General features: G+C 44.5%; 1 protein-coding gene across 3 annotated transcripts; it reads left to right on the forward strand.

Annotated features, from left to right (window-relative positions):
- Window positions 1–10,956: 10,956 nt before the first annotated feature.
- Window positions 10,957–84,757, forward strand: LOC147616013 (arginase 1, mitochondrial-like). 3 transcript variants are annotated; one of them, XM_086778640.1, is made up of 7 exons: window positions 10,957–11,095; window positions 11,393–11,566; window positions 37,298–37,457; window positions 38,106–38,239; window positions 82,730–82,939; window positions 83,024–83,134; window positions 84,155–84,757. In XM_086778640.1, exons 2-7 carry the CDS (start codon window positions 11,426–11,428, stop codon window positions 84,413–84,415), a joined length of 1,017 nt encoding a protein of 338 aa, XP_086634766.1. In that variant the 5' UTR covers window positions 10,957–11,095; window positions 11,393–11,425; the 3' UTR covers window positions 84,416–84,757. The 3 variants fall into 3 exon arrangements, with proteins under 3 accessions (XP_086634766.1, XP_086634768.1, XP_086634767.1); XM_086778642.1 differs by having other exon boundaries at window positions 10,986–11,100; XM_086778641.1 differs by having other exon boundaries at window positions 11,091–11,128.
- Window positions 84,758–144,179: the final 59,422 nt, after the last annotated feature.

The raw sequence follows: 144,179 nt of genomic DNA on the forward strand, positions 1-144,179 counted from the left end.
AGTGATGAGACATTATCCATGTTTGGATATGCTGTTAAGGAGAATAAACAAACAGAAACAGGTAAAAGACTTGATGGGATTGGTATAGAGAAACGTGAGGCCACAATTGTCCCTGGTGAATGCCACAATTTGTACGACCTATGAAAACAAAAGTTAAACTTGAAAGCAATAATGCTCTTAGCATGCAATGTTTGTTCAACTCATTGGGTATAGGGCTTGTACATACATCGCGAGCAATTTGGTACCTTAACCATCAACTCTCACAATGTTCAAGGCTTTGGGAGGTGTGCACATTTACTGGGATATATACCACCTACTCATCATGAGCAGAGATGCAACCACTGCATGGCGCAGGATGAGAGAGCCTCGCCCTCGTACCCCGATTGAGGATCCACACACATGGCACATATATGCAAAGAGCCTCTACCATATCCCTCAGCCGCCCATACCACAGCCACAGGAATCCAGCCCTACCACCTCTACTTTCTTTACCGCCTCAATGGTAGAGAGAGCTATCCACCCACTGGTTATAGCATGGGAGATCGGCTGACCACACAGGTATACTGAGTGAGCATCTTATTTATGCTGCTGACACACTGGGACCCTTTGTTGCTCACCTCTTTAATAGGGCACTAGTGGAGGGCCTACCAGCTGAGTGGACTATGCACACCATCGTGCCTCTCCACCACAAAGCGAGAGACATGCTAGACCCCAGCAACTACAGGACTGTTATTGCTAGCACCATAGGTGTGAAGCAACAAGGATGCCCACTCTCTCCTACACTATTTGGGCTATTTTATCGATGAGGTGGTTGACTTCATTGGTCACGGTGGTGGGGACGGGGTAGACATCTCAGGTACCACATTCCACATTATGCTATATGCAGATGATATTATTCTAGTCTCTGAGTTGCAGATGATATTATTCTAGTCTCTGCATCGCAGATGGGACTACAGCACCATCTCCATGCACTCGATGACTTCTACACATAGAGGGGGCTTACAGTGAACCTTTGGAAAACCAAGGCCATGATTTTCCACACCTTAGGGCCGGTTCGACGAGACAGGCCATCTTCACACTAGCATGAGGACAAGTAGAGGTGGTAGACTCATATGTGTACCTAGGGATTACATTTACGACTCCGCCAGGAAGATTTACTATGGCACAGGCAGCTAGGGAGAGACTCACACGAGGGTATGCAGCTCTGGCCATGCTAGAGAGAGTGTCACCAGGCACACTTCCAGGAGCCCCGCACGAAGGGGTGGTTGTTTAACACACTAGTCACCCCTGCTTTGATGTATGCTACAGTAGTATGGGCACCAGGGCTCGCCACCTCCACATGGTTTCAGATAGAGAGGCCTCTCATGCTCTCACGGATGATCCGCACAGCAAACCCTCCGTCCCACGTGACATTGTCCGAACGGAGTTTGCCACACCTCCTATGCTAGTAGAGGCCCTCTTCCAGACGATCTGCTTCATACAGAGGATCAGAGATATGCCATCAGATCGACTCTCACATAGAGCTTTTGAGGCGTCCAGGCAGCTCGCAGCAGAGAGTGGAGATAGGAGATCATGGTATTCACAGATGATACAGTGGCTCACTCAGCATGGTCTTGACATAGATCACCTGCCACCTTTCTAGTATGATATACATGCACCACACATCCACCAGCTCTCTCACAGTGAGAGGAACAGAGTCCTTCGGCAGGATTTATGGCAACGATACACTCAAGAGACTTGGATTACACCCAGTCTACCGCCAAAGATGCTATACTACAGAGATCAGTTTATGCGTATCTCAGCGGATGGATTCATACAGAGACCTAGATACATGGATGTGTACATGCCTCACAGTGCCCGAGTGGTGATTGGCCAGCTCAGAGTGTCATCACACCAGCTTGAGATTGAGGCAGGTAGGGCAGCACGGATCCCTAGGGAGAGAGGATATGCAGACTATGCCAGGAGGAGGTTGAGAGTGAGAAACATTATGTATGCAGATGCATAGCATATAGTGTCATTAAAGAGAGATACACCACCATCTTCAGTGGACATCCCTCATTCCGCCAGATGGCCAGTTCTTGCTAGACACAGCGCCACATAGAGACACTACTATGGACTCATACCACAGGGAGAGGTGGCCGACAGCTCCAGCTCGCTGATTTCTTCCAGAGATCTATCCCAGTGCCTATCTTGACACGGGAGGGGGTTACACTTCAGCGCGCTACGGACCTCCGAGCCAGACGGAGACCAAGAGCACCAGGCTACCAAACTCCCAGACTACATGAGAGTGAGATCACAAAGCTACGAGCTCGACATCAGCACCATATCCAGGAGCAGCTAGCTCACTTACACTCACACCCGGAGATCATGCTCCGAGGTATTTTTGCCTTGCCATCGCCTATGTATCACATATTACACCCCCATTATGGTACTGGTTGGAGCTAGACAAATCTGCATTGCATTCTTGTATACCCTGCGCATATAGGTTGCATACTGAGCCCCTAGCAATAGTGCTCCATCCCCATCACACCCCCCCACTAGCTCAGTACTTTCATAGTTTATTTCATGTTCATTTTGTCCTTTTTTTCCTGGACATCCAGAAGACATTGACAGTTGTACAGTGATTTGTCTCATAAGTCGAGTTTAGCCTCTAGTAGACGTTAATATAGCTTTCTTTCTTTCTTTCTTTCTCTCTCACACACACACACAATTTCAAATACACTTTCTCTCTCTCTCTCTCTCTCTCTCTCTCTCTCTCTCTCTCTCTCTCTCTCTCTCTCTCTCTCTCTCTCTCTCTCTCTCTCTCGCACGCACAAACCACACAATTAAAAAACTTTCAACTACAATTAAAAAAACTCTCAAACACAAATGGCACACACCCACACACACACTCAAATTAGTAAAACATTCTAAAAATTTTAACATAAAAAAACAATTAGAAAAGTCACCCACAAAAAACTCTCTCTCTCTCTCTCTCTCTCTCTCTCTCTCTCTCTCTCTCTCTCTCTCTCATTCACACACACACACACACACAGAGACGCACGCACACACCACACAATTAAAAAACTTTCAACTACAATTAAAAAACCTCTCAAACACAAATGGCACACACCCACACACACTCAAATTAGTAAAACATTTTTAAAAATTTAACATTTTTTAAAAACTAAAAATTTTAACACTCAAATGGCTACCAAAAGTGGGAGCACGTCACCTCGAGATAGGCAGGACCTTTGCACTTGGAAGAAGCTCTCAGGATAGGCGTTGGAAACGCAGGTGGTGGCCCACATTGGAAATCGCAGCACGTGTGGAACCTTAGAACATCATGATGTTATCCCTTACTTCATGCATGAGAGAGAGAGAGAGAGAGAGAGAGAGAGAGAGAGAGAGAGAGAGAGAGAGAGAGAGAGAGAGAGAGAGAGAGAGAGAGAGAGATGCTCACCAGGGGACAAAGAGCTCACCGAGGAGCGGTCGTCAAGTCTACATGCCACCCACAAAAGCCATTTGCAACACAGTGAGAGAGAGAGAGAGAGAGAGAGAGAGAGAGAGAGAGAGAGAGAGAGAGAGAGAGAGAGAGATTTGCTCACCATGGGACACGACACAAGCCGCGAGTTGGCAAAAAAAAACGTGAACAGCTCGGTGGGCACAGCACAAGCCGCGAATAGGAGGGGGCGGACCGCATCGATTAGGGGTGGCGACACCTGCAACCTCCTCCACAACCGACCGCCCAGCATCAAATAGGGGCGGCATGGACTTGGTGGCAATCTGGCAGAGGCGGCTTGGACATGGTGGCCCAGAGAAGAGAAATCCCCCAACATCGAACAGGGGCAGCGTGGACGTGGTGGCAAAGCGGCGCATGCACAAAACAACTCCACGTGGACGGGTAGTAACCCTTAAAAAAACGCCACGTGTTGGAGGGCTGTTAGCTTGTAAGAAATAGAAAGAAGCTTTATAATATAAACTTAATAATATAAGATTTTATATTGTAGGTTATAAAAGCTTAAAGCTTTTGTAGTTAATATTTTGATGCGGTCACTAGCGAGGAGAGATAAAATAGAGCTGTCACTAGTTAAGATTTTGATGCGGTCACTAGCGAGGAGAGATAAAATGGTGACGGCGGCGATTTCACAAAAAAAAAAGAGAGAAAAGGGTTAAAAATCCGGCGACAATTGCGAAGAGAGAGAAGGGGGGAGGCAAAGACGGCAGTGTGAAAATAAGAAGAGAGAGAGGAAAAGTAAAGAAGGTCCCGAGAGCATGCGCAAAGAAGTAAGTAGAGAGGAAAAATCCCTTTTAAAAAATCTTATGAATTGATGAAGCCTCTCCAACACCGTCAAAATATAAAATTTCAAGATTGAGAAGCCGCTAGAATTATGAGATTAGGGGAATGATCTTCAAGTATTGCTTATTCCATCCATAAGCTTGAATCTTGGAGAGGATGAAGAAATCAAAAGGTGGTTTTTTTGTTGAGGGTGGTATTTGGTAAATGGGAAGTGGTTTTTGAAAAAAGGTGACAAAGATCTGTAGTCCTTGATCTCAAGCTTCATCTAATGGTTCACAAAAAGCACATAAACCACTCAATTCTTTACCCAAGGTTTTCACACCCTTGCCTTCTTTATTCCTTGGATTTTTCTATGAGCTTCTTTCTTTCTCCAAAGTACTTGAACCCTTCCACTTCACAATAAATTTATTGACACGGTCCCAATTCTTTGGCCTTCCCATGCAGGTATTCTTTATCTATTTGAAGCTTTAGTATTTACCGAAAATCAAATCTTTGGCCTTCTTTTGCTCCAAATAATTGTGTAAACCTTTCTTCTTCTTCAAAAATCCTTCTCCTTGAATGATCCCCAAATCTCTGATACCATTATCATGACCTTTATGCCACTTGGAGAAGAAACTCTAATTCTTAAGCACAAAAATTAAAGCATAACATGTGCTTGCATAAATTAAAAGAATAAACCTAAGAAAACAAAATTAAGTAAACAAGAGAGCTAAAGAATAAGAAAGAGATCACCCCATCACACAGTATTAGGTTGAATCTCCCTTGGATGAGTGTGGTTCTTATACCACTCACCCATATTTATATGTATTAGACTTGCATGTCAATTTGTCAAACAGATCAAGAGAGGTCTTATAAAGTAAAATAGTAAGAAAAAACTTTCTTTTCAAAAAGATAACTTAAAAAAATAAAGCACAAGTGATTTTGAGTTTTTGAGCATAGAAGCTCTACAAAAAATATAGCAAGCTATAATTAAAAAAGTATTGGGTCTACTAGAAGTATAAAATACTATTTGGTATATACAAAGGTATGAGGTCTTAGCCTTACAAAAATATTAATGCCTAAATATAAAACCATAAAAGGTATTCACATATCTTTCAAAATATTTCATAGTGGTCTAACACATGTTTAACTCACGAGATTAACACATAATCTACCACTCAATCATCACCTACATCCAAAAATAATATTAGTCACTACACATAGCTAATTAATCACATTAATCCTGACCATATCATATCAGTGCACACAGTTGATTAAACATATTAGTCCTAGTAAATGATATAAATAAAAAGTGTATCCAAAATAAAATATCTCAAAATAAAATAATGGGTGTCCTCATAGAGGCTATGACTAACAACCACCATAGAGGATGAATAAAGAAGAAGTTGCCTCGCCTCCTCAACCCACTCAACAAGGTGACCCTCTCCCACAACTTTTGCACATCGGCAAGCCTCCCACCCTTGGGACCATCCCATGACCATCTCCGATAAACCCTCAACGATGCCATTGATCAGTCCCTCGACCATCCCTCCCTAATGATCTCATTCCATAGGGTCTAGTGGCCCCACCACAATCATAGCTTCCCTAAGAACCTTTAGAACTGACAATCAACAGCTGTTGATACATCCAAGAGGTATATACTCTTAACAAAAGAGGAGCTTAGGTGCCAAGACGAGTCCATCCATGAGGAGCACAAGAAGTTCAACCATTCCCAATAACAACTTCATGAGGCCAAGGATAAGGTTACCAAGTTAAAAGCCAAGCTTAAAGAAGCAAAAGTAGAAGTTCATAATCTTGAGATTGAGCTTGTTTGCTATAGGCCACACAAGAAGAGCTCCCCAACTTCACAAGCAGATGGATACCCTCTGAGTATAATAAAAAGAATTGGAAGCAACCAAGAATGAAGTAGCCATGGCACATGAAAGGGAAAACTCCTTAGTTAAGTGCATCCAACAAGATGAAAATCAGACTTGTATGGTGAAAGAGGTCGTGAGAGCAATGCCTCTATTTATAGACATGGGAATTGGAAAAGTCCCTCACAAGTTAACAAACTGTTCTCATATGCCCCTTTGAAATACATAGTTGCCCCATTTACCTCATTTTTGGTTGGAAACTGGAAGGGAATATTAGGCAACCTAGGATGAAATGGCTTTAGTAAGGGTTATTGAGAACTCTTTGTTATACTACCACATCTGATGATCACATGTATTTAATCCTCCTCTTGCTAGTCTTGACTACAAGGTTGCCAAGATACTGAATAATAAAGGGGTGGTTCCTTCTAGCCATGTGGGATTGGGATGGATAGGGGTTGATCTACAAGGTTGTGCCAAGATATTGAATAAAGGGGTGGTTCCTTCTAGCTCTGTAGGATTGGGGGTTGGAGAGGGGTTTATTAACTTTGTATAATGCTTGGGATTACTAGAAGGGATAAAACATTTCATTTCTTCATACTATCCAAAGTCCATCATCTATAGGTGTTCACTTCCATAAAGAATGGTTCCTAGCCTAAGGACTGCTCATGGCTTGGATCAGCACCCCTCCTCAATCCCTTAACTCATTTACATGGAAATAGTCAAATAAGTTGACGTGTATTGTGGGTCTCAAAGCGTAGTGTTGATACTGTACATATTGATACTGTACAGATTAACGTAAAGTGTTGATACTGTATAGATTAACGTAAAGTGTTGATAGTATGTAGATTGTATAGATTAAAGCTAAGTGTTGATACTATATAGATTAAACCTAAGTTTAGGCTTTGTACAAATCAAAGCTAAGTTTAGATTATGTACATATTAAAGTTCAGTGTTGATACATACAAGCTAAGTGTATTAGGGTGGGGTCTCAAAGTGTTAATACTGTATAGATTAAAGCTAAGTGTATTAGGGTGGGGTCTCAAAGTGTTAATACTGTATAGATTAAAGCTAAGTGTATTAGGGTGGGGTCTCAAAGTGTTGATATTATATAGATTAAAGCTAAATGTAGATTTAATTGGTGATCTCTTAATACAATATATAGTGCTCATGGACATATTTTCACTAGCTAATTGAAATTATATAGTGCTCTCAAATACATATTTACACTACATTAAGATAAGGATACATGTACCTCTTAGTTGATGTTGTGGTCCTCTTTTCGATATACATAAGTGAAGCATGAAATGCACGGTTTTCAGGGGCTTTAAGCACATGAGAAATAGTCGAAGTAGTCCACCAAAGAGTTTGGCATATAAGTGAACATGATCGAATCATGTGCATGACTTTACTGCATTCTTCAAAGTTCCTCTAATATTTTTTTCTACCTAGGGTGTCCTCCACTAGATTTTTCATGGAAGGGTTGCAGCATTATCATATTTACGTCTTAATGTCTCACTGATTTTAGTGATTGAATGCTTCTATTTCTCTCCATTTTATCCAAAACAAAAGGATATACAAGTTTCAGTGAATCATTTTTTTTTCATATGTGCATTATGTAGTTCCTTGATGGGTGATAACAAATAGCCCAAGATTAATTTTAGAGTAAAGGCATGGTGGATAAATAATCAAGCCAACCTATGAGATGGATATTTTATTACTATGAAAAAAAACCATATGCAATGAAAAATTTATGGTAGCCCAAGATCAATGCATATTTAGAGTATACATAGTGGATAAACAATCAATCCAACCTATGAGATGGACATTTTAATTACTATGAAGAAAAACCATATGTAATGAAAATTTCATGGTTTTTATATCAAGAAATCAACGAGTTTAGTATTAGAAAGTTTCATGGTTTATATCAAGAAATCAACGAGTTTAATAAGAAAATTTATGATTACAAATCTTTCAACACATCATATGTCATGATGACATTGAGGGGAAAAATATCAAAAGGTAATTTTGTTAATAGACATGGAAAGTTAGGCTTCCCCCTCTATCTGCAAGAAAATGAAAAAGGTTGAGAATATGTCAATACATCTTCTTATAAGTCAATGTGTCGATTCCTGATATAGTTAAAGGAGTGATTTAAAAACATATTCCATCAATAATAACTAGCATTCAATATGTAGACTAGTTCGTATGCTTTAATGATATTCATGTGCTTCTTTGTACCTTTGAACTTTAAAGTATATACAATGGAAATGGCATTGTGCTACATCATTTTTTGAAGAAGTTTGTGCTCCACATAATAATTGAAAATTCATTGAACCTATCCATTGATCTTACATGTGACTTGTGATTGAGAACTCCTTCTTTAGCACAATGATTAAAATAAAAGTAAGTTTGTTGATTATTACATGTGAAGATTTATCTCGTTTCAGTTGCTTTGTTTTGTGAAGATCCTTGAGGAAAATTAGAGTACACTATAAGTCTAAGTGTGATTATTGACTATGAAGACTTTCATACTAGACAAAATGGACTTTCATACTAGACAAAATGGACTTTGGTGACATTATCGATCCCCACAAGGACTCTAGTCACTTATGTAGCTTTCATGCATTTCCTCTAGTGTGGTGAGCTATAGAGGGATTGTCATGATGACATTGAGGGAAAAACTATCAAAGGATAATATTTATTTTGAAAAAGGTGATGTTGTTATTAGGCTTTGAAAGCCAGGAAATATAAGTCATGCCATGGAAATGACATTGTGTATGTTTTTGTTCAACATAAAAATTGGAAATTCATCAAACCAACTAGAACTCTAACTTGTCACACAATATTTCAAACGATGATTACATCTTGTATGCTTACTTTGTTGCAAAGATACTCAAAGGATATATGAGTATATACAAATCTAATTGTGATTGTGAGCTATGGAGACTTCCATACTGACAAGATGGTGTTTGTTGGCACTTCTTCAAGTCCCGCAATAACTCTAGTCACCCCCATTAGTGTAACTTTCCTCTAGAGAGGTGAGCTAAGGAGGGAGTGTTAATTCACATTTTCTCATGTTTCTTCCCATTGATAGGGACTCTAACCCCTTTTTAATAATAGGAACCTTGAAAAAGAGTGTAATGTGTGGTTTAAGATTGAGGTGAGCTAAGGAGGGAGTGTTAATTCACATTTTCTCATGTTTCTTCCCATTGATAGGGACTCTAACCCCTTTTTAATAATAGGAACCTTGAAAAAGAGTGTAATGTGTGGTTTAAGATTGAGGGGAGATCCCCATATGCCTTAAGAGGGATGGGGTGATCATAATCCCTTTAGAGACTTTACACATCTACGCATCCATCCTTCCCCTATTAGAAGTGTGATGATGGTGGGTGGGAAATAAGAAAGCTTTGGCATCTACCCATGGAAGAGTTCCACAAAAAATAGAAGCCTTGAAGACCTTAGAAGGTCAAGTTGAACCCAATATTTGAGGTGACCTATTTTTGAGGTGTGGGTTTCTCTTAAAGGTTCCTCCATGGAGGAGTTCACCAAAAATCGAAGCCTTGAAGACCTATAGAAGCTCAAGTGGAACCCAATATTTGAAGTAACCTATTTTTGAGGTGTGGGTTACTCTCAAAGGCTCCTCCATGAAGGAGTTCCACCAAAAATCAAAGCCTTGAAGATTGGAACCTAATATTTAAGGTGACCTATTGGTTTCTCTCAAAGGTAGTCCATTGCACCTTTCAGAATTCAACATTGTGACCACCCATGATATTCTTATGTGTTATTTCATGGGTGAGGATTTGATGATGTGATCTATGAACATAATAGGCTTGTGCCTTAGAGATTGTGCATATTCACATCTATTGCTATTGTGCATTAATTAATGCGTGCTTTGCAAGCATAAATTAATACCCAACCTTACGAGATGAAGTGGATTTATCCATCTGGCTATAGAGAAACTAGAGACAAGTGAACACGGCTGTTGTGGAGTGGTTAAAGCAAATGAAGTACTAGTCAGTGGTGCGGGTTCAATCCGGTGTTGCGTGTCCATGTAACTGGAGTTGGGTGTGTGAGTATTGTATATAAAAACCGGTGATTCTCACCCAAAAAAAAAAAAGAGAAATGAGAGAGAGAGAGAGAGAGAGAGAGAGAGAGAGAGAGAGAGAGAGAGAGAGAGAGAGAGAGAGAGAGAGAGAGAGAGAGAGAGAGAGAGAGAGAGGTTTGCTGACGAAGGAGAGCTTGTTGGAGAGACAAACGAAGGGAGGCGGAGAGAGAAAGATGGAGGGAGACATAGAGGAAGAGAGAGACTAAGGTCGATAAGAAGGAGGGAGGCAGACAGAGAAACGGAGGGATGCTTGTTGGAGAGACAAACGAAGGGAGACGGAGAGATAAAGACGGAGGGAGACAGAGAGGAAGAGAGAGACTAAGGTCGATAAGGAGGAGGGAGACAGACAGACAAACGGAGGGATGCTGAGAGAGAGAGAGAGAGAGAGAGAGATGGATGTCTGCTGATGAAAGAGAGCTTGTTGGAAAGATAAACGGAGGGAGGCGAAGAGATAAAGATGGAGGGAAACCAAGTAAAATGAACACCTTAGAATAAAATAAGGTATTCATTAATTAATCAAGCCCCATAATTAATTAATTATGGGGCTTGATTAATTAATTAATATGTCTAGTCTGTGAGAGTAGTGTACTTCAGCCAAGCCAAAAAGAAAAAAAAGAAGAAATTGATAGCGATTATTTCGATTCGAGTTGTGGGTCCCAAGTTATAACATGCGGTCGGAGCACACTTCGAAGGCGAAAGGTATAATCCTATTGTTGGGAAGCTCAAAGCTGTGTGTAAATGAACTTCGGAGCAGGAGTACGGTGTGTGCGTACCACCTTTTTGCACGTGTATGGGCTTGTGACACCGCCATAGCTCAAAACCTAGCAAAGCTTCGTCTCTCCAAACCCTAACTTGCAGGTAAGGTAATAACGCGTTTTGGAGCTTCCACAGGTTCCCCTTATCATTGCTTTTTTCTGCCCCACCCCCACCCCCAAAAACAAAAAAACCAAAACAAAACAAACAAGAAAGCAGAGTGATCTCAGTGGCGTCAGATTAGGGTTTTTCAATTGCACAGACTTTCTAATTATTTTGCTAAATTTTTGTTTTTGCCTTCCTTTTTTTCTATCCAAAGAGTTATCGATTTTCATTCTGAAAAAGAATATAGTTTTCCGTTTTATTTCTGATCATAGAAATTATGGGAGGGGATCTTTGCAGGCTGTGAGCAGAGCTTTCCATTGATTTGCAGTCATGAGGATAGTTCAGCATCTGAGAAAGTTTCAGTCCCTGCATGCAAGAAATGCATCCACCATCACACCATCGCATCAGCAAGGCCAGCATCGTGTCATGGAAGCTTCCCTCACTCTCATCCGTGAGCGAGCTCGCTTGAAGGTTAATTCTCACGGGGAACTTCAAACATTGTATGCTTCACATTGATTATGTTTGTGTGTGTGTGCGTGCGCCACATGTCTGATCTTCATGTTCGTGCGTGTATGGTTTGGTCTTAGAGAACTGGTCAGCATCATCAGTCCTGAGCAGAGTGCTGCAAGCCTGGGTAAGAGGTGCCACAGAGGCTACCGGAAACTACTGCAGAGATTAAGAGGAAGCCACTTTGAGGGAATCCACAGATGAGTGGTGCTGCACCTGCAGCAAAGGCTTTTTGGCTTGATAAGCTGAGGTGAATATCTTGTTAGATTATACAGGAAATTGGGGGTGAGATTATACGTTTCCAGAGAAGTGCAGCAAGTTACTTTCTAGGCACGCACTCTAGGCATGCAGGCAGTCACTTTGAAAAGCATAGGGCAAAGCAGGATAACGACTTAAGCCTTTAAGGACTCTTGGGTCTGCATCCATTATTGCTTAGTTCAAGTGAAGAGCGTGAATTAGATTTTAGCTACTTTGTGCCTCGCAATTGATGCAACCTAGATCTTGAGTTACTAAAATGCAGGATGGAAGTTTTGTGGCTTGGGAGGATGGAACTCTGGAGACAGACTCAATAGGACTCTAGAGAATGGTCTCGGCTGGATGGGAGCTTGCATTAGCCATTAAAATCACCTTCTTATTTGAAGATTAGGGAGGTACAAAGTCTTGGTAGTTCTGCCGCCCAGCATAGAGCATTGGGATGCAGTTTTTTGGAAAAGGCTAAGGAGCATAAAGAGGTTGAACCAACTGGCGCGTAGCCTGTGTGGGCTTGTGACTTGGGCAGGGGAGGTCCCGAATTCAAAATTGTGCAGCCCTCGTTGCTTTGTGGCCACAAGATGTAATGCCTTTGGGCAGGAGGACCAAGTCACATGAGGACAGCGGGTACCAGATTTGACTAGAGGAGGATCTACTCAAGGAAAGGGGGGGGGGGAGTGTCATGTGCAGTGTGTATCTACCGTGTGCTACACGCACACAAGACTAGCTTCGAGGTTTGGGGAAGCTTGGAGCTAGGCAGGCTGATTGGCGAGCTGAGTTAGGGATAGACTAATGGGTGGGCACCCAAGTATGGACGGGCGGGCGCCCAAGTGTGGACGCCCGATGACTGGCCAAGAGCCTATAAAAGGGTGTCCAAGGTTAGTCATTAGTCATATAGAGTCTCACGTGTCTTTGTGAGAGCTCTATTATCATGTGCACAGTGTGTCTCTACTGTGTGCTACATGCACACAAGACTAGCTTCGAGGTTTGGGGAAGCTTGGAGCTAGGCAGGCTGATTAGCGAGCTGAGTTAGGGATAGACTAACGGGTGGGCACCCAAGTATGGACGGGCGGGCACCCAAGTGTGGACGCCCGATGACCGGCCAAGAGCCTATAAAAGGGTGGCCAAGGTTAGTCATTAGTGATATAGAGTCTCGCGTGATTTGTGAGAGCTTTATGGTCTGGAGCTTGGATTCAGGGTGGTGACTAAGGTGGGGTACACCTTCTTGATTGCTTTTAACGTGGCAGTATGGGACGTCTCGAGGTGGAGATTGGTCGGTACGTCAACCTAGTTAGCTCAGCTCGTGGCTCGGTGGGGATTTGATTGTGGGCTTGCCCACGGCTGTCATGGTTGGGAGGTGAGTCAGGCCTGCACCCCCATGTTGTTTGTTTGTTTGTAGGTTTCGAGTCTTGTACAATGAGCGTTCAACGAGGAGATCCGGTGGGGATTTGACAGTGGTATCAGAGCGTGCCTCGTGAACGAGGAAGTCGGTAGGTAGAGAAGATGAGGTCGAAGAAAGGTATGTGTTCAAAAAGCTTGCTGTTTTTTCTGTGCATACTGCTGTTTTTCAGATTCAGTATGTTGTTTTTTCATCATAGGAAACCCGTGATGAGGGTGTAGGTAGATGGTAGGGTTGTTTGCTTTGCCAGAAGAAGGCTGAAGATGTTTGTGCAGTCGCACGAACTGCAGAGAGAAAACAGAAAAAAAAGCATGTTTGCTTTTGGGTTGAACGAGAAAGAGAGCGCGCGAGAGAAGTGATCGATTCACTATGCGGGGTCGCATGTTCGTGCTGGTCGTGGGCTACCGGAACGTGTAGGCAGCCATGCCCACGCAGGCGGCCAGGCCTACGCAGGCGCCCAAGCCTACGCAGGCAAGCGCCTAGGCCAGGCCGGCAGGCGCCCAGGCCTACGTCGGCTTGTGGTCAGGCCTATGCAAGCAGGCTGGCGCAGACAGCCACGCACACCTGCATGAAGGCGGCACCGACAGCACGTTAGGCGACAGCAGCAAGGTGGGCGACTTCAGGCTCACGCTGGTAGCCGGCGGCGCTAATCCAGGAGGGAAGAGAAAAAAAAAACAGTGAAAGCATTCGCCGATTTGGGCTTGCTTTCGTTTTTTTTAGATTAAACTTTTTTTTAAAAGAGTTAAAGGTCCCCTCTAAGGTTTAAAGGTGTTTGTTTTTTTTAAGAAAGCAGAATATATATATATATATATATATATATATATATATATATATATATATATATAAATATAAATATAAATATAAATATATAAATATAAATATATAAATATAAATATAAATATAAATATAAATATAAATATAAATATAAATATAAATATAAATATAAATATAAATATAAAAACAAATATAAATATAAATATAAATATAAATATAAATAAAAATAAAAATAAAAATAAAAATAAAAATATATATATATATATAAAAAACACAAAAGCAAAAGCTCAAGTAGCTTTTGGGGACAGTTATATAAACCCCTTAAGTGGGCTTCTTGCCACACATCTCTCAAGTTTTCAAGCTTTCAAGCTCTCAAGTTCCCTCGCACTTTTATTGTGCAAAGATCGAATTTTCTCTCCACTTGTCCTCTTCATGATGTCGACCCAAGAATCGGAGTTGGAGCCCCTTGTCGAACGCGAAGGCTTGCCGGCCACGGAAGATACCGATGCCGATCTTTTTGACGATTATGTGTCAAAATCAGATTTCTAAGAGTTCAAAGTTGCTCTCGAAGCTTCTTCTTCGGAACGTCAGGCACAAATTGTCGCCTAGATGCAAGCCTTGCAGAACTCAATCTCTCTCTTGACCACTACCCTCTCTACTCTTTTGGGTATGGATATCTTGGCCTCTACTTTAGGCCCCAATATTACTCTGGAACCGTTTGGGGGCGAGCAAAAGCAACGTACTAAGGAGATCGTGGACACTTGGCTACATAAGTGGCAGGTCTATTTTCAGTTTCATCCATATGATGATGGAAAAAAGATCCAGGTAGCAGCAGGTTTCCTCTCAGGCAAAGCTTTGCTTTGGTGGAAGGAACTCAACCCTAAGCCAACAACTTGGGCACAATTCGAAGATGTCTTTAAGAAGGAATTTCTGAAGAAAGAGGATGATTATGATGTTGCCCGGTTTACAGCTTTAACCATGACCTCGCGGCACCTCACTTATGAGGTCTATCTTCAGGAGTTTAGGGACTTGCAAATGAAAGCTATAAAGATGGATTCCACTACTCTTTTGGGGTTCTTCGTAGTAGCTGGTTTACCAGACTCATACCGTTTACAGATTAAAAATAACAAATGCAAAACATTGGACGAAGCCATTCATTCAGCTCGTATTTATGATGATACAATGGTCTCTTCCAAGTCTAAACCCGTTACCGAGCAGGGGAACAAGCATAAAAGAAAGTTCTCCGCACCTATGGCCAACACGACTGAAGGAAAGTCTTCGGACCAACCTTCGAAGAATTCAAGTTTGACACCAGCGAAGAAGAAACGACTCCTTAAAGCTTTAAAGCTCAAGAAGGAGGGACGTTGTTTTATCTGCAAAGAAAAAGGACACATGCGTAACGAGTGCCCGAAGCAAAAGGGTGCAAAGACCAACGTAGGACCCAAGCCAAAGGCAGCTAATCAGTTGTCGTTGACAGGTACGTCAGTTACTGTACTCTCTCGCCCTAGTACATGTTCTGATTGTCTGTTCAACTCTAAAGTATTTGGCTTGCATGATCTTCTCCGAGTTTATGGAGAAGTGAATGGCCATAAAATTCACATTCTTCTAGACCCTGGCAGCTTACACAACTTTGTTAATTACAAACTTGTGCAGAAATTGAGTCTTGATACGACACCCAGCGATCATACCTATGAGGTACGCCTACCTGCGGGAAGGCAAGTATGGGATCGAAAGGTGGAGATGCTTCCAATCCAGATTCAGGACTACAAAGATACTCTGGAATGCTATGTTATGTACCTAGAAAATGTAGACTTGTTATTAGGGATTGAGTGGTTTAAGACTCTTCAAGTCCAGATAGATTGGTCTAGTCATATTTTTTCTTTTCAGCATAAGGACAGCCAGTATAGTATTTTAGGTGATTGCATTCATCCCTTTCAGGGACCTCTTGTAAATACAGTTGATTTTGGAAATATAATGGATTCTTCTTTGTATACCGCTTTCCATTGTGTATTGATTCCACTTTCTTCCTTTCTCATCCCTTCCATGGATGTAAGTGAATTAAGTGTCTTTGAAAGTAAAGAATTATAGAAGATACTTGATTTGTTTCAAGATCTATTTCCTAAGGAACTGCCATCGGGTTTACCACCTGAACGGGTCGTAGATCATCGTACTTACTTGATTCCTAGTGCTCATCCTGTCAGTATTCCACCTTACAGGATGAGCCAAGCTTAGGAAGATGAGTTGGCGAAACAACTCGAAGATTATTTCAGGATGGGCTAGATCCGTCCAAGTAAATCACCTTGGGGTGCACCTGTGTTGCTTAGGAGAAAGAAGGACAACACCTGGAGAATGTGTATAGATTACAAGAGATTAAACAAGCTGACATTTAAGAACCGTTATCCTCTCCCTAGATCAGATGACCCGATTGACCGGTTAGCAGGAGCGAAATATTTCACGAAGATAGATTTACGTACTGGCTATCACGAGATACGTATTCATGAAAGGCATGCCGCCTTTCGGACTAGGTATGGCAATTACGAGTTCCTCATATTACCTTTTGGGTTAACCAATGCTCCAGCCACTTTCCAGCAAATGATGAACGATCTTTTTCGTGAACATTTGAGGAAATTTGTGGTGGTGTTTCTGGATGATATTTTGATATATAGTCGTACTCTTGCGGATCATGTTAGACAGCTCACGTGTCACCAATTGGCCGACCATTTGGTCCATCTCTAGATTTGTGTCTCGTTCACTTGAGGCCAGGCCAATGTGTCATGTGAAGGGGCCAGTATTTTTGCATAACATGGACGGGAGCTAGACTGGTGCCACCCGTGTGTTAGCAGGACGGTGTCGTATGGACGGGAGCCAGACTGGTGCCACCCGTGTATGACCTGGACTGTGTTCTATCCATGGGATTGTCACGCCATGGAAGAGCGAGTATTTGTGCCGTGTGTTGCCTATGGGACTGTCACTCCATAGGGAGGCTTGTGCCTGAATCTGTGTCTTACCTATGGGACTGTCACTCCATAGGAAGACCGGGATTTATGTTTTTCTGTCATGCCATCATTGTGTCCGACAGATGTTTTGTACTTGTTCCATGAACGGGAGATATGTCCATGATACTATTTGCACATGCATTCATGTTTTGCATGTTTGGAATTGTTTTTGTATGACTTGTATTCTTGTGTTTGCCTGTTTGACGTGCCACTTACTGAGCGGGGATGCCTGCCAGTGAGTCGTGAAGTTTGCTCTGTCTTCTGACGAGTTTTGTTGCGTGTGAATTGGTGGTAAGTGTATTGCACTTGTTTATTTTATAGCATTCTTTTTAACCTTTGTTTTGATAAGGTTGTAAGTTCACATTCATTTAAGAGTGGCACCCATTATGGGCACCCACGTTTGGGCCAAGGTGGGGAGGGAAACCCCACTCTTAATCCTATGTGTGGGGGTGGGTGCATGGCCACCTACCCACACCCCACCTTGGAACTGGCCGCCTCCATGCAAGCTAGGGGGACCGGCCAGCTGTTGAACGTGTGCTTTCTCCAACACCTACAAAGGAGCGACCATCTCACCAGCTTGGGCAGGACTGTTCAGGTGACCATCCTATCATCCTTCTCTCCACTTTGCAGGCGGCTACAGGTGGCTACGCTCCACCACTTGCAGGAGGCTGCGCTCCTCTCCTCAGGCGGCTGCTCTCTCTACACAGGCGGCTGCCCACTCTACAGGCGGCTGCGCCACTTCACAGGTGGCTGCAGCCAGGCTTCTTCTGCCTCCCTTAGGCGGCTACGCGCTCCTTCCATAGGCGGCTGTGCTCTCCATAGGCGGCTGTGCTCTCCGCAGCAGTCGGTTGCGCTCTGCACAGCAAGCAGCTGTGCTCTCCACAGTAGGCTGCGCTCCTTCCATAGGCGGCTGCACTCTCCACAGCAAGCGGCTGTGCTCTCCACAGCAGGCTGCGCTCCTTCCACAGGCGGCTGCACTCTGCACAGCACGCGGCTCCACTCTCCACAGCAAGCTGTGCTCCTCCCCTCCTTAGGCGGCTGCGCTCTCCATAGGCGGCTGTGCTCTCCATAGCACGTGGCTGCTCCCTCCTCCACAGGCGGCTGCACAGGCGGCTGCGCCCCCAGACCTACACAGGTGGCTATGCCCAGGCCTCCTCTCCATTCAGCAGGCGGTTGCGTTCGGATCTCCAGACGGCTGCACTTAGACGCATCGGGTATTTGTCTTCCACTAGCGAGCTACAAGTAAGTGGATTGAGATTTAAATAAAGGATTTTGAAGTAAATCTGATAAGGGATACTCTCTACCGCTAACACCCGTTCGGTGCCGGGTAGTCCAAGCTTCTGGAGAACCACGGTCCATGGGTGCCGAGATCAGGAGAGCCAGGCGTTAGTACGGGAGCGCCTGTTTGTGCGTGGTCCTGGAACACCAGTGGGGCGCTCTCCGCGGGTTCCAGTGAAGGCACAGGACCGTAGAGACTAGACTACTCAATTGGGCTGCTCTCCTTCGAACGTCTGCTTCGAGCCTCTTGTTTGGTAACTGTATTGATCTCAGTTGTACATGGACATCATTTGGTTCTTTGAACCCATGGGTACGGGAGCGCCTGTTTGTGCGTGGTCCTGGAACACCAGTGGGGCGCTCTCCGCGGGTTCCAGTGAAGGCACAGGACCGTAGAGACTAGACTACTCAATTGGGCTGCTCTCCTTCGAACGTCTGCTTCGAGTCTCTTGTTTGGTAACTGTATTGATCTCAGTTGTACATGGACATCATTTGGTTCTTTGAACCTATGGAGCATTGTATCTTTTAAATACATTCCCAATAATATATCATATATTGAGGGGGGGGTCGGCCCGTTCCGGCCCCAGTGCTGGTGTCCATTGATCAACATTTCATTTCATTTCAGTTTTCAGTTGTTATTAAGTTGTCCATTCAATTTGTGATATTTAAGTTGTGCTATTACGCGTGTGGGTGTCCGACGGAGTCTATTCCCACTTGACGGGATCGGTTTCATTGGTATCAGAGCACGGTTATTTCCCTCTTCTTAGTGGGGAAACGAACCTGTGTATTGGACACCCCGAACATAATCATTAGTCTTCATGAATCTGGATTCTTAAATTTTCAATGCCGTTAGACCTGCAATAATCTCTTTGGTTAAACCAATTGTGTGTCTTAGTGTAAACCACATCACGTTGTGAATGAAGGGAACAATTTGTAGGCATGCCTTCGTATGAGAATTCTACTCGGGAGTCTGTGGGATATGCAGCTGAACCCCATGGAATGAAATGTAGCTCTCTTCTGAAAGAGGTGGACCTTGTTTCAAAACCATACTCTCTGGGCCTGTCTGTGTTGCGGAAGGTAGTGCAGAATGGTTGAATGAAGTGCACTAGTGATTACTTCCAGTAGCTCGAGGGTAGGTGTGTGTGCTGAATCCATCATGGAAGAACTTTGGCATTTGGTGTCCTCAAGTTCACAAGAAAGCTTTGCATATCCTTATATGTGTTGTATCTTGGTTGAATATAAGTAGAACCTCTAAGCTCAGTGCCTACCTTTCTGTATCTTGTGTTCAAAGAATGGTATCTTTTGTAAGGGCTAATGGGAATCAATCCCGGCCCCACTTGCTTGGACACGACATTCTCCACGTTGCTGTAATCTCTAAAATGATCCACCTACCAAACTTGGAGGCTGAAACTGGCCTTCAGAAATCTGACGGGCGGTGAAACAAACACTCGCACACAAAACACTTCATTACCCATGGGGACCTGGAAAAGGAAACAAACAGGGGGAGCTAGAGCGCTCTTGCAAATAGTACAAGGACACCGATTGGCCCCAAAACGTAGTGGCGCCCCTTGTGGTATTCCTTTATTTGATCAAATTTGAGTACAAAGTACAACTTGTAGAATCCTCCACCAATAGGATCCCTTATAGTTTTTCACCCAGGACTTTCCCAATAAGAACTCTCGCTAATACAACAAAGCATTCCATAGGGAAGGCACATCTGTACAATGCCTCCCTTGTACACCTCCCTGCTTGAAAAGGTCTTCTCCATCTGTACCATGGATCTCTCAAACCCTTTCCCAAACAGCAGTAGGGCTATACCAAACCATATGTCCTCCCCTGTAGTCACAGCTTGCATGTAACCTTGAGAAAACTAGAACCTGTTCACATGAATCCAAAGACATGCTTTCCACATGAAACCAACGACCTGTATCCGATAAACCATAGACCTGTATCCCATAAACTATAGGCATGTATCCTCGATACCAAAGTCCTGTTTCTTCTCGAAAAACCAATGTCCTGTTTCCATGAGAAAAATCCACATATGCACCATCCAATCACGGTGCCAAAAACCCAGGGTTGTTTTCCATAGCACCAAGCGAGAGAAAAATAGAGAACCTGTAAGCAAATCCCTGAGCACATATAAGTTCGACACGAAGAGAAATCACACCATCTCTCCCATGAACATTGTCTTGTGCATCTATAGCCTGTTCTCCTATTCAAAGTCTCTCGTACATCCATGGTACACAAAAGAGAAAACACACCAGGCCCTTATGAAGAGAGAGAGAGGTTATAGAGTGGTTGTCTCTGTCGAGGAGCGCCTCCCCCATGGCGCATCCTTTGAGTTTTGAAGTACCGATCCTTCTCCGAAGCTTCCGCATATTACAGTGGTATTAGAGCCTACTTCAAGGACAGATTCAGCAAAGAAAACCAGACAATTTTTCCCGCTCGTGTGGTTGGTTTTTAGACGCCGGTGGACTACCCCTTCCGGAGTGACTCCTGTCTCTCGAAGGACGGTTGGTTTTTAGCCTCCGGAAGCCTCCGGAAGTCTCCCACACAGATAGTGGATGGTCAGATTGCATTCCGGAAAGGAATTGCATTTTCCCGCTATGGCGAGCTTCGGCGACGGGAGAGAACCAGAACCATGGGACCAGAGTGCACCAGGCAGCCCAGCTAGGGCACCCGGCTTGAGTGTCGCAGACATGTTCTAGCAGATGATGCAAGCAATCGCAGACCAGACAGCCAAGTTGGATGAGCAGAAGGCGCGGATCTTGGCTCTGGAGAAGCGTTCTCGCTCTCCAGCGTCGCGTTTTCCATCTCCTCCTCCCTCTCCTTACGTATCCTAGATACCAGATCCTTGTCACAGGGACCCTCTCGCGGGGTCACAGCTGCAGCCAAGCTCCTTGCTTGAGTTGCAGATGCGTGCATTGGAGATTCGACAACGAGAAGACGACGCCATGCGACGCGTGGAACACGAGCGTTACCTCAGAGCTTTGGACGCCAGATTGACACCGGCGGCGCCCTCGAATCATTTTCCCGAGAAAATGAATTTCAGTAAGTATAATGGTAAACTCGATCCCACAACTCTTTATTCATGGTTACATCAATTTGAAGCTTACTTTGCCGCAGTTAGGAAAACAGATACTGACAAAGTGATCTTAGCTAGTTGGTACTTGGAAGGTGAGGCCATTCCTTGGTGGACTCAGTGGGCTCATGCCCACACCAGAGCAGGTATGGCAGCTTATGGGTGGGACGAGTTCGTCCGCGACCTTAAGCAGTGGTTTCTACCGCCCCACTACCTTGAGCGACTCAAAGACGAGTTCAGGGGAGCGCGTTAGAACGCGCAACCAGTCCTTCAATTTGCCAATAAAGTTTCGACCTTGTGTCTGCAATTAGGCTTATCTGATACGGACAAGAAAGGACAGTTTTTGTATGGCGTGGACACGCAAATCCAATGGGAGGTGCGTTGTTTAGGCCAGCCACCTTTGAGGACGCACTCTCGCTTGCGTAGAGTGCATAAATGAAACACAATGGTGGCAAGCCCAAGACTTCCCAACCGGCTTCTCCCAGGGCTAACACCTCGGGGGGCAAAAGCCAGAACCAGACGGGGTCTTCCCCAGGACAAAGTCCCGGAGCCTCTGGCTCCAAGAACTCGAACAATGCGTCTAAGCTTACTCCAGACCAGAAAGCGGGGGCAGGCAAGATAGGTGGCAAGTTGAGTGCTGAGGAGCTTTCTCAGTACAAGGAGGAGGTTAGATGTTTCTTTTTTTTTTTTCCGAGAAAAGATCCTTTCATTAGTTATGTAAAAAACGCCCGTAGGGCTACAAAAGAGATCTCTCCTGCTCCTAACAGAGAGAAGAGCAGTGAAAACAACATGGCAGCCCGGGAGACTCTCCCTAGGTGCTGCAAAATACAAGCATCAGTCTAAAGGACTGAGCGGCTAAATCATACAATGGGGGGTGGAAAGAGCCAAACAGGTGGCCTGTAGTGCCAACGGGGGGATCCCGTGTGTGGGTGTAGAACGGGCCACAGCGCCAAGTGGTATGAAAGGCCTGGCGCCGTAAAATCGCCTCATCCGAGTCTCCCCGGATGCGGTCGTACTGTCCTCGCAGGGTGTGGATCAACTCCTGCCAAATCCCCCGAACAGTCTCTGCTGGTGGCTCTAATCTCCCCTCAAAGGCCGTGAAGCACCGGGCCCTCCAGGTGAACCAGATGGTGAGGCTGCTGAGGAGCTCCCATCGTAAATCCCTCTCCTGTGTCCAGCTGGCGGACGAGAAATCCGGTGCCGGAACCAGGCGAGGCTGGCCCCTAATAAATCTGATGGCCTGACTGCCCTGCTCCATCTCATAGCCCATAGCAGGCCCTGACGAAGTCGACCAAGCAGCGGCACCCCACGTAAACATACCCTCTGGAGAGAGGGGGGCTAGAATACGCAGCATCCGCAGCCAAATCTGCTGTGCCTGAGGGCAGTCCCAAAGGCAATGTCTCTGTGTCTCCATAGGGTGGCCGCATCGGACGCAGGCCGCCGGAAGACCGCTGTAAACAAGCCAAGTGCCAACTGCTGAGCCCCTGTGGGCGACCAGCCACTGAAAAGCCGAGATCCTGCGGGCCTGTCGACTAGCCCAGAGCCGAGCCCAGAAATCCTCCAGGAACTCCTGTGATAGTCCCTGCAATCGCCAATGCCCCGCTGCCGCTGGAGAAACCGTCCTCCTCGCCGTCAAAATATGCCGTCCCAACCGAACAGTATACTGGAAAAATGTGATCTCTGTGGCCTCAAGGGATGCATAAGGATCATGCCACTCGTACTCTCCGGGGTCCCACTGTAGCCGGGCCAAGGGGCGCGCTGCATATGCCCATATACGCCAATCCGGGAGCACGTCAGCAGGGTCGGGGTCAATATGCCACTTCCGAGAAGCGGCAGCCACTACCCGAATCCTCTGAAAGGTGCACTCTGCAACCAAAGGCGACTCCACCTCCACTCTCTGGAGTCTGCCCTCATCCTGAATCTCATAGTAGAGGCATCTGCCATCCTCAGTGCTAGCTCTGACAGCAATCAGGATCTCCAACTGTGTAAAGGCTCCCATCCACCGTGGGGCCACTGGCTCGAGAGGCGTGAACCACTCCTCTGTGAGTGCCTCCTGAATATCATCCCTCATAATCAACCCCCCTCTGAAGTGACTCAGCCTCTCCACCTGGATCTCCTCTGGTAGACTGCAGAAAGCCTACCAGTCTCCAAAACTACGAGCTGGGCCTGCCGCTAAAGGTCCCCAGGCTAGACGAGGCCGAGAACCCAGCATATGACCCTGCTCCGTGCGAACCGCTGGGCTCCAGATGAGCGGCTGCCTGGCCCGCTCCTCAACACAAGAAGGAGGCCGCTGAGAGAGCCCCGGTCTCAGCAGCTCCCAAGCTCTCAGGATACTCAAAGCAAATCTGTCCTCCCATCCTCTACTGAGGCCTGTCCTCCTCATCTCTATGAAGATCCAGCGAATCTCTGGTGCCCAAGTACCCCCTGCAGGGGGCGCCCGAGCCTGCAGTCGCTGCAAGAGGAGCTCTTTCCAAGGCTCAGCGCCTGGAAGCAACCCCCGAACAATAAGCTTCCCCAATAAGGCTCTACTCTGATCGACTGGATCTATAATGCCCAAACCGCCCTGAGCCAGCGGAAGTGTAATAACTGCCCATGCAACCTTTGCCCGAGCTGGCTGACCGTCCCGCCCAGACCACAGAAAGTTCCTGATCAGCCTCTGTACTTGGCTGATGCAAGAGCTCGAGAAAATCCAGCAAGACGTAATGTACCACATAGTCGCTAACAGCACCTGATTTGCCACCACCACCCTCCCAGCCAGGGATAGTCGAGCTGTACTCCAATACAATAGCTTCTTCCGAATGCTCAGAAGAAGCGGGGCAATCTGCTGCTCAGGTGACAAATCGAGACCAATCTGGCATCCCAAATACCGCACTGCTGTGCCGGGAGGAATCCATCTAAAACCGGGGTCCGGACTCCATGCCGGAGTGGGAGCACTACTGATCCAAAAGGCCACTGTCTTGCGCCAATTGATCAATGCTCCCGAAGCTGCACTAAAAACCTGGAGCGACTGCTCTGCCCGAATAAGATTGGCCTCTTGGCCATGCAAAAATAAGCCCGTGTCGTCTGCAAACTCAGCATCAAGCAAATCCTCCCCCCGGACTGGGAGCTGAAGTCCTCTCAAACCAACCTCCTCTGCCGTCAAATACATACTCATAGCCTCCGCAAAGAAGAGAAAAAGGAAAGGGGCGAGAGGACACCCCTGACGGACTGATCTGGTCAGCTCAAAACTCGGCCCCCGACCTCCTGCAATCAGCACACCTGGCTGCGAGCTGTGGAATACAAAGCTGCCACCCCTCTGATCCATCCTGGCTCAAAGCCCAGGCGTAGCATAGTGCCCTCTAAGAATCCCCAATCAACTCTATCGTATGCCTTCTCAAAATCGAGAAGCACTGTAGCGAAGCAAGGCTGCGTCTCAGCCGTTGCTCCCGCTCGCGAATCTCTCCCAGTCGTGTCAAAGCTGCAGCGTGTAGAAAAGAGCTAAGATCAATGAGTCCCTGGGCACACTGGCCCGCTGCATCCTGGTCAGAGCACTGACTATCATGCCAGATCCTCTCAATGTCCTCAGCGAGACTGGGGTCTGCAAGTACCCTCTCTGGGATCCTCAACTGCAAGCTGGGCTCCCGTGTCCCCTCCTCCAAAGTCAGTATAACTGGCGCATGATCTGAAAATGAGGTGCCAGCAAGAATGCCGACGGAGCCCCCTCGCTCCCCCAACCAATCGCCCACATAAAAGCGATCAATCCGAGATAGATTAGTCCCTCCCTGTCGGCGATCCGACCGAGAGAAACTAAGACTGTCCTGAGACCGGGAGAAAGCCCCATGCTGCCATGCATCAGTGATCCTCAGTGTCATACAAAACCGGTCCCAAGCTGCAAGCTCCGTGCCGTGCACTGTAACATGACTGCCTCCCACCCTATCTGCCGGGTCCTCAAGCATGTTGAAGTCTCCCCCAACACACCAATGTGCGGCCTCTGGCAATGCATCTGTAACCTGAGTCCAGAACTCTGCTCTGGCACTAGCATGATTGGGCGCATAGATGTTGAGCACACCCAATAGCTCATCATGCATCCTCAGAATGACATACTGTGCTCTACCAAGCACAATGATCCCTCGATCCACAATGGCCTGCCGCCATGCATCTGCAATAACCATGCATACTCCTCCCTGTCCACCCAAAGGACCAAACCCTGCAGACCAGAAAGTGTCCCATCTACCAGGCATCACCGAACCATATCTCCGGATCCTGCTCTCACCCAAGTGGTGCTCCTGCATCATCAGAATGTCAATGCTGCCACCAACCAGGCATCTCTGTAGCTCCTGCCTCAAGCAGCCTCGATAGCGTATAAAGTGTGCTCCGCCAAGGCCCTGTACATTCCATGAGATGATCCTCATGGATGTCCTACTGAGGTGGATGCTGTCTCAGCCGTGCGGCGGGCCTTCGCAAGCGGCTTGGATGGAGAGTAGTCCCCATCCGAACGGCTGCGAGTCTGCCCACCCGGTGTACTGCAAGAATCCTGGATCAGGCGCCAGTGGCTGTGACCCATGGCGACTGCCTCCTGCTCTGACATAGTAACCTCGTGAATACTCACATATCCTGGGTCGCGTGCCAAATTTGCAACTATGCGCACGACCAAATGCCGAATCCCGGATGTATCCACACCCCCGGGATCCAAGACAAAATGAGCCAACTCCCAAAGTCGGCCTAGCACATCTGTAACCTCCAAATCGCTCATGTGATGAGAAAACTCAACTGCCTGAGTCTTCAACGTGCTGAGAGCGAGCTCTAGAGTCCACTCCCGGTCACAAGGTCCACATAGAGGGAACGAGAAGGCCACCGCTGAGTCTAGTGCCTCCTCCCCGCGGGCCGGAGGTATCACTACATGCACTCGGATGGGTGCTGGCTCATGGGGGCCCTCTGCTCCAAAAAGCCGTGTGAAGGTATAATCAAACGCCGCCGAGCGCTGTCGAATGCCGAGGCGACTCAGCCGACTGCGGATAGATGAAATCCGTGAGGCCCTAATCGGCATAGGTCTCCTCTGTGATGCTCGAGCGAGGTCAGTGCTCAGCGCCCTCCGGACTGCAGGTGAGCGCCAGGGAGCTGCCAGGACCTCCCGGGAAGGCGAGGCGGGCGGAGGGGGAGGAGGGGGAGGCGAGGGAGGAGGAGAGGGAGCCGCTGCCGAGACCGGAGCGGGGGCGGGAGGAGGCGATGGTGGAAGCGAGGCGGTGGGAGAGGATGGGTGTGGGGGAGGTGAAGGAGGGGGAGCTGGCATCTCCTGGTCCTCGGTCGCTGCAGGGGTCTCCTCCTGAAGGGGAGCAAATCTGTTCCTCACGGGAACCCAGTGAGGCTGAGACTGTGGCTGCTGCTGCAGCGGTACCTGGGCGTGCTGCTGTGGCTGTCTCCCTCGACGGCGCCCCTGTCCTGGCTGCCACTCCGAGGTCTCTGTGGCCTGAGCAGGTGTCCCTGAGGCAGCCTGCCGAGCCGAATCTGTGGGCGGGCCATCCGTGGCCTGCTGCTGTGGTGAGGGCCGAGGTCTCCTGCGAGGGCAGGCCTCGGCCAAATGACCGACCTGCCTGCAAATGAAGCACTGGTTCGGGAGCCCCGAGAACTCCACTCTCTGATCTATCCACCCCCCCGTATCCTAGGTAGCTGAATGACCTTAGGAAGGGAAGAGATGTCAGATACCAACACTCTGACTGAAGGTAGCCCAGCTGCTCTGGCCACCACTGAAGCTGCTCTGAGGGGCCCGTCTCAAGAACCGAGCCCACCAATGCTCCGAGCCTGGAGAGGAGCGGAAGATACTCCCGGCGGAGACCAGGGAAACAAACTGTAATATGGAAGAGGCGCTCTCCCTGCTCCGCCGCAGCTGGGTCAAATCCATGCTGCCAAGGCCTGAAGAAAGCCCGAGCACCCCTGATATCCAGAGGACTCATGGCAAGAACCTTGGCAACGCTCTGGGCGGCCTCGAACTCGATCTGATAATGTCCCCGGCCCAAGAGCTGTACATCAAGGATCTTGCCCACATCTGCAAGAAGGCGAGCCTGAAGTAGATCCCTGATCTCCCCTCTGCTGGGGCGAGTGCCGACTATACGGCAGATGGTGGAGTGAGCCTGAAGGCGTTCCACCTCTGCGGTGAGGCTCGCTTCCTCTTCCGGCGAAAGAGAAAGCTTGATGGGGATGACCTCGGGGGCGGGCGAGGGGGCTGCGGAAGAGTCCCTCTGAGGCGAGGCGGGAGGAGTCTCCATCAGAGTCTGAAGCTCAAGCGAAGGCGAGGCGAAAGCGGAAAAACCTGCAAGAAGTGGGCTGCACACCAAGAGGAGGAAGGACGGATGACGATGAGGGAAAAAAAAAACCAAAAACCCCCAAGGGGTGAAAAGCAGCACGACAGAGGAGGGAGGGGGGGGGGGGGCGGCGCAAAAAAAGGGGAGGAGAGGCCCAGAGGGGGGGGGCGGCGACAAAGCGAGAAGGAGGGGGGCGGGGCGCTGCTGAATGGAGGCGGGCGTGAGGAGGCGAAGAGGCGGGGGGGCGAACAGGCGGCAACGGGGGGGGTAAGACGAACAGGCGGCAGCGGGGGGGATGGCGATCAGGCGGCAGCGGGGGGGAACAGGCGGCAGCGGGGGGGATGGCGACCAGGCGGCAGCGGGGGTGGATGGCGAAATGGCGAAGAGGGGAGGGGGGCGAACCGGCGAAGAGGGGGGGGAAGGCGCAACGGCGAGGAAGGAGGGGGGGGCAGCGCAGCAGCGAGGAAGGAGAGGGGGGGCGCAGCGGCGAGCAGAGGGGAGCAAGCGGGGGGCGGAAGGAAAAAGGCGCGAGGAGGGGGGGGGGAGCGAGGGTGCGCAGAGCAGGGTGGAGGCGGGAGCTTCAGCGAGCGAGCAAAATATAGTACCGAGGTTAGATGTTTCTTGTGTCACACAAAAGGACATACTTCTCGGGATTGTCCGAAGAAGTCTCCAAAGGCCGTCGCCGCCTCCACAGCTTCCGTGGTGAGCACAGCTCCCACACAGACCCCAGCGGCTATCCCTAGTTCTTCAACCCCCGGTGCTTCAGTTGGAGCAATTATTAGCCGGGAGCTCGAAGATAAACAGAAGGGCGCAACGAATTGCTCAAGTCCTTTGGCTACATAGGCGGCCAGAGAGTCGTTGTCTTGTTTGACAGCGGTAGCACGGAGGATGTGGTCACGGAACAGGCCACTAGGCGTGCCCGTTTCGAGCTGACTCCGGTGGACAAATAGGTTGAGGGTTTTAGCACAGGTATGACAACGAGCGTCAAGTATGAAGCTCTAGGTGCTAAGTTAGTGATTCAGGGCATAGAGTTTGTGCGTGACTTTATGGTTGCCCCTCTTGTAGGAGCAGACATAATTTTGGGTATCCAGTGGTTTCACAAGTTTCTTCCTGATGTCAAGTGGGACAAGCACACGTTCTAGATCAATCGGAATGTGTCAAACACCCCCCAAACTTTCTGCTCATAAGCCACTTGCAGGCTAAGCGAGCAGTCAGGAAAGGCGCACAGTGTGCGATGATTTACATCCAGACAGCCCAAACGGTGGCCAGTGCTTCCGAGAAGTACTCGGTTCTCCATGAAAAGTTCCAGCAGATTTTTCTTCGGGACAGTCTCCCTCCCCAGCTCCCCCCCGTCCAGACCGGAGGATCACAGGATTGACCTCCTCCCAGGCTCGGAACCCCCGAGCAAGTTTCCGTATCGCCTTTCTAAGGCAAAGGAATCGGAGTTGGAGCACCAACTCCAAGAATTGTTGCAAGCTGGCTTCATCCGCCCCAGCGTGTCGCCATTTGCAGCACCGATCTTGTTTGTCAAGAAGAAAGATGGGTCTTCTCGGTTGTGTGTCGATTATCGTGCACTCAACAAGCTGACTATCAAGAACAGATTCTCGATGCCTCGAATTGACTATATTCTCGAGAGGCTGAATGGAGCAAAGGTGTTCTCCAAACTGGATTTAAAGAGTGGGTACCACCAGGTACGGATTGTAGAGGGGGACATCCCCAAGACAGCCTTCCGTACAGAACGGGCCCACTATGAATTTGTGGTCATGCCATTTGGTTTGACGAACGCCCGAGCTACATTTAACCGCATGATGATGCGTGTTTTCCAAGAGTTGATTGGAGAGTGTGTGTTCATATTTCTGGACGACATACTCATACTTTCAGCTACAGTTGAGCAGCATGACATTGATGTGGAGAAAGTCCTTAAATTGCTGGAAAGCAACGAGCTCTACGTCAATGAAAAGAAGTCAGAATTTTATCTGTTCCAGGTACATTACTTGGGATATATAATTAGTGCTGAAGGCATTCGACTTGATCCGGCTAAGGTGGCCGAGATTGTTAACTGGGAAGTACCACAGATAGCTTATGACATTAGATCATTTGTGGGTATATGCCAGGCATATTCCACCCACATTGACAAGTTTTCTGATCTCTCGGCAGATTTCACCGATCTGCTAAAGGGAGTGAAAACAAGAAGGCAAAAGATTCGAATGACTCCACGAGCGTTGGAGGCATTCCGGAACCTCAAGGTGGCTTTGTCAGAAGCGCCTTGTTTAGCCCTTGCCTCGTGGGACGAACCATTTCAAGTGATCACCGATGCGAGTAACACCGCAATTGGAGGTGTATTGCAAAACAGAATGGTCATCTAGTAGCTTACATGTCTCGTAAGTTACTGCCCGCCGAAAAGAACTACTCAGTCTATGATCGTGAACTCCTAGCAATTATACAGGCCTTGAAACATTGGAGACATTTCCTGTATGGCCGTGACTTCGAGGTTCGCATTGACCATCAGGCAATGCGTTGGATTCAGACGATGCCAAGTGCACAGTGGAGTGATCGACAACACTGCTGGAGTCAGATATTCCAGCAGTTCGGTGGTATGATTGAGTACCTTCCAGGAAAGGCCAATCCAGTGGCCGATGCTTTGAGCAGAAGGGACAAGTATCTACGATTCAGACCACTAGACTTGACCTTGTGGTGGGTACAGGACTAGAGGACATGAAGCACACGTACGCGGATTCCGAGGAATTCGGTACTCAGTGGGAACAGGCATTGGATGCCACAGGACCATGCCATTTCTGATACGCGATGGTTGGCTTTTCTACAAAGGCCGACTATGTGTCATGAAATCATTCCGGGCAGCTCTTCTCCATGATGCCCATGACGCCATTACAGGTGGTCATAGGGGCATGAATTCGACTCTGGAGAAATTAGAACGGCAATACTATTGGCCAAAGATGAGGCGTGATGTGTTTACATATGTACAACGCTGTGACATTTGTCAAAAGGTGAAAGCTCCTCGTGGAAAGAAGATAGGGTTGTTATAGCCTTTGCCAATTCCTGAGGGTCCTTTCCAGGACATTTCGATGGACTTTGTCACAAATTTGCTCCCCAGTCCGAGTAAGCGTAATACGCAGTGTTTAACTATTGTTGATAGGTTCAGCAAATTTGTTATGCTTATTCCTTGCAGGGCCAGGAGCAGAAAAACGAAGCTATGTTTAGAAAACGCAGCCACTGTTTGGTCTCCAGAAAAACACAGCAATTGGAAAGGGGAAGCACAGTCGCCTTCAGAACCCAAAAACACAGCCAGCCGATGAAGAAAACAGTCAACTTGTAGGATGCAGCCGGGTACCTAAGCGATTGATACCATGTTGGAGTATGCACAAGTAGAAGCATAGACAAAACAAGAGAGAGAAGAGGGAGCATAGGAGAGAGAGCCTGTGGACAAGTATAATAGCATGAAGCTTTACAATGGCAATAGCCAGCAAGAAAGTGTTGAACTTGTGCTTGGGTTTGTCGAGGATGTTGCCCAGCTATTCATTCGGCATTGGTACCCGATTGGCGGGATTCCTAGAACCATAGTGTTAGACTGAGATGCCAAGTTTACCAGTCATTTTTGGAGGGCATTGTTTGATAATTTTGGTACTAAGTTGAATTTTTCCATTGCATTCCACCCACAGACAGATGGCCAGACAGAGATATACAGCCAGCAAGGTAAGTGGGAATCGTTTTTGCCTTTAGTTCAAGCTGTTTTGAATGACTCTTTTTCTTCAGCTATTTGCAGGACTCCATATGAGGCAGCGTTTGGAAGACCCTTCCAGTCGTCGTTAACCAGGACTTCGTCTTCAGTACCGGAGGCGAACAGTGTGACGGAGTCTTACCAGGAGATCCTAGAGTCAGTTAAAGACAGATTGGCTAAAGCGCAAGAGGCCTACACTCGACAGGCCAATAAAGACCGAAGGGATATGAAGTTTTCGGAAGGAGATTGGGTGTATCTTCGGATTATGAAGCAAAGATTGAAGCAGGTGGGCAAGCGATGCCCAAAGTTGTCTTTCAGGAGCTTCGGACCTTTCCCCATCCGGAAAAAGATTAATGAGGTGTCTATGCAGTTAAAGCTACCTCCGAGTTGGACTATGCACGATGTATTTCATGTCAGTTGGTTAAAGCCATATGCAGGTCTACCCCCTTCAGAGGTCAAAGACGAAGTGGAACCAGACATTGTGGATGAAGCAGAAGTAATAGTTCCAGAACAGATCCTTCTGCACCGTTTCAAGCATGGCTCAGGCCGACGATTACGACAGTTTCTCACAAAGTTTCAGGACCGGGGAACTCATGAAGCGGTATTTCTCGACAAAGAGTTCTTTGAAGACTATCCGGCATTATTGACGGATTATTTGGAGGCTATGCAGCTTCCGTCAAGTTAAGCAGAAGGGGATGTCACGTGCATCCCGCACTTGGATGCCACGTAGACATTTCTGTACAGAAGGTGCAGGACCTGAGATGGTGAACTGGTCCCATGTGAGCCCAGTCCGCGACGAGTCAGCCAGGGATCCATCTCAGTCGTCCGAGGTCAGGTGTGCATTGTCCTGCACATGAGTCCAAGGTCAGGTGTGCACTGTCCTGCACATGAAACAGTGCCAATCCGCGCTGTGAGTCTCCCTCTAGAATGATGTCAGTGGTTCTGTGTATCTGGTATGGTACCGGATGCCAGATCACTGAGTAGATTATGTTTAGGACAAGGGGCCAGCCCATAGGGCTACCCTGGATTTGAGTGGGGGCCTGGGAATGGTGTAGAACCACCCCCATGAGGGCTAGGAAGGCCCAAGCTGAACCCACCAGCCATGGAGGGGCTATAGGACAGCCCTAGGGCACAGATAAGGCAATCTCCAGGAGATTACAGCCTTTATATGGCTGTAGGGCATGTATGGGGCAGCCCATACAGGCTGCCCAGCCTTGGGATTGTGGACAAAAGTTGTGTCCAATCAATCAGAAGCAGGCGCATCACTTTCAGCCTGTTAGGAAAAAAAGGCAGTATTTTTTGGGATTTAATTCAGCATTTATTGCTGAATTTTCACCGGTCGTGGGACATTGCCTGTTTTTCAGCTGGCCGACTGCTCCTGAGGAGGAGTATATCATTCATCTCATTTTTCTCCAAGTGCTCAAGCAAACCAAGGGGCCAAGACATCCAAGGGCTTGCTAACGCAAAGGGGTGAAGGATTCAGGTCAAGGGCAGGATTTTCAGCCAAGAAAAGGTCAAGTTTTCTGTATTTGTTTTTCAGATTTACATCATTCTAATAAAGCAAATACACCATCCGTGGTGGGGGCCCTACAGAGGGTAATTGGGACCCAATACTGTGTCCTCTCCATCTCCCCCTTCTCTCTCTATTTTCTGCACATCTCCTTTCAGTTTGTGCGTTAATTCCGTCGTCGCGAAAAAAGTGCTGATTTCTGAGTTTTGAAGTACCGATCCTTCTCCGAAGCTTCCGCATATTACATTCTGGCTGCCCGTTGGGCTGCCTACTTGGTCGCCGGTTTCTGGCTGTAGCCTAGCCGCCCGGTGCCCCTTTGCTGGATGCAGCCTGTAGCCCTGCAGCCTGGCTCCTGTAGCCCATGCGTAACAGCTGCCTGGCCTCCCTGTAGCCCTTGCGCAGCAGCACCCTGCTGTGGCCCATGCGCAGCAGCGCCCGGCACTTCATGTAGCCTGTGTAGGAGCGCCCAGCACTCCCTGTAGCCCACACGGCGATCGCACATCAGCTCCACACGGCGACCTGCTCAAGGGGATGCGCCATGATCCATGCACCACCCTTCACCCTTTTTAAAAAGAGGTGATTCGCTTTTCTCAGAAACGCCAAAAGCAACATTAAAAACGCACGCCTCAAATAATAATAATGTTTTAAGTCATCAAAGGTTTAAAATCCTTATAAACTCAAAAACTCCCTTTTGTGTCCTTTCACACTTGGGTTGGCCACACGTATGAGTTTCCTTTTCATATCCAACTGATGCGTGTTCACACTATCCATCCCGTGCATGTGCCCACCTGCTTGTTGTTCAGAGAGAAACACAGGGTCGTAACATACCCCCCTCTTGAAAAAAAGCAAGTGTCCTCGATTGCACTCAATAACACAGTAAGCATCCAATGAAGAAAGAGTCCCCATATGGCCAAAAGCAATGCCCCTCCAGTGCATCTGGGTGATGAAACAATCATCCTGGACAATAAGGGCACCCTGTCACATCGAAGTGACAAACAACTCTTGCTTGTTCCTTCAGAACCTACAGCAAAAGTCTAAAACCAAGTGAAAACACGTAACCTGTGTTAGCCAAAAACAAAACCATGCCACATTCTACATATGACACACATATGCATGACACATATATGCATTCGCAAACAATATGCTCCTGAGGATGCTCTACCCACTCCAAAATAACAGTCTTAGGGCTGCTCGCAAGCCTTACACCCATGTATATCCCACGACTGATGGTACAACATGAGCATATGAAAGCACTCAATGCATCTAAACTATACATCCACTAAGTACTTTCCACATATGTCCCTCTTGATGCTTTATCCACTCTGTACATGGTCATCCCGCAGGAGTCACACTCAGTGATGCATCCATGAACATAATAAAGTACTTGATGTATACCAATATACATGCCTCACACGACACAATCCAGAGTATCACCCATGTATTCTCAAGGGTACCAGGATCCAATGGCACTAGAATACAATAATACCTCAGAAAGTGTATAAATACAGGCATAGATAGAGTTCAATCCATATATAAACCAAACCAACTCTAGGATTGCTCGCAAGACTTATGCCCTTCATAGAGTCTCGAAGTGTTAGCTCGGTTTGCTGCAAACTTTGAGCTCAACCAAACCATGCCATTCCAAAGGCAAAAACCATCTCTGTTACCCATAGATGTAGACAGAGTTATCCATAGAATCTATCCCAATTTACATCACATCCATTTCACATCACATCTCATTCATTCACATCCCGATTCACATCAATATCATAGAAGTCCCATAAGCAAATGTACTGTCAGCCTCAGTACCTTCGGGTGAATACAAAGATGTCACCAAGCGACTCCTAGATGAAAAATTGAGCCTGTCTATAACAAGAAGCGGAGGTGCTACCTCCCTCTTGAGCATCAGGCAATGCTCCAGACCCATGCTTTGCTGAACCTGAATGAGCCGTCGCAAGAATCGGCTCCAACTCAAAGGCGTCAAGATAAAGCTGCAAACGTGAGGTGAATTTGCCAAGTCACCCTCCTCCATGCTTGTATTCCACCCAAGTGGTAAGCACAAGTCCCAATGAAGCATAGTAGATCACCACTGTTAGACATAGAAAGAAGCTGCCTTTCGAACCCTATGAAGCCTCCATGAAGATACCACTGGTGACAAAGTGTCGAAAGCCATAGCCTTCAACCCATATTTTGCACCATAACACTTCAACTGCTTCTTGTTCCTGGATGACTACTTCTTGTCCTTGGTGTCTTTTCTCCTGAGCTTCATCTTTAGCAGCTTTTGCTCTTCACCTCATATAAGCAAAGACTCATAATCTTGCACTGTCTCCTGTACTTCCTTTTCACTTTCCACAAGTTGAAGCTTTTGATGTGACCACGACGGGCTCGCCTCCTTGAGAAAGTCGACGATATCCCGGCGATGGAACCATGAAACCGGTCCTTAGAAATCCAACGGGTGGTGAAACAAACACTCGCACACAAAACACTTCCCTACCCATGGGGACCTGGAAAAGGAAACAAATAGGGGGAGCTAGAGCGCTCTTGCAAATAGTACAAGGACACCGATTGGCCCCAAAACGCAGTGGTGCCCCTTGCGGTATTTCTTTATTTGATCAAATTTGAGTTCAAAGTACAACTTGTAGAATCCTCCACCAATAGGATCCCTTATAGTTTTTCACCCAGGACTTTCCCAATAAGAACTCTCGCTAATACAGCAAAGCATTCCATAGAGAAGGCACACCTGTACAACAACTCCCTGGTTGAAAAGGTCTTCTCCATCTGTACCATGGATCTCTCAAACCCTTTCCCAAACAGCAGTAGGGCTATACCAAACCATATGTCCTCCCCTGTAGTCACAGCTTGCATGTAACCTTGAGAAAACTAGAACCTGTTCACATGAATCCAAAGACATGCTTTCCACATGAAACCAACGACCTGTATCCGATAAACCATAGACCTGTATCCCATAAACCATAGGCATGTATCCTCGATACCAAAGTCCTGTTTCTTCTCGAAAAACCAATGTCCTGTTTCCATGAGAAAAATCCACATATGCACCATCCAATCACGGTGCCAAAAACCCAGGGTTGTTTTCCATAGCACCAAGCGAGAGAAAAATAGAGAACCTGTAAGCAAATCCCTGAGCACATATAAGTTCGACACGAAGAGAAATCACACCATCTCTCCCATGAACATTGTCCCGTGCATCTATAGCCTGTTCTCCTATTCAAAGTCTCTCGTACATCCATGGTACACAAAAGAGAAAACACACCAGGCCCTTATGATGAGAGAGAGAGAGGTTATACAGTGGCTGTCTCTGTCCAGCAGCGCCTCCCCCCTGTTTCGCCTCCCCCATGGCGCCTCCTTCTGGCTGCCCGTTGCTGCCTGCTTGGTCGCCGGTTGCTGGCTGTAGCCCAGCCGCCCGGTGCCCCTTTGCTGGCTGCAGCCCGCCTGGCTGTAGCCCATCTGCGCAGCAGCCTGGCTCCTGTAGCCCATACGCAGCAGCTGCCTGGCATCCCTGTAGCCCTTGCACAGCAGCACCCTGCTGTGGCCCATGTGCAGCAGCGCCCGGCACTTCCTGTAGCCCATGTGCAGCAGCGCCCAGCACTCCCTGTAGCCCACACGGCGACCACACGTCAGCTCCACATGGCGACCTGCTCAAGGGGATGCGCCATGCTCCATGCACCACCCTTCGCCCTTTTTAAAAAGAGGTGATTCGCTTTTCTCATAAACGCCAAAAGCAACATTAAAAACACATGCCTCAAATAATAATAATGTTTTAAGTCATCAAAGGTTTAAAAACCTTATAAAATCAAAAACTCCCTTTTGTCCCCTTTCACACTTGGGCTGGCCACACGTATGAGTTTCCTTTTCATATCCAACTGATGCATGTTCACACTATCCATCCCGTGCCCGTGCCCACCTGCTTGTTGTCCAGAGAAAAACACAGGGTCATAACAGAGGCTATGCTTGGCCTCCTGACCTCTAATACAACCATTCAAATGGAGGCTCAACTCTGAAATACCCACTCGATCCTTATGGCCGAAGATGATGCGGACATGCTCATGTAAAGTTAATAGATGGATGTTGGATGATTTGGGCTTGAGCATTACCTCTCGAGTAGGAGGATGCTCTAAATGGTGGCATCAGCATAAGTAGAGATGGAAGCTTTTGGAAAGGACGAAGTGGATGTGTGATGGATGGATGCTCTGTGTAGTGACCTTGGTGTATCTAAAATAGCATGATAGTGCTATCATTCTTCCAGTGATCATATTCACTGTGATTATATTTTTTGCTGTAGTTAGGGTGTCAAGTAGGTGTAACTGTATCAATTCTGCGAAGCGTAAGAGTCAGGAAAGTTGGTGTCTAAAAACAGCTTCATTGTTGATATTTTCAGGGTGAGCTTGTTCGAGCTGCTGGTGGTGCAAAAGCATCCTCCTGCCTTCTTGGAGTACCCTTGGGCCACAATTCTTCTTTCCTTCAGGGACCAGCTTTTGCTCCTCCAAGAATTAGAGAGGCCATTTGGTGTGGAAGCACCAATTCCACTACAGAGGCAGGTAAGGTGTTTCACAATTTGTGTGTGTTGGTTTACATGAGTTTTCTTAATCTGCAGACACATAGCACATAAAAGGGGGAAAAGGGGAGGATTTTGGAGAAGCAGACTTGGGAAAGAGGTTAGACTTTTGGATGCCCATTCAGGGGTTGGAGCATCTTAGCACAGTTAGCATACTTGGTGGCTGGGCTTGGGCTAGGCTCTGGTAAAGCTATAGCTTGTGTAGCAGGTAAATGGATTAGCGAAAAGCAAGCATTAGGGTCATTTAAAGTGGAAAATAAAGCTTTAGATCCTAAACATGGCGTGTTCTTTGATCAGTTGGTAAGTGGGTATGCAAGCATCAGTCCAGTTCGCTATACAGTGGGTATACAAGCAGTAGTCAAGGTCACTATACAGTGAGACACTGGTAGGATACTGATGGAGCAGCAATGAGAAAGTCCAGGGATGAAGGCTTTGTATAAATAGTTGTTGTAGTATGGGATGCAGTAGTTGTCTTTGCAAGGCTAGACTCGGTTGTAAAAACTTGGAGAGCTTATGAGGCAGATGGTCTGGGAAAGAATAGTATGTTTGACATGTCCTTATTAGTGAACGATACCTTCATAATGAGCCTATTGACAGCTACTGACTATGATCTTGTGACTTAAACATGCAGGGAAGGAGTTGGCAGATCCACGCATTTTAACGGATGTTGGGGATGTTCCAATCCAAGAGATGCGAGACTGTGGGATTGGAGACGAACTCTTGATGAAGACTATCTCTGACTCTGTCAAGCTGGTGATGGATGAGGTAGATGCGTGAAATTTTAAAGGCTTTGTGTCAAGAGTAGGGTGTTGAGAGCTATATGATATATTTAGGTGCTGGGGATTGAAATCTTGCCCTCTACTGGGCAGCTTGGTGGTGTGAGAGCCAATCCGGCAGGGGACTGCCGACAATCTAAAATATCTGTGAAATGCATTCGTCCCTTGTACAGGACTCACTTCATACCATTGGGATCTGGATTTGCTCAAATTGATGACACAATCACAGCCGTGGCACTTGCAGAGGATCATGTTGTAGGTTAGCCAAGGATCAAGTTGTAGGGTAGTGATCAACATGATGAACATCAAGATGGTTAACATCTCTGCAAATTCTCCTGGGGTGGGCATCTACATTCAGCAGCAGATCAGTACGAAAAGACAAAAATCACTTTTGCTTCTTTGGGCGTGATACTATCGGGTTTTGATTTTTGCACATATCCAAGGCAATTGGTCACTTGTGAGCCTCTCTTGCATGAAATAAGCAGGAGTAGGGGGAAGAATGACAATTGTTAGCTTCCTAAACAAGGGGAAAGAAATTGCCAACCAGAGAATAGGGCATGTGCCTTCAAGTGAAAAAATCCAGCTCTCCTAACCCTGCACTTAAGGATCCTTTGTATTTGGCTAGTGTGCAGGGCGGCTTAATCCACATAGTGCCTCGTAATGCAGTCACACGAATGTAAAGGAGGAGGAGAGTTGCTGCCCATCATGTTGCCGTCGAAGCATCTACTTCACAAAAACCAAGAACCCCAAGACAAGCAAGGGTCTTATCTTCTAAAGAAGTTCCCGAGCAAGCACAAGTGATCACATGTACCCGGAAGAAAAGGGCCACAAAGATCTGCAAGGGAGACAACCGTGTCACTATACAAAGTGGATCCAATGAGGGGACAACTACAAATGTGTCATCTTCCTCATCCGATGAGAAGACTCATAGTATTTAGAAAGTTACGTGAGATTGCTTATGAATTAAAGCTACTAGAGGGATGTAAATTACATTCAATATTTCATGTAATCCTTGAGAAGAAAATTGTACGACAAGGATAATTTGGTAGATGATGAAGTCGTCGTTGAGTTTATTAAGCCACTTAGTCTTCCACATGAGCCAAAAGAAAGTCTCAATGTAAAGACCATGCGTACTCGACATATTGAGTACTTAGAATATTGGGTAAAGTGGAAGGATATGCCTGAGGAAAGCTCACCTTGGAAGAAGGTAAACATTTCAAAGAAGAGGTTCCCCAGTGCTTTTCTATGAAGACACGCATGTTTTTGCATGTCTCATATCGAGAGGATTTCTTGAGGGATTGGTGTGTACCTAGGGAGTGTAGAAGGTTAGTCAATGCTTGAGGTGGTCAATGTCTTAAGGGTACTCCCAAAGGCATTAATTGAAGAAACAAGGTGACAGAGGAGTTATTGGCGACATGGCAAGCATTGGGCGAGGGATGTGTGGCCTAGTGTAACATGCGGAAGCTTCGGGGAAGATCGGTAACTTCAATGCTCAGAAAATCAACACACTTTTTACGACGGAACTAATGCACAAAACTGAATAAAGATATGCAGAAAATAGAGAGAGAGAGGGAGAGAGGAGAGGACACAGTATTGGGTCCCAAATACCCTCTGTAGGGCCCCCACCATGGATGGTGTATTTGCTTTATCAGAATGATGTAAGTCTGAAAAGAAAATAGAAAAATCTTGACCTTTCTTGGCTGAGACTGCCCTTGACCTGCAGTCCTTCACCCCTTTGCGTTAGCAAACCCTTGGCTATCTTGGCCCTTTGGTTGCTTGAGCACTTGGTGAATTATGAGATAACTCGATGGGATTGTGGGCTTACTATTTATACTACTATCAAACAATGCCCTCCAAAAATGACTGGTAAACTTGGCATCTCGGTCTGACACTATGGTCCTAGGGATCCCGCCAATTGGGTACCAATGACGAATGAACAAATGGGTAACATCTTCGGCGGTCACATTGGCCCTGCATGGAATAAGCATAATAAATTTGTTAAATCTATCAACTATAGTCAAGCACTGAGTATTACGCTTATCCGGACTGGGAGACAGATTTGTAACAAAATCCATCGAAATATCTAGGAAAGGTCCCGAAGGAATTGGCAAAGGCTGTAACAACCCTATCTTCTTCCCACAAGGAGCTTTCACCTTTTGACAAATATCACAGTGTTGTATATATGAAAATACATCTCGCCTCATCTTTGGCCAATAATATTACCCTTCCAACTTCTCTAAAGTCGAATTCATGCCCCTATGACCACCAAGCGTCATGGGCGTCATGGAGAAGAGTTGCCGTGAACGACTTCATGACACATAGTCGGCCTTTGTAGAAAAGCCAACCATCGCATATCAAAAAGTGGCATGGTAATGTGGTATCCAATGCCTGTTCCCACTGTGTACCGAATTCCTCAGAATCTGCGTACGTGTACTTCATGTCATCTAGTCCCGTACCAACAAGGTCGAGTCTAGTGGTTTGAATCAAAGTCACCTGTCCCTTCCTGCTCAAAGCATCGGCCACTAGATTGGCCTTTCGTGGAGGGTACTCAATCATACCACCAAATTGCTGGAATATCTGGCTCCAGCGGTGTTGTCGGTCACTCCACTGTGCACTTGACATTGTTTGGATCCAACGTAATGCCTGATGGTCAGTGCGAACCTCACAGTCACGGCCATAAAGAAAATGTTTCCAATGTTTCAAGGCCTGTATAACTGCAAGGAGTTTCCAATCGTAGACTGAGTAATTATTTTCTGCGGGCAGTAACTTACGAGACATGTAAGCTACTTGATGACCATTCTGTTGTAATACACCTCCAATTGCGATCACTTGGAACGGCTCGTCCCACGAGGCAAGTGCTAAACAAGGCGCTTTTGATAAAGCCACCTTGAGGTTCTTGAATGCCTCCAACGCTTGTGGAGTCATTCGAATCCGTTGCGTTTTAGTATTGACATCCTTTAGCAGATCGGTGAGATCCGCCAAGAGGTCATAAAACTTGTCTATATGGGTGGAGTATGCTTGGCATATACCCACAAAGGATCTGATGTCATAAGCAGTCTGTGGTACTTCCCAATTGACAATCTTGGCCACCTCGGTTGGATCAAGTCGAATGCCTTCTCCGCTAATTATATATCCAAGGTAATGAACCTTGAACAAATAAAATTCCGACTTCTTCTCATTGACATAGAGCTCGTTGCTTTCCAGCAACTTCAGGACTTTCTCCACATCAATGTCATGCTGCTCAACCGTAGCTGAAAATACCAATATGTCGTCCAGAAATATGAACACACTTTTCAATCAATTCCCAGAACACCCGCATCTTCATGCGGTTGAATGTGACCAGGGCGTTCTTCTAGCCAAAAGGCATGACCACAAATTCATAGTGGGCCTGTTCCGTACGGAAGATTGTCTTGGAAATGTCCCTCTCAACAATCCTCACCTGGTGGTACCCACTCTTCAAATCGAGTTTTGAGAACACCTTAGCCCCATTTAGCCTCTTGAGAATATAATCTATTCGAGGCATCGGGAATCGACTCTTGATAGTCAGCTTATTGAGTGCACGATAATTGACACACAAACGAGAAGACTCATCTTTCTTCTTGACAAACAGGATCGGTGCTGCAAATGGCGACACATTGGGGCGGATGAAGCCAGATTGCAACAATTCTTGGAGTTGGCGGTCCAACTCCGATTCCATTGCCTTGGAAAGGCGATATGGAAACTTGCTCGGGGGTTCCGAGCCTGGGAGGAGATTGATCTTGTGGTCCTCCGGTTTGGACGGGGGGAGTTGGGGAGGGAGATTGTCCTGAAGAAAAATCTTCTGGTACTTTTCATGGAGAGCCAAATACTTCTCGGAAGCACTGGCCACCGTCTGGGCCGTCTGGATGTAAATCATCGCACAATGTGCGCCTTTCTTGATTGCTTGTTTAGCCTGCAACAAGTGGCTTATGAGCGGAAAGTTTGGGATTCCTGGCTCACACTTAATGGTCTCTAGGGCGTTGGACACATTCCTACTAATATGGAAAGTGTGCTTGTTCCACTTGACATCAGGAAGGAACTTGTGAAACCACTAAATGCTCAATATTATGTTTGCTCCTATAAGAGGGGCAACCATGAAATCACATACAAAAGCCCTAAATAACTAACTTGGCACCAAGAGTTTCATACTTGACGCTAAAACCTTCAACTTGCTTGTCCACTGAAGTCGGGACGAAACGGGCACGCCGAGCGGCCTATTCCGTGACCACTGTAGGTATATGCTCACTTATGGTAGTGCTATGTGTGAACAGGGCTTAACCAAGGGCACTTTTTCCCATGTGGTTTTTCCCCTTGGACATCAAGTGTGAAAGGACACACAATATATTTTGTACTTCTATATTATATGGATGTGGCACACATGCAAGGGTTGACTTGCATTATGAAGGCTATTTATTAGTTCTTCAACCATGGAAGTATGAGGCATGGAGGAAGTTACACATGGTTGTATCGTAGTAAAAAAGGCGAGACTAGAATTGCAAAGGCTAATGTATGGATTGCCTTTGATAAGGTTGCTACACTTCTACAAAAAATGACATTCAACGAAGAAGATGTCAATGGCTTTAAACAAGGTATGACCATGTTTTACAAGTATATGGTGGAAGCATGGACATCAAGTAGCATAACACACTATATGGTAAGATCCCCAATTTTTTATGTTCCTATGTTGCTTAGTGATTCTTATTTAAAATAACCAATGTGCATATGTTGTTGTCATTTTTATTCCAACACATTTTGGAGGCTCACGGTCCCAACTTTAAAGATCAGGGAGCACAGCTCCACCGGCTCCCACTGTCAACTCTATTGGGCTGTTTGCTCCAAGCCTGCTGCCCTTGCAGGAAGGTATTTTTCAATTTTTGGTCAAACACAAATACAATATTTTGCAGCCATTCCAGTGCAGGTCATATGTAGATTTAGCAGACACTTCTGTGCAAATCAAATTCACAGGAAAATTACAGGTCCAATTTGGGGAATTTACCAATTTCAGGACAAATTGAAAAAATTGGGCATTTTGCTTTGCCTGCAATTTGGGGGTTTTTGAAATTGAGGTCAAAATCAGCAAATTGAACCTCTCTTATTTGCAGAAATTTGGGGGTTTTCAAAATTGAGGTCAAAATCAACAAATTGAACCTCTTTCACTTGCAGAAATTTGGGGCTTTTGTGGAAATTGGCCAATTAGATGCACATTGAAGCGATTGGAGTGCATAAAAATTGGGGATTTTTTGATTGGAGCATGTAATTGGCCATTATAGGTGCGATTTGTCGCATATGTGTACACATTGAGTGTAATTGGACAATTTGATGCAGGTTTACACTTGCTTTGGTTTGCAGGCATACATTTGCACATGACATTTGGTTGCCTGGCAGTGCACATTGGTGCGTGGTTTGCTTGCAGATATATTTTGTTGACATGGCACAGAATGCTACAGATGTATTTGGTGTGCTCACCCAGGAGGACAAGCTGGATGGATCTAACTACTCCCTCTGGAGTTTCATGATCCGTAATTTGCTGGTAGCCAAAGGGCTTTGGGGCATCGTGTGTGGTGATGACACACGCCCACTTACCATACAGCCAGCCACGTCTCAAAGGGGAGGTGCACAAAGAGCTCCTGATGTAGATCCTGCTCCCACACAAGAGCAGAAGAGATGGGACTCTAGAGATGCACAGGCCATGTCATTGATAGCCCTTTCAGTGAAAAGGACTATTATTCCGCACATTCGTTCATGCAAGACATCGAAGCTTGCATGGGACACATTGGAAGCAATGTATCAGGTACGCAACGAGGCAAGAGTTGCCTACTTGAAGAGGCAATTGGATCTTCTTTCTATGGATGAGGGTGACTCCATGGCAGATCATCTCACCAAAGTGAAAGATTTGCAGGAACAATTGCGCAACATTGATGAGGTTATCCCAGACAGACAGATGGTCACCAACACTCTTCATTCTTTACCGCCTTCCTACTTGGGCTTTCACACCTCTCTCAACCTCTCAATGAGAGGAGGTGGTGATCCCGTCACTTTTGAAGAGCTCGTGGGTTTACTCTTGCAGGAAGAGCAAACAAGAGCAAACTTATCGAGCAACCGTGGTGGAGAAAAGGCATTTACAGCCAAGGATAAGGGTAAAGCAAAGAGCTTTAGACATGGGGGACAATAGTCTAGCAAGGCTGGTCATGGACAGCCCTCTTCTAGTGGTGAAAAGTCTGACAAAGGGGATGCAAACAAGCCCAAAAAGAAGGGCAAATGTCATAAGCCTGGACACTATATCAGTGAATGTAGGAAACGGATTGCAAAAGAGAAAAGGAAAGAAGCAGGCAATGCAGTAGCAGACTCTTCTGATGACAAAGCACAGCAATCAGCTAATGTAATCCAGGAAGAGTACACTTTTTTGGTCACATGCACTAGTGACACACCAAGTGCTTCAGACACTGATATGTCTTGCATTGCATCTGACAGACAGCATGCATTATGGTATTTTGATAGTGGTGCTTCGAGCCACATCACTTCATGCAAAGATGTATTTCGGCACTTGGTTTATGCTTCAAATGGCCGCACTGTATCATGTGCAGATCATACCACATATCCGGTAAAGGGAATTGGTAATGTCATACTTATTGCAGCCAATGGTGCCAATATATGTATGAAAAATGTATTGTATGTTCTAGGGATAAAGAAAAATCTGCTCTCCGTCTCAGCCATAAACGACCAAGGTTTAAAGGTTGAATTTGAAGACGGGAAGTGTTTGGTAAAAGACCCATCAAAGGGTTACGAAATAGTCACTTCTGGAACACGATACAAAGGCTTGTATAAGCTGGACAGCTATGACAAGCGCACTTATGATGCAAATACAGTGGCTGCCCACACTCCTGCTATGCATGATGCAGAGCTATGGCATGCTCGTTTTGGGCATGTAAATTTTCAGAGTTTGATGCTTTTGCAGAAGCATCATATGGTTGATAATATGCCGTCTCTTGAGTCTCCACCAAGACATTAATGTGAGGGGTGTATTTTGGGAAAGATGCAACGCAAACCATTTCCCAGAGATGGAGCTGTTAGAGCTGAAAGTAAATTACAGCTCATACATAGTGATGTATGTGGTGCAATGCGGACACCATCCATAGGGGGGCATCTTTACTTGGTCACATTCATTGATGACTACTCCAGTTTTGCTTGGGCTTACCCTTTGAAAGCAAAAGCAGACGTGTTTAATGCTTTCGACACTTTTTAGCAATGGCTGAAAATATGTGTGCATGTAAAGTCCAAACACTCCGCTCAGATAGAGGTGGAGAATACATGTCAAATGCATTCAAAGATTATATGCTTCAAAAGAGCATCAAACACCAATGTACTGTGCCTTATACACCGCAGCAGAATGGTGTAGCTAGATGGCAAGATGCATGGTGAAAGCACAAAAGTTGCCTCACAAATTTTGGATGGAAGCTATAATGTGTGCAAAAACAGGTGTCCAACAAAAGCTTTGAAAACCATAACACCATTTGAGGCTTGGTATAGCCGAAAGCCAACAGTGGATTATATGCGTACATTTGGGTGTTTGGCCTATGCACATGTGCCAGAACAACTCCGAACAAAGCTAGATGATAAAGCAATTAAATGCATTTTTGTGGGCTACAATGAAAGCAAAGGATACCATGGATTTTTGTCAGTAGAGATGTGGTATTTGCTGAAAATTCAGAACAGCCCATGTACAGCTTGTATAAAAGCAATGATACAGGCATACAGGACATGTTTGATGGACTTTTATCCATTGCAATTAGGGGGGATTCAGATCAGCCAGCCCCTACACAAGAAAATCCACATGTAGAACATGTGGACCAGCCAGCCATTCAGCCCCCTTCTATGGAAGAAGTGGAAGATCTTGTCAGGGAAGAGCAAACAGCCATAGATACAGCCAAGTCAGTGCCAAGATGGTTGCTGAAAACTTTGCAAGAAAGCAAACTTGCAGCTCCACTCACAGGTAGAACAAGGGCTAGTTCCAGCCATGCTTTGAATGTACATCGTGGGGAGTTTGCATTCGCAATGGGTGGTCTCTTTGATTCAGAAGAGCCTTCTTCTTATGAAGAAGCACATGAGAATGAGCATTGGTTGCAAGCTATGTAAGCTGAAATTTCTTCTATCATGAAGAACAATACATGGGATCTTGTGGAATTGCCTAAAGGCAAGCATGTAATTGGAACAAAGTGGGTGTACAAAGTCAAAAGAAAGTCTGATGGTACTATTGACAGGTACAAAGAAAGACTTATGGCTAAAGGCTACTCCCAGAAAAAGGGAATAGATTATGAAGAGACTTTTGCTCCTACTTCGCGAATGACCACAATAAGATCAGTGATTGCATTGGCTGCCCATAAAGGATGAAAAGTGCATCAATTGGACATCAAAACTACGATACACCCGCTCGCTGAAGCTCCCGCCTCCACCCTGCTCTGCGCGCCATCGCTCCCCCCCCCCTCCTCGCGGCCTTTTCTTTCCTTCCGCCCCCCGCTTGCTCCCCTCTGCTCGCCGCTGCGCCCCCCCCTCCTTCCTCGCTGCTGCGCCGCCCCCCCCTCCTTCCGCGCTGCTGCGCCTCCCCTCCCTCTTCGCCAGTTCGCCCCCCTCCCCTCTTCGCCAGTTCGCCCTCCCTCCCCGCTGCCGCCTGTTCGCCCTCCCTCCCCGCCGCCGCCAGTTCGCCCCCCCGCCTCTTCGCCTCTTCACGCCCGCCTCCCTTCAGCAGCGCCCCGCCCCCCTCCTTCTCGCGTTGTCGCCGCCCCCCCCCTCTGGGCCTCTCCTCCGTTTTTCGCCCCCCCCTCCCTCCTCTGTCGTGCTGCTTTTCACCCCTTGGGGGTTTTTGTTTTTTTTCCTCATTGTCATCCGTCCTTCCGCCTCTTGGTGTGCAGCCCGCTTCTTGCAGGTTTCCCGCTTTCGCCTCGCCTTCGCTTGAGCTTCAGACTCTGATGGAGACTCCTCCCGCCTCGCCTCAGAGGAACTCTTCCGCAGCCCCCTCGCCCGCCCCTGAGGTCATCCCCATGAGGCTTTCTCTTTCGCCGGAAGAGGAAGCGAGCCTCACCGCAGAGGTGGAACGCCTTCAGGCTCACTCCACCATCTGCCGTATAGTCGGCACTCGCCCCAGCAGAGGGGAGATCAGGGATCTACTTCAGGCTCGCCTTCTTGCAGATGTGGGCAAGATCCTGGATGTACAGCTCTTGGGCCGGGGACATTATCAGATCGAGTTCGAGGCCGCCCAGAGCGTTGCCAAGGTCCTTGCCATGAGTCCTCTGGATATCAGGGGTGCTCGGGCTTTCTTCAGGCGTTGGCAGCATGGATTTGACCCAGCTGCGGCGGAGCAGGGAGAGCGCCTCTTCCATATTACAGTTTGTTTCCCTGGTCTCCGCCGGGAGTATCTTCCGCTCCTCTCCAGGCTCGGAGCATTGGTGGGCTCGGTTCTTGAGACGGGCCCCTCAGCAGCTTCAGTGGTGGCCAGAGCAGCTGGGCTACCTTCGGTCAGAGTGTTGGTATCTGACATCTCCTCCCTTCCTAAGGTCATTCAGCTACCTAGGATACGGGGGGGTGGATAGATCAGAGAGTGGAGTTCTCGGCGCTCCCGAACCAGTGCTTCATTTGCAGGCAGGTCGGTCATTTGGCCAAGGCCTGCCCTCGCAGGAGACCTCGGCCCTCACCACAGCAGCAAGCCACGGATGGCCCGCCCACAGATTCGGCTCGGCAGGCTGCCTCAGGGACACCTGCTCAGGCCACAGAGACCTCGGAGTGGCAGCCTGGACAGGGGCGCCGTCGAGGGAGACAGCCACAGCAGCACGCCCAGATACCGGTGCAGCAGCAGCCACAGTCTCAGCCTCACTGGGTTCCCGTGAGGAACAGATTTGCTCCCCTTCAGGAGGAGACCCCTGCAGCGACCGAGGACCAAGAGATGCCAGCTCCCCCTCCTTCACCTCCCCCACACCCATCCCCTCCCACCGCCTCGCTTCCACCATCGCCTCCTCCCGCCCCCGCTCCGGTCTCGGCAGCGGCTCCCTCTCCTCCTCCCTCGCCTCCCCCTCCTCCCCCTCCTCCCGCCTCGCCTTCCCGGGAGGTCCTGGCAGTTCCCTGGCGCTCACCTGCAGTCCGGAGGGCGCTGAGCACTGACCTCGCTCGAGCATCACAGAGGAGACCTATGCCGATTAGGGCCTCACGGATTTCATCTATCCGCAGTCGGCTGAGTCGCCTCGGCATTCGACAGCGCTCGGAGGCGTTTGATTATACCTTCACACGGCTTTTTGGAGCAGAGGGCCCCCATGAGCCAGCACCCATCCGAGTGCATGTAGTGATACCTCCGGCCCGCGGGGAGGAGGCACTAGACTCAGCGGTGGCCTTCTCGTTCCCTCTATGTGGACCTTGTGACCGGGAGTGGACTCTAGAGCTCGCTCTCAGCACGTTGAAGACTCAGGCAGTTGAGTTTTCTCATCACATGAGCGATTTGGAGGTTACAGATGTGATAGGCCGACTTTGGGAGTTGGCTCATTTTTTCTTGGATCCCGGGAGTGTGGATACATCCGGGATTCGGCATTTGGTCGTGCGCATAGTTGCAGATTTGGCACGCGACCCAGGATATGTGAGTATACACGAGGTTACTATGTCAGAGCAGGAGGCAGTCGCCATGGGTCACAGCCACTGGCGCCTGATCCGGGATTCTTGCAGTACACCGGGTGGGCAGACTCGCAGCCGTTCGGATGGGGACTACTCTCCATCCAAGCCGCTTGCGAAGGCCCGCCGCACGGCTGAGACAGCATCCACCTCAGTAGGACATCCATGAGGATCATCTCATGGAATGTACAGGGCCTTGGCGGAGCACACTTTATACGCTATCGAGGCTGCTTGAGGCAGGAGCTACAGAGATGCCTGGTTGGTGGCAGCATTGACATTCTGATGATGCAGGAGCACCACTTGGGTGAGAGCAGGATCCGGAGATATGGTTCGGTGATGCCTGGTAGATGGGACACTTTCTGGTCTGCAGGGTTTGGTCCTTTGGGTGGACAGGGAGGAGTATGCATGGTTATTGCAGATGCATGGCGGCAGGCCATTGTGGATCGAGGGATCATTGTGCCTGGTAGAGCACAGTATGTCATTCTGAGGATGCATGATGAGCTATTGGGTGTGCTCAACATCTATGCGCCCAATCATGCTAGTGCCAGAGCAGAGTTCTGGACTCAGGTTACAGATGCATTGCCAGAGGCCGCACATTGGTGTGTTGGGGGAGACTTCAACATGCTTGAGGACCCGGCAGATAGGGTGGGAGGCAGTCATGTTACAGTGCACGGCACGGAGCTTGCAGCTTGGGACCGGTTTTGCATGTCACTGAGGATCACTGATGCATGGCAGCATGGGGCTTTCTCCCGGTCTCAGGACAGTCTTAGTTTCTCTCGGTCGGATCGCCGACAGGGAGGGACTAATCTATCTCGGATTGATCGCTTTTATGTGGGCGATTGGTTGGGGGAGCGAGGGGGCTCCGTCGGCATTCTTGCTGGCACCTCATTTTCAGATCATGCGCCAGTTATATTGACTTTGGAGGAGGGGACACGGGAGCCCAGCTTGCAGTTGAGGATCCCAGAGAGGGTACTTGCAGACCCCAGTCTCGCTGAGGACATTGAGAGGATCTGGCATGATAGTCAGTGCTCTGACCAGGATGCAGCGGGCCAGTGTGCCCAGGGACTCATTGATCTTAGCTCTTTTCTACACGCTGCAGCTTTGACACGACTGGGAGAGATTCGCGAGTGGGAGCAACGGCTGAGACGCAGCCTTGCTTCGCTACAGCGCCTTCAGGAGCAGCAGCCTGCATGTGAGTGGGTGGCGTCCCAGCTGAGCCAGGCACGCCAGGAGGTTAGAGAGGCAGAGGAGCAGAGACATGAGTTTTACTATCGTCGTCAGGCCTCTCAGTGGACGCAGCTTGGTGATAGAGTGATTGGGGAGTTTTTTGAGATCACTGGACCCCGTCATGCGCGAGCAGGGGTTCGCCAGCTTGGTAGACCGGATGGATCGATAGCTACTGAGCTCGGGGAGATCAGAGCCATTGCCACTGCTTTTTATAGTGATTTGCTTTCAGCGGAGCCAGCCACTGAGGATCGAGATGTATGCAGACAGAGTGTGTGGGCCCATGTGCAGAGGAGGGTCACAGACCATATGCGCACAGTTCTAGGTGCGCCTCTGTCAGAGATTGAGCTTGCCGAGGCCTTGAGGGTCCTGCCGCGACATAGTTGCCCAGGGGAGGACGGACTGACGCCGGCCTTTTTTATGCGCTATTGGGACCTTTTGGGGCCAGGCCTCCGCAGGGGCTTTCAGCATGTTTTGGACACTAGGGTGATGCCGCAGAGCTTTTCAGAGGGCTTGATCTATCTTATCCCCAAGGGAGAGGGAGTATCAGATGATATTCGGCATTGGAGGCCTATTACGATCCTCAATACTGTCTACAAGGTCTTGGCAAAGGCCTTGAGTTTGAGGATCCAGCCCTTCCTGGGGGAGTTGATTCATGCTACTCAGACAGGATTTGTCAAGGAGCGCAGTATCCTTGACAACATCTTTACTTTCTGGGAGGCGACGGCCCGAGCTAGGTTTCTTGGCGAGGACTTGGTCGTGATGCTTCTCGATTTTGAGAAGGCATACGATAGAGTTGATTGGGGATTCTTAGAGGGCACTATGCTACGCCTGGGCTTTGAGCCAGGATGGATCAGAGGGGTGGCAGCTTTGTATTCCACAGCTCGCAGCCAGGTGCTGATTGCAGGAGGTCGGGGGCCGAGTTTTGAGCTGACCAGATCAGTCCGTCAGGGGTGTCCTCTCGCCCCTTTCCTTTTTCTCTTCTTTGCGGAGGCTATGAGTATGTATTTGACGGCAGAGGAGGTTGGTTTGAGAGGACTTCAGCTCCCAGTCCGGGGGGAGGATTTGCTTGATGCTGAGTTTGCAGACGACACGGGCTTATTTTTGCATGGCCAAGAGGCCAATCTTATTCGGGCAGAGCAGTCGCTCCAGGTTTTTAGTGCAGCTTCGGGAGCATTGATCAATTGGCGCAAGACAGTGGCCTTTTGGATCAGTAGTGCTCCCACTCCGGCATGGAGTCCGGACCCCGGTTTTAGATGGATTCCTCCCGGCACAGCAGTGCGGTATTTGGGATGCCAGATTGGCCTCGATTTGTCACCTGAGCAGCAGATTGCCCCGCTTCTTCTGAGCATTCGGAAGAAGCTATTGTATTGGAGTACAGCTCGACTATCCTTGGCTGGGAGGGTGGTGGTGGCAAATCAGGTGCTGTTAGCGACTATGTGGTACATTACGTCTTGCTGGATTTTCTCGAGCTCTTGCATCAGCCAGGTACAGAGGCTGATCAGGAACTTTCTGTGGTCTGGGCGGGACGGTCAGCCAGCTCGGGCAAAGGTTGCATGGGCAGTTATTACACTTCCGCTGGCTCAGGGCGGTTTGGGCATTATAGATCCAGTCGATCAGAGTAGAGCCTTATTGGGGAAGCTTATTGTTCGGGGGTTGCTTCCAGGCGCTGAGCCTTGGAAAGAGCTCTTGCAGCGACTGCAGGCCCGGGCGCCTCCTGCAGGGGGTACTTGGGCACCAGAGATTCGCTGGATCTTCATAGAGATGAGGAGGACAGGCCTCAGTAGAGGATGGGAGGACAGATTTGCTTTGAGTATCCTGAGAGCTTGGGAGCTGCTGAGACCGGGGCTCTCTCAGCGGCCTCCTTCTTGTGTTGAGGAGCGGGCCAGGCAGCCGCTCATCTGGAGCCCAGCGGTTCGTACAGAGCAGGGTCATATGCTGGGTTCTCGGCCTCGTCTAGCCTGGGGACCTTTAGCGGCAGGCCCAGCTCGTAGTTTTGGAGACTGGCAGGCTTTCTGCTGCAGTCTACCAGAGGAGACCCAGGTGGAGAGGCTGAGTCACTTCAGAGGGGGGTTGATTATGAGGGATGATATTCAGGAGGCACTTACAGAGGAGTGGTTCACACCTCTCGAGCCAGTGGCCCCACGGTGGATGGGAGCCTTTACACAGTTGGAGATCCTGATTGCTGTCAGAGCTAGCACTGAGGATAGCAGATGCCTCTATTATGAGATTCAGGACGAGGGCAGACTCCAGAGAGTGGAGGTGGAGTCGCCTTTGGTTGCAGAGTGCACCTTTCAGAGGATTCGGGTAGTGGCTGCCGCTTCTCGGAAGTGGCATATTGACCCCGACCCTGCTGACGTGCTCCCGGATTGGCGCATATGGGCATATGCAGCGCGCCCCTTGGCCCGGCTACAGTGGGACCCCGGAGAGTACGAGTGGCATGATCCTTATGCATCCCTTGAGGCCACAGAGATCACATTTTTCCAGTATACTGTTCGGCTGGGACGGCATATTTTGACGGCGAGGAGGACGGTTTCTCCAGCGGCAGCGGGGCATTGGCGATTGCAGGGACTATCACAGGAGTTCCTGGAGGATTTCTGGGCTCGGCTCTGGGCTAGTCGACAGGCCCGCAGGATCTCGGCTTTTCAGTGGCTGGTCGCCCACAGGGGCTCAGCAGTTGGCACTTGGCTTGTTTACAGCGGTCTTCCGGCGGCCTGCGTCCGATGCGGCCACCCTATGGAGACACAGAGACATTGCCTTTGGGACTGCCCTCAGGCACAGCAGATTTGGCTGCGGATGCTGCGTATTCTGGCCCCCCTCTCTCCAGAGGGTATGTTTACGTGGGGTGCCGCTGCTTGGTCGACTTCGTCAGGGCCTGCTATGGGCTATGAGATGGAGCAGGGCAGTCAGGCCATCAGATTTATTAGGGGCCAGCCTCGCCTGGTTCCGGCACCGGATTTCTCGTCCGCCAGCTGGACACAGGAGAGGGATTTACGATGGGAGCTCCTCAGCAGCTGTTGGAATTAGGGTTGCAGGAATGCACACACAACTTCAAGAAGATGAGGAAGCTTGAGCACAACACAGTAGTGTATTATGAGTGCCAAAAATGAAAGATAACTAGCCCTAGAAGATAATGGGCGTATATACAATGCACGGGGGAAAAAACCTCCTAGTGAGGGAAAAAGTGCCCCGGCGGTCCTAAGTGTGTTCACACACATCACTACTATAATATGGTAACAAATCCCCCCTGGAGTGATGCGGTGAACAAGAGCTAGCACTCATGTATAGGGAAGTGTCTAGCTATGTGGACGAATCCACAAAAGGGAGTAAGCCCAAAGCTTTGCGAAAAGCTTCGAACTTCTCACGAGGCAGAGCCTTTGTGAAAAGGTCTGCAAGGTTATCCTGTGTTGGCACATAAGCCAAACTGATCTCTCCTGCAGAGAGTCTCTCCCTGACATAATGGTAGTGCACCTCAATGTGCTTCGTACGAGCATGGAACACTGGGTTCCGCGCAACTGCCAATGCGCTCTGACTGTCAGTGAAGATGGTGGTGGCAGATGGCTGCCCAACACCCAAATCAGCCATAAGGCGTCTGAGCCACACACACTCAACCGTAGCTGTGAAAGCTGCCCTGTACTCAGCTTCACAACTAGAAGTGGCCACAGTAGGCTGCTTCTTGCTCAACCATGATATGCATGAGCTTCCAAGCATGAAGCAAAAACCACTCGTGGACACGCGTGTGTCATAACAACCAGCCCAGTCAGAATCTGAAAAAGCATGTAAATCTGGCGACAATGATCTCCCCTTGGGATAAAACAACCCAAGATGCCGAGTACCACTCAAATAGCGAAAGATACGCTTCACTGCCTGCCAATGCTTAATGCCTGGGCTATGCATAAATCTGCTCACCTGTGAGACTGCAAACTGAATGTCTGGCCTCGTAATGCATACATAAATGAGGCAACCAACAGCTGTCTGATAGAGTGTGACATCAAAGTGATCTCCAGCATCATGAAGACTCAACTTCAAACCTGTCTCCATTGGAGTAGCAATAGGCTTGCAGTCTTCAAGGCCAAATCTCCGCAACAATGTTTCAATATACTTTGTCTGACACAAAGCAATACCTCCATCACACTGCTTAAATTGTATCCCCAAATAATGATGCAAATGCCCCAAATCTGACATCTCAAAAGAGGCATTCAAATCAGCCTTAAAATCAGCAATATGACTGTCATTTGGTCCTGTGAGCAGCATGTCATCGACATAGAGAGCAATGATTAGATGTACACCATCCACACGTTTAGCATACAAAGTGCTTTCTGTTGGACTATTCTGAAACCCATGTGCAGTCAAATATGCATGTATTTTTTCATACCAAGCTCGTGGAGCTTGCTTTAAACCATATAAAGCCTTTTTTAACCTGCACACTTTGTTTTCCTGCCCTCTTTGAACAAAACCACGAGGCTGCGATACATACACCTCCTCATGCAAATCTCCATTTAAGAACGCAGTCTTTATGTCCAGCTGATGTACATTCCAACCATTATGAGCTGCTAATGCACAGATGCTACGAACAGTGGTCATACGACATGTGGGAGCAAAAGTCTCATCAAAATCAATGCCCTTCTCTTGAGCATAACCTTTTGCAACAAGCCTAGCCTTATGGCGATCCACTGTGCCATCAGGCTTACGCTTCAATTTGTATACCCACTTAGTGCCAATGGCCTTCTTGCCAGGGGGCAAGTCACATAAAGACCATGTACCATTCTTCATAATAGCATCGTATTCTGCTTGCATAGCAGCCATCCAATTTTCTGAACTTTGTGCCTCATCAAATGAAACAGGCTCACTTTCATCGCACATACTAGAAACAGCCAATGCATAACAATCTGACGCATAAGAGGCACCATGAGAGCCAGAACGAGTGCGACTAGACAAAGGGGCATCCAACTTGCTGTCACGCAAAGTCTGCACCAGCCATCTAGGCATGTTTTTAGAGCCCTCAATCTCTTGTCTCTCATCCTCAAGTGCATCATGCACATCTGCATCAGATATAGGCTGATCTGTGCCATCATTTAAAACCTGCATAGGCTGAAAAACTGCCTCATGAGGTATTGCACTTGACTGTGCACCACTGAAAAGAGGCAACAATGTATCATAGACATCACGTGAGCTGATATCTGTCTCCTTAGTACATGAAACCAAGGGCTGAACTGCATCTTCCACAAATACAACATCACGGCTAACCAAAATGCGCTTTGTCTGTGGATGATACAAACGATAGCCTTTGCTCTCAGCACTATATCCAACAAAAATACATTTGACAGCTTTGTCATCCAATTTTCTGCGATGTTGCACAGGCACTAATGCATATGCCAGGCAACCAAAAACACGTAAATGGCCAACAGATGGCTTGCGGCCATGCCAAGCCTCATATGGAGTGACAACCTGTAATGCTTTGGTGGGACACCTGTTTAGTACATAAGTGGCACACATGACAGCCTCAAGCCAAAAACCATGTGGTAGACTTTGACTCTTAACCATACATCTTGCCATTTCCATGAGAGACCTGTTTTTTCTCTCAGCCACACCATTTTGCTGTGGTGTATACGGCACTGTACATTGGTGTTTTATCCCACGCTCAGCCAGAAATGCATTAAATTCTGAAGACATATACTCCCCCCCTCGATCTGAACGGAGGGTGCCCATCTTACTTTGTGACACATTTTCAGCCATAACCAAAAACTGTTTGAAGCACAAAAACACTTCGGACTTTGCCTTCAAAGGATATACCCATGCATGCCTGGTAAAATCATCAATGAAAGTCACGAAGTAAAGGTAGTTTCCAAATGATGGAGTTTGCATGGGACCACAAACATCACTGTGAACAAGCTGCAATCTGCGTTCAGCTCTCACTGATCCATCTTTGGGAAAGGAAGCACGCTGCATTTTACCCAATATGCAGCCCTCACAAACATGCTTGACAGGTGCCTCAAGCTTAGGCAAAGAAGACACCATTTCAGATTTCTGCAGGCGCAGCAAACTTGCAAAATTCAGATGACCAAAACGTGCATGCCACAGTTTTGCATTTGAAATAGCCTGCGTATCCATAATAGCACATGCTGAATCCTCTACACATTTGCCATCCATATTGAGCTTATACAGCCCTCGACATAGTGAACCAGATGCTACAATGATGTCACCACAAGAGAGATCATGAACAGTACATCTGTCATCCACAAATTTTATAACCAAACCTGTTTTGGCAAATGCGGAGACTGACAGCAGATTCTTTTTGATCCCTGGCACATACAATGCATCAAAAAGTGTAAAGGTGTTGCCATTTGCAACATTCAGCACAATCTGTCCAACTCCTTCAACGGGATAAGAGGAGTTATTGGCACAAGTGACAGTATTCCCTGTGGGAGCAAACTCAAGGAAGGTGAATAAACTGCGCTGCGAGGTGATATGCTTAGTGGCACCACTGTCAAAGTACCATACATCTGAATCTACTGCAGACATACATGTGTCATGCAAAGATGGGTCATAACTGCACTGCGCATTGAATGCCCATTCTGTATCTAGCACAACATTAGCAGATTCATTGTTAGAAGGAGAGGCATCTGCAACAACAGCCATACCAGCCTCTTTCTTCTTAGCCTCTTTCGCAGCCAGCTTAGGACACGCTTTGATGACATGATCATTTCCCTTACAGTACTTGCAAAATGTCTTCTGTTTGTCACCCTTCTTCTCATCTTTGTCTTCCTTCTTTGGTTGCGCAGCATTTGCAGATTTCTGCTTACTAGAAGAAAAGCCAGCTTTACCTTTCCCGCTTCTCTGACTAGCAACAAAAGCTTGATCTGCGACACGCATAATATTCCTGTTTTGCCTTGACTGGTCTTCTTGCAGCAAAACAGAAACTAACTCCTCAAATGATAAGGCATTGGGATTGCCTTTCATCATCAAGCGAAGAGTGGAAGCAAAACCCTGATAAGAATCTGGTAAACCATTCAAAACAGTCTGCACAAGTGAACTGTCTGACAGGATTTCATCTGCAGAAATGAGCTGCTCTTTGAAATCCTTGATCTTTGTCAAAAAGCTATCCATAGAATCACCTTCGTTCATATGCTCACTCTCCAACTGTTTTCGGAGGTAAGCAACACGAGCCTCATTTCTTGCCTGATACAATGTGGCAAGTACATCCCAAGCATCCTTAGAAGTCCTGCAAGAGCGAATATGTGGGATAATGGTACGTTTGACAGACAGCGCAATCAAGGCATGAGCCTGCGCATCTCTACCATCCCACCGAATCTGCTCTGCTGAAAGTGGTGGTTCTCGAACAGCTGCTACAGCACTTGTGCCTGCACCATCATCAACAGTACCTGTTTCTGATGTGTTTGCAGCATTCCCAGCCACAATAGGACGTGCATCAATACCCTGCACAATATTCCATAACCCCTTTGCTACCAATACATGTCGCATCATATATGCCCACAATGGATAGTTGGTGCCATCCAACTTATCCTCAGCAGCCAACATGCGGAATACATCATTGTTGTCAGCCATGGCCAATGACTGTACTACTAGATGTAAATGCTGTCTGTAAGAGGTAAACCTGTATAAAATCGACCTGTGCTATGTAGCACAGCCCAAAACAGACGAATGGGCACCTGTCCTGCAGATTTTAATCTTGACAGAAAATCTGCACAGTAGGACGATTTTGCCTGCGCAGTACTTGGAATGCAAAAACGGAGGGCGAAATGACCTCAGATCAAAATTCTGAAATGACCAAGCCCTACGGGCTCTCCCACGGCATATACTAACCTGCAGACGCTCGTGAAACCTCGTCGCAATCGGAGGAGATGAAGCGGCAGGTGCCGGTGATGCTGCCCGGGAGGAGGAAGCCTGCTCTGATACCAATTGTTGGAATTAGGGTTGCAGGAATGCACACACAACTTCAAGAAGATGAGGAAGCTTGAGCACAACACAGTAGTGTATTATGAGTGCCAAAAATGAAAGATAACTAGCCCTAGAAGATAATGGGCGTATATACAATGCACGGGGGAAAAAACCTCCTAGTGAGGGAAAAAGTGCCCTGGCGGTCCTAAGTGTGTTCACACACATCACTACTATAATATGGTAACAGCAGCCTCACCATCTGGTTCACCTGGAGGGCCCGGTGCTTTACGGCCTTTGAGGGGAGATTAGAGCCACCAGCAGAGACTGTTCGGGGGATTTGGCAGGAGTTGATCCACACCCTGCGAGGACAGTACGACCGCATCCGGGGAGACTCGGATGAGGCGATCTTACGGCGCCAGGCCTTTCATACCACTTGGCGCTGCGGCCCGTTCTACACCCTACACACGGGATCCCCCCGTTGGCACTACAGGCCATCTGTTTGGCTCTTTCCCCCTCCCATTGTATGATTTAGCCGCTCAGTCCTTTAGACTGATGCTTGTATTTTGCAGCACCTAGGGAGAGTCTCCCGGGCTGCCATGATGTATTCACTGCTCTTCTCTCTGGTAGGAGCAGGAGAGATCTCTTTTGTAGCCCTACGGGCGTTTTTTACATAACTAATGAAAGGATCTTTTCTTGGAAAAAAAAAAAAATTGGACATCAAAACTGCATTCTTAAATGGGGATTTACAGGAGGAAGTATATGTAAATCAGCCCATTGGTTTTGTAGTTCCTGGTGAGGAACATAAAGTATGCAGGTTGCACAAAGCATTGTATGGGTTAAAGCAAGCTCCAAGAGCTTGGTATGATAAGATACATGCTCATCTAAATAGCCAAGGTTATGAGAATAGTCCAGCTGAAAGCACATTGTATGTGAAGAAAACCGATGCCGATCTTCTCATAGTCATCTTGTATGTAGATGACACGCTCATTACAGGTACAAGCAAAGCACAAATTTCAGATTTCAAAGCTGAATTTGATATGTCAGATTTGGGGCCTTTACACTACTATCTCGGCATACAGTTTATGCATACAGATGATGGCATTGTTATGCAGCAAACTAAGTACATAAAAAGTTTGCTAAAAAGGTTTCACATGGATGAATGTAAGCCCATTTCTACTCCGGTAGAACCAGGTGTATGGCTTACTATGCATGATATTGGAGAGCCTTTTGAGGCCGGCATTTACAGCCAGGTAGTGGGATGCCTCATTTACTTGTGTAACGCGAGGCCAGACATATCTTTTGGGGTGTCTTTGTTGAGCAAATTCATGCACAGCCCAGACACAAAGCATTGGCAAGCAGTCAAATGCATCTTTCATTATCTTAAAAGTACCCTGGATCTTGGTTTGTTCTATCCCAGGGGGGGCAGCTTGCAGCTTTATGCATACAGTGATTCAGATTGGGCTGGTGATTATGATACCAGGCAATCCACCAGTGGGAATTGTTTCTTTCTTGGTAGCTCATGCATATCTTGGTTGAGTAAAAAGCAACCCACTGTTGCTACATCTACTTGTGAGGCTGAGTACAGGGCAGTCTTTACAGCTACAGTAGATTGTGTATGGTTGAGGAGACTATTGGCTGATCTTCGTGAATGTCAGCAGACACCCACCACCATTCTCACTGATAGCCAGAGTGCTATGGCCGTGGCACGAAATCGAGTATTTCATGCACGTACCAAGCACATAGAGATTCATTATCACTATGTCAGAGAGAGGCTACATGCAAGGGAGATCAGTTTATCTTATTGCCCTACACAGGATAATGTTGCAGATCTATTCACAAAGGCTTTACCTCGAGAAAAGTTTGAAGCTTTCCGCAAAGCTTTGGACTTACTCTCATACAGAGAGTGATCTGCTACCTTGTACAGGCTCACACTTCCACTATAGGGGGGATTTGTAGGCATATGCTCACTTATGGTAGTGCTATGTGTGAATAGGGCTTAACCAAGGGCACCTTTTCCCTTTTCCCCTTGGACATCAAGTGTGAAAGGACACAATATATTTTGTACTTCTATATTATATGGATGTGGCACACATGCAAGGGTTGACTTGCATTTTGTGGATACCACACTTTTGGCTCTCTCTCTCTCTCTCTCTCTCTCTCTCTCTCTCTCTCTCTCTCTCTCTCATTTCTGTGTGTGAGCTTCTCTACCCTGCACCTAACCCTAATGTGCAGGTTTGTGTGTGTGAGTGTGTGAGTCCAACACCCAACAACCACGTCCTCCGTGTTGCCACTGTCAAACAAGACAACGACTCTCTTGCCACCTATGTAGCCAAAGGTCTTGAGCAATTCGTTGCGCTCATACTCCTGGTCATGGGCGCCCTTTTGCTTATCTTTGAGCTCCCGGGGCTAATGATTGCTTCAACCGAAGCATTGGGATTTGAAGAACTAGGGACAGCCATTGGGGTCTGTGTGGGAGCTGGGCTCACCACTGAAGCCGTGGAGGCTGAAGCGGCGGTCTTTGGAGCAATAGTCTTCTTAGGACATTCCCGAGAAGTGTGTCCTTTTGTATGACAAAAGAAGCACCTACCCTCCTTCTTGTACTGAGCAATCTCCTCAGCACTCAACTTGCCACCGGTCTTGCCTGCCTTCGCTTTCTGGTCTGGAGTAAGCTTGGGCACATTGGTCGAGTTCTTGGAGCCATAGGCTCCTGTGCTCTGTCCTAGGGAAGACCCCGTCTGGTTTGGGCCTTTTCCCCCCGAGGTGGTAGCCAGCTAGGAAGTCCTGGGCTTTAAACCATTGTGCTTCATTTCAGCACTCTGCGCAAGCGAGAGTGCGTCTTCGAAGGTGGCTGGCCTAAACATACGCACCTCCCACTGGATTTGCGTGTCAAGGCCATACAAGAATTTTCCTTTCTTGTCCGTATCAGATAAGCCTAATTGCAAACATAAGTTTGAAATTTTGTTGGCAAATTGAAGGACTGGTTGTGCGTTTTGACACGCTCCCCTAAACTTGTCTTCGAGTCGCTCAAGGTAATGGGGCGGTAGAAACTGCTGCTTAAGGTCGCGAACAAACTTGTCCCAAACATAAGTTGCCATACCTAATCTGGTGTGGGTATGAGCCCACTGGGTCCACCAAGGAATGGCCTCACCTCCCAAGTACCAACTGGCTAAGATCACCCTCTCAGTATCATTTTTTCTAACTGCGGCAAAGTAAGCTTCAAATTGATGCAACCATGAATAAAGAGTTGTGGGGTCGAGTTTACCATTATACTTATTGAAATTCATTTTCTCGGGAAAATGATTTGAGGAAAGCCGCTGGTGTCTGTCTTTCGTCCAAAGCCGCAAGGTATCGCTCATGTTCCACGCGTCGCATGGCTTCGTCTTCACGTTGTTGGATCTCCAATGCACGCAGCTGCAACTCAAGCATCGAACTCGATTGCGGTCGTAACCCTTCGAGAGGGTCCTTGTGTAGAGGATCTGGAATCTGGGAAACGGAAGGAGAGGGAGGAGGAGACGGAAAATGCGGAGCTGGAGAACGGGTGTGCTCTTCCAGAGCCAGTATTTGTGCCTTCTGCTCTTCCAACTTGGTACTCTGGTCTACGATTGCTCGCATCATCTGTTGGGACATCTCTTTTAACACTCATGCCTGATGCCCTAGCTGGGCTGCCTGGTGTACTTTGGTCCCAAGGTTCTTGGTCTGTTTCGTTGTCGAAGCTCTCCAGAGACTTCCGGAGGCTGAAAACCAACCGTCCTTTGAGGGACAGGAGTCGCTCCAAAAGGGGTGGTCCACCGGAGTCTGAAAACCAACCACACGAGCGAGAAATTTTTTTTGGTTTCTTGCTGAATCTTTACACTTGAAGTAGGTTCTGATACCACTGGAACATGTGGAAGCTTCGGGGGAGATCGGTAACTTCAATGCTCAGAAATCAGCACACTTCTCACGACGGAATTAATGCACAAAACTGAATATAGATATGCACAAAATATATATATATATATATATATATATATATATATATATATATATATATATATATATATATATATATGGAGAGAGAGAGAGAGAGAGAGAGAGAGAGAGAGAGAGAGAGAGAGGACATAGTATTGGGTCCCGAATACCCTCTGTAGGGCCCCCACTACGGATGGTGTATTTGCTTTTATTAGAATGATGCAAATCTGAAATAAAAGACTGAACCTAAACCTTCTTGGCTGAGGAGAATCCTCTGCCCTTGACCTTCAATCCTTCACCCTTGGCGTTAGCTTCTCCTTGGCTGTCCCGGCCCCTTGATTGGCTTTAGTACTTGGTGAAATATGAGATGAATGAACTGATTTTATGCCTTGGGTATTTATACCCCCAGAAGATGCTGGTCGGCTGGTTACTTTTTCTCTCCATGACTTGTTTAATTAGCATTAAATGCTGAAAAGTCCCACGTTGTAGTTCGTGGCCTCCTGCCAGGCGCTGAGCCGTGGAAGGAGTTTCTTGTCCCTAGACGACTGGATAGGTTTTCAGCAGCTGCCTCTAGAGGCTCAGGAGAGGAGACTCAGTGGGATGAGGGGCAGAGAGTTGATGAGACAGGACATTGAGGCGGCCATCCCCCGGGAGTGGCGGACCCCAGTACAGGACCCTCCACCTCCACAGTGGATGGGTGTCTTTACTCGGCATGAGATCCTTCTAGCGGTCTGCGGCACAGCGGAGAGAGTCGCCCCACTCACTTTCGAGGTGGGAGAGGGTGGCCAGCTTCAGAGGACACGACTAGATTTGGATGGGCTCCAGGGATGTATTCTTCAGAGGGTGCGGGTGGTCGGCTTTCGTCAGAGACAGTGGCATGTAGACCCCTCACCGGCCTCGATAGGGGAGGACTGTTCTTGGAGATTATGGGCTTGGGACAGCAGGCCTCTTATTTGCCTTCAGTGGGATCCAGGTGAGTGGTTTTGGCGAGATCCCTACTTGGCCCCTACCAGCCCAGGCATCCCCTTTTTTCAGTACACAGCGAGGCTGGGGCGGCGGATTCAGAGACACAGGATAGCGAGCACCCCGGCGGCGGCCGAGCATTGGCGGCGACAGGGGCTCTCCCCTGCCTTTCTTAGGGACTTCTGGCAGCGCCTTTGGGCCAGCTTCCGGCCCCGGAAGGTGACGCTGTTTCTCTGGCTCACAGCGCATAGAGGACTGGCTGTGGGGGCTTGGCTAGCTTTTGGCAGTCACCCAGCGTCCTGCCCTCGGTGCGGCCATGCACAGGAGTTGCAGCGGCACTGCTTATGGGATTGCCCACAGGCACAGCAGGTTTGGCAGCGCGCTCTCAGGATGGTTTTTGCAGGCTCACCAGGTGAGATGCTGGTGACGTGGGGTGCGGTGGCTTGGGCCACGGACAGCGGCCCGGCCCTTGGATATGAGGACGTCCCTGGCAGTGCGACCATCCAGGTCTCTGACAGGGCGATGGCGGTGGTTTCGACGCCAGACTTCTCTTCGGCAGCCCCTCAGGAGGGGGTCGGGCACAGATGGGAGATGATCAGCAGCATGACGGCTTGGCACATATGGAGAGCCTGATGCAGGGAGGCCATTGACCGCCAGGCGACTCCACCGGCGGAGGTCATACAGGCCCTCTGGGTGGACATCATTCACACCTTGAGAGGACACTGGGGGAAACTCCAGGGCGACTCGGATCGCATGAGAGGGCGCCGCAAGGCTTTCCTCCGCACTTGGCAGCCTGGCCCTTTCCTCACCGCGAGGGGCGAGGATGTCACTTGGCACTACAGGCCTCTAGTTTGGCTTTTCTCACCTCCCACATGTACTACTAGGTAGCCCCCCCCCAGAGAGCGGCCAGCCACGGGGGTGGAGCTCAGGTGTTCACTGTGTTTTTTATCCCTCCTTGCGAGGTGAGCTTTGTAGCCTTATGGCGTTTTCTCATTAACTAATAGAAGGATCGTTTTTCCGGAAAAAAGAAAAAAGAAAAAAGAAAAAGAGAAGTCCCACGTTTCACACCTAAACTACTGGATTGGCCTCGCCGCCTCTGTGGACTGTTGTCCAGGCGAGCGCAGGCTGCTACGCAGCCCCTGGGCCAAAGGCAAGTCGATTGCTTGGCCAAGCCCGCTTGGGCTGGCGGACAGCCTGCCCAGCCCCTCCTTGGGCTAGTGGGGAAGTGCTGGGGCCTGCCTGGCCCCCTTGGGGTGTCCCATAGCCTTCCCCATGCCTAGACCTGATGCATACCTACATCTACACAACTGTCTGACATCTGGTCGTAGACCAAACATACAGAGCAACTGACATCATTCCAGAGGGAGACTCACAACGCGGACTAGCACTGCTTCATGTGGAGGGCAATGCACACTTGGCCTTGGATGCATGTGCAGGACAATGCACACCTGACCTCGGACGAATGGAGCGGAACCCTAGTTGACTCGTCCCGGACTGGGCTCACATGGGACCAATTTTTCACCCCAAGTCTTGCACCTTCTTGTACAGATGTCTACGTGGCATCCAAGTGCGGGGTGCATGTGACATGGCAATGATTGCTCAAGAGTTGCATGTGTAACCGAGGGATGCAGCACGTGCGTATTTGGCTTGTACCGAGGATGCCTATGCAAAAAAGGCAACCATTCCACATGCCTTGGTATCCCCATAGGTGCCTGAACAAGAACTTACGTCTAAGAGGATGAATCCTCATGCTATTGGAGAGGAACCATCTCAAATTGAAGTAGGGGCTGCCTTTGTTGGTAGAGAAGTGTAGGTTATGCCTATTATTGGAGAGGAACCATCTCAAATTGAAGCAGGGGCTGCCTTTGTTGGTAGAGAAGTGTAGGTTATGCCTATTATTGGCAAGTTGAGCATACACATTCAAGGCTATGTGGATCATGAGAACTTTCTTGTAGCGCCTTTGAATGGGTGTGATGTATTGCTTGAAAACCCTTGGCACACACGCATTGATTTCCGTGCAAGGCTTACAAGACCAATAGTATCACCTTCATGCATAAAGACCGAGAGCATGTGATTGATGCTGGTGAACAGGGTGATACCATTTCCCTTGTATCTCATGTACAAATTAAGAAAGTAATGAAAAAGAGTGTTTTCGCGTACTTGATTTTTGTACGGGTTAATGTGCATGTAAATACTCTTAGTAATGATAGGCTGAAATTCTTGCAAGAGTGCAAAGATTGATTTGCTGATGAGTTATGTAATGAGTTGTCACCCGTACGACCGGAAGATCATCGTATTGATCTTGTGCCAGGTAGCTCACCACCTAATAGACTAGCCTATTGTGTCAGTGTAGTCCAAAAAGAGATCATATAGTCGTAAATGAGCTTCTTGAGAAGGGTTTGGTTCAGCCAAGCTCTTTTCCGTATTGTTCACATGTTCTCTTGGTTCAAAAGAAGGATGGATCTTTTCGTACGTGTGTGGATTCTAGAGCTTTGAATAAGCTTACCATCAAGAATCAGTTTGTGATTCCGCGTATAGACAATATCCTTGACAAGTTGGACGGATCGGCATGTTTTAGCCGAATTGATCTCAAGAGTGGGTATCATCAAGTGCGTGTGGTGCTTGAGGATGTACATAAAACTGTTTTTAGGACAACATTTGGGCTTTATGAGTATCTTGTTATGCCTTTTGGTCTTACAAATGTCCCAGCTACATTAAATAGAATGATGGATCATATATTCCGTGGGTATATGAAATTTACCGGTGTCTTCTTTGATGACATACTAGTTTTCTCGAAGACCGAAGAAGAGTATAGAGCTCATTTGGCTATTGTTTTTGAAGAACTCCGTAAGCATAAACTTTTCATAAATGCAAAGAAGAGTGAGTTCTTCTTGTCAGAGATACATTATCTTGGGCATATTGTGTCCAAAGATGGAGTGCAAATGGATCCTGCAAAGATTGATGCAATTTGGAATTGGCCTGAATTGAGATCAATGCATGAGATCCGTAGTTTTCTTGGATTTACCGTAGGTTCATTCTGCACTTTGCATGACTTGACAAAGAAGAAGGCTACATTCAAATCGATTGATGTTATAAGCCCAATGGAGCGTGTAGTGACAGATGCGACCATGTGTACAAGAGATAAGGATAGAGAGAGAAGGGGGAGAGAGATGGGAATAGGGGTTTCACACAGTACACCATGCTGAGCGCGGAACATGTCCCGCCCTCTCTTTAGGAATTTATTTCAAGAACAATTCACGGGCTTTTCCAAGCCAGGACTCATACAACGAATGAATACAATATCAAGCAAAAGTGTCGATGTCGAGATCGGGCCGAGTCGATGTTGAAGTACAAGATAATTGATGCCGAGCTCACCACGAGGATGACCCACAAGAGACTTACTCCGGACTAGAACCAATATCCAATACTTGAATCAAATTCTAAGGCTTTCAAACATCCACAAGAACTCTTCACGTAATATGGACAAGAATCCCAAGATGACAAACTCCAAAGTGATAACTACTGGATAGGATAGGGGGCTGTACAAGATAGTGAATGGCTGGCTTCACTACTTTTGATGGCTGAATAAGAGATGGCAGCACAATAGGGGACAAAATTGTGCTTCAAGGCTTATTCAGGTGGACCGGGGTAGTGCTCTTGGTGCCAAACGTTGCTCTCCAAAGGGCTACAGTGGCCAGCGGTGCTGTGTTGGCGGTGGTGCTATTGGAGTGACACAGGCACCACTTGGCTGTGCAGGAGACTCTATGCACAGGTGGTGGGCAGTTGCGATAAAGGCGCTGCTGGCTGAGTCAAGCAGTGCGGGCGGCTACAAGAGGGATAAGGCAGCGCTGGAGCACAATGCAGCGCAGGCGCACAGGGAGATGCAGCATAGTCACAAGGGAACGGGAACATTTTGGGGAACGGATGACTGTTTGGAACGGGAACGAAAAGCTTGAATAAAAGGGAACGGAATCGGGAACGCCACATCATTGCATAAATGTGTTTATAAATGTACTTTATATATCTGTAAATGCTTTGGAAAGAGGCATAGTAAAGAAAGAACCTCAAACCATCTCAGTAGTGGCCATGATAATGCATAGGTGTGTTCTACATGATACATAGTTCACTTATATTTCTTACATGGTCTGCGGTGCCATTTTGGAACGGGAACGGGAACGGCTATCTCTATGGAACGCGTTCCCCCGTTCCAAGAGCTTGGAACGACGTTCCCTTGTGACTATGAGATGCAGGTGTTGCAGGGCAGAGGTGGCGTAGGTAAGCGGTAGCGCTGGCGGTTGCTGGCGCTGTTGTCGGCTACAGGTGGCGCAGAGCTCTCAGGGCAGCGAGATTGCCGCTGCAGCAAAGGCAGCGGCATATCTTCACAAGGTAGCGCTGCTGAAGTGCAGGCGACGGTGCAACAGAGTGGAGGTGGTGCTGATGGCAGAGGCGCACAACCGGCGCAGAGAGGGCGGAGCAACAACGGAAGTTGGCGCTGCAAGGGCGGTTGCTGCCGGTGGAGATAATGAGCGGCGTGAGGAATTAGGGAGAAAAGATGATGTGGGTGATGGTTTCTTCTCACAAATTCTCCCTCAAGGTTCTCCATGAGTTTCTATGCTTCACCAAGAGGATACAAGCTTCTTATATATTGGGGAAGGGGTCCATGCTTTTACCTTGTTCTGCGTTTGTTTTATTTTTCTTGCTTTTGCTTTGCCTCCTTGCTTTTCCTTTTAAATATTATTTTAATAATAGCCAAAGCTCTTGATTAGCTTTTTAAATTTTCAGGGCCTTGCTTTTTGGCCTTGGAATAGCTTTTTGAAAAAGTGGCTTTTAGCTTTTTGATCCAGTTCGATGTCCTCTTTCCAATAGTGCCCTCAGGCTCAGCTTCTTGGTCAACAAAGTTTGACTTTCGCTTTTTCTTGCTTTTTGACCAAGACGGGTGCTTTTTCCAATTCCAACTTTAGGAATCCTGTTTCCATGTGTCCGTCATCTTGTCCATGTGTCCGGGCATGAGTTCTATCATGTGAAAAGAGCATGGAGGACCAAATAGCTACAGCTGTAGAGAGGGATGCATTCCTCAAATTGAAAGATGCAACTACACATTCAGTGTTGATTATGAAAGAAAGTGAAGCAAATAGAAAACACAGATGTAGGCTCAGGTACAAGACTTGTAAATGCTAGAAATTGATGTTTATTGTTGAAAACTAAGCACGAGGGAAGCACGTAGCTGCTGTACAATGGTAAGAAGCAGAAGCAGCTACTAATGACCTTAGGAGAAAGCTAAAAAATGTGCTAAAAGTCCTTATATACTCTCCCAGAGTGCTGGTAGGCCAGCTGTAGCAAGCCGACAGTAGACCAGTAGCATAAAATGCTAAAAAAATGCCTAAAAATGGTAGAAAAATGCTGAATAATATCTGCTAAAATATGCCAATGTAGGGTCTCATAAAAGGACCAGTACAAGCATGAAAAGGTGATGTAGACCCTGTGGAGATGATATAATCCAACACACGATGATGTAAAGGCTGTGGCACCAAAGACCAAATGTTATTCCTCTCAATAGAGGCCATCTCTGCTTCCATGGCTTGCCACCACTGCGGCTGTGAGAGAGCCTCCTCTAGACTCTCAAGCTCATCGATCTCTTAGAGAGAACTCATGAGAGCATAATTCACTGTGTGATGAGATGTGGAAGTCCGAGATGAACTGTCACGTGCATCCCGCACTTGGATGCCGTAGACATATCTGAACAAGAAGGTGTAGGACCTGGGTGGAAAACTGGTCCCATGTGAGCCCAGTCCGGGATGTGTCCGCTAGGGTTCCACTCCATGCGTCCGAGGTCAGGTGTGCATTGTCCTGCACAAGAAGTAGTGCTAGTCCGTGCTGTGAGTCTCCCTCTGGATTGATGTCAGTTGCTCTGTATGTTTGGTCTGCGACTAGATGTCAGACGACTGTGTAGATGTAGGTATGCATAAGGTATGGGCACGGGGAAGGCTATGGGCCACCCCAAGGGGGCCAGGAAGGCCCCAGGCCTTGCCCACCAGCCCTAGTGTTTGCTGGGAAGGCTGTCGGCCAGCCTAAGGGGCCTGGCCAGGCAGCCGACAAGGCCTTTGGGCCAGCCCAGCCAGGCAGCCAGGCCATAGGGCTGCCCAGCAACCAGTCGGCCAGTGCCCAGGGGCTGCCCAGCAGCCTGTGCAGGCCTGGACATTAGCCCACAAGGCCAGTACAGCATTGTCGGTGTGAATACGATGGGCAAAATAAGCATTTTATGCTTATTAAACAGGTCGTGGGTCTTTTTCAGCAAACCGACCCCTGATAAACCAGCCGACCAGCATCACGAAGGGGTATAAATACCCAAGGCATAATTCAGCTCATTTATCTCATAATTCACAAGGTGCTGAAGCTACTCAAGGGCCAGGACAGCCAAGAGAAGCTAACGCAAGGGTGAAGGATTGAAGGTCAAGGGCAGAGATCTATCTCAGCCAAGAAGGTTCGGGTTCAGTCTTTTATTTCAGATTTTGCATCATTCTAATAAAAGCAAATACACCATCCGTGGTGAGGGCCCTACATAGGGTATTTGGGACCCAATACTATGTCCTCTCTCTCTCTCTCTCTCTCTCTCTCTCTCTCTCTATATATATATATATATATATATATATATATATATATATATATATATATATATATATATATTTTTTTTTCTGCACATCTATATTCAGTTTTGTGCGTTATTTTTGTTGTTAAACGTGTGCTGATTTCTGAGCATTGAAGTTACTGATCTCCCCCAAAAGCTTCCGCATGTTATAGTGGTATCAGAGCCTACTTCAAGTGTAAAGATTCAGCAAGAAACCAGAATTTTTTTCACGCTCGTCTGGTTGGTTTTTAGACTGCGGGGGACCACCCCTTTCGGAGTGACTCCTGTCCCTCGAAGGACGGTTGGTTTCAGCCTCCGGAAGTCTCCCACACATAGTGGATGGTCAGATTGCGCTTCAGAAAGGAGGTGCATTTTCCTGCTATGGCGAGCTACGATGGCGAGAGAGACCAAGAACCTTGGGATCAAAGTGCAAATCGTAGACTAGAGTACCAAGTTGGAAGAGCAAAAGGTGCAGATATTGGCTCTGGAAGAGCGCACCCGTTCTCTAGCTCCGCGTTTTTCGTCTCCTCCCTCTCCCTCCGTTTCCTAGATTCTAGATTCTCTAAATAGGGACCCTTCCGAAGGGTCACGACCGCAACCGAGTTCGATGCTTGAGTTGCAGATGCGTGCATTGGAGATCCGACAACGTGAAGACGACGCCATGCGACGCGTGGAACATGAGCGATACCTTGCGGCTTTGGACGCAAGATTGACACTAGCGGCTTCCTCATATCATTTTCTCGAGAAAATGAATTTCAGTAAGTATAATGGTAAACTCGACCCCACAACTCTTTATTTCATGGTTGCATCAATTTGAAGCTTACTTCGCCGTAGTTAGAAAAAATGATACTGAGAGGGTGATCTTTAGCCAGTTGGTACTTGGAAGGTGAGGCCATTCCTTGGTGGACCCAGTGTGCTCATGCCCACACCAGATTAGGTATGGCAGCTTATGTTTAGGACGAGTTTGTCCGCGACCTCAAGCCGCGGTTTCTACCGCCCCATTACCTTGAGCGACTCGAAGACGAGTTTAGGGGAGCGCGTCAGAACGCGCAACCAGTCCTTCAATTTGCGAATAAAATTTCGAACTTATGTTTGCAGTTAGGCTTATTTGATACGGATAAGAGAGGGCAAGACTCGAAGACGAGTTTAGGGGAGCGCGTCAGAACACGCAACCAGTCCTTCAATTTGCGAATAAAATTTCGAACTTATGTTTGCAGTTAGGCTTATTTGATACGGACAAGAAAGGGCAATTCTTGTATGGTCTGGACACGCAAATCTAGGGGGAGGTGCGTATGTTTAGGCCAAACACCTTCGAAGACGCACTCTCGCTTGCGCAGAGTGCGGAAATGAAACACAATGGCGGAAAGCCCAAGACTTCCCAGCCGGCTACTCCCAAGGCTACCACCTTGGGGGGAAAAGGCCAGAACCAGACGGGGTCTTCCCCAAGACAGAGCACGGGAGCCTTTGGCTCCAAGAACTCGACCCATGCGCCAAGACCGGTGGCAAGTTGAGTGATGAGGAGATCGCTCAGTATAAGGAGGAGGGTAGGTGTTTCTTTTGTCATACAAAAGAACACAGTTCTCGGGAGTGTCCTAAGAAGACTACCGCTCCAAAGACCACCGCCTCAGCCTCCATGGCTTAAGTGGTGAGCCCAGCTCCCACATAGATCCCAGTGGCTGTCCCTAGTTCTTCAAATCCCAATGCTTCGGTTGGAGCAATCATTAGTCGGGAGCTCGAAGATAAGTAGAAGGGTGTCGAGGACCAGGAGTATGAGCGCAACGAATTGCTCAAGACCTTTGGCTACATAGGTGGTTAGAGAGTCATTGTCTCGTTTGATAGTGAGCACGGAGGACGTGGTCACAGAACAGGCCGCTCGGCGTGCCCGTTTTGTCCTGACTTCGGTGGACAAGCAAGTTGAGGGTTTTAGCACAGGCATGAAGATGAGCGTCAAGTATGAAGCTCTTGGTGCTAAGTTAGTTATTCAGGGCATAGAGTTTGTGCATGATTTTATGGTTGCCCCTCTTGTAGGAGCAGACATAATATTGGGCATTCAGTGGTTTCACAAATTCCTTCCTGATGTCAAGTGGGACAAGTACACTTTCCAGATTAGCCGGAATGTGTCTAATGCCCTAGTGACCATTAAGTGTGAGCCAGGAATCTTGAACTTTCCGTTTATCAACCACTTGCAGGCTAAACGAGCAATCAGGAAAGATGCACATTGTGTGATGATTTACATCCAGATTGCCCCGACGGTAGCCAATGCTTCCGAGCTCTCCATGAAAAGTTCCAGAAGATTTTTCTTCGGGACAATCTTCCTCCCCAACTCCCCCCGTCCAGACCGGAGGACCACAAGATCGACCTCCTCCTAGGCTCGGAACCCCCGAGCAAGTTTCCATATCGCCTTTCCAAGGCAATGGAATCAGAGTTGGACCGCCAACTCTAAGAATTGTTGCAATCTAGCTTCATCCGCCCCAGCGTGTTGCCATTTGCAGCTTCGATTCTGTTTGTCAAGAAGAAAGATGGGTCTTCTCGTTTGTGTGTTGATTATCATGCACTCAACAAGCTGACTATCGATTCCCGATGCCTCGAATAGATTATATTCTCGAGAGGTTGAATGGGGCTAAGGTGTTCTCAAAACTCGATTTGAAGAGTGGGTACCACCAGGTGAGGATTGTTGAAGGGGACATCCCCAAGGCAGCCTTCCATACGGAATGGGCCCACTATGAATTTGTGGTCATGCCTTTTGGCTTGATGAATGTCCGAGCCACATTCAACCGCATGATGATGCGGGTGTTCCGAGAATTGATTGGAAAGTGTGTGTTTATATTTCTAGACGACATATTGGTATTTTCAGCTACGGTTGAGCAGCATGACATTGATGTGGAGAAAGTCCTGAAGTTGTTGGAAAGCAACGAGCTATACGTCAATGAGAAGAAGTCGGAATTTTATTTGTTCGAGGTTCATTACCTTCGATATATAATGAGTGCAGAAGGTATTTGACTTGATTCGGCCAAGGTGGCCAAGATTGTCAATTGGGAAGTACCTCAGACTGCTTATGATATCAGATCCTTTGTGTGTATATGCCAAGCATACTCCACCCATATAGACAAGTTTTTTGACCTCTCGGCGGATCTCATTGATCTGGTAAAGGGTGTCAAGACAAAAAGGCAGCGGATTCGAATGACACCACGAGTGTTGGAGGCATTCAAGAACCTCAAGGTGGTTTTATCAGAAGTGTCTTGTTTAGCACTTGTCTCGTGGGACGAGCCGTTTGAGGTGATCACCGATGGGAGTAACATTGCAATTGGAGGTGTATTACAACAAAATGGTCATCCAATAGCTTACATGTCTCGTAAGTTACTGTCTGCAGAAAATAATTACTCGATCTTCAATCGGAAACTCCTCGCAGTTATACAGGCCTTGGAACATTGGAAACATTTTTTTTATGGCCGTGACTTTGAGGTTCGCACTGACCATCATGCATTACGTTGGATTCAGACAATGCCAAGTGCACAGTGGAGTGACCGACAGTACCGTTAGAGCCAGATATTCTAGCAATTTGGTGGTATGATTGAGTACCTTCCAAGAAAGGCCAATCCAGTGGCCGATGCTTTGAGCAGGAAGGGATAGTTGACTTTGATTCAGACCACTAGACTCAACCTTGTTGGTACGGGACTAGACGACATGAAGCACGCGTAGGCGGATTCTAAGGAATTCGGTACACAGTGGGAACATACATTGGATGCCATAGGACCATGCCACTTTTTGATACGCGATGGTTGGCTTTTCTACAAAGGCCGACTGTGTGTCATGAAATCGATTAGGACAGCTGTTCTCCATGACACTGATGACGCCGGTGGTCATAGGGGGATGAATTCGACTTTGGAGAAGTTAGAACGGCAATACTATTGGCCAAAGATGAGGCGAGATGTGTTTTCATATGGAACACTGTGATATTTGTCAAATGGTGAAAGCTCCTCGTGGGAAGAAGATAGAGTTGTTACAGCCCTCGTCAATTCTTGAGGGACCTTTCCAAGATATTTCGATGGATTTTGTTACAAATCTGCCTCCCAGTCCAAGTAAGCGTAATACTCAGTGCTTGACTATAGTTGATAGATTTAGCAAATTTGTTATGCTTATTCCACGCAGGGTCAATGTGACTGTCGAAGATATTTTCCGTTTGTTTATTAGGCATTGGTACCCGATTGGCGGGATCCCTAGGACCATAGTGTCAGACCGAGATGCCAAGTTTACCAGTCATTTTTGGAGGGCATTGTTTGATAACTTTGGTACTAAATTGAATTTTTCCAGTGCATTTCACCCACAAACGGACGGCCAGACAGAAATCTACAACGAGTTGGTCTTTGATGTGCTGAAATGTTATGTCCACGATCAGGGAATCTTATTTGCCTTTAGTTCAAGCTATTTTGAATGATCCTTTTTCTTCAGCTATTGGCATGACTCCATATGAAGCAGCGTTTGGAAGACCATTCCAGTCGCAATTGACCAGAACCTCGTCTTCAGTTGCTAAAGCGAACAGATTGACGGAGTCTTACCATGAGATTTTGGAGTCAGTAAAAGACAGGTTGGCTAAAGTGCAAGAGGCCTACACTCGACAGGCCAACAAAGACCGAAGGGATTTGAGGTTTTCGGAAGGTGATTGGGTTTATCTCCGGATTATGAAGCAAAGGTTGAAACAGGTGGGCAAATGATGCCCAAAGTTGTCATTTAGGAGCTTCAGACCTTTTCCTATCCAGAGAAAGATTAACGAGGTTTCAATGAAGTTGAAGCTACCTCCGAGTTGGACTATGCACGATGTGTTCCATGTCAGTTGGTTAAAACCATATGCAAGTCCGATCCCTTCAGAAGTGAAAGACGAAGCGGAACCAAATATCATTGATGAAGCTGAAGTGATGGTTCCAGAACAGATGCTTTTGCACCGCTTCAAGCATGGCTTAGGCCGAAGGCAAAGACAGTTCCTCACAAAGTTTCAGGACCGAGGGACCCACGAAGCGGTATGGCTTGACAAAGCGTTCTTCGACGACTATCCGGCTTTATTGACGGATAATTTGGATGCTATGCAGCTTCCGTCAAGTTAAGCAGAAGGGGATGTCATCTGCATCCCGCACTTGGATGCCACGTAGACTTATCTGAACAAGAAGGTGTAGGACCTGGGGTGGAAAACTGGTCCCATTGTAGCCTAGTCCAAGACGAGTCAGCCAGGGTTCCATCCCATGCGTCCGAGGTCAGGTGTGCATTGTCCTGCACATGAACTAGTGCCAGTCCGCGCTGTGAGTCTCCCTCTGGATTGATATCAGTTGCTCTGTATGTTTGGTCTGCGACGATCAAATGTCAGACGATTGTGGAGATGTAGGTATGCATAAGATATGGGCACGGGGAAGGCTATGGGCCACCCCAAGGGGGCCAGGAAGGGCCCAGGCCTTGCCCACCAGCCCTAGTGTGGGCTGGGCAGGCTGTCGGCCAGCCTAAGGGGCCTGGCCAGGCAGCCGACCAGGCTTTTGGGCCTGCGCAGCCAGATGGCCAGGCCATAGGGCTGCCCAGCAGCCAGTCGGCCAGTGCCCAGGGGTTGCCCAGCAGCCTGTGCAGGCCTGGACAGCAGCCCACAAGGCGGCCAGGCCAGTACAACATTGTAGGTGTGAACATGATGGGCAAAATAAGCATTTTATGCTTATTAAACAGGTCGTGGGTCTTTTTCAGCAAACCGACCCTTGATAAACCAGCCGACCAGCATCATGAAGGGGTATAAATCCCCACGGCATAATTCAGTTCATTTATCTCATAATTCACAAGGTGCTGAAGCTACTCAAGGGCCAGGACAGCCAAGGGAGAAGCTAACGCAAGGGTGAAGGATTGAAGGTCAAGGGCAGAGATCTATCTCAGCCGAGAAGGTTCAGGTTCAATCTTTTATTTCAGATTTTGCATCATTCTAATAAAAGCAAATAGACCATCCGTGGTGGGGGCCCTACATAGGGTATTTGGGACCCAATACCGTGTCCTCTTCTCCCCCCCTCTCTCTCTCTCTCTCTCTCTCTCTCTCTCTCTCTCTATTTTTCTGCACATCTATATTCAGTTTTGTGCGTTATTTTCATCGTGAAACGTGTGCTGATTTTTGAGCATTGAAGTTACCGATCTCCCCCGAAGCTTCCGCATGCTACGTGAATGGCGAGGTCGAGGGGTGGTAGTAGAGATCTGGTTATGGAGCTACGTATCAGTGAGACCAAAATCTCTAAAGAGTTGCTGAACCCATTGAGGTAGGCCAGCCTTCCTCTCAAAGCGTGAAGAAGAAGATCCAACTGTAGTAGAGGACTCATCCGATGCTGCTGGAGTGGTGATGAAGTAAGCATTGGTGAGGGTAATCCTGGAGTCAAAGCAGGACTCATAAAGGGATTGGGAGATGTAGAAGCTGGTGCAACAGGAACAGGAGGTTGTAAAGTAGTAGCTGGCACCGGGGTTGCAGCAAGGGGGGAAAAGGGGGGGGGGGGGTAGTTGGGGGTGGAAGAGGTATAAGATCACTAGCATTTGCTGGGAATGGATCATCTGGAAAGTTGGAAGATGCATCAGATGGAGAGGAATCAATGCCAAACAAGCTCTCATCAAACCGAGCATCACGGGAAACGATGATGTCATCAATCTTCGGATCCCAAAAACGGTACCCTTTGGATCTCAAACTGTAGCTTATGAAGATCATCCTCTTTGACTTCGGTGCGATTGTGGTCCTTTTCTTATCTGGGACATGCACATAAGCAACACAACCGAAAACATGTACATGAGAAACAGAAGGCTTGTGTCCTGTAAAAGCCGTCTCTGGAGTCATCCCCTCAATCGCTTTTGTGAGAGAGCGGTTAATGAGATAAACTGAGGTAGCCACAGCTTCACCCGAGAAAGCAGGAGCGAGACTTGCATGATGCAAGAAAGTACGAGCGATCTCTTTGACGGTCCGGTTCTTTCATTTCACAACTCCTTTCTACTGAGGAGTGTAAGGAATTGTAGCCTGCCGGTGAATTCCCTTCGAAGCAAGGAAGTCATCGAATGGTACAAACTCGCCACCATTATCAGTCTGGAGGAATGAAACTCTACTCTCAAATTGATTTTCCACAATTGCGATCCAAGTCCTGAAATTGACGAAAGCATCTAACTTGCGAGCCAAAAAACATACCCAAACTTTGCAAGTGAAATCATCCACAAGAAGAAGAAAATATTGAGCCCCTCCAAGAGACTCAATCTCCATAGGACCTGCAAGATCTGAATGTATAAGCTCCAGTCTTCGGGTTGCTCGATGAGTGGCCTTCTCTGGAAATGCATCTCGATGATGCTTGCCCATCATGTAAGATGAGTAGATGTGTGAGAGAGACCTGAGCTGAGGTAGTCCGCTGACAACCTGCTTAGAATGGAACTTCTGTAAGGCAGTAATAGGCGCATGACCGAAGCGAGAATGCCATAGAGAAGTATTTGCCTCAGAAACCAAAGCCATCAAGGGGAAGAAAAGCTGATGAATATGGGAATCAGTGTGAGGGATCTGGGAAGAAAAATTGGTGATCTTGTAGAGAACCCCATCATGGACTCCATTGGCAACAACCGAGAGAGTCTTCCTGTCAATTACTTCAATGACCTCATTATCAAAGTACACACTAAGTCCCTTTTGAGAAGCTTTGTATGCTGAAAACAGATTTTTGGAAATCCGTGGTACATGAAGAACATCATGTAAGGTGGCAGAGGAACCCAAAGAAACATTACCAACATCGGTGACGGGAAGTGAAGAGTTGTCGCCGATGCGAATTGAAGAAGAGAGAGTCTGGTAGTCCTCCAAGATATGGGCATGATTGGTCAGATGGGCATAAGCACCACTATCACCAACCCATTTCACTAAGGTGTGTCACTAACCTCTTCAGGAGAAGTCATATCTGTGATCACGAGGAGTGAATCCTATGAAGAAGTGGATGGCCATGTATGCAACTTTGGTAGATCCCTCCTCTGAAACTTTGCCTTTATCTTTGGTGTTGTCCTTGTCAGATGCTTTAGAAGCATCCTAAGCTTTATACTTGGCTTATTGGGCTTTATACCTCCTCTGGATCTCTGTCCACATCTGATGAGCATTACTCCGGGTAGAGATTAACTGTGCCTGTATAGATGGAGTCATGCAATGGATGATGATAAGACAAGCCTGAGCATCCAATATGCTTCTCAAAGCAGGGTCCACCAAGTGATAGCTATCCACACATCGGCTCCTTCTAGCAACAATTGAGTGTAGAAAGACCAAGTATGATAGTTGGTCTTGTGAATCCATGTCCTCTGACAAAAGCCTTCGCTTAAGAAAGGGATTGAAAAAATCAGCAAATCCTCCTCTCAGGCTATGCACAACAAGAAGAAAGGGAGAGAGGGTGGGAAATTGAAAGGAGAGGAAGAAGGAACATCTCTCCAAGATGTAGATCCTTATCCTCAGCACCTAGAAGAGGGCTTCAACAATCCAATCAGCATAAAAATCAGCAATCTTTGCTGAAAATTCAGAAATACAACAGTCCCAAGCGTTAGATGAAGAAAACGCAACAATCTTGAGGAAGTCTCTGCTCTTGGAAGAAAACGCAACACCTTTTACGCTGAAAGCTGCAGAAAATGCAACAAACTGTCGAAGCCTCTGCTCCAAAACAGAAAAAGCAGCTCTCTTCAGCTGACAGGTCAGCGTTTTTCTTTGATACCATGAAAGAAAGTGAAGCAAATAGAAAACACAGACGTAGGCCCAGGTGCAAGACCTTTAAATGCTAGAAATTGATGTTTATTGCTGAAAACTGAGCACGAGGGAAGCCCGTAGGTGTTGTACAATGGTAAGAAGCAAAAGCAGTTGCTAATGACCTCAACTGAATGCTGAAAAATGAGATGAAATGGGGGAAAGGGGAGTCAGCCCTTATATACTCCCCCAGAGTGCTGGTCGGCCAGCTGTAGCAGGCCGATAGCAGACCAGTAGCATAAAATGCTAAAAAATGCTTAAAAATGGTAGAAAAATGCTGAATAATATTTGCTAGAATATGCCAACGCAGGGTCTCATAAAATGACCAATACAAGCATGAAAAGGTGATGTAGACCCTCTGGAGATGATATAATCCAACAGATCATTCCAGATTTGCAAAAGCCATTCAGTGTAGAATGTGATGCATCTGGAAATTGCATAGGAGCTGTCCTAAATCAAGAGGGACATGTTGTGGGTTATGAGAGCAGTAGATTGCATGATGCAAAGCTCTTTCTTGGCATTTATGAGAAAGAGCTCCTGGCTGTAATTCATGCACTTACCATATGGAAACATTACCTTCTTGGGGCTGATTTCACTGTCAAGATAGATCACTAGAGTTTGAGGTATTTTCTTACTCAAATTAAATTGTCGGAGAAGCATATAAGAATGGCCAATTTTCTCTCTGTTTCATTTTCAGATCTTGCACACGGGCAACACACCCGAGGAAAGAAGAATGTAGTGGCAGATGCATTGTCGCGAAAGCCGTATGTAGCAGCTATCTCGGCTACCTCTCATGGAGACTTGTCTGCCATGCGTGATTTGTATCATACGGATGCTGATTTTGCCATTATTTGGGTTGATTTGATGGCTGTTCATGCACATGCCTCATATGTAATCAAAGAGGGTTATCTCATGAAAGATAATTTCCTTTGTGGTGTTTGACATGAGGCAAAAGGTTTTGGATGAGTGCCATGCTCCTTCCCATATGCTGGTCATAGAAGCATAATGCCTACTACTCACATAATTGAGCGGTATTTCTTTTGGCGAAGTATGCAGAAGGACATAGAGGCACATGTATGTGCATGTATCACCTGTCAAAAGGTGAAATTTGATAGGCAAAAGGCACCAGGTTTGCTTCAGCCATTGCCTATTCCCACGCAGCCATGGGAAAGTATTACAATGGATTTCATTATGGACTTGTCACGGACCCAACAGTCACGGACCCAACAGGGTAATGATGCTATTAGGACAATTGTGGACAGGTTTAGCAAGCAAGCTTACTTCTTGCTGGTCAAGAAGACCATCAAAGTGGAATGCCGAAGTCCATTGTGGGAGAAGATCCCAGGACTACAAGTCTCTTTTGGCGGGTCTTATTTGATAACTTGGGCATCAAACTGGACTTATGATCATCTTATTACCCTCAAATGGATGGGCAAATGAGACTGCAAATTCAGTTGTGTTGGATCTTTTGAGATGTTATGTGGTGGATCAGAAGTCTTCTTGGGACAAGTACTTACCGCTTGTGGAATTTGCATACAACAACACGGTGCATGCATCTACGAAAAGGCCCTGTTTGAGATTGTTTATGGTAAGGTATTTTGCCACCCATCCTTTGTACAAAGGATGAGATATTTGCAGCTTTCATGTGAGTCTCCTTCGCAAGTATGTAGGACCGGAGCCTAGTGAACTGGTTATTGAGGATCCACCAGAAGTGGATGAGCTTGAGGAGATTTTGCAGCCAGAGCAGATTGTGTATCACAAGGAACGCAAGCTTGCTGAGGCAAAGTTGTCAAGCGTTACCTTGTGAAGTTCAAGGAACTATCTTCCCATTGTTGCTAAATGGGTAGATGAAGAGTTCTTTAGAGATTGCCCGCATTTGCTTCAGACGTATTTGGATGCTTTTTAGTTGTGGACAACAGTTTAGAAGCTAGGGGGAATATCACCATTTGGCCATCCAATTAGTCCACCCGTGCTTTCTCATTATGTATGTACATTGGACTGGCGTCCATGGCAGTTACATATGCCAGGGATTGATGGCACTCATGCGATACTGTGGACTTGGCTTTCCGCTGGGACTTGTGTCTGTGTACATGCTTGGAAATGCCTGGAGGATTGGTGTTCCATTGGGCTTGGTACCTCGTGTACTTGCCTGGAGCACATCTATTTTGGTATAGTCTCATGAATGGGGATTGTCCATACCAATGCTGCATTGCATAGCATCTTTATGTGCTTGAAATTGCATGCTGTTTTTATGCTTGCCTGACTAATGTGTAGTTCCGGGTAAGGGGACGTCCGCCCGTGAAGTTGCATGTGAAACTGTTTGTTGACATGGTTATGTGGCATGTGACAGGTTTTAAGTATTGGTCATAAACCTAGCCTCAGGAATTAGCACTAATTTATAAGTAAGTGTGTACACACTTCATTAAGTTTTGGGCGACCAAAACTCACTTATAAGTTATGATCAGCCTTGTGTTCGTACGTATTGATGTCCTGAGATGTCCTGAGATGGACAAAATCCAATGTCCACCGCCCAGACCTTATTCCCTTTCTACAAAGGGAGCAACCAGCCATGTGTCCGTTCTAGCTTGCACCACAAGGAACTTGTCCTCTCTACGTGACACCTAGAGTGGACAACTCACCATCTCTCTTCCCTCTCTCTCTAGAAGTAGGCGCCCCCTTCATGAGGTCTTTTTGGCTATATTTTCTTCATATCCAAGCTTGCTAGTGTGTTTTCCAAGCTTCCAAGAATGTTTCTAGGTGGTGTTCACTCTCCCACACATTCCCAATGACTGAAATGCAGCAAAACAGCTCTTATTTTTGCTGTAATTTTTGGTCTTTTTGTTGAAAACCCTAATTTCACCTTTCCTTTATCAAGTTGAACTATAGGGGAAGCTTTACTAGCGTTCCCTTCATCCTCTTGAAGACTTTTGTTGTGAAGGATCGCGACAAATTGAAGATTTCAACACTTCAAACGCTTTCGTTGCGAAGACTTCCGTTGTCGTGGACTTTACTTGTAATTGGTAAGTTTTGATGTTTAAATATGGAAGCAAGTAGCAGGAGGGAGGAACTGGACTCCATGTTCAATACCCTGTGTAGTGTTCTCTTGTCCTACGTACTCTCTTGCAGATTGTTGCTACCATGTGTTGGTGGAACAATAGAGAGCAGATGGTAGGGAACATGGACACTTGAGAGGGTAGGGTAAGTTGCAAGTCTACACCGACAACACATTGTTTGCAATACTGTATTCATATGCATTGGTATGGAAATTTGGTCAGAAATGCCCATGACATTATGTACTTGATTCTCCCAAGATCAATATACTTTATTTGAGCGAGGGGCCGGCCGTTCTGGCTCATTGTGTGTCTCTTGTCAATTCAGCAAATTACTTCTTGTATGAAGTTTATGTTTTATGCCATCATGAAAAAATGAAAAATAAAAAAGAAGCAAAGGGATAACTTTTTGTCAACCAAACTATACTCCCGTGACTCTACTGGCTGATCCCTAATCAGGCAAGTAGCACAATGGAATGCTAGAAAAGAAACATTTTGTAAGAAACCTAGTTCTGATATGAAACCTAAGACTATTGGCAGTTGCAAGCCTTTAACAAAGAAGTAAACACAGTGGAAGATTAACTCTATATTTTTAAACGAACGGATGTGAATTACCCAATCTTGATAGGATAGGTTATTTGATTGGCTACGACAATTGTCTCTGTGATGTCAGATTATCCAATTCCTCGGGAATTGGATTGAGGGATTGTTTTGTTCCCCACGACTCTCGTTTGAGTTGGTTTGTTTTTAGTTCCAATGAGATAGTTGTAGGAACAGTTGGTTGCGGATTTAGTCAGTTTCTATAGAAGAGTTAAAGATGTACATGCTGTTCCTTGAGATCAATTAAATTGATATAATAAGAGCAGTAGAAATGAAAGACAGAGAGACTTGGTAAGCCTCACTTTCTTCTATATCTTCCCAGAAATCTGCTCCACACATCAAGGCTGGTGTGACGAGGGTGTCTAAAAGCCAACCCTTCCATTCCCTGGAAATAACCGTGTCTTGGTACGAGTGAAGGTCTAGTATTACCAGCATGGGGGACGAGTGGTGCTGCAGGTAAAGCTAGAGTTGGTCTAGCATAACTGGTATTTGTGCTAGCGGTTGAGCATCCATATCTACACATGGATGTCTTGTGGTTCCCCAAGCATCTATATGTACGCAATAGAGTAGTGGTCTAGGTTGCAATTCAGTGCTCTTTCTCCTCTTGTTCTCAAATAGGTTATGGGATATTTAACGAATACCCAATGTTTCTTTCATAGAATATGAAATGAATATTTTTCTTTTTCATGGGCTAGTTGTTACCAAAGTTTAAATCAATAAACAATTCAGTTAAAAAAAAACTGACTTGTCTTTCTTTTACAGTCTCCTCTTCGTCCTTTGATTCTTGGTGGTGATCATTCCATCTCATTCCCTGTTGTAAGGGCTGTTACGGAGCACCTAGGAGGACCTGTTGATATCCTCCATTTTGATGCGCATCCTGACATTTACCATGCTTTCGAAGGGAATATTTATTCACACGCATCATCCTTTGCACGCATAATGGAAGGTGGCCATGCTCGTCGTCTTTTGCAGGTTTGATCTCATTTTTTCCTCTAATGGGTAATTAAGGAGACATAAATGCACTAGGAGTAACTTTTTTTTGGGGATCATTTACAGGTTGGAATACGATCTATAAACAAAGAGGGAAGGGATCAAGCAAAGAAGTTTGGAGTTGAGCTGTATGAGATGAGGAATCTCAATAAAAATCGAGAATTTTTGGAGAATTTGGTTTGCCACATCTTGCCCTACCTTTTTAATGAAGCAGTTACTTTGATTTTTCCTTAATGGATGGCAAATGATTTATTTGTGGATGCTTCAGTAGTTTAGAACACCATGATTTGTTGGAAGTCTTATATGCGATAGTATTCTTTTTCTTTTTCTTTTTTGCGCGGCGGGCCCACGGGGAGGGGGGTGTTATCTTTTTACTCTTGGTGCGAGCAGGAACCTCTCATTTTTTGGCTCTTTGCTTGATTCAAATGTGCTCCTTTCTAGCTTGCTTGTCCATGGCAATGCTCTCCTCTTACTGCTGCTTGTGTCCTGTTTTTGCCCCCCTCCTGCAATTCCAAGGACAGATTTGATAGAGAGATCTTGTTTCCTGCTGCTGCAGGGGGGTGATGCAGCAGCCGTATAATGGCTGATTAGATCAAAGAGCAGTGCAGTCTTGCCTTCATTGATGACAAGTCATGTTGTTGCTTGTGGGTATCTCTATATGGTATTATGGACTCTTATAAAAAAATGCATGCAACGTCATCTTGTCATCTCTTGATTGTGATTAGATTTGAAATTTATGAGAACCCACACACACAGAGCTTCCAATATCTGCCCAAGCTATCAAGCTCTTAATAATTTTCCGAGTTGAGTCCACTGTTAAGTGATTTGGTCTGAATGGACAACAGTGGGAATTTCCTGGCACTGACAACCATGTTGAACACCTGTGTAAAGGAGCCTACTGCTGAAACACATCTAAGAGGAGAAAGAAGGGTAACTCTATTGGGCAAAGGGCAAGGAAGAAAGGAAAGGCAGCAACAATGTTCGAGGAAGAGAATGCAAAGGGGGGAAAATGGAAGGCGCCCCTAGGCCGCCGGGGGGGTGGGCGCTGTGGGGGTGTTTGTTGGCGTGTGTGGGGGGGGGGGGGGGGGGGTTGTTTCTCGTTGGTTCAACTGTTTTCTGTCCTGGTTTTATCTATTAATCCAACTTCAATTTAGGCCTGTTTGTCTGCTCTTATGTATCATCATGTTGTTTGGGCAGGAGCTTGGAGTGGGCGCAAAGGGTGTGTATGTATCCATTGATTGTGATTGCCTTGATCCAGCTTTTGCACCAGGAGTCTCTCACATAGAGCCCGGTGGACTGTCATTCCGAGATGTGATGAATATCTTACAGAATTTGAAGGGAGATATTGTGGCTGGTGATGTTGTGGAGTTCAATCCTCAGCGTGATACGGTAGATGGGATGACTGCCATGGTGGCTGCAAAATTTGTGCGGGAACTAACTGCCAAGCTCTCAAAATAATCGTGGTTATTCAATCTGCTAAGCTCTCAAAATAGTCACAGCTATAACCAGCTTGGGAATCATTTCCCATTGACTTTAAAGTTGTGGTTGTGAGGACTGCAAGGTTGCGTGCAGGGTTACCTGCGAGGGATTTTACATGATGAGTTGCAGTTGTTTAGGTGGATGGGAATATTGATTAACCACCAATCCAATTTTGTATGCACTGTGATCTCTGTGGGCATAGACTTGCCTGCTATTTTTCAAATGTTTTTTTTGCTTGTGTACGGGCATCCGATTGACATGGAACCGAGTATTGAACCTTGTAAATCTTGAGAGAAAATCATAGATGCTCTAGATGGTATATGTGTGCTGCCGGGCTGCCACCATGTCTAATTGGGGTGTTGCGCAGAATTGAGTGCATCCTACCTGTCTTGTTTGGTGTGGGTAATGTTTCTTGAGACCATCTTGACTTGGCAAAGAAAGGCACTTACATTTCTCATAGGTAGCAAAACACCTCCCAAAACACTCTCTTGGTTTGAGGGATGGCCAGCACAACACAAAGAGCATGACACTAGCCCATAAAGCTTCAATTGATGCAAGTAAAGAACTAGATATTTGAGCTGTTTGTTTATTATGACCAAGTATAAAAGACCTTCCCCCTCTGAACAGACTAGTGACGCTCCCAAATTTCTTAGTATGCTAGTATGCTAAACAATGTCGAATGTCTTGTACATATTGAGCATGTCACGTTATTCTTTCTGGTTTGCTCTTGTAGGTGAACATGGTTTCAGCCTTGAGAGTGTGTGAGTGGAAGGAGAGATGGAGAGATCAAGTCATGGTGACTAGGTGCATAGACATGGATGGGTGGAAGAGAGAGAAATGAAATGATATATTAACATCTCTAAGAGGCCATAGTGGCCTATGAGACCAAAACTGAGAATACATTTGAAGTTGGTGTCTCATCAAAGAGAACAACTAAATGAGACTAAAAAGTACAATAAACTGATTGTCCTACAGTTAAAAGAATAGAATTGTAAGACTCCGAGATGATACTGAGTAGAAAATACTGAAAAAGGTATATTAGGTAGATCCATGTATGATGATCAGTTGAAGTGTTGCCCTCTCCTTAGATCAAGTATCTTCGCCATGGAGCTGTCTACAATGGAGAGGTCGTAGAAGCGAGGTAGGCGCCTCCGATGCCGAGCAATAATGGCTCTGATCTGGCGATGGTGAGGATGCCGTGGTCGGGATCCTGGTGGGCGTGGTCGACGAGCACGACATAAGATAACTGCTCTATCAGTGGTTACTCCCTGGGAGCGTGGTCGGTGCCCTGATGGCCCAATGGAGGAGGTATCAGGAGGTGTGTGGGCTGGGTTGCTGGTGCTGGTGCTGAAGAAATTTGTCAGGGTCCTCTCTCTAGGTACATCTTGGCTCGGCCTCCTGTCTGCCAAGAGGGTCTCTCTGTTTCTCCTGAGCTCAAGTAGAAACAATCCCAGGCATCTCTGATCCTCAAAACTTCGTGACCTTGCGTAACGGCCCAAAACCCTCTCGGAAGAGGCAGTGATATCTCCCTCGGATCTCATAATAGACTGTACATCGGCAAATGTAGTGTTCCTCTATCTTTACCTCATGGTAGCATAGCTGACAAATGCGGTCATCCAAGATTTGATGCACATATAGCCCTGTCTCAATCTGCAATTGGTGTGATGAGGTCTGGATCTATCCAATGGCACAACGTATCCCATGTGATAGGTGTACATCCATGTATGCTGGGTGGGTGATAAAATCATCCGGTGAGGTGTGTAGAAAATGGCTCTTGTAATGAGTCATTTTCGTGCCCAAGGGCTCAAGGGGGTTGGTCCATGTCCTCTCTGTATCCACTCTGATGATATCCATCTTGATCATGTGGTTTTGCTCTGAGCGGGTGAGATCCAAAAATGGACAATCCAGACTGTACTGAAAGGGTGGTAGTGCCTCTATCCGCAAACCATGTAGGTCAAACCATGATCTCATCTGAGCGTACCAACAATGAGTATCTCCATCCTCTGCCAATTGTATGGATGAGGTCAATGCCAATCGGGAGTACCTCTGCTGAGGGAGCTCCCATAGCCGCTGTAAAAAGGTAACTGCCTGGAATGGGCCTCGGTTACTATTGGTGGGGCACCTAGCTCAGCCCGAACAATCTCATGTGATACTGATGATTTGCTCTGAATAATTTGGGCAATCATCATAATCAACGGTCTCTCCATTTGCCTCCATCCCTCATCTGTCCCTCTCTGAGATCTGTGATGTATACTGGCTCTCCAAATTGGAGCTCCGTACAGGAGGGTCGGTGTGAAGTGTGTATCAAATAGCCACAATTTGGTGCGTGGCTCTTGAAATTGTATGTGTGCACACTGCCTCTCAAGTGCCCCCAAGGCTGCATGCCCTCGAGCTAATCTAGCTGCTGTTGCCTCCATCAGGGAGAAACACGGTCCTGTGAAAGTAACTCCCAAGTAGACATATGACCTGACGTACTCTACCGGCTCCCTTCGGAAAGTGAATTGAGGCTCTGATCTCGTCACTCATGCCTGTGTGGTGTTAAACACCATAACCTTGGTTTTCCCAATTTGTCAGATCTCTATCCGCACACAGAATGCCTGTAATGCATCCAGGTGTCTCTGTAATCCCTCCGGAGAGTCTAAGATTAGAACAATATCATCAGCATATAACAAGATGGGTATCAACACCTCTGCTAGGCATGCCCCGGGGCCTCCCAATCTGTCTACATAATCAGAGACTGCATCAATGTATAGTCCAAAAAGGGTGGGCGATAGCGGGCATCCTTGCTTCACCCCTATCGTGCTGGTCACCCTATCAGATAGTTCGCCTGGACTCTGCCTGCCACCACAGACTCATACAAAGCATATATTCCCCACTGCATATCCTCGGGTACCTCAATTCATGCAATCTGTGCATAAGCCTGGCGCGTGGTACGGCATCGAAGGCTTTGCGGAAGTCCACAAAGCAGCAGTATATCCTTCTCTTCTGTGCCCTGCCCTCTTCAATAAGTGCCCGAAGTGTCAGTATGTGATCCAAGGGAGTAAATCCTCTCCTCAAGCCAACCTGTCCATGTGCTCGATGACCATGCCTCTGCCCATCGGCTCAGCTCCCACTCCAATATAGAGCCATATAATTTGGCCAAGTAATGACCAATCATGATCGTCCTGTAGTTGCCTGGTACCATGGGGTCTCCACTCTTAAAGAGTGGTACAATGATATGCTTTGTCCAGCTTGTCGGCGGGAAACCCTCACAAATGGCATGATTAAACACATGTACGATGAGCGGAGCCAAAGTGTCTCGTGCATATGAGAAGTGCTCTCCAACTAGCCCATCATGATCCTGTGCCTTTCCATTCTGTAACCTGTCTCGCATCTAGCACCATCCGCATAGTAAAAAAGGTGCTGCCAGTGGTCTAGCCAGTGGTCTAGCAGCACCATCCGCATAGTAAAAAAGGTGCTGCTAGCCGGTCTAGCTCCCAGTGGAGGGGGGGTGGGGGGCTGTCTTGGTGCATCATATAGCTCTCTAGCATAAGTATGTCATGCCTCAGGTGCAGTAATCGGAGTACCAGGCTGTCTCTCCTGAAACATCTTCCATGCCCTCTTGCTGTCCTTCCCCAAGAAGAGTTGGTAGATCTTCTCCTCTAGCTTAGCCAGATAGGCTCGTTTCTTCCTCCGCACAAGGCGCCGAAAGATCATCCTGGCCTGTCTATGCGTGTGACCCAATGGCAATCTCACGCTGTAGCTGTGCTCGTGTCTCACGACACTCATCATCATACCAAACTGTTCTGTGGGACAGTGCTGCGGGGGTGGGTGGAAGGGATCATAGTGCACGGAAACGCATATGAGGCGGATGCATGTAGTACACCTGCCAATCCTCTCGTGATGTCGTCCAGAGGGCTATGCAGGTCTAAAGCGAACAAGCCATCAAAATATTGCATCTCGATAAACCCCAACTGTCTCACGTGTGAACTGATATCTCGGGTACCTAGGTAGATGAGTGGCTGGCCCATCTCTCTGGGATCTACCTACTAGTGTGAAACTTAGGTATGCACGATCGGTTGCTATGCCAATGGGCCTACTGGAAATCGTGAAACCCCGCACATCAGGTATCAATGAAGGAGATCCCATCAAGTAGGGGAATAAAAAGTCCTCCAGTAGTACACATAGGATGTACACAGCTAGTCAAAGATAAACCTAGATGATGGAATCATCGAATTGGAGGTAGACATGGTTCTTAGACCAGTCATGTACCATCTTTGCTTCTCTCATGAACAGACGTCCTAAGATCATTTCATACGATTCTTATTGTTTGGAAAAGTCCATAACAATGAAGGTAGGTTTAACGCAATCTTTGAGAACTTTATTCTTTAAATCTCGTAAGCATCCCAATAGGTTGACAGTCCCATCAACCATCTTGACAATGATGATGTGGCTTGGCCATCTTCTCCCAGCATTTCTTGGTAATTATATTGACTCCCGCACCACCATCTAGGACTCCCATTATTGTGATGCCCTTGGCTGTATTAGTAGTAGTAGTGCGTTAGACTCACCACCTTCAAAATATTGTCCCAGTTTGTTAAGTGGAATGTACCTCGCATCTGCATCTCTATGTACCACACGTATTTTGTCACGAAGATCCTCCCTGTAAAGTATTGCCACTCCTCCAGATCCTCTGGTACCTCCCACTGTGCGTGACTGAGGGCGAAAAACTGATTCCCATCTATAACCCCGGAGGCTAGGAAGCCTCTTGTTTGTGCATTGATGGGTCTCCGTTTACATAGCAATATCAGTGTGTCGGAAAGTATCCTGCATCTGTTCTAAGGGCTCCGTTGCAATTCCACACTGTGAATCGCAAGGTCTCATAGGCCACGCACCGTCAAGCGGGCCTCCTCTCCGTAATGATGACTCGGCCATCTCTGTATACCGCCCATTTCCCCTCTTTCCTTGCCTCAAGCACACGCGGCATGTGTTCCTTTCGGTGTGCTATCTGTGCCGGTGTAAGATCCTCATCCAAATAAATCTTTTCCCCCTTAAGGGCCATCCTTTTGGCGAGGAAGGCCTTCTTCTTCTCCAAGTCACCAAACCTGATGATCAATATCTTCGCCCTGGTTTCATCTCTGCCTACTTGCCATGCTCCGGTAATGGGTACATCAGTGGCTCCAATTTTTGTTGCAAGAGTTTTTGCATCCTCTTGGGGATTTCCCTTATCTTCCCACCCAACTACACGTACATCTAAGGCACGTCCCATCCCTTGGCTTCCTCTTCCAATGTAGCATTCATCACCTCTACTTTATTGATTGGTGTATCCTTTAGTTTTTTTACTACTTCAATCCAGGGGTTGACTTCCTCAATTTGTTTCTTTGTGGCACTGGCAATTTCAGCCCATGAATGCATTTCCTTCTCACCTGCAGAGCCACTTTTGCCTTACATGGTTCCAAAGTGTTTTGCATTTCTGTGATGTCTTTTTCACGGTCAGCCATACATGTCCTCAAAGTGCCTTCGTACGATGCAACTGTTGTGCCAATCTCTCGGAGCATGTCATCCTTTCATTTTTGCATCTCCTTTTTCATTTTCGTGTGCATCAAGGCTTGGGCTAATTCCATCTCAACCCGTACTTGGGCTTGCATTTCTCCCTTCAATTGGACATATATCTCTCCCTTCAGCGTTTCGTATATCACTTTCCTTTGGGCGTGCATCTGCTCGGTCCATTCCTTTTCGAGAGAGAGAGAAAGAGGGTTGGATTTTCTTCTATATCTTCTTTTCTCTACAACTATAACATTATATACTATATCTTCTTTACACACACGAGTAGACAAGCACACAGGAGGGTTAAAATGTGTCTGTCTTCTTTTCTCTACAGCTATAACATTACATACTATTAAGGAAAGTACTCTCTTACTATAACATACAAAGGCCGGTCTATACTGTGAACTTTGACCACATGAGTTGGTACTGTAACTATGCCATAACTCTAGTACATCAAAGTAGCTGGCACAGCTTGTAAAAACTAGTGTTGGTATATGATACATAATCTCACCAATCCAACCAGTGACGTAAGTGCGGAAGCTAGCTCAACTACACACTACACTCCAAGTAAGCTTCTCTGTATCCAATGCTTTCTTGAAGATAGTCATCTAATCTTTGTGTTGACATATACCAAATTCATATCACGTGCTCAAACCTTCTTCCTCACAAAATGATAATGTACCTCAATATGCTTTGTCCTAGCACGATATACTGGGTTACTGGACAATGCTGCTCATGTTGTTAGTCAAGTCATCCACATAAATGACTTGACAACATGATTCCTCGTCTTTTTCACATAAAGTGAAAAATCTACATTGGATATTTGAAATTTTTAGTTGGTAACAAAATACTCCGTGATCTTGTTTGACCATGCTCAGGGTGCTTGCTTCAAGCTATAAAAGGCTTTGTGTAGCTTGTATACAAAATCTGGATGTGCATCACTCTCATAACTTGGTGGTTGCATTTTTTAAACTCTCAACTTGTCAATAGGTTATCTAACCCAAGCAGACCTGTGTATTGTTGGGTGTCCTCAAAACAACCCTGGTTCTTCATGCACTAGGAGTAATCATTGACGGAATGCTAAGCTCCTCTCATTAAGGCTTTACTCGGAGCCACTTGAGTCACCATCCACATAAGAGTGACCTACTGACAAATCATGCATAAAGGTTGCTCTATATTTTCCTTCTCTTTGTGTGATACATGTATACCAACACCTGTAGTACCACCAGATGACGCATCTACATTCATTGCATCTGTTCTCAACCTACTTGACTATGGACTAACATTGGATCTAGTGCTAGAAGACTATGGTTTCACTAAGCACATGTGATCACTGCTTTACATGTGGGACATCATCATTACTTTTTACATCTACATCTTCAGTTGCCCTCATTGGTGCATATCAGCTACTCTTCTCATCAAATATAACATTTGTTCTTTCTCGCATCTCACGAGTGATAGGGTTATAACATTTATAACCTTTTTGCTCTAAAGCATAATAAATAAAGATACATTTCTCTGTCTTTGGATTTAACTTGGTTCTCATTTCATTTGAAACATGCATAATAAATAAAGATACATTTCTCTGCCTTTGGATTTAACTTGGTTCTCATTTCATTTGAAACCTGCATATATGCAATGCATCCAAACACTTGTCAAGTGAAACACATCTGGTTTATGTTTGTAAACTTCTGTTCAGGTGTCATGCCATGAATGGCTTTAACCCAAAAATATCCAGCATATTCTTTTCAAACATTAAGGCACAAGAAACTTGTGTAATTCTCAAGAAATCACTGAAGTCATTGGAGAAATATTCTCTCCTACCATCTGATCCAAGGCTTTAAATCTTTGAAAGTGAGTAAACACCTCACTTTTCTCCTTCATGAAGTAAACCCATACTTTTCTAGTGTAATCATAGTGAAATGTAATATGCTTTTCTTGTAAACCCATACTTTTCTACTGTGATCATGAATGAATGTAACATAAGACTTGCAATACTTGTTGTAGTCTTGGTGTAATCACATCAATGAATGTAACATAGTACGTGCAACTTGCACTTGTTGCAATCTTGGTCGATTTCCATACATCATAATGTATAACATCCAATGGCCTTCTTGCAGTGATGTATTTTTCATGTAGGAAAACATGTTTGGCTTGCTTATCAAGCTAGCATGCTTCACATACTGTATGCATACTATCAATCATAAACTTTGATAAACTTGCACAATATTTTTGATGTGCATAGATTATTGTATATTTACATTACCAATGCGCTTACACCATATGTTAATATGTTTAGTGGCATTTGTTCCATACGCAAATGTAGTCACCTTTACCTCAGGCATGCTAACATCTAAAGTAAATATCTTGTCATTTTTGTTACCATTTGTAACCAAGTACCACTGATTTTTGAAGTCTTCCACAAAGCACTCTTGAGGATTGAACCTCACTCGCAAACCCTGCTCAACCATCTATCCAATAGAGAGAAGGTTTTTCATAATATTAGAAACATGAAGTACACCCATCAATAAGTACTTCATTTTGCCATCCAGCATAGACAATGACACTTTACCATCATGCGCAATGGGATGTGTAGTATCATCACTTGTTTCTAATCCCTAAACCACTCACCATGACTGATCATATTGTCAGAGGTGCTAGAACAAATATCTCCTTCGATCCTGATATATCTCTTGTCATGGAATTGAGTATATGATACATCACAAACAATGCACACTTTTAACATCACCTTGTGCATAGTTTCCTTGCTGCAACTTTCCTCTTTTGAGATTATTTTAATTTTTATTGTATTCCGTTGTAATGTGCCATGGTTTGCCATAGAAATATCACTCCATGCTATTTATATTTATATTTCTTTGCCAACCACCTTGGAACCTCTGGCTCGCCTTGCCTCTAGAGAAACCTCTTTGACCTATATGAGATTGATTTTCTTGTTGTTATTGCTTCTAGTTTTTATTTTTAAATCAACCACCCGCCCGCGTCCTCTAGATGACTACTTGTATCTATATCTAAGTAGAATGCATGCTTATGTGAAAATTGTTCTTGTCCAGCTTCTCGCTCAGAATTTATGACAAGTTGTCAGATATCTTTACATGCAAACAACTTGCCAAATAGTGCTTGCAAAAGCTTCTACATATTTATAATATACATATAATTTTCAACACATCAGTATTGTAAATTATACTGTAATTGTATATAGAGCAATCACATAAACATACATCTACCAATAACTTATAAATCTTAGATTCTCTACACAGACTATTCTGTAACCAAATTTCTATCGCATCTTTGCAACAAGCTAGAAATTGAGCATATATAGTCAAAATCGACACTTTTATAGAGAGTACGAAAAAGTTACAGAGCCAAAAGGGGCTTGAATTCAAATTATGAAATCACTATGGTCCTAGGGATATGTTATCCACATAATATATTGCTCCTTTGCTTCATCACGAAGAGCGTCTCAAAAGGTGATAGTGCACCTTACTGTTGTGCTTGCTTGCTGCTCTTGCCTAATAGCTACTTGTTGCAGAGATTTTCTTCCAAATCAAAGAGAAAGAGATGAAGTTATCCTTACTCGTATACCGCTTCTTCCTTTGCTTTCCTTTTGCTTGCCTTCACTTGATCTCTTCACACAAACCGATTCTTTGATAACATGAGAAGAATGTGGGGGAGAGGGTGAGCATGAGCTCCTTGCAACAAGCAAACACACACACACACACACACACACACACACACACGCACGCACGCACACGCACACACACACACACACGAGTAGACAAGCACACAGGAGATGGATGGCTAAATTATATTCTAAATCTTCTCTTCTCTACAACTATAACATAAAGAGATAAGAGTATATACTATAAGAAAAAATATTCTCCTACTATAACATACAAAGATCAATCCATATAGTGTGAACCCGACTACATGAGCTGGCGCTATAACTATGTCATAAGTTTAGAATACCAAAGTGGTTGTCACACATCTTTTATAAACCATTGGCGGCATATCGTCCACCATAATCTCACCAATCCAGCTAGTGGAATAAGTGCAGAGGCTATCACCCTAGGCGGGTGTCAAAAAATATGGTGGCTAAGCGTTGCCTCATGATGATAGATGGTTGTATTGATGGGAAATGCCTAGCTCAGGAGAAAAATGTAGCAAAGATGATGGGGTGACAATTGAAAAACATAGAGAGGACATGTGACGCATAGATGCATAGCTTAGAAAAAAATGTAGAAGTGATGGCGAAGGAAAAAAGCGCATAGTTTAGAAATAAAAATGTAGCAAATAGAGGTGGTGAAAACATAGGTGGCAATGTGATGGTAGGCTACATTATCTAGCTATGAGGGTTTGCATGGATCGATTACGGATGCTTATGTTTTGGGCATCTACATGTATACTGCCATCTACATTTATTATAACCTTATATGTTTGTTTACTTGCATTATTTATACTCGGTGTGTGATCTCTTCATGTATGGTGTATATCTTACTTGGTTTCTTCTTCTCATCTCATTTCATATATCATGTATGAATCTTGCCTAGTTTGATGATGTTCCTATACTACTATGCATTCATACTATTATCTTGCCTGGTTTGGCCTTTTTGAATGTATGCCATGTAGATGCATCTCGTTGTCTCATAGAATTTTAGTATTCCTTTGCACATTAACTCTATTCAAATGCATCATATTGTCACACTTATATTGATCTTATTGTTTTTGAAGGCTTACATTTGTTTGGTTTTTATGATGCAAGGAGTGTGAAACTGTACACTATCAATAAAAGCTGTATGCTGTATGATTTTCGTAAGCCAAGAGGGCAATGATTCCTCAACAACAAAGAAGCGGGAGAAGACCAAACACTCTATACATGGTGTTTTGGCATGCTTAACAGTCAATCATTAAAGCTAGGTGCTGTGGACTATTCTAACATGTTTCCTTTTTAAGTTATTTCAAATGGGCCCTTTTTCTATGTGTGAGCCCACGTGGTGGATATAACTATGCAATATAAGAAACATTTTCTTTTGTGTAGAAGGGGGACTTTACCTCTTCCTGCAATGTGTTGAACACTCCCCCACCTCTCTCTCTCTCTCTCTCTCTCTCTCTCTCTCTCTCTCTCTCTCTCTATGTCTGTGTGTGTTTGTGTCTCATTCCTTAGGGTTTTTTAGCTTAAATTAGGGAGACTTGATTCTTGGTCAAAATCTAAAGGCTATTAATTTATGTCCTTGAGCACACCCAAATTTATGCTAGCTCATTTATGCAATGAGCAAATAACGACACAATTAATTGTATCGTTAAAAAGCCTCAAAATTTTTCTAAACATTTTGGCACTACTTCTTTGTACACAAAGGACAAGGCTATAGGCATCCTAATGAGTGAATTTTTATGAAAGTGTTAATGAAGACTAGTTGTAATGGGTTGCCAGGAATCTGTAAGTGTTAAAGTAGGTGGTAATTGTTATAATGGGAGGTGTATGTTGTTTGTGGAACTTCTAATTGAAACTAGTGTGCTTGGGTAGTGGGTTTTTAAAAGATAAAAATTAAAGCTAAATTAAAACAATAGTGGCTAGAAGTGTAGTGCACATATAAACAATGCAAACGACCATTACACTAGCATTGTAGGTTGTCATGTAGCAATAGCACAAAAGAAACGCACAGTCTTGTGGAAACCTTTCATAGAGGCTCTTAAAACAACCACTATGCAGCGTAGTTACTGTGATGATGGTAGCTGCAGATGGTGTGAGTGGTGGGTGGCCTAATGAGGTCCATGTCTCCTAAGACAAAACATTGCCAATGTCAACCAAGGCTAGCCACATAGCTAGGTGGTCATTCTGGGACAAAAGGTGACTAGGTTCCATCACTACGCTCTATTTTGAATGCATTTAGCAGGAGCAAAGATGTGATTTTTTCACTGTCCAATCATGCAAACCTTGTTCCCAAGCTTCTTGGAAGAGTGTCCATGGTTGCTAGAATGTAAATCCAATCCTTGGATTTGGCATGCTACTCTGGGGGAGGGACTCATATTCTTGGTCCTCATCTTTACCATCCAACATCAAGCTCTATATGCATCAATTGGCGTAGTGTGAGCTTCTGCTTGCATGCTGTTTAAATATCAACAACAATTGAGGTGATCAAAATGGTTGTATCACACTCATTTGGTGAGGATGTCTTGACCCATAAGATGATTCTTTCCTATTTTCACGTCTATTTTCAACGTTTGGTCACCCTTATGTATATAAACGTGATTGGTTTCCCAGCTATGAACTAGCCTTGTTTCTCTCAGAACATGTAAGGCCTTCTAAGAATCATAGCGTATGACCCTCTTCTTTTTTGAAAATCCATCAGCACTCATGAATGTGTGTTGCTTAGCTTAGATGTTTTAACCTGTGTAACAATGCCTAATGGTTTAGTTATGTTCCCATCAACGAGCTAGACCATGAGGCTTGTTCCCTTGAGTGGTGGCCCCACGCCTCCCAACAATCCTTGGTTATTATGTTGACACCAACACCACCATCCAAGATTGTAGAGACTATCATTCCTTTCTTTATACACACGGCCCTAGGAGGCGATGCCTATAAAGGGGATGAAAGGTGGGCTTGGACTTGCGAATGTATAAGGGATGTGTATTAAATATTTGCCCTTCAGAGGGGAAGTTCCTCTAAAGGGGATGAAATGAAATCAGCACTAGAATCACCTATGAGAAAATGTAAGGGTGACTATGACGACCCATGGAAGGCCACATTCCTTTCACTTAGTCCTCTTTCACAACATCTAGCAGCAGTGAATGGTCTGGTTAGATTGGTTCCAGAGGAAGAGGCTCTGGAACTCGCTCTTTTTATGGCCTCTTGAGAATGGTTACATGTTTAGCTAAGGCCTTTGGCATGCTCTAGGGTTTCCTTATAGACTCTATGATTCTCTTTGGAATAGAGTCATGGATACACTCAAGCAGGGTCAGTGATTTGTACTTGACCACTTGCTAATGTATTAGCTCTAGTTTACTCGGTACCTTCCTTTTGCAAGCTTCTGGGATTGTCTCATTATCCCCTTCTCCACCAACACGGGGTTTAGGAACTCTTTGGGTTTATTCGGAAGGTTTTTATAAACAATGGGCTTCTTCTATTGGGAAGATCTAGTTTAAGTGGGGGATCGCGCATTGTCTCTACAAGGGAGGCAGTTTCAGTGCTTTCAACTGTTAATCCCATTTTGGATTAACAAACATGATCCTCCAATTGAGGACATTAATAAGTGTCATGAAACGGCACTATAAAAGTTGTACATTATGAGATATTGGCTACCCAAGGTCTAGTTAAGTAAGTTTTGGACACCCAAGTGTAAATAAAGGCCAAATGTATATAAAGCATTTTCTCAATGAAAAGACACAATCCCCTTTTGTGCTATAGAGAGCTCTTCCTTGTGTCTTAAGAGAGAGAGCGAGCATTATAGCATTGTTCCTCTTCTATGCTTGTATGATTCATGCTTCTGTGGGAGAGTGAGAGAGAGTGATTGCCTATGCGACGGTGCGAGCGACTCTACGATGACAGCGTGGAGGTGGAGCTTGGAGGTTTGGAGCTTAACAAGTGAGTTTTGAGGCCCAAAGGGACTCAAGTTCAAAGCATTGGTAAGTGACCTACGACAGTTGTGATCTATTTCTCATCCTTTAGGTGAATGCATTGAGTTCCCTCTTGGAGGTGTGGTAGCCCATAACATTTTTGGCACCGTTGTTGCCGGGGAAATACCTTTGTTTCTTCCTTCCTCTTGGAGTTTCAACTCCCATTACATAAGATTCATGATTGCCCTTGCATTCTAGTAATGCATTGTGTAGAAAATTAATGGATAAGATTTGTGTGGAAGCAAGAAATCGTGTAAAATAGATTGTGTTGTTGTGTATGTATGTGGTGGAGTGGTCTTAGAATAGAGCTTCAATGTTTTTTATTGTTAATTTTAATAATTGCATCATTGGAAGCATTAACGTGAATGAACAGGTTGGTGTTTTGTTTTCTTATTTTCTAAAAAATTCACAAAAATAAAGCATTAACGTGAATGAACAGGTTGGTGTTTTGTTTTCTTATTTTCTTATTTTCTAAAAAATTCACAAAAATAAAAAACATAAGGAGCCATTGACTGTGTCGTGAACTTGTATTCCACTCCTTAGGCGGCATAATCATTTTTGGATCTGTTGGATAAGTATTTTGCACCCAAAATCATAACATTCGACGCGAAAAGTTCACGTGAAACTGCAAAAAAACGTTCACACCGTGAACTTTTTTTACAACTTCACGTCGCGAATCACTCCCAACAGCAGCGCCGTAATTAACGCTTCAAATCACGGGATTGCCTTGCCAAAAATAGGTAACCTTATCCTGACACCTTTGCCACTCGAAGTCTGATAAGATTTAGAATCGTGAAAGTTCAGAAAAACGTTCATGCCTTGAACTTTTTCAGAACTCTTCACGACGTGAACCAATTTGTTAATGACGTGAGCCAATTAGAAAACCTTCACACGGCATGAACCCTTTTTTGTTCACGACGTGAACTTTTCCTGGAAACTCACGATTTAGTCTAATCCAATGAACAGCAGCAGACTAAGGCCACGAAGGTCGGTAAGGGAGGGATGCCTACAACAAGGACGAGGGTTTCTGACGACCCTAAAAGAAAAAAAATTTGAACACGTGAAAGTGCATAAAAATGTTCACAACGTGGACCATTTTCTGACACTTCACGCCGTGAACTATTCTGCTCTGCAATCTCACAGCCTCAGAAATAGAGCAATAGAATCGGATCAAAATTAAATTGGGTCAACAAAGTAGCTTATCAAATCATACATGCATGCACTTAAGATCTGTAAAGCTCATCGGAGACGATCTTACACTTGACAATAGTGCATCGAATCACCGAGGATCTTCCTATCAAAAAAGTGTGGGTTCAGGTCATTCAGCAAGCACACACTTGAGTGTCTTAAAAGGAACTTGACCACCCTTGAAACTAGTAATGAAGAATCCATGGAAGAAGGGCTGAGGTACTCTGGGTTCGGGGAAGAGGAGAAACCACCCTCCCCCACCAGGTCTAGTGGTATCATTGATATCGTCCGGGGATTTTTTGGTCTCCAAACTAGTTACGAGACGAAGAAGCGCAATCTGCGGGGGCATAGGTCCGTCAACCAGCGCTGAACTCAGTCCACGACAAGAAGTGCCCATCCAAATGTCAAATTCTAGGTTGTCGAACATCGGCACCCCCTGAATGAGATGGGACATGAAAAGTGCAGCCAAGACGGGTCAAGTATTCTTCCCCACCTCAAAGGAAGTAGAGTTAGATCTCAAAAGGAGCGAGATGGAATAGCAGCTATACGAGAGCTGAGCTTAAGGAAACAAGAGCTTGATACTCGAAGGGCGAGATCTGAGCAAAAGGAAACGGAAAGTTTAAACCTACTCCAATCACAGGGTAAGGAACCAGAATTGGTCATGGGAAGAAGTGAGGGAGAAATTCCAAACTTGGAACCCATAAATAAGGATCCCAGAGCTGAGGAAGTGTTTACAACCATAGAAGAAGAGGATAAGCTAGCAAGAGTGGCGCGCGAAGTGGAGGACGGTATGTACACCAAAAACGATATTGAGGAGATGATCACTCATCCTACGTTCCTACAAGACATGGAACTTCTAATTCTGCAAAGGCGTACGGAGGCAACTAATGATGAGCCACTCCAAGGAACAGTGGTAGGACCATCCCTTGCACCGGAGATACTTAGAAGAGCCAATACAAGAAGGGGACGAGGTCTAGGAAGGGGGGGAACAATTCCTCAAAGACCAAGGATGGATCCAACCATTGACCTTAAAGCAACCACCACCAGGACAGATTTGCTAAATATGGCCAGTAGAGATGGTGGGCAAGGTGCAAACTACGGGAGAGGTTAACTGACGATCAATTATTGCCTTGCTCTTTTGGAGAGGAGTTAGAGACCACAAGATGCATGATTATCTAGTACTAGCCCGACCAGCTACTCTTGATGCATGTTGCAAACTGGCAATTGAATATGAAGATAATATGCTAGAATTGCCGCAACTAGAAGATGTCAGAACATCTTCAACAAAAAATACGACTGCGTGTCTCGAGTAACCATTGAAACTCAGAGCAAGCAAGTTGGAAACATGACGGTGGACGAGCTTAGTAATGCTATACTAGAGAAATTGAAGGTAAAGGAGGGAAGAGAAACATCTGGGCATGGGCATAATCATCTTTACCCCCGCAGGGAATTGGTGTGGTGCTCTATGTGGAGATTGAATCACACTACCACTGATGAATGTCCACAATTAAGAGCAAGGCTATTACTCTATTGTGCCCACTGTGTAAAATTAGGAAATCATGACACTTCAATGTGCAGATATCCAAGATTCCAAAATGTTGCATAGCTACTAGCACTTAGAGCTCCATTGGCTTTACTTGTGCCACTTGGACAGATCACCGCTACTGCAGGAGGACAACCCAACTCTTCCTACTTACCTAGGGGGATGTTTTGGGTACAAGATGCTTCACCGCTGCCACCACCACTAGTTTTACTACCATAACCACCGCAGGCTAAAATCAATGAAGTATTGATTGAAGAGCCATCAAAAGATGTTGATGTGGTACGTGAAGTAGAACTTAGCAGAGAGTACTATGAGGAAACTACGGAGGTCACGCTTGAATTCTGTCCTAAACAGGCCAGTACTTGTGTTTCAAACCACGGTATAGTGGAAGGGCAAGGACATGAACTCAAACCTGAGAAGAGGACCGCTACAATGTTTTGGCTGTGGAGGGTCGTATCGAGTCGCTGTGGAGGGCCGCATCGAGTCGCTGAGTGCCCAAATAAGAATATGGTTCATACGCACCAACCCCAACAAGTGGCTGTTGCTATGCCCAATAACATGCCAGTACTCACTTGTACTAAATGTGGTATTGATCATTTGATCAAGGATTGTTCATACCACGCAAGTGGTTCAACTCCTGTTACCAATCAGGCCACCATCTGAACCATTAGTGTGCAACCTAGAAATATCATACCACTCAATGTCCTTGACAAGAGCCCAAGCTCAATTAGGAGACAAGGGAAAGAATTGAGCAGATGCGACTATTTCCAGAATGTGAAAAAGTGGGTAAGGCTGACACTAGGGTCACAATCCAAGATGGATCCGAAGAAGATACAATCGACACACCGGATCCACCCAATCGAGAGAAGAGGGGGATCAAAGGATCAACCACAAGGGGCCGGACCTAGAGGAGAAAAGGGAGCAACCAACAACTCCTAAAGAAATTGGTGTGAGTACCCCAATTCCGACGAGGAAATAAGAAAGCTCGAAGAAGCCAAGGCCTTAGTCTCGAAGAATGCCAACGGCTTCATGAAGCCAAGCTAAGGGTTAACCGAGTGAGGGATACAATTTATCCACGAAATGAGCCAACTAGGGAAAGGGAATTGGAAATAGAAGAGGGATCCCGCAAACACAATGTCTAGAATGTTTGAGGAAAATGCGTTGGGTGAGTCCATCCATTCCTTCCCTATGGATGAATGCGAGTCACACACCTGGCGAGAACCCTCAATCTCCAAAGAACCCAGAGACATAGGAAGTCTCGTAGCTGTACTGTCCACGCCTGTATAAATGCCATTAGGGAAATTGTTAGGCAATTTACCAACCCTATGGACATACATAAAATAATGGGTAGAAGGCGCAGACTAAAGCCAAACGATACTATAGATGAGGTTTTGCCACCTCTAGCAGAAAGAACCTTAAGATACACAAGGAAAACATGAGTCGTTAAGTACCAGTTAATCAACTGGGATGTTATTAACAAAAGAGACAATACAAATGCTACAATTTGGATTCATCATAACGGGTACCACACAGGCACTGGCTATCCTGGATGGTGGGGCAGGGGTTAGCATCATCACAAAACGTTGTTGGGAGAAATGCGAAGGAAAACCCGATCTAAAAAAAGTAGGTCTAATCCTTTAAAATGGATGACGGAACATCTTTAAGGCCCATTCGACTTCTGGAGAATGTAAAACTCAAACTCTTTACGTTTCGCTACCATCATACATTTGTGGTCATGGACTTCCTGCACCAACCTAATTCATATGACATAATATTGGGGAGACCCTTCATGAGGGAATCCAAATTGGTGCATGATTGGGCATTAGATCACGTGTATGTACGTAGGGATTCGTAAATTTTAAAGATAGATCCGAGAACATGGAAAGCATACCCTATGGAAGGGTAATTGTTTGGTAATGGTCACAACAGAATGTACCACATCTGTACAAATATGCCAGCCCTCAGTGGGAAATTCCAAGGAAGAAGAGGAAACGGAAATGTATGCATCACTTCCTCCTCCAGACTTCATTGAAAACTAGATGCATGTGTTAGCTACCATAGATGTGATGCAACCCAGGGGGACCTAGTATGTGGAATCTAGAACTGTCCCCACGACCTCTGTCTGTATGATTAATTGGTAGACCATTGATGAAGCATCAGAAGAGAGGACCTCGAGTATAGAAGGTACCATAGCAAGATATCACTGGAGGGAAGACACAAGGAGAAAGTCACCCTCTTCAAGAGCTAGAAACACCTAAGCTTACAAAAGCTGGGCATCGAAAACATAATAAAGCCTTGGCAGAAGCAGAACATGAGGCTAGAAAGATCATGACTAAAACCAAAAGTGAAAATGAATACAAACCAAACTTGCTCTCAGTACTCGACCACTTCAAAACCTATACTGTTGTGACGAGCAGAAAGTGGTCCGCCGACTGACGGCAACAAGGGTTAAGGAGGATGGGCTGCCCACATCATACGATGGCTCCACGGAAGTCAAGGAAGTTGATATTGTGGGACTAGGAGAGGAATCTCGACCCGTATACATTGCTAAGGACTTGACTTCGGCTGAAGAAGATGAGCTCGTTGCTCTCCTTAAGGAATTTAAGGACTAATTCGCCTCTGGAACTATAAGAAGATGAGCTCGTTGCTCTCCTTAAGGAATTTAAGGACTGATTCGCCTCTGGAATTATAAGGAGATGAAGGCATAATAGTACTAAAAACAAATGGAAAACTTAGGGTATGTGTTGATCTTAAAAAGGTCAACGTAGCTACTAGAAAAGACCATTATCCACTACCTTACAGAACATGTTTTGGAAAGAGTGGCTGGTGAAGAAGCTTACAGCTTCTTGGATGGATTCTCCAGAAAGACCATTATCCACTACCTTACAGAACATGTTTTGGAAAGAGTGGCTGGTGAAGAAGCTTACAGCTTCTTGGATGGATTCTCCAGAAAGACCATTATCCACTTACAGAACATGTTTTGGAAAGAGTGGCTGGTGAAGAAGCTTACAGTTACAATCAAGTGTCCATAGCACCTGAGGACCAGCATAAGACATCTTTCAATACAATGTGGGAGACATTTGCATACAAGGTTATGCCCTTCGGTTTCACCAATGCCCCAGCAACATTTCAACGGTGGATGTGCATAGCCTTCAACAAAGACTACTTACAGAAATGGTTGGAGGTATTCATTGATGATCTTCGTGCACACTCTCGATAGGCGGACCATCTGGTCTGCTTAAGGAAAGTGATTGAGCGATGTCGATTATATCGTATATCCCCCTGAACCCTCTAAAGTGTCAGTTTTGGGTCAAACATGGTGTGATATTGGGACACATTGTTCTCAAAGAATGGTGTAGCCACGGATGATAGCAAGATCAAGTTGATATTGCAGCTGCCACCACCTACTAATTACAAAGGTGTGCAAAGATTTATGAGCCATGTGGGGTATTACCGCCGCTTCATAATTTTCTATGCTGAAATAGCCAGATTATTGTACAAGCTACTCATTGTCTTTGAATGGGCTGAGGAATTCCAGGAAGCATATGATCGATTGAAGCAAGCATCGGCTAGCATGCCAATTCTATGACCCCCCAATTGGGATCTCATATTTCACGTGCATATTGATGCATCAAGTTTTGCTATTGGTTGCGTACTAGCCCAACCTGGTGAGTTTAAATCGGACTATCCAGTCTGCTTTGCTAGTCGTCTCAGTTAAATGATGTAGAGGTGAACTACACCACCACAGAGAGGGAATGATTGGCCATGATTTACGCCATCAAGAAGTAAATCGACATTACCTCTTGGCCAACAAATTTGTATTCTTTGTGGACCATCAAGCCTTATTATACCCAGTGAATAAGCCTTGCACCACAAGGATAATCGCATGATGGTTGCTATTATTGTTGGAATTCGACTTTACAGTCATGGCGGTAAGAAAAGGAACATAGCATGTGTTAGCCGATCACATGTCAAGAATTCCAAATGGGGAACTAGCAACTGGTGTTGAAGATGATCTCCTGATCCTTGTTTGTTCAAATTGGACATGGTACCCGAACGGAGCGAGGAAATCTCAGATTATCTAGCTCATGGTACCTTTGAACAAAGATAAAATGCAGTGGCTTATCAAGCTTATTACACCTTTTCAACTGATTTTGTGAGAGAACTATATAATCTAGGAAAAGATAATGTGCTAAGAAGATGTGTGAGAGAAGATAAGTTCGTCACAATATTGGATGAAGCTCATTCAGGGGGATAGCAGGCGGGCATTTTGTTGGAGAGATCATAGCTCATAAAGTGCTTCAAGCAGGACTATGGTGGCCTACATTATTCGGAGATGCCATAGAATTTGTCAAAAGGTACGAAGAATGTTAGCGTTTCACTATCCCACAACAAAAGGACAAGATGCCGCTCGCTCATTGCTATTATTGTAAGACAACCATTCAAAAAATGGAGAGTGGATTTTGTGGGACCTATTAGCCCAACGGCACATCCATCCAAGCCTGATATGTGATCATGGCCACGGACTATTTCACAAAATGGGCACAAGCCAGAGCCTCAAAGAGAGCTGATACGCGAACAACAACAAAATTCTTATATGAGTAAATTATCTCAAGGTTTGACTGCCCATTAGAATTAGTTAGTGATCGTGGCTCATATTTTATTAATGAGGTGATTGATCATTTACTTGCGGGATTCTTAGTGGTCCATCGAAAATCATCACCTTATTATCCACCACAGGCCAATGGTCAAGAAGAGAGTACAAACAAAATTTTGTGTACTATCTTGCCAAAAACCTTGGAAGCAAGTCCAATAGACTGGGAACATAAGCTGACAGCAGCCCTGTAGGTGTATCAAACATCATATAAGGTAGCGATGGGATACACTCCCTTCCGTTTAGCTTATGGTGTTGAGGCAGTAATGCTAATGGAATACCTAGTCATGAGCTTAAAGATTGCAATACAAGAATGTTTGACGGAGAATGCATTGGCTCGAAGGCTAATTGACTTAGAGAAGCTTGATGAGACCAGGTTAATAGCATCACATGGACTCATGGTCGAAAAACTACAGATGAAACATTGGTTCGACAAAAATCTAAAACAAAAAGAACTGGAAACATGGGATCTTGTTCTTGTGTATGGTGTAGGAAGCACCAAGAAAAAGAAACTCAAATATGGAGGCCTGGGATCATTCTGAGTATTTGAGATCAAACCTAAGGGGTCTATTTGAATTGAGAAAATTGACGGCATACAGATGGAGGGTTACGTCAATGGAAGTAAACTCAAAAAATATTTTAGACCACTGACTCAAGAGATGCTCTTGCAAGAACATCTCTTAAAACAATAGAAACAGCTCACAAAGGAAAAAATCCAGCAATATCAAGAAGAAGCTAAGGCCAGGGAGGCCAAAGGGAAACAATTACTCCAGAAGAGACTGATACATGTCAACGTGGCTTCCGTGACTCTCTTGGACAAAGAGGAACTAAACATTGAGCCAGCACGACTCAAGGTGGGACTTTCTAAAGGCTATGCACGAGCATTGCACTAATAGATACGGGATCAAGTCATAACTTGATCTCGTATAAAACCTAGGTAGAATTAGATAGACCACACCTTGAACCCAATGATGCGCAAGTACGCAGTGTGCACTTAATAACTACAAGAGCTGAGGGATTTTTAAGTGTTAACATTTCCATCAGAAATCATTCCTTGGTTGGGAAGGTATTTGTCATGCCTGCAGGTTCCATGGAAGAGGAAATGATTCTAGGATGATCTTGGATTTGTGCCAGCAAGTGCAATATCCAGTGGGAAGAGAGGACATCGTTGTTGAGAGCGACGGCGACAAGGTCATGCCCATACCCTTATGGAGCTTGATAAACAAAGGGAAACAGATCATGAATGATGGAAAAACAACACCGAATACAATGACATCACCTCATAAAATAGAACAAGCATCAATCCCACGAAACTTGCACAAACAGTATCCAAAATCTAAGGGTACACAGAAGTGGGTGCCCAAGATTCAACTTAAAAACAAACCCCACAAGACGGACACCATGAATAATATGGGGACATCAAGAAAAATCTACAAAGAAATCAAAATTCAGACCTTGCTGACACAAACAGATTCGCAAGACTCCAAGCATCCCAATAGACCTCAAGGGTTCCATAAGCAATGGGTCCAAAAAGACTTACTGCGCACAAGGATACTACAAGGCAATACGTCATCAATGTGGGTACCCAAACCCCACTCAGTGGCCAACACCACAAGCAATTAATGTCACAAAAGAGAGAGTAGTAAAAGCATACAACATCAACTCGCAACCCAAGTGGGAAGCTTGCCAACCTTTGTGTGGAAGAAAAAGACAACTCAGCAAAATGGGTTGGGAATTGCCAAAACAATGACAGTAGCCACTCCGGTCATGAAACCAAATAGGGAACCTAAAGGTAAAAACAAAGAAGTTCCGCAAAGGGACACAGATAGAAGCCCTCCACCACAAGACATAGTAACAACATTGTTCAGTTGGGTGGAAGGAAAATTTAAAAACTCCCACATAGAACTAAAACGAGTGCATCAACAAATACCCAAAAGTGCCCAGGTGTCACCTTGGTTCTCATGGCAGTAAAACAAGAAGGTATCCAATGGTTACACAATGGGTACAAGGTAATCAGGGTATCATTCACTCATTATGAGCATGTTTGACCACTTGAGCACATGAAGAAAACAACAGAAGGTATCAATCTTATGCATTCATGATCCAAAAATGTTCACGCCATGAACCAATTCAAAAACGTTTACACTGTGAATTGGTTCACAAAGTTTCATGCCATGAAACAGTTCAAAAACATTCACATCGTGAAACGGTCATTTCTCACGAGCTAATCAATCAACGCCACATGGTTTTCTTCATTAAGGCAACCGCCCTGTCCGACAGCTGTGTTATAAAATCAAATTTCTTTTCTTTTTTTTGTCATTTTGCATTGTGTGACCTTTGCTTTTCGATTGTGCTTCACTTCCGCTATACTGATCGTTATGCATCTTCCATCCTAGATTTTGGGCTATAATCGACTCTCTTATTGAGGTGGGAGCTTGATCCATTCCCTTTTCATTTTCATTTTCTTCTTTAATTTTTTGATCTTCATGACTAATCAAGATCTTGTCAGGCAATGCTTATTGTACATAAATTATTGAATCATAATTATTCTAAAATTTCTTCACGGTATCCTCACATGCATTAAGCACAATTGGCACCTTAATACCAAAAGGAAAAAAATGAAAAACCAATAACATAACAAACGGCACCTTCACTAAAGATTCACGATATTATCACCCTATGGTTTCACGAAACCTCAGGTTCATGAACCTGCAGTTTCACGGAATCTCAATGGTTCACGAAACCTAACTTCACAAAACCTCACTGTTTCACGAAACCTCAAGGTTTCACAGAACCTCAATGGTTCATGAAACCTCATTGTTTCATGAAACCTCAAGGGTTCATGAAACATCACTGTTTTTCACGAAACCTCAATGTTTCACACGGAACCTAACCGTTTCACGAAACCTCAATGTTTCACGAAACCTTACCGGTTCAGGAAACCTCAAGGGTTCACGAAATCTCACTATTTCACAAAACGTCAATGTTTCACGAATCCCCACCGTTTCACAAAACCTCACCAGTTTACGAAACCTAACTTCATGGAACCTCACCGGTTCATGAAACCTAACTTCACGGAACCTCAATGTTTCATGAAACCTAACTTCACGAAATCTAACTTCATGGCTTGCAGGTTCACGAAACCACTCTAAACCTGTACCTTCACACCATAGCCTGCACCTGTCTATTAACACACACTGTGTTGCTCCTACACTAACACACTCCTCATTTCAACTAACCAGTTACCCATTTTAAAAAAAAAGAAAAGAGGAAAAAATGGTATCAACCCCACCAGTCGGAAGACTGATGTGTTGTTTTTGTATAGATTTCGACCTCAGAGTCGGAAGCTTTCGAGACCCCAGCTTCAACTTAAGACAGCACCACTGAATCCCCAACAAGTCAGAAAAAGAACCCAGTGTGCGGGTCCCAAAGTTGAATTTTTTGGGCCCTTATGACTAAGCTTTCCATGGGGCCATCATCAGCAAAGAAGCCCTCACGGCGTCCAATGGAAAGATATCCCTACACTACCATAGCCTAGAATGCCTCTAAATTCTAGAAGAGGCTGAAAAGTAAAGTTGGATAAGGTAGGCTTGGGGAGAATGGCACAAATACTCCCAAGAGCATCGACACAGAACTCTGCGTCAAATACATCAAGACCTACGACAAGGGCGCCAAACGAGGAACAATCACAAAGGCTGACGGCACTACAGAGCAACTCCTGATCACGAAAGAGATCATATGGGATGCTCTGCAGCTCCCGCCACTAGCAGTAAAGGTTCATGCCCACGCATTCGACAAAATGCCTCTTGACACAATGCTCAAGAAAAGTTCTTACAACTCCAATGGGGCCAAGTATGAAAACATCCGTGATGAGGCTACAGAAAAGCTTGCATTGCCATGTCACTAATGATGCAGGTCAAGCCCATGGACATATATAAAACAGGGTGCCCTTGAATAGCATTGCCAAGGTACATGAGGAGAAGGAGGAGGACTGGGCCTACTATGTCCATAGAGAGATGGAGAACTACTTGAAGGCCCACCAATCCAAGATTTGCAACTCGTACCTTCTCACCCAAGTTCTTAATCACGTGGCAAAAAGGCCTCTCCTCCCCCAGAGCCCAAACCAGCGGAGCACTTGCAACTAGCATTGCTACCAAAATAGCCAACACTAACAGCTGAAGATATGCAAGAGGGGCAAACTGTCTTGATGGAGACCCAGGCAATAATGAAGGAAATCAAGAAGGGGAGAAAGAAGAAGACAGAGAAGAAAATGAGGGGGGAAATCCTAGATATAACTGCCGAATCGCAAAGATTAGAGGCGAAAGTGGCATAGGAAATCCGGACATGCCAAGAAGCCTTACAAGAGACCACCATCAGCCAAGCCACACAGGAGCCTATACAGCAAGTTACTCCCTTGACAAGCTCACTCAACTGATATTCATGGATCTATCCCCACTCAAAGATTTAGCCTTGGCAGACACACTAGGCAGACACACCAATAGAGACAGCGCCCCAACAAGAAGCACCAGTATAGGCTGAGGAAATACAAGGCATTACGGCGGTGACAACGGCTCAAGTACATGAAATAGAGGCCCACAATGAAGCAAGCAAAAGGCAAAGAAGTGAAGAGCACCTAAGCCCAAGCAAAAGGTGGTTGGAAGATGAGGAAATAATACCCCAGCTAGCCTCCCGATAGAAAATGGACTATCAACAATTCATGCAAAAGACCATGGAAGGGCTGGATGAGCTGCTAAACCAACCATAGGAAGGCTGGGCTCGAAGAAGGAGCAAGCACAAGTGCAAACTGGGAGCAGCAAACAACAAAAGGTCTAGCGGTGCCACCTCCTCACAATGCACATGCTCCATGATCATAACGTTGCCCTTTGGAAGCAGGTTAATGATGCATGCACACAAGTGTAAACCTTAAAAGACCACTTGCAGCAGCAAAAGCTACACATAAAGATGTCATCATGAAAAGCTTAAAGGCCACGGAGGAGCAAGAGAACAAGTATAAAGCCTTGGAAAGAAATAATATGGTCCTCAGTCAAACAATTATAGTACAAAGAATCAAGGAAAATGTGGACCTCAAAGGCAAAGTTAGAACAAGCTAAGGAGCAGCTTCAGAAGGAGGTCACCCACACCAATGAGCTCACTACACTTCATGCCCACCAAGTACAGGAGCTCTAGCACAATGCTAGGGCCAAAGAAGAAGAATTCAAAGCCATATCCAGCAACTAACCTCACATCCAAAGAGGCAGCGGAGGAGAGGGCAACTCACTTACAACAAGAGAGAATAAACAAACAAGGCCCATGTAGAAAAATTAAGAACCCTTAATGACACTATTAGTGTGCAAGCCAGGTCAAAATGCAAAGGAAAGAATTGGCAAACCAAGAAGCAACGGCACATCTTAGCAACTACAAAACATTCAGAGAGGATGGCTGCCGAAAGGCTCCAACAAATCACCGAAGCTCAAGAAAGAGAAGAAACGGCCACGTGTGCCCAAGAGGACACAACCGAAAGATTCGAGAAGTTATATGCTGCAAGGATGGTTCGAGAAACTGCAATTTCAAACCTCCTCAGCAACACTGACTCTCGCTTACAAGAGTTAGAATGTCGGTTGGTGATCTAAGAAAGAAGTCAGCGGGGCTGGAGCCTACCGACGATGACTTATGCCGACTTCTCGAGTGTGCCTTAGAGTTGGGTCAATTGCCAGTAACTCCTCAGACCCCTCCTCAAACTCTCACTTTGTTTTTGTCTACACTAACCCTCTCTTTACTTCAGTATGATATAAATCTATCTGAAGACATAGGCCTAGGTGAACTAATCCTAATTAAACAAAATACTAAACAAGATGCTGACCCTACAATAATAATGGGAATTTTACGAGGGGACATCGTATATTAACTAATCCACAAGACATCTTCTTTTACTACCTGTCAAGAAAAATTCTGTAAAGGTGTTTTGAGTCCGTGTACATATGGGATGCATGGTGTGCAATAAAACTTTGCCCTGAATGTCCTGGCAAATGTACAGAGCGGGTGGTTTTGTAGTGAGCTGGTATATGCATGTGTTTTTTTTGGGAACAAATGCTAGAGATCTGGAAGTTTTATTGCAGCAGTGTGGTGTGCGGGTGGTTGCTAAATGCATAGCACCGATGGCAACTCGTGTTTGGTAAGTGATGATGCTGATGATTATGGCCACAGGCAGCTCTTGTATTGGAAAGTCGTGGGCGCCGTATATCAAGATGAAGCAAAGCATTAAGGTTGTGATGATGCAAGGTATGAAGGTTGGGATGATGGCCATTAGTGAGGCTTTGGAAAAAAAATATATAAAATATATACATTAAATAGTGGCCAGCTTTGGAATAGCCACATGGAGGCCTTATTGGCTGCCACCGTGATTGTCTAGAAGGTGGCGAAGGCGTGAAAAATCGAGAAGATGGCCGCCTTAAAGTTTTGACCGCCTTGTAGGGGAGCCGGGTGCAGAAGAAAAAGATCACCTTGTAGAGGTGCTGCAGTAGACAAGCGAGTTGAAAGAAGGCCGACGAGAAGAGAAGATCGCCAGGTGCTGCACAACGAGAAGGCGTGGTGGTTGACAGGCTGTGAGGGGTCGGCTCTGGGTGAGCAGCCGCCTTGTATGTGAAGGGCTGGAGGGTGAATGTGCGCAGACAGGCGTGAAGAAAGCTAGCCGCCTGGAGAAAGGCGGTGGCCGCTGGTGAGAGAAGTCTCCGGAAGAAAAAAAGCAACGAGAGGTCGCTCTCAAAAAATTCTGTAAGAGCAAAGCCTGGCTGGAGAAGATTGCGGGAACAAGCAGGTGCAAGCGAGGGACTACCTTGTAGAGGAGAGCTACAGCGAGAAGGCGTAGCTGGGGCCAAGGGCGTAGGAGAGCGCTGAAGTGGCTCGAGGAGAGGTGGTGAAGCTGAAAGTGGCCGCCTGTGTGGTCGCCTGGACAGTGGAGGCTGGGTGAGCAAGAGAGTTGAAGGTTGTCGCCTGGCGGGTATTGTTGCTGAAGCTGGTGCTGGTCGAGGCTGACGGAGGAGAGTCGGCTTTTGCTGACTGACAAAGGCAAAGGGAGAGTGCACCTTATAAGGTGGTGTGGTTGTGGTGGCTTAGGCGACAAGGTGAAGCTGGCGAGGAACTGTCACTAGGAGACGTCAACGAGGGGAGCCAGGAGCGAAGGTGTTGATGCCGACTGTGGAGAAGAAAGTTTTTCTTTGGAGACTTCTGCAAATAAAAGTCTTGGCTTGCCATCTGATTAAGGACATGTGTGTTGGGATTTGTCTCTCAAGTGGGCCTTGTAACTAGTGTTATGCAATAAGTCTTAAGCAACTTTTCTTTCCACTGTACAAGCTTTGGGTGTGTGCATATGGTGTTAAGAGAGCGGGGAAATGGTTCTTAGTGTAAGTGTTGTGAGCAATGGGTATGTGGGCAACGAAATAAAGAATAGTCAGTCGTGGTGAGCTGATGAGTGAGTTGAGAAAGAAAGGGAATCTAGGGTTCTGAATTGAAGGTGCTGGTGTATATTCTGGCTTGAATCCGTGTGGTGTTTTGAGAGATTTCTGTTTCCAGCAAGGTGCTGGTGGTGCCCTTGTTGGTGTTTATTGTGTCTTCCAAGGCTGCTGGGTAGGTAGCTGTAGAGGCATTTCTTCTTTTTCCAGCCTCCCGACAGTTTTCTGGTGCCCCCACTGAGGATTGCTCAGGTATTTCTCTTACGAGGGTGTATGTGATTGTTCGACAGAGGAGAGCTCAGGTATTTCTCTTACGAGGGTGTATGCCCCAGAGTAAGAGATTGAAGGAAGGTGTTTCCAGTGTTTTTTTTTTTGGTCTGAAGGTGAAGCTTGGGGATAAAAATGATGTCTTATCTAGAGTTTTATGGTGGTCCTAATGAGGATGTGGCAGATTTCCTGGAAAGGATGGAGGTTGCATGCATAAGCAACCACATCAATGAGTCGGTACAGGTGTTGCGGCTACTGAGCATTTGCTTGAAAGGGGATGCAAGGACCTGGTACAGAGCTTATGAGGAGTCATTGAGGGTTACTGTTCCACGTATTGATATGACTGAGAATGGATTAAAGATAGAACTTAGCAACAGGTTCAAGAAGGTAGAAGACCCCGACAAGGTTTGGCATGAGGTGCAAGCTCTAACACAAGGTGAGTTGGAATCAATTGATGATTATGTGAAGAAATTCTCTTTGTTGTGGGAGACTTTATGCAGGGCTTTAGGGGAAGACCAAGTACCTCCTGACATGATGAAGAAAAACAAGTTTGTAGCCGGGCTTAAGAGGAGTATTCGCTGGAAAGTGGAATTGAAGAAGCCCAGGTCTTATGAGGATGCGGTGGAAATTGCTAAATCAAAAGATTGGAAGTTGCAACGGATGAATCAGCTAGGGATGATTCTAGTTGTAGCACAGCCAGAGATTCGCAGAGTGGAGGCTACACCCATGAATGCAGTGATTGAGGATGAAGCCCACTGAAGCCCAAGCTATGCAGATGGTACCACAAGCTAATCAAGGAGTACCTATGGTTCCTGCAGGTTCTGATGAGGGATTGCGACAGGATATGAAACAGATAGTTGATCTTATGAAGAATTTGAGTTTAAATTTAATGGGAAGTATAGGTGGTGGACGTGGTAGAGGCAAAGGCAATAATCATGAAGGGGGAGATGGACAAGCAGGGTATGGACGTGGTCGTGGTAGGGGCCGTCATTTCATCCCTACATGCTGGAACTGTGGTGAGCTTGGTCATCTAAGTACAGATTGTGATAAGCCTCAGCGAATGGGTGGTGATATGTACCCACTACCTTCACAGTTACCTGACAGATCAAATTACAAAATAATCCATTGACAAACAGTTATTGGTTACAGATGTCATAACTCAAAAATTCCATCTAGTCCCTTGTTTCTCAAAAAATAGTATCACTCTGGACTCTCCGTTGAGACCAACTGGTCAGCAAACGAGATCCAGTAAACAGATTACAATAATCATTTCGTCCATTATACATATCTTCCACGACATACGCATGGGTGTCATACGCACTGCAAGCCCGTGCATCTCTTGGTCACAGAACCCTCCAGGATTCTCCTTAGGTGTCCTGGCACTTCACTCAAGGACCACTTCGTCAGCCCTCGCCCATCGTACCGAAAGCGCACCATTTTTCAACCATACCGAGGTTGGTCAAAGGCTTTGCCGTGCATGAGCCGTCCTTTGAACACTCCCCGCCAGCTGTTGCAACCGAACTTCCCTTAGAAAAACATATACCAAATGCTCCCTCCAGCATTCTGGTGTAAGACAGTCCTTTAAGAAAACAGGGTTTCTATGCAAGTTTTCAGTTTGATTTTCTTTTGAATACGAGTATTTCTTGAATTAGTATCCCCAAAACTTCTTGATCGGAATTCTGAATTTCATACCAGAATTCCTCGAATCCTATAACCTTGATCCACAGATCAATTCGAAGGGTCTCAAACTTAGTTTCAGATTTGGCGCGAGTTTTGAGTGTATTTTTCTAAACTGGTCACACCTTCTTTCCTCGAAACTGATGGAAGAGTTTGGTCTTAGTCATAGTCTGATTCAAGGTTCGAGTCGGATAAGATTTTTCCTCAACTATCTTTCTCGAAAAGGTTTGATAATTCAGTTATTATTTTACTGAATTTCTTTCTTTGAATATTCACTTAACTGATTTCTAAATAAGTTACGAATTCGAACGAGGAATAAATTAATCATTCATCTGAATATTTCGATCTCGATAGATTTCTTGAATTTTCTTTTTACAATTCGAGTGAATATAAAACGATATAAATTTCTCTCTTAGAGTATTTAATTATTCATTTATCAAATACTCATAGAATTTAAACATAGAATTTAAGAGAATTCTAATTTTGATATAAAAATTCTTTATGCATCTATTTATGCATAAAAATCAACTTCAATGGGAATAACACTTTTATAAAAAAATTCCTTTTGTGCATCTATTTATGCATAAAATCAAATTTAATAGGAATAACACTCTTAAAATAAAAAGGATTTCTTTATGCATCTATTTATGCATAAAAATCAATTTTTATAAGAATAACAATCCTTTATGCATCTTTCTATGCATAAAAATCAAATTTAATAAGAATAACACTTTTGTAATAAAAAAATTCTTTTATGCATCTTTATATGCATAAAAGAATAACACTTTTGTAATAAAAAAATTCTTTCTATGCATAAAAATCAAATTTAATAAGAATAACACTTTTGTAATTAAAAAAAAATCCTTTATGCATCTTTCTATGCATAGAAATCAAATAAGAATAACACTTTTATTTAAAAAAAATCCTTTTATGCATCTATTTATGTATAGAATCAAATTTAATAGGAATAACACTTTTAAAATAAAAAGAATTTCTTTATGCATCTATTTATGCATAAAAATTAATTTTTATAAGAATAACACTTTTATAATTAAAAAAAATCTTTTATGCATCTTATGCATAAAAATCAAATTTAATAAGAATAACACTTTTGTAAATAAAAAAAATTCCTTTATGCATCTTTCTATGTATAAAAATCAAATTTAATAAGAATAACACTTTTGTAATTAAAAATTTTCCTTTATGCATCTTTCTATGCATAGAAATCAAATAAGAATAACACTTTTATAATAAAATTTTTTCCTTTATCCATCTTTCTATGCATAGAAATCAAATTTAATAAGAATAACACTTTTGTAATAAAAAAAATTCTTTTATACATCTTTCTATGCATAAAAATCAAATTTAATAAGAATAACACTTTTATAATAGAAAAATTTCCTTTATGTATCTTTCTATGCATAGAAATCAAATTTAATAATTAATATCAATAATATCCATGTATATTCATAGGTGAATATGTACATGGAGTAATTAGAATATTTCTTTTAGATGCAAAAATGGAGGGAATTACTCTTTTGGAATAACATAAAAATAAACTTTCTTTTTCACAGAATTTTAGAAAATTTTGCCATAACCTCCTTTGTATAGCTGATCATTTCTCATTTTTATCTTTCTTCACTTAACTTAATTAACCCAATTTAGAATTATAGAACTCTAATCTATACAATTTTCTAAATTCAAGAGAGTAAACAATAAGAAGAGTTTAATTAATCACTTAGTTAATCTTTCTAAGATTAAGAAAGGTTGGAATATAAAGAAGAGAAGGGGGTGGCCTTTTCATCAAACATAAAAATCAAGAAAACCATAGATTTTTCATTAAAATTTATAAACAAAGAAAGAAAATTAGCTTACATGGAGCTTGTAAGCTCTCCTTTGGCTTGAGGGATTGAGGGTTCTACCCTTGTTTGAAGCAATAGTGGCCACCAATTCACTTTAGAGAGGATTAGGCCAAAAATAATTAAATTATTAAAAAATTCAATATAGATGGCTCCAAGATAGGAGTAATAATGCATAAACAACATTAAACTTTTACAAAAGGGAGAGGCTTCTATTTATAGAAAAAAGTGAGATTCTAACCAAGCAAACTGATTCTAGAATTTTTCGGATCAGTTTGGTCAATTTTTGACCTTTTTGGGTCAGTTTAGCTTACTTTTTGGATCTAGATTTGAAACAGGAGAGAGGAGAGATGAAAATATCTCATTTTATTGATTTAAAATTGGGGGTAATGATGAGAAAAAAGGTGCCTACTGCATGAGGGGAGATCCCCACACTGAGGTGTCAAAATTCAGTTTTTTAATTCTTTTCTTTAGTCCTTAGTCCACTCTTCATCTTATGTGAGCATTTACTCATTTTTGGGGGATTTTTCTTTTATTCTTCAATTTATCTCCTCCCTACATTTGGATTAATCTCATTGGCCTGTCAAACCTTTATTTGGACCTTAATCCAAAATTTGGACCAATAGAAATAGCAATTTTTGGGTTGTGGTTTGTAACTTGGAAACGAAATTTGAATTGAAAAAAAAAATAAAAATATTTTAAAAACTAAGAAAAGAAAATATACATAAGTGAAAAGATAGTGGGGGGGGATATAAAGTAAAAGTTACAATCCTTGCAAACTAGAGTAGCACAAACACAACCTTCTAATTGGGAAAGCAACATGAGAATGCTCTTAGAGCAAATCGATATAAAAGATTCAAGTAGCTCCTTTGTACTGATCACTTAACTCCCAACCCCCAATACCATCTGCTACTCCTACCCAAGTAGCTCCTTCAATAATGTAAGCATCTTCACCACTAGAAGCAATCTGAAAACAGGAGCGGCTAAGGTCTTTTATACACATTATAATTTATTTCTAATGCACCTTAGGAATTTCTTTTTAAACTTCTATTTTGGGAAAATTTATTTTAATAAGAAGGGATATTTTTCCATCCAAAGATATCTAAAAATTGAATTACCTCTCTCTAGAACATTTTCTCTCTCTAGGCCAAAACAGGTAGAAACAAGATCTTTTATTATTTTGAAAAAGGGATTGATTACAGGGGAAGAAACTGGACATCTTGAGCGGCTGGGGAGGAATCTTACAGATCCAAGCCAAAGATGAAACCCTTGAAGATGAAGAGGAGGATAGAGCTCGAGTTCATGCACCAAGGTGAAAATCGGCAACTTTCAGCGATCTAGACATTAGCATCTTATCATGGTAAACATTTTAAATTAATGATTGATTCTTGAAGTACTTATTCATTTATTTCATCAAAGTGCATCAAATAATTAGGTTTTAATAAAAAACCATCCATGAAAATGGTCATCAAGCTAGCTAGTGGCAAGGAAGTAATTTCCCAGCATACCATGGGGGATCTAGAGTTTGATCTTGATTGGTAAACCAACCAAATGCTACTTCCATGTGATGTCCCTGGGTATTTATGATGGTATTCTTGGAATGGATCGGCCAAAAGGTAAAAATTGCCACCATCCTCTATGAGAGTGGAGAAATCTCATTCAAGGATGCCAAAAACGAAAAAGTAGTGGCTTCACAAAGGATTGGTAGACCTAGCTTACAACTAGTAAAGGGTAGTAAGTTACTAAAGGATCTCAGGAAGAATCAAAGGGTGTTTGTAGAGCAATAAAACTCAACAAGGTAGAGAGATATTGTAGAGAGTGAACCTGATTAGCTATAGGACTACAAAGATCTATTCCCAAAGGGACTTACCTAGATGCCTCCACAAAGGGAAATTAACGAGATTGAGCTTATTCATGGAGCACAACTTGTGGGGAAAAAAGGGCATATAAAATGTTGGTTCCAAAGTTGATAGAACTAAAGGAACAACTCCAACTCATGTTAGAGAGCAAGGGTTCATCAGGCCGAGTGTATTACCTTAGGGTGCTAGTAGATAAATTTGAGTATTTAATTCTCGTTTCTTGTATCAAAAAACATTCAGAGCCAAGTGGGTGAATAATTCTTTTATAAGCAAGAGGGTTCTCACCAAGATTCATTGCCCTAAAGAGGAGATCCATACCTAAACCAAAAAGCATTTGTCTTTACTCCTTAGAAGGATGGCTCGTGTGGGTAGACGTGTTGAGTGAGGCGTGAGGGGTCATCCAAGAACAGGTGATCATGGTGAGGTGACAATGGGACCTCAAGTGACGGTAGCCACCACTCCCAAGGAAGTGGAAGATTGGCTCACCTCCTTGTAACCCCGATTATTGAGCCTCCACCTTGTTGTGTAAGTGGGACCAAACCCTAGAGGTTTTTTATTAAGAAAGGATTTTCAATGCATTTTAGCTAGGGAACTTTGAATAAATAAAGAGAAGATAGAAAATGTTATTTTTGTTATGTGAGAATGTTTACTGCATGCATGGATTCCTGCGTGAAATATGGATGCAAGGTTATGAGAAGACCGATAATATATTCTAAAATTGTTGTAAATAAACCGTGACGTGTTCGCTTGGGGATAACCGTTTTGAAGGAAACTGGGTATTCCCCTCACTGAGGGTAACCAACTCTTGAGTATCTACGAAGTTGGGGAAACTACCTATGATGGTTAAGGCAATGTTATAATTCAAGTTCATGATTATAAATGCATCATTTTTTAAATGATTTTTTGGCATTAAGGGATAAAGGAACCTGTGAAGGGAGTTAAATTAAGGAACCTTGTTATGTGATGCATCTATACTAATAATGTGCTTAGTAATTAAAAAAACTCATAGATGACTGTATTCCAAATCTAGAAAGTAGGTGGTAGGGTGGATGGACCCAATTAGTTGGATACTTTCTAAGCAAAATATAGGTAAATATGAGGTAAGATCCCTAAGACAAAGAATGTATTTGCATATAGGTAAATAAGAGGTAAGACCCCTAAGACCATGAATGTATTCGTATATCGGATAGTCAAGGATTGGCTCGTGATTAGGCAATTTTCATAGAGAGGTTGGGGTGTTACTTACCAGTGAGATAACTCCCTACCTCAAAGGAAGGAATTGTATGGGAGGTATCTTACACATAAGAAGCTACTAGATGTGAGCCACCATGAGTCAAGAGCCATGAGCCACACACGAGCCACCACATGTGAGCCACCACATGTGAGCTATGAGCCATGAGAAGTGAGCTATGAGAGCCACCAAATGTGAGTCATGATGAGCCATGAGATGTGAGCTGTGAGAGCCACCAAATGTGAGTCATGATGAGCCAATAGATATGATCCATGATTTGTGAGTCATGAGTTGTGAGACATGATGCACAAGATGTGAGAATGTGCACCATCAGACGTGAGAGACATGGGTTTGTGGGTCACCAATCATGAGAACCGTGAGACATGAGCCCATCTCATAACAAAACATATATGAGCCATTAGATGTGAAAAGTAATCCATGAAGCGTTAGGTAGATGTAAGCTAGTAGGCATGAAACGTGAGCTAGTAGACCAATAGGTGTGAAACATGAGCTAGAGTGACAAGTGATCCATCAGAAAATGTGATCCCACTTAGATATTAACCCACAAGACGATGTGAGAGCAACCAAACCTGACATGAGAAAACTAAAAAATAATTCATGTTTTATCACTTAGGCCGAACACACATGTTTAATTCCATTTAGACCTGCCTTGAAGGAGTGCCAAAGACCAATCATGTAGAGATAATCTTTAGTTTGGGCTAATTAAACAAGATACAACCAAGTATCCACCATTGCGTTAGAGGACCAACATAAAACTGCTTTCACCACCACATGGGGAACCTTTGCATACAAAGTCATGCCATTTGGACTGACCAATTCTCCCACAACATTCTAGCAGCAAATGAGCATAGCTTTCAAGGATTACCTATAAAAATGGTTGGAGGTATTTATTGATGATCTCTCTATGTGCAATGGATGGACTAACCAATGTGGTCGCAACATTCCAAATGCTAATGAGGACAACTTTCAAGGATTACTTGTTAAAATGGTTGGAGGTGTTCATTAATGATCTCTCTATGTGCATTCGCAATGGATGGAGAAATTGGCTTGCCTAAGAAAAGTGTTTAAAAGGTGTCATTGTATCATATATCCTTAAATCCTTTTAAATGCTAATTTTGAGTAAGGCATGGAGTGATATTGGGACACATAGTGTCCGAGAACCAGATTTCCATAGATGATAGAAAGATAAAATGTATACTAGTGTTACCCTACTACCCACCAACTACAAGGGAGTACAATGGTTTACGGGTCACTAGGCTATTACAAAAGATTCATTGTGTTCTATGCTGATATTGTAAGGCCATTATATAAGTTTTTGATTGTATTTGAATGGACCGAGGAGTGTCAACAGGTGATGAATCGAAGATGGCATTAGCTAGTGCACCTATCTTGAGACCACCAAATTGGGACCTCATATTCCATGTGCATATATTGTTGCACTTGGTTAAATATGGTTATCTCATGAAAAATAATCTTCTATATCTGCTCCTCCTTATGCAAGACATAAAGGCATATTGAAGTTTGGAAGGAAAAGGCACCAGGTTTATTACAACCCATTACTCCCTTGTTTAGAAGGAAAGAATTCTTTGAATCTACCTCTAGCAAGGATGAGCCAAATAAACCTAGATGTGGGCAGAGGAAACATGGAATCCTAGAAATGGGAGTGGTGCAATGGTCATCCAAAAGATTCACCACCACCATGACTGGCTCATGTGACACCACATTGAACCAACCCATCTTTGGATGAAGCTTCAGTGGTGAGGAAGTGGGAGAGCCAAGACTAGGGCCAGGATCAAGATCATCAAGGCAGCTAGGATGCCACACTTTTTTAAACTTTTGATGTGTTGACTGTGCGAGTTAGAAGTTCCCCTAGTATCTCCATCATTTCCCTTATTTTATGGTAATTGGGACATTTCTCTTTTTGTAGCACCTTTAGGGGCCAACAACAAGTTGCAACCCACAAATTAGTCCAAAGCACACAAAAAGAAAGCATGAGTACCACCTCTTAAAGGAGCCCATTTTGGAAGCTTCTTCACTACAAAAATAAGTCATATTTCCTCTCCATTTAGATGAATAGGAAATGTGGGGAAAGAACCAACTACATGGACTACTTCTAACCTAGGTGTTCCGCAAGGGAAATCACCTAATGTGTCCTCAAAGCCACCATAAACCTAAACCCTTAGAGCTAGGCAAATGTAGGACCAATACCATTGGAAATCCACATCCCAACCCCATGGGGATTGAAACTCTAAATCCATAGATAGAGGGTTTTGTGCAACCATAGCCTTATGTTTTGCCCACCACATGAATATGTAGATGATATGATGCTAAGGATGGCATTGGAAATGGGAAGAGGGGGTTCCACAAAAGTAGCACCTAGATCTAGGGCGCAAGACCAAGCCAATCCACATCTCACGGTTGATGACTAAATTTAATGAGACTAGGGATTCCATTTAATACTACTTAAAAAGGAAGTTTTGGAAGATTCTTCACCACCAAACCAATTTTTAGTTCCTCTCCAAGTTTCAAAACTTCATCACCATAAAACTAAGTTCTACTTCTTCTCCAAGTTTTAGAAGCTTCTTCACCAAGGAACCAAGTTCTAGTTCCTTTACATTAGGATGAGGAATAAGGAATGTGAGGAAAGGTAAGGGACCACTTAGATGGACTAGTTATAACCTAGGTATTCCATAAGGGAAATCACCTAATAGCCTAGTGGCTCAGAGCTAAGTAGATGTAAGACCAATTCCCTTAAAAACTACACATCCCCAACCCCATGGGGGATTAGAAATTTCACATTCCCAACCCCATGGGGTATTGGAACTCCAAACCCAGAGATAGAGGGTTTTGTGTAGCCATCCCCTTCTATTATGTCACCACATGAATATGTAGGAGGACATGATGCTAAGGATGGCATTTAAAATTAGAAGGGGGGGTTACCATGAATGTAGGACCTAGAGTCCCACATTTATTTCAAGTTTGCAAAGCCAATGGGAAGTATCCTCCCAAGAAATGTTCATTCGGACTTTGCCTTGAAGACAAAGTAGGACACTAGTGGTTTAAGACACTTGAAAAGGATAATTATTAGGACTTGAGACATACCTTAATTGTTAGATTTCTCACCCAATGGAGCTAGATGGAGACCCATTGCATAAATCTATAACCTCAAGCAAGAGGAAAACTACAACATGGGAAGCCCTTAGATTGATATACTCACTTAACAAGTTCAGTGTTGTGGAGAACAAATTTTTTTTCCATATTGATCTTCAAGCATTGTTGTATCTCATTAGGAAGTCAAAATTGCAAGGCAAGTTTGCTAGGTGGATGTTATTCCTACAAGCATTTCACATTAGTGCTGCACACCCTTGAAAGTGAGCATGCAATGGGAGACTTTCTGTCTAGATTAGCTAGTGGTAGGGAGCCCACCACCAATGGATGTAGTATGAGGGAAGTTGGTATTATGAAATGCTGACCTTTCTACAGTAGGGCATGTTTTCTAAAAGGATGACAAGGGATCATTATTAGAAGTTGGCATTATAAAGAAGGATGTTTACATTGATTACTGATGCAAAATGGGAGTAGATCAAATACTCCTCATATGTGTGCCTGATCATCACGCGAGCAGCATCAAGCCATTATGATAGAAGCTCATTAAGGGATGAGTGGTGGTCACTTTGGAGGTGACATTAGAGGTAAAGAATATGCAAGACGGCCTATGGTGGACAAATGTGCTCAAATATGCTTGGGATTTTGCTAATAGTGTGATGTGTGTCAAAGGCTAGGACAACCAATTGCAATAGAAATAATGACATAGCATAATAAAATTCTACTAATTAAAGCAAAGTGGGGGTAAGGTTTCATAGACAAGGTGTTAACCATGTAGCTCACAAATGGATAAGAAATTTCTATACCTTGGTTGCAACATAGACTACTACACCCAAGTGGGTAGAGGCAAAGGACCTCATGGACAATTCCACTAGTATCAATGGTAAAGGATCATGTCAAGTTTTGGATCGACCAAAGAGGACATTTCCTTAATGATGTGATATTTAGATCATGACAAGATATGGATTGACCAAGGAGGACATTTCCTCAATGATGTGATATTTGAATACACGGCCAAACACTTTGTCATACACACAAAATCAATACTATCCAATGGATAGGCATACCCTATAGCAATCATGTACTGTTAAAAGTACTAAAGAAAATTCTTAATGAAAATTAAACAAATTGGGATCAAAGGCCATAATCAGCACTATGAGCATTTAGAACAACACATAAGGTTAGAATTGGGTAGACACATTCAAGTATAGGGTTGGACTCTGTGTTGTGCCCATGGATTTTCTTGTACCAAGTGTACGAGAGTGGCATTATAAGAGAAACTATCTTCAGGTCAATCTATGTAGCACACACTAGAACAACTTCTAGCACTAGAGGAGGACAAGAAGAAAAGTGCCATAATGATAGAAGCCATATACTAGAGAAAAACCATGGGTGGGTAGAAATACAAAGTATAAATCTTTCTAGAAGGTGACTAAGTGCTAGTGTTCAACTCAAGAATGGGTCCATATCCTAGAAAAGTCAAGCTTAGATATAAGGGACCATTCAGATAGCTGGAACATTAGGGCATGGTATACTCAGCGGAACTTCACTAGCATATGGCACACCACTGCCAAAAGCCATATCATGGTCCAATCAATAATTCAATACTGGGAGTGTACCACAAAATGGTAGAAAAAGCACATGCAAGCAAAAATTGTAGTTCAATTATAAGCTAGAAAGTACAAAAATATTTTTTATTAAAATAAACAAACACATAAGTTTAAGAGCTTGGACCTATGGTAAGCCTCAGTCAACCTAAGCCATAAACCCCTTCTAGACTTCATTTATAACTTTTTAATGATGAGAAAAATAGTCTAGTCAAGTATTTTTGTAAACTTCCAATTATCTAAAGGAGAACCTTGGGCCCTTTAGGCAACCCCATTTCTCTTTTTAGAACCAATGTTAACACACCCAAAACTATTCATATAATAAAATCAAGCTTATATGGATTTAATGGCCAATGGCCCTTTACACAACCCCATTTCTCTTTTAGAACCAATGGCCCTTTACACAACCCCATTTCTCTTTTAGAACCAATGTCAACACACCCAAAACTATTCATAAGAAAATCAAGCTTACATGGCTTTAATAACTAATCAAGCTTACATAGCTTTAATAACTATTCATAAGAAAATCAAGCTTACATGGCTTACATGGCTTTAATAACTAATCTACTTGAGAACCTCTTATTCATTAAAGGAAAAGATATTTAGTCTAAGAATCCCAAAAATAATTGCCAAGCATTAAGAAAAAAACTAAGGTTTTAGAGTATTTCTAAGCATAGACAACATATTCTAAACATTTCTACTCTAAGAGATAATTCATACTTCCATGAGAGGGTCAATGAAAAGACAATCCCAAAGATGATTCATACTTCCATGAGAGAGCCTATGAAAAGACAATCTTAATAAGGATTCTTCCATTGTCTAAAAGAAGACTTGAATTTATAGGACAATCCATGTCTCACCACCTCTTATGCTTACACATAAACTTCTCATAGGCTTTAATATTTATGAATACCTTAACCATGATTAAGAAACACAAGCTTTCTATTATACAATATCTCTAATCAAGAGGGGAACCACCTACTCAAGAGAGGAACCACTTATTAAAGTTTATTTAACCCTTGTGTCTTAATAAAAATTACATTGTGGGATGCTTAATGCCTTAATCTCATGAAAAAAGCAAGTTCTATATTAAAGTACCACAATATCAAATTTTATAGATGACTTGGTTATTTATTACATCTTTATTTTAAAAAAAGAACTTCTAAAACAAGTAACACTAAGGAAATAGATGAATAATCCCTCATTTAGAGAAGAGAAAAACCTAAACATGCTTAAGGAGACATGTATAAGAAGATAACTAACAAAATAAAACAAAAAAGTGAAGACAGATTAAGATTACCTTGATAGCTTAAGCTTCCCACACCAAGAGAGAGTAAAAAGAAAAGGGTTTATAAGTAAAACAAGTACGGTAAGGGCCTTCACTAAAATGTCAATGTTTACTATACCCCCTCCTCTTCTTTAATAGTTGAGGAGAGTCCCCCTTTTTAAGGAACCAATTCCAATCACTAGTTTAGTAAAAAATGGACAAAAGAGACAAAAAAAGACTAGTTTTACAAGATGCCATATGAAATATCCTATGATTGTAGGCATTTTTCCACTTTTTAGGCTTCATGGGCATTAAAAATTACTTCTTCTAGGCACCCCCTTTTGCCCCCCCCCCCTTTGTTTTTAAGTAAAACCCACATGGATTGGCATTGGCCTCCTTGTCAACTCTCCTATTCTTTCATGTGTCAATTTCAACTTTGGCTTATTTTAGTCAATTCTTAGGTGTATTATCTATACATTATTTATTTGTATAGGACATCTAATTATTCCTTGAGGAACTTAGGAAAATCCCTAATCCAATCTAAATTAAAATTTTCCAAAATATATGGTCTTGGCATAGGGGGTGATTTCATGGGAATCCTTCAACTTAAGTTTCCTTACTGGTTTGACATTAATTTTTCATTTTGACTAATATAAGAGTTCTCAAGGTCAAAAGGAAGAATTGTATTCAAACATATTTTCAAAACTCAACATTCTCTCTCTAGAATAATTTTCTCTCTTTTAAGCTTTCACTTGACAAAATACAAGAAATTTTACATTTAGGCTTAGGGAGGGATCTTACACCCTCCACCACTCAAAGGTTAGGGTTCAGCACATATTCTTTGAGTGAACTAATATGAAATATATTGTGTACCTTTAAATATAGGAGTAGTAAGAGTTATTAAGCCTAATCTCCTACTTTCTTTATGATTAAAACGGTCCACAATACCTTGGGTATGGCTTTATTGTTGAATTTGCAGCAATGTGATGAGCTATGGTGGATCAAATGCTAGAATCAACATCATTAGAAAAGAGATTAGATGATAATTAAGATGTGAGCAATTAATTGATAGATTAATGTAGGCATGGATAATAAAAAATTAGCAAATTCTCATTAGGGCAATGCCTCAATTTACAGAGTTTACATCAAAAATTAGCAAATTCTCATTAGGCCAATGCCTCAATTTACAGAGTTTACATCCAAGTATCTAATCCCACTGATCTCTCCTTGATTCACTTCACCTCTTTTGCTTGATTCTCTCCACCTCTTCCCAGAATATCTTCACACCTAAATCTTCTCATGCTACCCTTTATTCTCTCCCAGTAGATACTTCTCACCTTTTCACAGCTTCTCACTCATTTACAGATTCTCTTTTACAGCCTCTTACTAAGGGCTTGTTCTCGCACACACCCTATTCACTTGTATATTTCAACACCTCCCCTCAAGTGAATACTCCTAGCACACCTGGACCCTATACCAAGTTTCCCTCGTACTTGGTAGTCCGCGACGACTAGTGCCTCAAGTCCCTAAACTCATAGTCCTTGACACTCTCTCCCTCTATGTGTCCAAGGCTACTACAAGTGCTTGTTACCTTGACTAAAGTGCTTACACATACATCTACCACATGGCCTACATCATCGGTGGCTCAGAGGTGGTTTTACTCTATTGGAGCAAGTTACATTAGGTTGTGGGGTCTCTCTCTCTCTCTCTCTCTCTCTCTCTCTCTCAGAAAAGATGATCTGACTCCATTTCCTTAGGAGCCTCCATGAAGTTTGCCGATGTCGTTCCTTCTCCACTAGGTTTGTTGTAGCAGTCTCTTGCCATGTGTCCTAGCTTTCCACAGTTATGGCAAGTGAAGGTCCTTCCTCCTACTTTGCCTCCTCCTCGTCCTCGTCCTGGAGAGAATCCTCCTCGAGTGAAGAATTCTTTTTCTTCTCCAGCTGTTGAGTCCAGCCATTTCTTCTCTTTGACTCTGGTCTCTTGCTCTAATAGAGCTCCTTCTATCTCGTGCAGCTTCAATTCAGGTACATTCTTTAATGTTGCTACAATGTTTTTATATTCACCTTTGTTCACACTCTTCAGAAGCACTGCTAGTGCCCCATCATCTTCTACCTTTTTGCCAATGGCTGCCAGTTCTTGCTTAATGCTTTTATATTTATTCAAGTGTGTGATTAAAGGTTCACTTTCCTTCATATCCAGTTTGTAGAATTGCATTAACAGATTTATCTTTGAATTTTTTGCTTGAGTGCCAAATAATTTATTGAGTTCATCCCATGCATCTTTTGCACATTGTATCCCTGTGATGTGATGAATGATTTCATCATTTAAATTGAGTGCGATAAGTCCTAATGCTTTCTCATTCCTGCTCTTCCACTCATTTTTCTCACTCACCTCTAGGCATTCATCTCTTCCCTCAACTAGCCCCCATAGATTTTTCCTCATGATGAGCAGATACATGTTTTTGTTTGCCATGTATAAAACTGCTCTCCATTAAATTTGGTTATCTCTTGTGCCGTAGTCATGATGATGTGAAGGGGGTCTTACCTCTTGATCCAATTTCAAGATTCAAGGGCAGTGTCTACCCTTTTACAACTGAATCTGGTGTTTAGGTGATGATTACAAACAGATTTATCAGCATAAATTCAAAAATTACATTAAACCAAGGGTAACAAATCTGTACTGAATGGTTAGAGTATCAAACCATCTCCGAATTGTAATTTAAAGTTATAGGGATCTGTATAAGATACCCAATGGTTAATTTGAACCCTCAATTGCACCAAAATACAATGATTAGTGTTGATTAATCACTGATTAGCAAAATAATCCTCTCTTTTGTGTGCAGAAAATAGAGTATGCGAGGAGTCCAGATTTGGAGCCTAAGAGTTCAAATGAGCTCAACTTCTTTCAAGGCCATCAATAGAAATTACTCTAGTAGAGGATTAAGCCAAGAAACATAAGATTTGACCAAACATTGAATGCTTAATCTCTGTTTTACCAAAGTCACCTGCAGATTTGATGGAGAGCTTGGATCTCACTGTAGACTTGATGAAATCGAAAATTGTCTTCACCAGATTGTAGAGCGCCCTTTAAAACCCCTTGGGCCAAGAGGAATTAGAGCCATTGTATCTGATGCAGACAAGATCTCACATTTGTTTCAGAAAAAGGATGCCTGAAAAAATGCAAAAATCAGTAGCATGCGCCGATGGTTTGTTGATGTGATTAGATGGGCTGAAGCACAAGGAGTATGGCTATGTTTGGCTAGAAGTTTTTGGGCCAATTTTATGTGTGAAGGGAGAGAGAGCTCCTCTACCAGCTGAGGGTACAGAGGTTAATTGGAAAAAGAGGTAAAAACTTGATTATCTACTAATCCTAATTAACTAGGTGATTAGCAAGATAATGGGTTGATAAATTTGATGGATTCTAAGCTAGGCTCTGATACCATGTTAAATTTGCAGCAATGTGATGAGCTATGGTGGATCAAATGCTAGAATCAATATCATTAGAAAAGAGATTAAATGATAATTAAGATGTGATTAATGAGCAATTAACTGATAGCTTGATATAGGCATGGATAATCAAAAACCAACAAATTCTCATTAGGCCAATGCCTCAATTTATAGAGTTTACATCCAAGCATCTAATCCCACTGATCTCTCCTTGATTCACTCCACCTCTTCCCAGAATATCTCCACACCTCCTAAATCTTCTCATGCTACCCTTTATCCTCTCCCAATAGTTCTCTCTCACCCCATCTACCAACCTCTCCCCCTCTCTCTCTCTCCCTCACCCCACCAACAACCCCCCACTCCCTCATCTCTCTCTCTCTCCCTCACCCACCTCACCAACCCCTCACTCTCTCTCTCTCTCTCTCTCTGCCTCTCCCTCACCCCACCGACCATCCCCTCCCTCGCTTACCCCACCGACCACTCCCTCTCACTTTCGCGCCTCACGACCCCCTCCCCCTTCTCTCTTGCAACCCCACCACCCCCTCTTCCTCACCGACCACCCCCCCCCCCCTCTCGAGCACTCACCGACCCCCGTCTCATGCCATGCACCCAGCTTCCCCCCCGTAAGCGGCGATCAGCGGATCCCATCCTCTCGCCAACTCACTGCCCCCACTTCCGAAAACCCCTCACCGACCACCCGTCACCCTCCCCTCTCCTTCTCTCTCGTCTACTGCACCCCCCCTTCTCACCCATGCGCAACACCCCCCCCCCCCCCCCCCCCCCAAGTCCCCCTTTCTTGCGTGCACCACCGGCACCCCATCCCCATCTTCTGTCGCTAGCTTCTTCAAGCCCTGGCTGCCGCTACAACTGACGAAGTCGATAAGCAGGAGGAGGGGCAAGAAGAGGAGCAGGTGCAAGGCGGGAAAGAGAAGGCGCAACAAGAGGGAGGTACCCTTGCTAAGCCCCCCGGCACATGGACCCCCGTGGAGACCTTGCACCTCATCGATGCCTACCAAGAGAAATGGTATGCCCTCAAGAACGGCCAGCTATGTACGTGTCACTGGGAAGAGGTCGCAGAGTCCCTCGTGGCCCGAAGTATTGGGCGGAGCATCTTCTCCTCCCGTTGGCCCTTCTTTGAGCACATGGACCTCATGGAGAGGTGCCCTGTAGCGGATGCTGCAGTCGTTCTTGAAGCGAACAAAGTCGCCTTGCACAACTCAGATCTTGATTTTCATGAGCGGGTTGGATCCAGCAGGCGCAAACAGTGGGAGATGCTGAAGATTCCGACCAGCCCAAAAAAAAACCATATATATATATATATATATAGTTTTTTTTAAATGCACTAAAAGGGTCCCCGTCCTCCCCTTTTCTTGCTGACCCCCTTCTCTTCTCTCCCCCTTCACCACCCACACCCCCACTCTCTCTCCCGACTCCCCCTCACTGACCATGCCTCCCCTCCCCCCTCATAGACCAACCCCCTCACCAACCATGCTCACCCCCCTAGCTCACCTCACCCGTCTCGTCAACTCACCCGCACACGCTGCATCTTTTCAAAGCAGCTCAATGCTTGACAAAGTGAACTTCTTGTGCAAATCCCTGCAACAATACAAACTATTCTTCCCACTGATAGTCTGCCTGCGATTCAGGTTCCCCTACTTCGTGAAGTAAACCTTCCTGCATGCTAGCTGTGATGTACCCAAATGCTGTCAATCCTCTGCATCACAGAAGCTCTGTTGGCCACTCTCATTCTTACAGCTTGATGTTAAGGCCTGCTATATACATAAAGTTGGTTTTCAAATAGAGTCTGTTAAGCAAAGGGGGCATCCTGCACAAGTCAATTTGGGCATCCTGCGCAAGTCAATTTGGGCATCATGCGCACTCAATTTGGGCATTCTGTAGTTGTATACCATAGACAAGGAAGTTGGGCATCCTGCGTAACTGCCTGTATAGTTAGCGCTAATCCAAACCTCAACAGCTTAATCAAGCTCGTTAATTGCAATTATTAAATTGTCAAACAGAGAATTAAAAGAAACATGGTCCTTGTCTATGGCGCGGAGGAGCATGGCGGCTGTACCCTCTGCCTCCATGTTGAGCAGCAGGGATGTAAACGTGACAGCTGTCCCCTATGCCTCCGAGTTGCATTCCCAGGGCTCTCTAAGAGGGCAGGCAATGTGGAAGCCAATGTGACCATGAGGAGGACTATGAAGAGCGCCCCATGCATTGAGCGGCTTGTGGACTGGGAGAGCTGATATCCTCGTGTTTGATGCTCCCACTGGGAGGACGTGCCTCCATTATGCAGCAAAGAGCGGCCACCTAGATTATGTTCAATGAGTTTTGGATGCTACCCAGATGCCCACAGTGGCACAAACATGTGGTGCTACTTGGCAGCCCGGTCCGACCATTCTACACTAGTCCACTTGCTTTTAAGTAAGGGGTCTCTCGTGTGTGCCAATGACCATAAGATCTGGTGGAAGCGGCTGTGGTTTTGGAAGCACACCATTGCATTTTACAGCACATGGAGGATAATCTGAATGTGTTAAAGAGCTTTTGGCATGGGGTGCAGCTAGGTTGCAGAGAACTCTCAAAGGCACACCCCCTCTTCGTCGCTCTAATGTACCATAACACAGCTTGTGCAGCTCTTCTCAACCCTTTGACTACAAAGCCCTTGGTATGGCCATCTCCGTGTGGCAGTTTATGAGCAGTCTTGACCCTAAAGCAAAAGTTCTATTGGAGGCTGCCTTGGCACATGCTAATGATGCTTGGGAGAAGTGGACCTTTTCTGTTAATGAGAAGCGGATATTTTATGTACTGTCCATGGCCATGTTTCATTTTGTATCTTTGTATACCTGGACTTCGTGCCGAAATTTTTGCCCGGATAGAGTGGCCAATGATTCTTGTTTAATTTGGTTTTGTGCTTTTGTTAGCATTAGTGTAACCTTCCTGCTAGATGCTTTGCCCCGGGGATGACAGTGGTAATACAGGTAGCGATGGCTTGCTGGATGAAGTGCCTAGGAGATCTCATAAATAGCTTGCTGGATGAAGTGCCCAAGAGCTCTCATAAATAGCTTACTGGATGAAGTTCCCAGGAGCTTGCAAAAATAGCTTGCTAGATGAAGTGCCCAAGAGATGAAGTGTCCAAGAGCTCTTAGAAATGGCTTGTTGGATGAAGTGCCCAAGAGCTCTCAATTCAATCATTTTTCCACAACTCGCTTGCTAGATGAAGTTGCCTAGGAGCCTAGTTGAATCATTTTTATTTATTTTGTATCTATCCAGAAGGTCTGCCTGGAAGGATCACTGTATGAGGTATGCCTTGGAGCCTGCTTGTTGTCGGATGTTTTGCCCGAAGGCTAGCTAGCCAGAGAACCACCTGTTTTTTCTGTGGCATTCACTGGGACAGTGAATTGAGTAGTAGTGGGCAACATGTGGATAGGAAGCCAGGTTCTCCACACTCCACCAAGAGCTTCTCACCATCACCTCCAGCATCTTCGACCGCCGGCGCCCTCCAATGGCTCCGATTACCATCATCGCGCCAGTGCACCTCCGACCGCTCGTTACCGCCGGTGCCATCCAACATCTCCGACGTGCATGACCAACTCCAATGGCACTCATGGAGGCAACACCCCTCTCTCTTTCCCGAGGGATGGCGAGGTCCTCTTCAAGATCCTCTTGAGCACCATCTTCCTTTTCCCAATGGAAGATATTCTCTCTAGATCTTCCCTCTACACTACATGATAAGGGTTGGGACTTTGTCGAGGAGAAGGACACCCAAGGAGGAGATAAGGGGAGCACTCTCTTGGACACACACTCTCTGGTATCACCTTCCTTGTAGCACACTCTCAGAGACAGACTCTCTCTTGTAGGACATTCATTGTAGCACATTCTGGCAGTCGAGGAGACTCTCTCTTGTATCACATTCACTCTAGCACGTTCTCTAGTGTATGACATTCTCTGTGTTGGAGCATAGTTTCTCTTGTATCATTCTTGTCTACAATTTGGTATACAATGTTGTGCTCTAGTGGTGTTTTGTCTATATCTATGTGTGAGCGAGGTGAGTGAGGGGTCAGTGGTGGGTGTGGTGTGAGTGAGAGGCCTGTAGGGATGCTATGGTTCTAGGTGGTGGTCGCAGGGCACGGTAGACGATGTAGAGAATATGTCTTGCATGTCTAGCCAGTGAGGTCGACTCATCCTTGGCGGGTATACTTCCCTAAGAGGATCCACGCTCCCTTTTCCCCAACCCTAGTGTTTGTGTTGGTAGTCCTTGAGTTCCCTAGCGAGGACTGATGCAGTCATCCACAATTATGACAAGACTCTTGAGCTTGTGCTTAGTTCTGATACAAAGATGAAAGATATTCCTGAAATCCCTCCTTTGAGGGGAAATGTTCAGGTCATAGATGGCTCATAGATGTCACTCATTCCTGAAATCCCTCCTTTGAGGGGAAATGTTTAGGTCATAGATGTCACTCATTCTTGTGACACATGGCTCAATTTACTAGCTAAAGGCAACTAAGCCATGGATCATGAGCTGGAAGAGAGGCGGAAGAGGGATGCTGAAGCTGATATTGAAGATGCATGTCCAGTGATTACACATAATAATGTTGAATCACTGCGTATCTTAGGCCCCTCCTTTTATGTCAGACTTCCGATACAAAACAATCCACTATACTTTCCTTTTGATATGGAGGAGATGATTATTTCGAATCTGTACAAGGGGGTCATTGACAAAGTTTTGATGGCTGCTCCTCTAAGGTTTCCTATATCCTTGTCATCATCTTGATTCTAAAGTATTTTTCTTGCTTAAAGTGACTAATATAATGTTATTTTGTTATGCATCCTGGTTTTATCAAATCTAAGGTCCTATATCCTTGTCATCATCTTGATTCTAAAGTATTTTTCTTGCTTAAAGTGACTAATATAATGTTATTTTGTTATGCATCCTGGTTTTATCAAATCTCCCATCTCACATGTTTAAGAGAAAGTTTATATTGTAGATTCCATCCTTTAGGTTGTTCTCACCTCACAGCAGACCTCCCTTACGGATGTATGTCTGCGGTTTATCTCCATTAATTTTGATATAGCTCAGCTCCTCCTAATGGCATATCATCAAGAGTAAGTGATATACAATCTTAGTATAGCGATTTTAATTTACTTTGTATATTTTATGCCTTTCTCCCTTCCCTTACTTCTCCTATGCTTAATTTCTTTCTATAGTTTGCAGTGGAGTTTAATCGTTTATGATATGAAATTGAAGCATTGTTACTTGGCTAATTCAACTGAAGGCTATCATGGCACTGTTAAACAGTAATTCCACACAATCATTTTTGATATATCTAGGAGAGAGAGAGAGAGAGAGAGAGAGAGAGAGAGAGAGGTATTAACGTCGGTATACGAAGGCTATCATGGCACTGTTAAACAATAATTCCACACAATCATTTTTGATATATCTAGGAGAGAGAGAGAGAGAGAGAGAGAGAGAGAGAGAGAGAGAGAGAGAGGTATTAACGTCGGTAGAATGAAACATGAGGGCATATACGACCAATGGTTGGACTTGAACTTGGGTGGATCATGGCCTTTCTAAGGGCCCTCGCACTAGCCAATCTGCCCCACTTGTGGGTGGCAGAAAGGTAGTGCAAGGGTCCTCTTTTATTACACACACACACACTACAGGAGAGAGAGGTATTAACGTCGGTAGAATGCAACACGAGGGCATATACGACCACCGGTTGGACTTGAACTCGGGTGGACCATGGCCTTTCTAAGGGCCCTCACACTAGCCAATCTGCCCCACTTGTGGGTGGCAGAAAGGTAGTGCAAGGGTTCTCTTTTATTACACACACACACACACACACTCTACGGGAGAGAGAGGTATTAACGTCGGTAGAATGCAACATGAGAGCATATATGACCAACGGTTGGACTTGAACTCAGGTCGATCATGGCCTTTCTAAGGGCCCTCGCACTAGCCAATCTGTCCCACTTGGCCATAGATGTGGGTGGAGAGTGTGCTACAACACAATGTTGTATTGTTGAATTGCCCTTAGGAATAGTAAGCACACAACTTTTTTAGAAATGATATCTTAGTTTCCTTCCTTCTTCATTCTGTGATGGTGTGCATCTGATTTTTCACTTTCATGTAGAATATATCATTGTAATGCTACAAGGATTTGGATTTGTACTTCTTGAGAGCCCACACAATTAAGAACTTTATAAACAATATTCAGGATCGGCCTCCTCTCATGTCCCCACGGCCATCACCGAATCAACCACCACCACTGACTAATAGGGTAGTAATCAATATTTTAGATGTTGAAGGATTGAGGGACAAATTGCACAAACGGAAGAAACACAACAAATGCAGTCTTCCCTTCCCCGACAAGTGTAAGCTTCCACTTCCCACTTCACCACCTCGAGAACAACAAGCTTCCCCTCCCACTTCCCAAGTCACATAGCATACTTCTAATTTTTTGAACAAAGCTGTGATCCAAAGCTGTGATCCAACGTCAAAATGTAAAATATTTGACAATGTAAAAATGCATTGATTTTTCTTGTATTGTTGCTCAGAAATACAAAATGGTTTCATGATTAATTGTTTGCCATCAAAAATACAAGAGGCTCTTTTTGAATGCCTCCAAGATGTCTGTAATAGTCGGTTGTAATGATTCTTATAACATAGTCCATTGCACCAAGAAAACTTGCTTTCTGGTAATGTCTTTATATAAAATGCTCCTTTCTTTTCTCCTTGGTACCTATTTCCAGACATGACAATTATATGTTAATAATAATGATTATGATATATTGTTAAAATCACAAATTTTTCAAGGTTAGAGTGATGGGCATACTTCACAGTCATTGCATTCGAACATATAATCATCAGACACTTGTAGGTCCTCCTCGTTTGTTACCAAGTCTGTTCTCACTTGACGCAGGGAGACGTTTGACCTAATATTGAGTATTGTCAAGAGCTCATGTTCAAGCCATACCTCCAATAAGATCAATGGATTTTCAATGTCATCCTCCAAGTCCTGAGATCAATTGCTATAAGATTTCCATTGACATAATGCCACCTCATATAATAAAAGGCTAAAATAATATTCTGAGAGCCAATCATAAATTTACACACAATAGACTTCTGTAGGATTTTTCAAGTAACCCCATTTAATTCTTTCATCTAAGAAATCTAAATATTTCTGTGATTTACAGATAAACATTGACTATTTTTCTGACCTCCTCAATAGAAGAAGTCAACAAAAACATGCAATGGCATGAAGACAACGATTTTCACACGGCGATTTTATACATTTGGTCTCATACATCTTTGCACGTCTTAGTATATCTTTAATCTAACGCACTCACTTGTTTCTATACAGTGGGTATTGGCCATTCTAGAATTTCAAATAAAGGCAGTGATAATGCCTTTTCAAAGATCTATAACTTATAACACTATGATGTGCCATGTAAAATGTATCATAAAAGAAAACTCCTCTCTTTGCGCGCCAAAGACCTGCTTGAGCTTTCTTTGTATAGCTGCGGCTTACCAATAGAAGCATGAAACACATCGAAGATTTCCACTATACTATTTGTAGGTTGTCACTCTATAACGTTTGAAGGATATATATCTGTATAGAGAAATGCAAAATAAGTATAAGTATAAAATGAAACACGTTACATATAATGTAAAACCCTCCCAAAAACATTTTGCTTACAGTTTGGTCTATGGAGTGCCATTAGGCAAACGTTGCAAATGTAGTTCTTAGTGCATGTAGGCATTTTGTATAAGAACTTCCTTAATACTCCTACTTGTGTCACATAAGCTTGAAATCTTTAACTCTGCCTTTGTAAGTATCGATGAACACATTCGTTGCATTTTTCCTCTTCCTTGTCTGTAACATAACCCAACTACCAATAGAGATGGTGATAGGTATCCACCTTTGATTATCCATATCAAAGCTTTTGTATACTGTAATAACTCTAATAGAGGAGCAAGGGCGCCTAGGATGTAAGGTTGCCATTTTGAAGCAAACACAAGCACAAATGCAGATGAACAAAGAGATAATCTTCAAAATGCAAGAAGATGGAAGAAGAGAGAACTTTAAGAACGTGTGAAATTCTTAGAGGGAAATCTATTCATTAAATGAGCTAGAAAATTTGAAAAAATTTTAGAGGGAAAAACTACCTTTATTAAATGAGCTAACAACATTCTAGTTTTCATGTGCATTAATGAACTGTCAATATAAAGCGTGGTCTAAGTATTTTGAAAATGCAATTCGTTTATCTTTATTAATAATATATTCATATAAAAAATATATAAAAAAACATCTAATTTTTAAAAGTTCCATTATGGAATCTCTCTTCCTATTGGTCCAAACCCTTTCTCTCTCTAGAGGGAAAAGGACCGAAATTAAGTCCAATTCTCCTCTAATGGCCCCGTTGCCAAGATGGCAACCGTGAGAGCTATTATTGCATGGCTACATCAAAACATTAGGTTTTGCATCAGATGGATGTAAAGAATGGGTTCTTGCATGATGAGTTGCAAGAAGAAGTATATTTGGAACAACCACTTGGTTATGAGAAATTGAGTCACCCAGATTATGTGTGGAGGCTACGTAAAGCCTTGTATGGCTTGAAACAAAGGCACTGAGAGCATGGCATGATAAGATAGCATAGTATCTTATCACCATTGGCTTTCATATGGCAAACGCTAATCATTCACTCTGGTACGAAAGAGTGATAAGGGGATTGTGGTCATGTCACCATCTATGTGGATGAATTGATTGTGGAGGTGACAATGAAGAGCAAAGAGTCTTCTCAAGAAGAATTTTGACATGAAGGATTTAGGCGAGTTGAGATATTTTCTTGGCATTGAGGTCATCAAGATACATGAGAGCATATGGCTCATAGAGATAGTATGCATTGTTTAAATATAGTATGGTTAGCTATAAGCTCATTTCTATACTGTTGGATCATAGTGGCAAGCTAAGTGTAAATGTAGGTGAGATTTTGGAGGATGCCATTATGCCACTATGTACAGGAAGATAGTGGGCAGATTGATTTACATAATCACTAGGCTAGACATGAATTACACAATTCGGTTGTATGTCAGGACAAAGGAGCATGTAGTTGGCATTTTCACCAAGGCCTTGGGAGAAGAGAAGCTTCATAGATTCCACACTTTTCTTGGAGTCTTAGAGATGGTGTTGCCAGTTTGAGGTGCCAGTTTGAGGAGAAGTGCTGAGATATCAAGCTCAATTCAAGATAACACTCATGACATGCTTGGGTGACCGTTTCACATTTACACCACTGGTGTGTTTACAAGACAGATCTCCACCCCAGTGATTCTACAACTGGACTACACCTACATAGTCCAACCGAGTTAGTGGCATACTTATCTTGCCAGCTCACCTACTTAGCATGTTCACATTATGGACTGCTTATGGATTGCTTGTACATAGTACTCTAGTAGTTATGTTGGTTTTCACTGACCTTTTATAGAACTCTTTTGAGAGCAAGAAAAAGAAGAAGATTTTGGCCTTCCATCTTTATGTGCGTCTTATCCATTTTTGTGTGAGTGTGTGTGTGATTTACAAGAGCTCAAGCTCTCTCTCTCTCTCTCTCTCTCTCTCTCTCTCTCTCTCTCTCTCTCTATCTATTTATCTATCTTTTCAACACTAGAGTGAGGACGTGATGGATAAGCTAGTGCACCCACATAGAAAGTTGCAGATTGAGGCTCTACGGCAAGACCCAACAAGGACATATGCTCCGTCAAGGCTAAGGTAAGCTCTTGACTTGAACAGATTTGGTGCCCCTTGTTGAGGTCGATATAGTTGAGTTACCTTTATTAGAGTATGATTGGGCCCTTGTTGTTTTAGTGTCACGACTAGGTTTGAGTGGCAACTGATAAGAATGGATGTCTGCTATGAGGTTGTGAAGTAGGACATAGAAGCATGTTCCATGGATAGAGAGGATAGAGCTAAAGATGATAGAGGTTTTTTCAGAGAGGATTTCGATGGAGAAGATAGAGGAGCTTTTCATAAAGGAATCTAGTAGTGAAAGATCCCTGCCCCCTCTGCGGATTCGGGGGTGCTAGCAGTGGAAGTAGCACTTCTTGCGGGGCAGGATCCCTCACTTGGGGCCTCGCCCACGAATATCCAGACGACAAGAGACTAATCCCTTGGTTCTTCAAAAACCGAACCCGGAAAAACTTCCCCCTACCAGAAAGCACGGGCAAATCCCCTAGGATATTTGTACTCTAACGTAGTTAGGGTCATTACTAACCAAACTGATCCGACCGAACCTATGAGTCACTTGGCAGATCAAGGAAGAAACTTGCACTTGGATCATAGAGACCAACGCCTTTCCCCATCGAGAGGCACAGCCATTGATTCTTTTTCCAAAGAACAATTACTATCTGAGATTTACTTCATCTATCGTACTATAACAGAATTGAGTCTCATTTTACGTATCCATCAGTTCAGCCTAACCCCATCCAGTCCCATGGGTTAGCCAATCGCCCAACCACTGTAGTGATGGGATCCAATTAGAAATTTGGTTAGGTTTTGTCCCGGGTACCAGAGAAAAGAGTTCCTAGGCCCCCTAGCCGGATATTCATGCAAATTTAACGCCAGTCACACCACTTATACACCCAGTATGAAATTACCTTTTTCACAGATTCAACTATCTTTAAAACAATCATTTAATGAAACCATAGTGTCACTGATCATAATCCTCTAAAATATCTAGTTGAATCCTAATTTCCAATCATTCCTTCATCGGTGTACCTATGGCATCATTGGCAACCAGAATGCTCACCACATGTCCCTCAGGGGCCTTTTCGATAGTTCCTAGCTCATAGTACCCGACAATATAATCACTTATAAAAATCAAGATGGAATCTCCGTTGAAGATCAACAAGATCAACCAATAGATCCATATAAAAAGAGCCATGGACTCATCCGTTGAGGAGGACCAGCAAGGTCAATCAACCAGATCCATGCCTGAATTCAGAAAACAACTCTTACTCCTTGTTCCAATATCTTCCTCCCTGACGTACGTGTAGGTATCTTCGGCGACCCAGAGCCCGAGCACCGTATGGTCAGCACCCTCTAGGATCCTTCGTAGGTCACCTAGCGCTTCACTCATAGGCTGCTTTCTTGGTCCCTCATTCACCGTACTGGAAGCTCACCATTTAAATCGAGCCGAGGCTGGTCAAGACCTCGACTAACCTTGCTACGCGAGACATCCTCCGTTGACTCTCCGTTAGTTGTTACAACTTTATCAGTTAGGTCTCCACGACCTCATTCTCAAGACAGTCAAAATGCTTCCCCAGCATTATTGACATAAAACAGTCATTTAAAAATAGGTCATAAATACAGTTTCTATAATGAACTCTCGTCTTTCACATTGTTCCACATTTGTCCACATTACTTAATCCATATCCAATTCATATGTATTCCTATTCTCATCACATCATTTTTCATCTCATCACATCTTTCCTCATTTATCCTCATCACATCTCATCCACCCGCATTTACCCATATTCACATCCCATCACACCTCATTCATTTACATCACATATCATTCATTCACATCTATCTCAATTTACATCACATCTCATCACATTCATTTCACATCTCATCTCATTCATTCTTATCCTGATTCACATCACATTACATCTCATCCATTCACTCACATCGACATCACATTCTTCCACATACACATTCACATCCATTCTTCCACATACTTATCCACATCCATTCGTCCACATACGCATCCACATCCATTCTTTCACATACACATCCACATCCATACACATCCACATCCATTCTTCCACATACGCATCCACATCCATTCTTCCACATACACATACACATCCACATCCATTCTTTCACATCCACATTCATTTTTTCACATACACATCCACATCCATTCATACACATCCACATTCATACACATCCACATTCATACACATCCACATCCATTCATTCACATACACATCCACATCCATTTTCATTACATCACATCTTATTTTCATCTTATCACATCAATTCACATCCTATCACATCTCATACACATCTTATCGCATCCCATTTACATCTTATCACATTCTATTTTCATCTTATTACATCCATTCACAACTTATCGCATCCTATTTACATCTTATCACATCCATTTCACATGCTATTCCCATTTACTAGCTTTTTTCTCGTTTGATTCCGATAATGGGACTTTCCCTAAATTTTTACCAATTGCTTGGCCTAATTAAAGGTTCCTTTTCTTGAACGACTATTTCTATATTCCTTCTCAATTCCTCAATTGAATTATATTCAATATTCCTCTTTTGAATAAAAGAATTCATGGGATTTACAGAAATCAATTCTACCCATATTTCCACTTTTGATAAATAATCATAAATTGAATTATACTAAAAATTCCTCTTCTTTCCACTTATTTTCTTGGATCTCAAATACCATGAAAATTCCTCTTTTTTGCATTTAATTATTTGCATTCCAATGTCATGGAAATTTCTCTTTTATCATCAATATTTCTCATAATAATCCATTAATTTCAATATGCTAGGAATTTCTCTTTTCTCATCTAAATAATGGAATTTCAATTATCATAGGAATTCCTCTTTTACCATTTAAACATTTCTCATAGATAAAATAAATTTATCTAAAATTTCTCTTTGAATTTAAATAAAATACCCATTAATTTCAATATGCTAGGAATTTCTCTTTTCTCATCTAAATGATGGAATTCCAAATGTCATAGGAGTTCCTCTTTTACCATTGAAATATTTCTCATAGATAAAATAAGTTTATCTAAAATTCATCTTTGAATTTAAATAAAATACCCATTAATTTCAATATACTAAAAAATACACTTTTCTCATTTAAATATTTGAATTCCAATATGGTGGGAATTCCTCTTTCATCATTTAAATTTATCTATGCAAAAAGATCAATTTAACTAAAATCCTTCTTTAATTTTTAAATAAAATATACATTATTTTAGCATCCCAATTTTTCTCTTACTTCATTGGAATACATGGATTTCCATTGTCATGGAGATTACTCTTTTAGAATAAAAATGAATTACTAGAAACTCCTCTTTTTTCTAATTAACTATTTATGCATAAACATAAAAATTAAATTTTCCATGATTATAATGAGAATCATTCAATTAATCTAGAATGATTAATCCTGGAATATGGTAGGAAGTCCTATTTTCATATTATGAATGAAAATGATTTATGTATTAATTTTTTAAAAATTTTACCATAGCTTCGCTGCTATTACTGATAATTCTCAATAATTTTGAAAACATAAATTTTAGTAATATCATATGATAGAATAACCATTAATTGGATCAATATCCAATTATGGACTTGTTTCCTAATTTTTTATGAATTAAATAGCATCTTAAAAGCATTAAAAAGTCACTTATTTGGCCTCAATTTGACAAGCATAGAAATTACTTTTAGATTAGAGAATTTCTTCATGAGAAGCTTCATTTGAATATAGAATAGGTCATAAGAATGACCATTCTTTGGGAGAGAGAGAGAGACATGCTTTAAAAAAACATTTAATTTAAGCATAAATGGAAATTTATGTATTTTTATCACTACAATTCATTAAAGAACTTCAATTGTATTAAAAAGCCATTCAATTGAATGCTTCTCAAGCTTGAGAGGGGTTGAGAAGAGAGAACATTTGGAGATTTTAAAAAAAAGACCATAAACCACACTTTACCTCCTAGATTTTTGATTCTTTAATCAATGTAGAAGCCCCAATCAATTGGTTTGGTATGTTGATGAAGACTCCAAAGAAGATTTAAGAGAGAGAGAAACTCTAATCTCTCCAATTTGTAGAGGATTTTTAGAGGATAATAGAAAATATCATTATTTCAGTATAATACTGGCATGGTATAGTTCTCATATTTTTTTACAAAGGGCTAAGGATCTATTTATAGGTGAGGGAGGCCTCTAACCAAATCTAACTATTTTCTAGAATTTTTCAGGTTCAGTTTGGCTGAATTTGGATAAGATTTGGACCTAGTTTGGCTCCCTTTTGATTTGGTTTGATCTAGGAGAGAGGAGAGATAAAAATATCACAATATTTTTGAGTTTAAAACTCCACCACACATGTGAAATAGGCGCCTCCTTGAAGAGCCCCCTTCTCCTTACCAAGGTATCAAAATTGAGTCATTATACCCAAAACATCTCATTTTTTTAGTAATATTCATAGTTTTTTACTAATAAACCTTGTACTTAGTCAACTCTTTATCTTAAGTGAGAATTTACTCATTTTTGGGTATTCTTCTTTTATAAATTGGAATTATCTCCTCCCCACACTTGGATTGATCCTATTGGCCCATATAGGAACCTTAATTGGACCATATAGGAACCTTAATTGGACCATAATCCAAAAATTTCTGAAAATCTAGTAGGCCCTTAGGCTAAGGTCCTTTATACTTATTTTCAATTAATTCCAAATGCACATTGGAAAGTTCTTTTTGAATTTCTGTTTCAGGGGAAACCATTTTAGACACTAGGAGGATTTTTAAATCCAAAAATATCTCAATTTTGTATTATCTCTCTCTAGATATTTTCTCTCTCTAGGTCAAAACAAGGTAAAACAGAATCTTTCTTTTATTTCAAGGAGGGAAATAATTACAAGATCAGAAGGGGACTGTACACCTCAAAAGCTAGAGGGAGGAATCTTACATCCTACCCCACTTAAAAAACGCGAGGTGTCCTCATCTCGTAGGTGGAGTATGATCTCTTTCATCTTCTTCTTCTTCTTCAATCACTTCCAGCGTTACTGCCTTGGAAGTGGACGGCGGATTTGGGAACATCTCTCTTTGACTTCCCCTATTTTGAGGCGGAGGTCTTGCATTACTTTGGATTAAAACTGCGGGTTGGTTAGAGGGTCTACCTCTGGGATTTCTCTAATTTTGGCGAAAAGAAACCTGATTACTCTGGAAGGAAGGAGCTGGAGTCTGGAATCTTGATCTCTGATTTTCCCGTCCTGAAAACCTTGTTCCAGAAGGAGTTGGGCAATTCATACTGCGATGTCCAAATGCTTGACAGTTATAGCATTTCACTTCCTTGTTCAAGGGTGGAACTTCTGAAGTTGAATTCCAAGGGATTGAGTTCCGAGAAAAGGACATTTCTTCCATTCTGGAACTTCCCATATCCTAGGCTTGACCCTTATATCTCTTAGACGGTGGAAGGTTGGAATCACCTTCTGGAGCTAAAAAAGGTGATGGTGCTAGCTTCGGCGAGACCTTGACATCAAAGGCCTTGGTGAAATCCTTCGTCATCCGCACTGCTTCAGCCATGGAAACTGGCTTGGCATTCTTCACTAGGATATTCAAAGGTTCGTTCAGTCCCCGAATGAACCTGTCCATCAGCTTCA

Source organism: Cibotium barometz, chromosome 39 (genome assembly GCF_041138505.1).
Source record: "Cibotium barometz isolate CiBa-2024 chromosome 39, ASM4113850v1, whole genome shotgun sequence".
Taxonomy (NCBI): domain Eukaryota; kingdom Viridiplantae; phylum Streptophyta; class Polypodiopsida; order Cyatheales; family Cibotiaceae; genus Cibotium; species Cibotium barometz.

What these genes read in the sequence shown, in the direction of transcription:
- LOC147616013 (XM_086778640.1), top strand. Translation starts at nt 11,426, where the DNA reads ATGAGGATAGTTCAGCATCTGAGAAAGTTTCAGTCCCTGCATGCAAGA. An exon ending in TCAAGCTGGTGATGGATGAG is followed by an intron (nt 38,240 to 82,729) that starts GTAGATGCGTGA and finishes TTTCTTTTACAG; the next exon opens with TCTCCTCTTCGTCCTTTGAT. An exon ending in ATGCTCGTCGTCTTTTGCAG is followed by an intron (nt 82,940 to 83,023) that starts GTTTGATCTCAT and finishes GATCATTTACAG; the next exon opens with GTTGGAATACGATCTATAAA.